General features: G+C 46.7%; 3 protein-coding genes, 3 long non-coding RNA genes and 4 pseudogenes across 9 annotated transcripts; 5 read left to right on the top strand and 5 right to left on the bottom strand.

Annotated features, from left to right (window-relative positions):
* Nucleotides 1–7,561: 7,561 nt before the first annotated feature.
* Nucleotides 7,562–10,154, bottom strand: Wdr13-ps1 (WD repeat domain 13, pseudogene 1; annotated as a pseudogene).
* A 51-nt stretch (nucleotides 10,155–10,205) lies between these two features.
* On the bottom strand, nucleotides 10,206–11,673 carry Fkbp1a-ps1 (FKBP prolyl isomerase 1A, pseudogene 1; annotated as a pseudogene).
* A 20,000-nt stretch (nucleotides 11,674–31,673) lies between these two features.
* On the top strand, nucleotides 31,674–41,880 carry LOC102557319 (carcinoembryonic antigen-related cell adhesion molecule 3-like). The gene is given in 5 exon segments (NM_001329892.1): nucleotides 31,674–31,905; nucleotides 32,978–33,337; nucleotides 36,146–36,505; nucleotides 37,596–37,955; nucleotides 41,128–41,880. Coding segments are annotated over 5 exon segments (1,428 nt in total). The 5' UTR covers nucleotides 31,674–31,841; the 3' UTR covers nucleotides 41,412–41,880.
* Nucleotides 41,881–50,213: 8,333 nt separating this feature from the next.
* On the top strand, nucleotides 50,214–60,480 carry Psg19 (pregnancy specific glycoprotein 19). Of its 2 annotated transcripts, NM_019126.2 has the most exons (5): nucleotides 50,214–50,473; nucleotides 51,618–51,977; nucleotides 54,954–55,313; nucleotides 56,079–56,438; nucleotides 59,046–60,480. In NM_019126.2, exons 1-5 carry the CDS (start codon nucleotides 50,410–50,412, stop codon nucleotides 59,327–59,329), a joined length of 1,428 nt encoding a protein of 475 aa, NP_061999.2. In that variant the 5' UTR covers nucleotides 50,214–50,409; the 3' UTR covers nucleotides 59,330–60,480. The 2 variants fall into 2 exon arrangements, with proteins under 2 accessions (NP_061999.2, NP_001257583.1); NM_001270654.1 differs by lacking the exon at nucleotides 56,079–56,438.
* An 832-nt stretch (nucleotides 60,481–61,312) lies between these two features.
* Nucleotides 61,313–62,881, bottom strand: Phgdh-ps2 (phosphoglycerate dehydrogenase, pseudogene 2; annotated as a pseudogene).
* Nucleotides 62,882–66,867: 3,986 nt separating this feature from the next.
* LOC120099774 (uncharacterized) lies at nucleotides 66,868–73,233 on the bottom strand. Of its 2 annotated transcripts, none has more exons than XR_005498957.2 (3): nucleotides 72,943–73,233; nucleotides 71,218–71,371; nucleotides 66,868–67,104 (listed from the first exon to the last, which is right to left on the bottom strand). It is a non-coding gene; the product is annotated as an uncharacterized LOC120099774 (long non-coding RNA). The 2 variants fall into 2 exon arrangements; XR_010059593.1 differs by having other exon boundaries at nucleotides 73,024–73,233.
* LOC120099773 (uncharacterized) lies at nucleotides 72,990–88,719 on the top strand. The gene is made up of 4 exons (XR_005498956.2): nucleotides 72,990–73,154; nucleotides 86,233–86,343; nucleotides 88,137–88,212; nucleotides 88,581–88,719. It is a non-coding gene; the product is annotated as an uncharacterized LOC120099773 (long non-coding RNA).
* Nucleotides 82,731–109,123, bottom strand: Mill1 (MHC I like leukocyte 1). 2 transcript variants are annotated; one of them, NM_001011931.3, is given in 6 exon segments: nucleotides 82,731–84,327; nucleotides 88,598–89,122; nucleotides 90,430–90,705; nucleotides 90,901–91,164; nucleotides 98,977–99,069; nucleotides 108,734–108,864. In NM_001011931.3, coding segments are annotated over 5 exon segments (1,215 nt in total). In that variant the 5' UTR covers nucleotides 108,825–108,864; the 3' UTR covers nucleotides 82,731–84,327; nucleotides 88,598–88,631.
* Crx-ps1 (cone-rod homeobox, pseudogene 1) lies at nucleotides 99,665–107,587 on the top strand (annotated as a pseudogene).
* Nucleotides 109,124–109,247: 124 nt separating the features above from the next.
* On the top strand, nucleotides 109,248–117,885 carry LOC134482893 (uncharacterized). The gene is made up of 2 exons (XR_010059594.1): nucleotides 109,248–115,715; nucleotides 116,077–117,885. It is a non-coding gene; the product is annotated as an uncharacterized LOC134482893 (long non-coding RNA).
* The last annotated feature ends 5,515 nt before the right edge of the window (nucleotides 117,886–123,400 follow it).

Below are 123,400 nucleotides of genomic sequence, written 5' to 3'. Positions count from 1 at the left end.
TAATAAATAAATAAAATATTTAAAAAAAAAGTTTTAAAAGAAAAGAAAATAATGTAAATGTATTTTTATGTGTATGGGTGTATTGCCTACATGATGGTGTGTGTCATCTGCATGCAGTGCCTTTGGAAGCCAGAAGAGGGCATCAGATCCCCAGGAACTGGAATTGAAGATTGTTCTGAGCTACCATGTGGGAGCTGGGAGCCAAATACCATTTTTTAAAAAGATATTTATTTATTTATTTATTTATTTATTTATTTATTTATTTATTTATTTATTTATTTATTATGTACACTGTAGCTCTCTTCAGACACACCAGAAGAAGGCATCAGATCTCATTACAGATGGCTGTGAGCCACCATGTGGTTGCCGGGATTTGAACTCAGGACCTCTGGAAGAGCAGTCAGTGCTCTTAGCTGCTGAGCCATCCCTCCAGCCCCAAATACCATTTCTTTTCAAGAGCCGCCAATATTACTAACCACCGAACGATCTCTCTAGCCCTTAGGTTAATTTCTTTTCTTTTCTCTTCCTTCCTTCCTTCCTTCCTTCCTTCCTTCCTTCCTTCCTTCTTTCCTTCCTTCTTTCCTTCCTTCTTCTTCCTTCCCTTCCCTCACTCTTCCCTCCTTCTTTCCCTCCCTTCCTCCTCCCTCCCTCCTTCCCTCCATCCTTCCTCCATCCCTTCCTTTTGGTCTTTTGAGACAGGTTCTCTCTGTGTATCTCTGAGGCTGTCCTGAAACTCACTACGTAGGCCAAACTAACCTTGAACTCAAAGATCCGCCTGCCTCTGCCTCCTGAGCGCTGGGATTAAAGACCACTGTCTGTCTGTTTTACAAGAACAGAGTTTCTTTGTGTAACAGCCCTGTGTGTCCTGTCATCTGGAATTGAAAATCAGACAAACAAACAAACAAACAAAGTCTTTAAGCAACAGTTTGGCCAAGCTCTTCCATTTTGATTGATGTGTGTGAATAATTTGGTTTTCTCTAGAGTCCTGATTTCTCTGTCCCATCACTCCTGCTAATGGCCTACCAGGAGAGGTGTTTATTAGTCATCTAACACACCTCAACTGACTACTCATGGGTAAGTTACCCCCAGCAACTACCAACTGACTGCCAGCCAGAGAGAAAAACTTAAAAAACAGATTTATTTACTAAAAGCAGCTTACTTAATGCCCATGTGTGTGGCTGTTTTCTTTTTCTTTCTTTCTTTTTTTTTTTTTCTGGAGCTGAAGACCGAACCCAGGGCCTTGCGCTTGCTAGGCAAGCGCTCTACCACTGAGCTAAATCCCCAACCTGGCTGCTTTCCTTACACAGATTCAAACATCAAGACATGAGGACAGGTTGCAGAAGAATCATGGGAAATGTTCTTATGACCCATCTATCTCTACAACACCTTTGAATAAGAAAGCCTTGGAGGACACTGGCCCAGTGTGAACCCTGGAGGGTTGCAGCTGGAGGGGACAAAGCACTCTCTGGTGGCAAGCAGTGGGTCAGTGAGGACCAGGAGAGACACTGGGGCTGTGACTCCAGGTCTGTACCATCAAGCTCTGCAGCCCAGTTCCCTCCCATGTGAGAGAGACTGTTTCTCCCACACAGCACAGGAGACCACCATGTCTGTGTACTCAGCTCCTCCTGTATCTGCTTGAGTCACTTTCTGCCTGGTTCTTCAAGGAATATGGATTAGGGGTGGAAGTTACAGAGACCACCACTGGCTGAAAGAGGCCTTTGCAAGGGTCAGAGGTCCCACAGGGAGCCATGTTCTCTCTTTCCTGTCTGCACAGCACTGCTACCCAAGGCCACCATCAGAAGTGACAGTTCTAACCAGATAGAGCATGACAATAGTAGCCTTAAAGTATGAACCTGAGACTCAGAATAAACCTACATGTGCAGGATACGTGGTCACAGCCTTTCAGCAGGTGACAGGATGAGGCTGTCTGAGGACAGCAGGACTCTCATGACTCAGTTTCCCCACTGACACAGGTCCCTAAGAGTGTGAACCTGGAATCAAGTGAGTGCTATTCCAAGTGGCCCATCCAACTTGAACATTGTATGTGAGTAACTTCTGTCCTATCACTGCTATAAGTGTGTGAATAAAAAGTGCAGCTGTCAGGACACTTGATCCTCACACGCCAACCTGACTTACCTCAAGCACCTGAGGGGCCCAGCCTTGTGCTGGAGTGGGTTGGAGGGAATTTTGCCTAGAGAGGCTCAGGAAGACAGAGGGACATTTTAGTTCTTTTTTTTTTTTTTTTTTTTTTTTTTTTTCGGAGCTGGGGACCGAACCCAGGGCCTTGCGCTTCCTAGGTAAGCGCTCTACCACTGAGCTAAATCCCCAGCCCCGACAGAGGGACATTTTAGACTCAGGCTCAGTGAACACATGAGTGTCTGGTGGGGTTCTGTGTATTGTGGTGCTGTTGAAGCAGGGATCATGCCCCCCACATGAGTACTCCTTTACCCCTGCTCTGTCTGGGACCTGCTTAACTGACTTTATAGCACAGATATTGTGGCTTCTATAGACCAGCGTTTCCCCTTCCCTGTGCTGACCTCACTCTGGGCTTCATTCTGTTTGCTCCAATGGCTCAGATGTGCTGCTGCTGCTCTCCTCAGATCCTCATTTCCATCCAGGGTCAAACCTCAGCCTCTCCTGCCAGGCAGCCTCTCACCCTCTTGCACATCACTCCTGGATTTTCAATGGGAAACCCCAGTCCTGCTCCCAAGGGCTCTTTATTCCCAGCATCACTGCTACTCATGGATCTTATATTTCCCTTTTTCAGACCTCAAACATTGGCCTCCACAAGACCACAGTGAAAGAAACTTACAGGTCTGGTTCAATGCATTATTCAAATGTCAGCATTGAGCTTTGGGAGGAAGCCTTGGCTTTATGGATAGACACAGACATTAATTCCCAGGCTGAGTCTTCGGGCACAAACAGTTCCCAGTCCTCTCATGAGATCCAGCTCTGTCTCTTCTACTTCTTCTTGCCTCTCTGGTTTCTCCTGGGAGATCCTGGATTGGTCTTTGGGGGAGAGAGAGAAAGAGAGAGAGAGAGAGAGAGAGAGAGAGAGAGAGAGAGAGAGAGAGAGAGAGAGAGAGAGAGCGCAGAGAGACATACACAGAAAGGGAGCCTTTCTCTTAGGTGGGAGGGGTGTACCTAATATCAGTTGGATTTTCATTTCTTTAATACACCCATACCTCCTGTCCCCTCCATTTTCTTTCATGACCTCCATGACCGAGAGGAACACTCAGAACTTGGAACCATGTTCATGCTTTTTACACCAAATGCTCCCAGCTCCTGTCTGGTATCATCTGGTGATTGGCTTCTGCTCTGAATGCAGTGGAGTCAGAAGAGGCAGTGGAAGAAGGCCAGTGGGACGCCTGTCCTGAGTCAGGATGGAAGTAATGCCTTGAACTCAATGTTTCACTAACTCTTCATGTCAGACGTCCCTGGCTAAGGATCTGTGATGTGGGGAAACTGAAACCCAGGGTAGATTCCTCTGAGCTATGTTCTAGCTCTGAGGGTCCAGAGGTGAGGATCTGTGGACACCAGCACATGTGATGTCTGCAGGGAACAGAGAGGGACACTCACTTGGAGAATGGGGAACTTCCCATGGAGTCCCTCTTTGGAAGAGGACTGAACAGTTTGATACAGTGTCCTATTTATTATTAACTGTCAACTTCACACAGCACAAAGTCACCTGGGAGATTAGTCTCATCTGCATAGCTGTCCTCATCAGGTCTGGCTGTGTGCATGTCTGTGAGGGAGTGTCTGAACTGAAGCAGGAGGCACAGGCCACTGTGGGCAGCACCATCCCTAGGCAGATGGCCCTTGGTTGTCCAAGAGAGATGACTAAGCATAAGTCAGAGAAGGAGATAGCAAACAAGCCAGCAACCAGCATGTGTTCTGCCTTGAATTCCTCTCGTGCTGCACCATGACCCAGACCTGGACAGGAAGTGTGTGCTCTGTTCTGTTCAACTATACGGTATCTGTTGGGGGTGTTTTTTAATCACAATGAAAGAAATCCAAAATGGCAGGTGTACAGGGAAGCACATTTGGAGCATCCATTTGAATCAATGTTCTGTTCCCTGCCCTAATAGAAGATCCTTGAAGTGTACTGTGGGCCAACGGAAGGAATGAGCCCCCAGAGATGGGCCAGTGAGTTCAGGTGCACGCCCTTTCCATTCCTGTCCTCTCCTTTGAGTCTGAGGAGAAATGTACCATGTCTTTCTTTTGACATTTTGTGAACTATAGGTTCCTCCTAAGGGGTTCCAGCCACTGGAAGCCACTTCTTCCAACTTTAGTCCAGGACCTCCCAGGAAGAATCAGGTACCCTGCCTAGACCCACCCTACACAAGATGGAAATAGGAGTTCTGCAGAGAACTGTGTGCAGGATGACAGACCCTGCATCCACCTGTGCTGAAGGGATCCAGGGAAGGTCACAGTTGACTTGTTGATCTCCTCTGCTGTAGCCCTAGACATGAGATTGCAGTTCTCCCAGAGAACTCCAGGGGGTGATACCAGGATGCTCACTCTACACTCAGACAATTGTTTCCTTGAGCCATGACCTTGCCTAGGAGACTGCTTTTCATTCCTGTTCCTACTGGCCTGGAACTTCCTTCCTAGACTCTGTTCTGATTCTTGTGTCTGAGAATACTCCACTCTTCGGGGAACATGGATGTTCCCTCCCTCCTGGCAGCTCCCATAGGGGAAGGCAGGATTTCTAATGGGGAATCACCCAGACAAAGGGCATATATGACCCAGGATGGCCAGAGAGACCTTGGGCTCAGCCAACACACAGCACAGCCAACACATCATGCTGGAAGGTTGCCTTGAAATAGTCTATAGGAAGAGGAGCCCACAGTCCTTTCCAGGACACAGAGGTCGACTCCCCCCAACACCAGGAACCAGGAGGGAGGTGCTGAAGAGTACCAATGTGAAGCCTTCAACCCAGCCAGCTCAAAGACCAGTCTCCCAGTCAGCCTGGCCGTGAGGAATGAGTGACCCCTCCTCTCATGCTACAGAAGGCAGGGGCCTTTCTGTCTTGAGCTGCGCACATCTACCCAACTCTGCCAGTTACAGATTTCCATTCATGCTCATGGCCAACCGTCCTTCTCTCCCATCCTTCCCCACACCTGATTATCTTCTACATTCCCTCCATTATCTTCTACATCCCCTCTTCTACCCAGTTCCCTTTCTCCTTCTTCTCCCTCCAACTCTATTTCCCCCTTCTAAGTGAGATTCGAGCAACCACACTTGGACTTCCTTCTTGTTTACCTTCTTTGTGTCAGTGGATTGTAGTGCGTGTATCTTGTATTTCATGGCTAACATCCACTTATACATGCGCACATGTCATGGATGCCGCTTTGGGACTGGGCTACCTCACCAAGTTCTATCCATGTGCCTTCAGAATTAATGGCGTCTGTCTCTTTAATAGTTGAGTAGTAGCCCAGGGTGTATATGAGCCACATTGCCTTCATCCATTCATTTTTCTTTTAAGTTACAAATGCTTCCTTTATTACATAAAACCAGTGTTGCTACTAAGTTCAACTGACTGTGCGTCTCCACAGTGTTCGGTGTCATGCCTGTGATGTTAACAATCATTTCCAAGTGTTGCTGGGCAGTTCCCTGTGTCATCCATGGTACTGCTTCCGTCTCACACACAGCTGGTAAACTGCTCTCAGGATTTGCACCCTACCAGGCCCCAGAGGAAACATAATCAGCACAGTCTGCTGTACCAGACGCAGCAGTTTTGAAGAAGAAATTACAGATCGAAAGCGCCTTGGCTTATCACTGCATTGTCATGACACTGCATTGTCATTTTTCGTTAATAAAATAGATCACAATCAAGCCCTAATTTGCAATGTAATTAGCTGTTACAAGACACGGAACATTCTCCTGAGGATAGACCATGATTTCTAAGACAGAAAGTCGCTCTACGCCATTTCCCAGCCCAGCGAGCCTCTCTGGCAGGTATAGGGCACTGACTGCATTCCAGCACCGTGCTCTGGTGCTTTGCAAGATGAGCGTGAATTTTTTTTTGACCAACAACATTATTTTTTATTCTTTCTTGTTTGCTCAGTGTTTATTTTCCTTCGGGTTGTGAGTCAAAAGTGTCACCAAGATAATTTGACGTAAAATGTCAACTCTGCCACCTCAAAAATGGCACAAGAAGTAAGTTTCCCAAACAATATTATTCATCACCAGTCATCCAGAAAACAGACTCATTAAAGAAAATGGAGAGTGTGAAGAAAAGGAGAAAGTTAGAGAAAACTGTTATTTACCCCCATTCTCTTGCTATCTACAGACCTTGGTTGACATGGTGCATACGCTTGGTACAGAAATGCACAGGTCTGAAGTGCTAACCTTGGCAGGTTCTCTTAAGAGATTATTAGCACTTGACTGCGGTCTGGCACCCTTTGCTGTACCTTCCAGCTGCGTTAAGTTACAGGCCTCATAGAAAAATCACTGACCCCGAAGCTGGATTAGGGATGTTGGCACACACATCTGATTTTGACTACAATGACCAGCCCAGCTCACTGACATTCTAATCTAATAACCGAAGATCTGGCTGATGGAGTCAGAAATGTTTTTGGCTGGAAGTGACCCTAACTCTTAAACAAGAGATGAAACAAATAGGAAATTATCTTCTTCCCTCAAAGAGCTGCTGTTAGTTCCACAGCTCACCAGGTTGTGGACTCTGAGGTCTCAAGATGCTAGCCAGAGTTTCAATTGGTACAAATGTAGCAGCATATGGGAGCTGTAAGAGCTCCTGGTGATTCTTTAAACCTTCAAATTTCTTCATCACCTAACCACTGATGGTGATTTGGGAATTTATTTCTTTGACAATACCCAATAATGAACATTAGTATTTGGTCTCTGAGCAGGTCCAGGACTGAAATACGGACCCTGGATGGACATGGGAGGAGATAGGGGTGACTTAGAGATTTTCTACTTCTTCCACCCCACAGCAGGAGCTGTGGCTTAGCCCCAGAGTCCATGGCTGTCTGCATGCTAATCTAGTACTCCAAGAACTCAACGTTCTGCTCACTGCTTGTGGGACGCAACTCAGTGCACAGATTAACTGTGGGGTCCCCTGTCCCCGCCAGCGGGGACCCAGTTATTCAGGGTCCCGAAGAGGCTTTCTACCTGTGGGCCAAAATGGGGGTGAAGAGAAGAAGGAGACCAAGCAAAAGTTCTGTTGTCAAGGTCTCGTTTATTGGGATGAACATTGCAGCTTTTAAGGCTTTCAGGTAGGGGGAGTGACCTTTGTGAAATATGAAGGAGGGGGAGATGAGGGTATAGGCAGTGATAGCTGGAGGCAAAGAAGTCAGGCGATGAGGTCAGGTGGTGGAGACACTGGGTGTTGACTGAGGAGATAACTGGTATCTGCTCGAGCTGAGGCATCCCTTGAATGTTATACTCCTGTGCCGTAAATTCATGGGAGAGGCTTTATCCAACAATCTTAAGATTTATGGCAGTCATCTTCAGGGTGAGTCTCTGTGGCCAAACAGCCCAGAGTCACTTTGAACCATGCAGTCAAAAAGCGGCTAGGCCCAAATCCAATATGGCTCCGTGCAGTCCCCCCAAACAGAAACTGCTAATGTTGGCGAGTTTCACAACCTAGTCTGGTGAAAACCCTGGGGTTGAACTCAACATTCTACACCTAATTTCCCTACTGCTGTCTGAGCTTCCTCCCTCACTATGGCCCAAGATGCCCCAAAGACGTGTCTCATGTCCTCTCGAACACTCCGCCCAGTCACACTCTGACCTACTCCAGGCTCAGAGTCTCTGATCTAACCTTTCTTCCTGACAAGGATGTTCTCCTACACTACCCTATGACTTCCCTTATTTCATTCAGATCTTTAAAATGTCATCCTGTTGGGAACACATTTCCTGATGACATTGCCCCAAGAAGCTACCGCCCCTCCCGTTCCTGCAAGCTCCTATCTCCTCCGTTTGTTTTTCTTCACAGCACCCATCTTTAACTGTCTATCATATTATATGCAGATGTGTCTTGAACAAACAGGGTTATACCCCAACAAATCTGTCTTGAACTATCTTGTGTTGAAAATGCACAAATATACCTACTGAACACCCTAGCTTAGTGTAACCTACCTGAACTGTGCCCAGAACACTGACATTTTTCTACAGGTAGGCAAACTTACCTAATGCAAAGTCTACTTTACAACAAAGTGTCGACTAGTTCACGTAATTTACTGAACACCATACTGAAAGTAGAAAAACAAAACTGGATAGATGCGCGTGGTTCGGTACCACTGAAAGGTCAAAAAGTCATAAAGTTGAAAAATTAGAAAGCAAATGCTACACCAAGGCATGGCTGTACTTTTGGTCTTTTTGCCACTATTGAGATGCAAGCTCATAGGGGTTTGAGGCCACGGCTGTATCCCTACTTCTCAGAACAGCTCCTGACAACATAGTTGGTGCCCCTCTTCCTGTCTACTGACTGCGTGCTTACGTGACACATCACAGCAGATGCTCAGCGAGTGCTTGTTGGGTGGACAAAACGAACACATTACTGCACAATTGAGGAGCTGGTCCCCATTCCACTGGAGGCCTGAGTGCTCCCTAGTGCCTCCTTGTGGGAGACCTGGGAGTTGCCCTTCAACACAACCACAGGAATTTAATTTATGACACAAGACTGGAGTGAAGGAGGAGGGATCAGTAGGCAGCACAGGGTAACAGAACCCTACTTTTGCTCTCGTCTCCAGATGATGACCATGCCACTGGCATCACTGGAGGCCAGCAGACTCTCGTCGCAGTTGAAGCTGACGTCAAGCACAGGCACGCTGTGGCCCTGCAGTTTGTTGACAGCAGCCTTGGCTGCCCGCTCCACATCAAAGAAGTGAACGCACATCTCTTCACTGCCTGTTACCACACAGGCCCCCTGGCGGAAGGACACGAGGGGGCAGAAGATACTGCGTACAGGGTGGGAACTCTGTTCAATGGGGAAGCTTCTTTTCAGCTGTAGCGCCCCTTCGTTGTCCACCACTCTGTACAGCAGCAGTTTGTTCAGGCAGGCATTGATGAGCAACGAGGGGTCCCGTGCTTCATGGCTGACCCAGGACCCGGCAGAGATGCTGGTTACAGGGCTACCCTCATGCACTACTAGTCGCTTGGCTTTGGTTAGCTTTCCTTTGGCCACGTCAAAGAGAAAGGAGAAGACACTGCCGCAGTCATCACCTGCCCAGAGCAGGCGGACAGGGCGAGGACACGTTCTGTTAGCTTGCTGGAGCCACCCTTCACTTTTTTGCTTGTGGAGATGTTCATGACGTGCACATTGTGCTTGGCATTCCCATCACAGTGAGGTTGTTGTTGACCGACTGGAAGGTACAGCACAGCAATTCGGCGCCATCGGGGTCAGGGATCTCACGGATGCAGCGGCCGTCTTCGGAGGCCCAGATGTGCATGGTGGCATCGAGGGAGGTGGACACGAGGATGTCATTGGAGAGGGACCAGGTGAAGTCCGAAATGCCACGTGTGTGGCCCCGTAGCACATGGAGCACAGTGGGTGGGGCAGGCACCAGCTGGCACAGGGAGATGCTGCTGTCCAGGGAGCAGCAGGCCAGGCGGTGCCGGTCGTCACTGGCGAAGCGCACCCTTGGGACTGCCTCATCCACGTGTTGGTCAAGAACATGGTATATGCCTGCAAAGGCATAGTTTTCACTCAGCGATGTGTCCCTGGCCATGGCCTGACTTGCCTCTGCCACCGACGTGGGTACCACACTGCCGGGAGGCCTGTCCTCATAGACTGCACGGTTCATTTGTGCCTGTAGCTGGTAGGAGCCTCTGCTGACAGAACGGCGATGTCCTCGAGCCCCCTGGGCTCTGGGATTGTCTTCAAAGTCCTCCATTCGATCAAGGGTAGTACGGCTGCTGCGGACAATACTGTTGCTATAGGCACGAGCACTAACCGACTCAGAGAGTGGCCCGTAGCGCTGGCCCAATAGCTGGCCCCGTAGCCTCAGGTACTGCCAACGCAGGGCTGGGGTGTGCCCAGCCTTGGCATTTTCCCGCAGCAGCTGGCTGCACCGGCGGATATACTGGGTCCGAAACTGTGGAAACGTTGGTGTAAGGTAGGCGTTGTACCCAAAAACAGTCTCTTTGCGCGTGTCCATTTCAAACCGCATTTTCCGATGAGCGTGAATTTTAAGCAGACTTGCGTCTGCAACATTCTCATGACACATCTGATAGAATTTTTTTTTTTGAGAAAAGCCAGCATAAAGCACTTTTATTGCAATAAAAAAACTTGAACCGCATATGTAGTGCAGAGGCAGGGGACAAAAGCTTTCTCTCACCAAATCACTACACAGGACAGCAGAGGGTGAGAAGGAACTGAAGGAGGAAAAGCCAGGAAGCTGGGATCAGCAGAGAGAGCCAACCATCAAAACCTGGGAGATGCTGAAGCTGTGATGACCAGCATCATTTTCTTAGAGAACACTCAAGGATTTGTTGTGGTGGCTGGGCATCCACTGGGTGGTGAGTCTACAAACAGCACCTTCAGTTTAAACTTTCCACCGAAGTTCTTAGAATTTAGTAAGTGGAGCTTGATAGTTACAAGATTACAAAAGTCCAGAAAACCCATTAGAAAAACCATAGGATGAAAAACAAATTAAGCCAGGTCACAAAGAAGGCTTCAGAGGTCCCTGCCTACCCAGGGACAGATATCGTAGTGTTCAACACAGCAGTGAAGGGACCTGCTTTAGAAGGCAGCCAGTTTTAGGTGGGAGGCCTGTCAGAAGCAAAGGCTCTCCCTTCCTTCCCACTTCAGTTTGGGTAGGGCTTTCGGTTTAACAGGACTTCCCTCACTGGAGAAAAATCCAGCCCCCAACAGCATCTGGAATCTGCTATGGCTTTGCAGCACAGGAGTAGAATGTCTTAATATATAATAGGTAAAATTTTCATCCAAAAAATAAAAATAAAATAGAATAAAAATCCTTGCAAATCCCACCCCCAACACCAATTCCTATTCTAGAGTTAACTCATTGCTTGTGCTGTTAACACTTGATAATATACTTCACTGGAAACTGAGATCTCAAAGACAGAAACTGAGTCTTCACCCCAAAACAAAGTAGGTTTATGGCATAGAGTTTAGGTCAACACACATACAGAAGGGGGAAGAGGACATGGAGGTGTCCAAAGCAAAACTGAGTGACGGAACACATTCAGTCAGGTAGGTGTCTATACAAAGAGTGGTGGGACATCAGGAAAAGCTCCCCATGGATTCATGTTGACCCATCTGGAGGTACCAGATTCCTCCATGGCAGATCCATGTGCAGAGCTAAGGGAGGAGGCCACTTCTGTTATTCCAGTTTTAGAAGCTCCACATCAAAAACAAGAGTAGCATGTGGTGGGATGGTGCCTGGGTGCCCCGTGGCTCCACAGAAATAGTCTGGGGGAGATTATCAGTTTGGCTCTCTGTCCCACACTTATCTGGGCTACCCCTTCTTCCCAGCCTCGGATCACCTCCTGCTTGCCTAGTGTAAACTTAAAAGGCTTTTTTCTGTCCCGAGAGGAGTCAAATTTCTTCCAATCTTCAAGCATTCCCGTGTAGTGTACCAGGCAGGTCTGGCGGCGCTTAGGGAAGGTGCGCCGGTCTCCAGGAGAGATGGTCTCCACCTGCACTCCCATGGAAACGGCGTTTGAGGAGGAGCAGGACGAGGGTGGAGGTAAGACGGGCAGCGTGGAGCTGAAGCGGACCTGGCAGCGGTTGAGAGGTTTGGCCCTGATAGAATTTTTTTTTTTTTTTGGTTCTTTTTTTCGGAGCTGGGGACCGAACCCAGGGCCTTGCGCTTCCTAGGTAAGCGCTCTACCACTGAGCTAAATCCCCAACCCCCCTGATAGAATTTTTAAGACTGCCTGGCTTAGTCTTATTGCTGTTAATGTAGATTGCATGTTGTACACATTATAAAGAAAATTATATCTCATTATTTTGTTTAAGTCAAGGAAAAATAGAGAATTTGGGTCAAAATGATACACAGATTACAATCACTTTTCTAAACAAAAGAAACAAAGTAACTGCTGAGGTTAGCAAAGATTATTAGTTCTTCTCACATTGCCTTGTACTGTTTTGTGAACTGTGTTATTAAAAATCCTGAGCTTAACAATATCTTTACAAGTCACTTCATGAAAATAGGCATTTGGCCAATAAGAATTTAATTCCACACCAATGAAACTTTAGAGGCTAGATTTATGTAGGGTAGTATTTGCAGACACCATAATATTTTTAGTTTACTCTAAAAGATGACAAGACAAATTCCCCTCAGTGAGATCCTGGCCTAATATATTTCCTTTACTTATATAGTGAAAGGATAGTGTTAAATATGGAAGCTTTCAATTCGTGGCACTGACTGATGATCTACACAGGGGATCCTTCAAACGCTACAATTAAGGAGCCACCTAGCTTTTCAGCAATACTAGTTCGACTGAGGTCTTCTGGCCCATTTGCTTGATACTTGTGCTTTATACCTGGAAATTTCTTCTTGATGGCTTCCTTCGAGCTTGCATAGATCATTTTACTTTTCAGAGGTGCTTGTTCTGGTGCCCACAAGAAGAACATGAGCTCTTCTTTTCTGGACTCCTTGGTTTCAAAGCTGGCATCATACAAAGCGTAGCGACAATCTTTTTCAGGAAGCATTCCCACAAAATGCTTGAAAGGATCAGTTAAGGTAACGCCAATATCTCCAACCAAGATCTCTTTGCCTTCTTCAATGACTATGCACTGAGACAAAAAAAACAAAACAAAACAAAACAAAACAAAAAAAAACGACAGCCTTCTTTCTTTTCTTGATTTCTTCAGGTGTGGAGCATTTCCAAACTTTCATGTTGTAGAAAATACGACAAACTTCAATTGCAACTTGAACTCCTGAGGCCATGTTTGCAGCGATGGTCTTTGGGAGGAGAGCTAGGAATCTGGCAGAAAAGTCTGTGCACCTTCTTCCTCGAGGTAGCAAAAGCAGGAGAGGAAGCAGCGCCTTTATCCATTCTTTGTAGCTGCTGGTGCCCTCCCAGCAGTGCTCAGCCCACTATTGATGCACAATGTAGCCCAAGGGGAAAATGTTCAATGTGTTCTTCATGGACAGAGAGTTTCAAGCCTATAGTGACATAAAGAGGGGAACTGAGGTTGACAGCTGTCTTAGGGTTTTACTGCTGTGAACAGACACCATGACCTATGCAAGTCTTTTAAAGGACAACATTTAACTGTGGCTGGCTTACAGGTCAGAGGTTCAGTCCATTATTATCAAGGTGGGAGCATGGTAGAGCCTAGGCAGGCATGGTGCAGGAGGAGCTATGTCTGAAGGATGCTAGCAGAATATCCATTTCCAGGCAGCTAGGGCTAGGATATTAAAGCCCACACCTACTGTCCCACACCTGCTCCATCAAGGCTACACCTCCAATAGTGCCACTCCCTGGCTCAAGCATATACAAACCATCAAATTCCACTCCCTGGCCACCATAGGCTTGTTCAGGCATATGAGTCTACAGGGGCCATACCTAAATGTAACATAATAAAAAGTACATTTGGCCCCACTTCCAAAGTCCCCACAGTCTGTCTATAGCAGTCTTAATGTTAAAAAAATCAAAGTTTAAATTTTCTTCTGAGATTCATCCAATCACTTAACTGCAACCCCCAAATGAAGACAGGAAACCAGCTGGGCAGTCTCCAACCTCTGCATCTCCATGTCTGACGTCAGAGCGGTTTTCACACCTTAATTCCTTTTTCATCTTTGTTGACTGCAGCAAACTTCTTTCTCCTGTGGGGCTTCCACTCCCTGTTAGCAGCTTTCCTCAGCAAATAAGCCACAGCTGAGGCATCTTGAACATACTGGGGTCTACAAAGCCGCTTCAAGGTCAGAACTTATTGTTCCAATTTCTGGAAGCCACACTTGATCTTCTCGGCTCCTCCAAAGGGCTGGCATCACTTCTGCAGCTCTGCCCTCTGTAGCAGTCTAAACTGAGGTTGATCCACTCCACCGCTGCTGTCTTTTTTTTTTTTTTGGTGATCACCTCATGGTACTGGCATCTCTAATACACTGGAGTCTTCCACTGCAGGTAGGCTTCACCAACAGCCTCTCATAGGCTCTCTTCATCGTGCTAAGCCTCAAATCTTTTGCATGAACCTTCAGTCCTGGGCTGTGAACTACATTTGAGGATGTACCTTCACCAGTGGCCTTCCATGGCCTCTCACAGTGCCAAACATCAGCTACTCCTCATGACCACTTCATGCTTTCAAAGTCAGTATCACCTGGGTGACTCTTACACATTACCACGTACAGCAGCCCCATGAGGTACAACCTGGTCTATCTCTGGAACACAGCTTCTTTGTGATCTCAGAAAACATTTCACAGAAGATATCACCTCAGTGATGTTGGTCTCTACTTAATCACTCCTAATCTCATAGCTCCAGTATCAATTGTCCCAGGGGTCTCTTCTATATTTCACACTAAATCCAGAGCCACATGGCTGAAGCTGCCATGTTCTGCTGTTTGCTGTGGCTGGAACATGGCCCCTCCTTCATTCTATCACCAGCTTTCTGTTTTCTGACTCCCTCTCTGCCTAAGCTCGGCTTTCCTGGAACAGGCTCTGTAGATTGACCTTGAACTCAGAGATCTGCATGGCTCTCTCTCCTGTAATGCTGAGCTTAAAGGTTTGTACCACTGTGTTTGGATTTAAGCTTTATATCACCTAGAACCTGCTTTGTCCTAGGCTGGACTTGCCCTCAGAGATCTGTTTGGCTTTGTATCCTGTGATTAAAGGTGTGTACCACCATGCCTGGATCTAAACTAGGAGGGTAGGATATTGTCTCCAAAACCCTTAATGTGTTACCTCTTAGGACATACTATTCAGTTCCATTTCACTTCCTGGTGCTCCTTTAGCACACAAAGTATATATTTTATATAATTCCTTTCTAAACTTTTTATGCTTGTTTAAATGTTCTTCATGAGACTTAACCAGAGAACAAAGTCTGTGATGGGCATTTCTGGGACTTCCTTTGTCAATGCAATTAATCTGAGTCTCTTCACCTTTGCCTCAGGTTGACTTTTCAGACAAGGGCAAAAAGTGACTACATTCTTCACCAAAATACCACATAAACAGTCTTTATACCACGTAATGAAATTCTCATCAGAAACTTCTTGGGCCACGTTAACAGAGATCAAATTACTCACAGCAATGAAGTCTTCCACAAGCCTAGTAGGATGGCCATTATGCCCCACTTAAAGCAGTTCATTGCTTTCCAAATCCAAAGTCCTAAAATCTACATTCTTCCAAACATAAGCATTGTCAGGCCTATCATATTATACCCCACTCCTGGTACCAACTTCTATCTTAGGGTTTTACTGCTGTATACAGACACTGTGACCAATGTCAATCTTATGAATGACAACATTTTATTCTGTCTGGGTTAAAAGTGAGAGATTAAGTCCATTATCATCCAGGCAGGAGCATGTCAGAATCCAGGCACACATGGTACAGGAGGAGCTGAGACTTCTACATCTTCATCTGAAGTCTGCTAGCAGCATACCCATTTCCAGGCTGCTAGAACTATAGTATTAAGCTCACACCCACAGTGACACACCTACTCCACAAGGCCACACTTCCAATAGTGCTACTCCCTGGCCAGAGCATATATAAAACATCACAACAGCCATGGACCTGCACAGTTTGTAATAGCCTCTAATCAAAGCTTGCTTAGGTCTGTACACAGTAACTGAGGCACAGTGCACGCCACTGAATCCGTGCTCTTACAGAGAACACCATCCAGATGGAGACGGTATTTTGAGCCTTCAAATCTGAAATGCAGATGTTGAACCTGAACAAACACATGTGTGCCACCACATAAACAGTCAATGGTTTTGCGTGACCTCTGTGTGCTACGTAGGTTTGTTTTATTTTTGCACAGACTGGTCTACTTTCTGTAGTAGTATTAATATTATTAATAAACTGGGTGCAGAGGTAATACCCATCTCAGTTTTTATGCTCCTGAGTGGAAGCCTCACACACACAGCTGTTATATTTTAATATGCCTTAAGCAGCACAGGCTGCTGGCAGCTGCCCATCCTCGATGCTGCTAGACTCAGTTTCCCACGGGTAGCTCTACTACTTACTAATTTCTGTGCTCCATCTTGGCTGCTTTTGACCCAACTGAGCAGCCCTCTGTGCTCTGTTCTTCCTCTGGTTCTTCCTCCTTCTTGCTTCCTCTGGCATGGTGGCTCTCTCTCCTTCTTCTGGTCCAGAGCCCTGGAAACCTAAAACCCTGCCTCTCTCTTCTCCACAGATATTGTCTGATGGCACCTTTATTTACCTATGAGAATTAGCTGAGGGCAGGTTCCCAGAAGCTACTTTCCGATGCTCTTGTGCAAACAGTTTTGGGAAACCCAGTTAACATTAGAAACCTAGCAGCTACTACCTGTCCAAATTTTGTGCCTCTTTGGAGTTTTAGAATTTATTGGACGACATAGCCCATGTAGACAAACTGAATTATCAAAATGGTTTACCCTATTGAAGGCAGGATTTGTGTGTGTGTTTATGTGTGTGTGTGTGTGTGTGTGTGTGTGTGTGAGAGAGAGAGAGAGAGAGAGAGAGAGAGAGGTAGAGATAGAGAGAGGGACAGAGAGAGACAGAGACAGAGAGACAGACAGAGAAAGGGAGAGTGTGTTCAAACATGTCTTTCTGTGTACACACATGTCTCTGTGTGTGGATATGTCTGTGTATGAGTGTGTATATGTGTCTCTGTGTGTGTGCATGTGTGTCTCTATGTGTAATGCAGTCATAGAATCAGCATGAGCCCAGATTGTATCGATCTCACCCTAAACACATCCTGAGAAAGATCCCTGGGCCTGAGATTCTTGCTGCAGCAACAGTGGGATCTTAACAGAACGGGGACAGCCAGGAAGTCCTGGCTCTGTATCAGCGTCCCAGAACACTGAGTGTGACCTGCGGGAGCATGTGCAGTCCTGTGATTGACCTGTCAGATCTATCAGAGCAGAATGACTCATTAGCTGTCTGAATGTCCTAGCTCATGGGACCAGACAGTGCACTGGCCTCAGGTAGGCTACGTCACAGGGCATCTTCTGAGTCTCAGAATGGAGAGCACAGCTGTACAAATGCTTAGCCCATCAGGCAATAATTCTGATGGCTTAGGAGGCTTTACAGGAAGGGCAGTGTCCCCATGAGAGGGACAGAGGAAAGATGTCCTCTAATGAATCCTCTCCTGCAGGCAAAGAGGAACAGACACTGCTGATCTGGACAGGTGTCCTGCCCCAGTGTCAGGGCCTTGTTCATATTTAAGGCTACCTTGTGGACACTGCAACAATTGTTCCTCAAATGTGCTGTGACTGGGAAAAGAGACACAGGGAACACAGTGGCCACATGAGCCTCACACTGGACACGGGTGACAGACATGAAGCACAAGCTGTCTGTCTCCAGCCACGTATCCAGTGTCTTCACCCTGAAGGCTTCTCAGCTGTCTGTGAAGCAGGGAGAAGTTGATGTTAATCTTGGTCATCAGATGATGAAGAGGACAACTTGTCCATGAATGGAAAACAAATGGACAGTTAGATCTGCCTCTAGTACTCAGCCAGGTGTCTATGAATATTTTCTTGGGCATTCCAGAACTCCTGAACTCACATACTAGACAGCAAGCCTTGTATTTTTTTGTGTGCTGATGTCAGTCCTCCTGAGACATAATCGACAGGGCTTTACTTCACCATCCTGGTAGATCCTGCTTCTACCCCAGGGCTCTCTCTGCTCAGGAGTCACTGATTTCCAACACCTTTACTCTCTGTCTCTCATCTCACCTCCCTGCGCTCTTTAGAGAAATCCTTGCAGGGATCGGCATTAGACCCTGGATATTAGTAACACTGGTCTCCTATGGAGAATGTTAGCATCTCAGTTCCCTATCCCAGATCTGCCAACACACCTGTCTGTTGAGACATGGTCCTAGCTTCCTCTCTACCTTTTGCCAGTCAGCTCTGCTTCTGAGAACACCCATCCTGGAGGGCTGGAGAGATGGCTCAGTGCTTAAGAGCAGTGGAAGATCCTATAGAGGAGCCATGTCTAGTTCCTAGCACCCATGGTCACTCATAACCATCAGTCACTCCAGTTCCCAGGTTCCAATGCCCCCTTCTTCCCTGCGTGGGCACCATGGATGTTGAGGTGCAGAGATATGCATGATGATGAAATAACACCACGCAGAGAATATTAGAATAAAGCAACTATGTATTCTGCATGGTCCTCCCCTGTGCAGTGCAGGGCATTCCAGGTGAAGGCCACCCTGCCTCTCAGACCCTCCATTTTTCTGTGCTTCCTCCTTTTTCTTTTGTGGTCCTGTGCCACTTGCCAGTCACCCTGGAGCACCTGGGAAGGTTGGCTCATGTTATGATGCTCTAGTCTGTGTAGTGAGCTGAATACTAGGCTTACTCGTTGTCTCATGTAAATTTCTGAACACACATCAGGCCCTGAGGACAGGCTGTGGATGTTTCTAAGGGAAGCTCAGTGTGCTATCTTCTTACAACTGACTGGAGGACATCTTTAGACAGCAATGCCTTGGAGGTCGCTGGCCCAGGTTCAGCAGTGGAGGTCAGTGTAACTGGAAGGCCATAGCTTCATGGAGCAAGGCACACAGTGGCTCAGTGACAACTAGGAGAGACACTGGCGCTGTGACTCCAGGTCCTAGGTCTGTACCATCAAGCTCCTCTGCTCAGCTCCCATGTGACAAAGACTATTTCTCCCACACAGCACAGGAGACCACCATGTCAGAGCACTCAGGTTCTTCTGCCTGGTTCTCCAAGGACATGGATTGAGGGTGGAAGTTACAGACGCCAACCCTGGCTGAAAGAGGCCTTTGCACATGTTACAGCTTCCACAGGGAGCCATATTCTCTTTCTCCTGTCTACACAGAAGTGTAGAGAGCGGCGCGGCGAAGCAAAGATGGCGCCGACATCCAGCCTTGTCTGGATATAAACGACTTACTGCGCATGTGCAGGCTTGTCCCCTTGCTAGGGCTCCCTCTAGTGGTGAACAGCGGTACTGCACATGTGCGGTTTATGCACCAGGTGTTAGTTGACCATTAATATGCTAATGAGGTGATTCATTCTCCGCCAATCCCTGGAGGACAAGTAGTGGGGTGATCCAAGCCCCACCAATCCCTGAGAGATAATTAGCATACTGTTGTCTATATAAGCCGAGCGATTTTGCTGCTCGGAGTCCCTGTTCAAGAGAGCTGTAACACTAAGAGAGCTGTAACACTAAGAAGAGCTGTAACACAGTAAAGGCTTGCTCGCAGAAGAATCCTGTTGCCGCGCGTCGTTCTTGCTGGCGGGACATTGGGCGCGCGACAAGTGGTGCCGAGACCCGGGAACCAACATCGCCGGTGCCGAGGGGACCCTTCAGTGTGCTGAAGAGGATTCAGAACTGTGAGAAGGTAAATTAAAAGGTAAGCTTCGAGAGGCATGCCCCTTTTTGGAAGAGAGCATGTCAGAAACGGAGCGGAGTGAGAAATTAGGCTTCCAAGAGGCATGCCCCTTTTTGGATTTAAGAGAGCATGTCAGAAACGGAGCAGAGTGAGAAATTAGGAGCACGCAAAAAGAAAAAGGTTACTAAAACAAAAGTGAAAGAGATACAAAAGGCGGAAGAAACGCTGCCAGAGGAAAAAATAGCTGTGCCCCGGAGGACGAAGTACAAGTCACCCGGAGAGGATACTTTGTATCCATTAAAAGAATTAGAAGCCTTAGAACTGGCTGGCAGTGACTCTGAGCAAGAGTTGTCAGAGTCGGAGGAGGAGGAATTAGAGGAAGAGGCAGCCATATATGAGGAAGAAAGATATGGGCCTAGGTGGACAGCCACTGTGAAGAAACCTAAAGTTATGGATCCTTTGTGGGCAAGGCTTGTAATTTTGTTTCTTTTCTTCTTTGTGTGGGATAGAGAGGCCACAGAGGGCAAGCTTAAGCCTGGACCAAAACCTCTTTGGCAAATGGTCCCTGCCTGCTTAGAGGATAAACGATGTGAGGAAGCTGTTAGGACAGGTCAGAGGGTCCTTGCAGAGCAACAAGAAAGTATGTCAGAGGGAGAAAAGGTCTCGAAAGAAAAAAAGAAAAGAAAAGGAAATAAAAGGAACAGAGAGAAGGCAGAGATAAAAAATGGGGTCAGTGCAGCTTTTGTTGTGGCTCAAGTTGAGGCTATTGCTAGGTATGTGATTAGGCTGTGGAAACCTCACAGAGTCATACTGATCAGATTTGATAGAGGTAGACCGCCTGAAAATTTATTCAGGAGAATCAAACAGAAAGATAAACTTGAGTGTGCCTACTTAGATTCCTGGTCTCAAGGAGATTTAGCAAGTGACAAGGTGCTTCTCTTAAAAAAGCAGTTTCAATCAGCCCTTGGAGCCTTGCACCTGTAGCTAAGATATGTGTAGCCACTTCAATTTTGTTTTCTGATTGGTTTTAAATGTATAAATATTCTCTACATGCCTTGGTTATGGACTATTGGCTTTTAAGTTATTGGATATGGTTTAAAAAAATGTAACATTGATAACAGAAAGTTGACATAAAACTGGTAAAATTTAAAATATGCTCATGTTTCTGTTGATACCTGTTCCGGTATTATACACGCTACTCTGATGACTGGTGAAAAAGCTCGTAATGCCATTAGCCATTGCTTAGAGGCATGGGCAGCCTGGGGAAAGCCTGATAGTCTCAAGACAGACAATGGGCCTGCCTACACTGCAAAGTTCTTTCAGGCATTTTGCCAGACAATGCAGGTCGGTCATACTGCAGGCTTACCATACAATCCCCAGGGTCAAGGAATTGTGGAAAGAGTACATCGTACCTTAAAAGAGCTTATACAAAAACAAAAAGAGGGAATTGCCAGCGGCCAAACACCAAAAGGACAACTTTCTTTGGCTCTTTTTACTCTAAATTTCTTAATTTTGGATGTGCATGGCCGCTCTGCTGCGGATCGCCATGCTGCTACTACACCTATAACTAATGCAGAAGTAAAGTGGAAGGATGTCTTAACTGATGAATGGCATGGCCCAGATCCTGTGATTTCGAGATCTAGGGGAGCGATTTGTGTTTTTCCGCAGAATCAAGAAAATCCAATTTGGGTACCTGAGCGTTTGACTCGAAGATTGTCTTCTGCTCTTCCTGAAGATGAGACTACGAACCCTACTATTGCTACTGGGAATGGTAATACAGGTTAATTCGCTCACCCTGTGGGCTATTGCCAGATCCTGGCCAGTACCCATGCCAGTTCATAGCAATTCTACTGTTTTGAGAATAAGACTGGCAAGCATAATCTCTGGCCTTGGTTCCAATGGATGCTGTCCAATGAGCAAGGGTCATATATATCCCTGACCCCCTTTGCTAGGTTGATGGGTGAGAACTTCGTGCTGTATAATGTTTCAGCTACCAGAAAAAATGATACCAGGTTGACCAATATTCAATATAATAACCTCTTGTCAGCAATGGTGCTTTAAATTGTAATAGCTCTGATGTAGTCTGCTATTTAGCTGAATGCTGGGATGGCACCAATGACACCGCAGTGATGGTTAAGATTCCCTCCTTTGTGCCAATCCCAGTGGAGGCAAACCCAGATAGCTTTCCTATTCTTAATTTGCTGAGAGCCAAAAGAGATTTTGGAATTATGGCAGCCATACTTTCAGCCATTGGGCTGTCTGCTGCTGCAGCTACCACAGCTACAATCGCTATGACCAATCAAATACAGACGGCTGAGACTGTCAATCAGATTGTAGAAAGAACTGCAGTGGCGCTAGAGATACAAGAAGAATTTAATACCCATTTGGCATCTGGCCTTCTATTAGCCAATCAAAGGATAGATCAGGTTCAAGAACAAATTGAAGCACTGTATCATATGACACAGCTGTCTTGTGTTTCCTCCCTTAGAGGTTTATGCATTATTCCTTTGCGAGCTAACTTTTCTCAGAATTTTCAACAGAGCAAAGAAATCTCGAATTATCTGAAAGGAAACTGGTCCATGAAAGCAGAGCAACTATCCAGACAATTGCTGATGCAGATTGCTGTCCTCAACAGCACTAGGCTGGACCCCATCACAATTGAAGACTTTACCTCATGGGTTACCAATGCTTTCTCCCTTGTTAAGGAGTGGGCGGGCATGTTTTTCCTGGGGAGCTATTGTCCTCCTGGGATGCGGAGTAGGTCTCTGGCTTATTGGCTGTTTAAAAAGAGAACATGCCAGACACAAAGTGGTTGTTTACCAGGCTATGACCACCATTAAAAAGGGTACTTCTCCCAACATATGACTGGCCTCTTTGAAAGATCAAGAGTTCACCCTAGATCATTTTTGTCAGTCATGTGGAGTCATTGTATCCAGGGACGGGCAACTTTCCTCGAGCTCGGACCAACCCAAGACCTGGGGCCCGGTGGTGATAGGGTAACTCTATGACGGGTAAGGCCGAGTTTGGATGAGAACGACCTAAGACAGGAGCAATGACAAGATTGACGTGACACCCAGATCTAGACCAGTCATTTTATTAAACAAAAAAGGGGGAGATGTAGAGAGCGGCGCGGCGAAGCAAAGATGGCGCCGACATCCAGCCTTGTCTGGATATAAACGACTTACTGCGCATGTGCAGGCTTGTCCCCTTGCTAGGGCTCCCTCTAGTGGTGAACAGCGGTACTGCACATGTGCGGTTTATGCACCAGGTGTTAGTTGACCATTAATATGCTAATGAGGTGATTCATTCTCCGCCAATCCCTGGAGGACAAGTAGTGGGGTGATCCAAGCCCCACCAATCCCTGAGAGATAATTAGCATACTGTTGTCTATATAAGCCGAGCGATTTTGCTGCTCGGAGTCCCTGTTCAAGAGAGCTGTAACACTAAGAGAGCTGTAACACTAAGAAGAGCTGTAACACAGTAAAGGCTTGCTCGCAGAAGAATCCTGTTGCCGTGCGTCGTTCTTGCTGGCGGGACATTGGGCGCGCGACACAGAAGTGCTACTCAAGGCCACCATCAGAAGTGTCAGTTCTAACCGGATAGGGCATGACTATAGTAGCCTTAAAGTAAGAACCTGAGACTCAGAATAAACCTACATGTGCAGGATACGTGGTCACAGCCTTTCAGCAGGTGACAGGATGAGGCTGTCTGAGGACAGCACGACTCTCATGACTCAGTTTCCCCACTGACACAGGTCCCTAAGAGTGTGAACCTGGAATCAAGTGAGTGCTATTCCAAGTGGCCCATCCAACCTGAACATTATATGTGAGTAACTTCTGTCTTATCATTGCTATAACTGTGTAAATACAAAGTGCAGCTGTCAGGACATTTGGTCCCCACACACCAATCTGACTTATCCCAATCATCTGAGGGGCCCAGCCTTGTGCTGGAGTGGGTTGGAGGGAATTTTGCCTAGAGAGGCTCAGGAAGACAGAGGGACATTTTAGACTCAGGCTCAGTGAACACACGAGTGTCTGGCGGGGTTCTGTGTAATGTGGTGCTGTTGGAGCAGGGCTCATGTACCCCACATGAGTACTCCTTTACCAACCTGCACCCCTGCTCTGTCTGGATCTGCTTAACTGACTTTATAGCACAGATATTGTGCTTCTATAGACCAGCGTTTCCCCTTCCTTCTGTTGATGTCACAGTTGGCTTCATTCTGTTTCCTCCAATGGCTCAGATGTCCTGCTGCTGCTCTCCTCAGGTACTCATTTCCATCCAGGATCAAACCTCAGCCTCTCCTGCCAGGCAGCCTCTCACCCTCTTGCACATCACTCCTGGATTTTCAATGGGAAGCCCCAGTCCTTCTCCATAGGGCTCTTTATTCCCAGCGTCACTGCTGCTCATGGATCCTATATTTCCCTTTTCCAGAACTTGACCATTGGCCTCGATGGGACCACAGTGAAAAAAACTTATAGGTCTGGTTAAATGCTTTATTGAAATGTCAGCATTGAACTTTGGGAGGAAGCCTTGGCTTTGTGGATAGACACAGACATTAATTCCCAGGCTGAGTCCTCGGGCACAAACAGTTCCCAGTCTCATGAGATCCAGCTCTGTCTCTTCTACTTCTTCTTGCCTCTCTGGTTTCTCCTGGGTGATCCTGGATTGCTCTTTGGGGGAGAGAGAGGTAGAGAGACAAAGACTGAAAGACAGAGACAGAGAGACACAGAGACATACAGAGAGATCGATCCTTTTTCTCAGGCGGGAGGAATTTCCTTAGGGGAGGGGCGTACCTAAGGTCACGTAGATTTTCATTTTTGTCACCCACTCATGACTTTCTGTCCCCTCCATTTTCTCTCATGATCTCCATGACCCTGAAGGGACACTCAGAACGTGGACTCATGCTTTTGCTCCTCTATCCCCAACGCTCCCATCTCCTGTCTCATCTGAGCTGATGATTAGTTTCTGCTCTGCATCCAGTGGAGTCAGAAGAGGCAGTGGATGAGTGTGACGGGGAGGCCTGTGCCAAGTCAGGATGGGAATAATGCGTTGAACTCGCTGTTTCACTAACTCTTCCCGACAGACATCAGGTTGTTGTCGTCAGTGGGAAAAATGATACTCAATGTGGATACCTGTGAGCTGTGTCCAGGCTCTGATGTCCAGCCGTGAGGGGCTGAGTACACCAGGACATGTGATGTCTGCAGGGGACAGAGAGGGACACTCACTTGGAGAATGGGGAATTTCTTGTGGAATCCTTCTTTGGAGGAGGAGGAAGACTCAACAGCTTGATACAGTGTCCTATTTATTATTAACTGTAGGGAGCGGTGCGACAGCTGTATGATAATGAGGTGAATCTGGCGCCCTCCTAACAACAGTACTGAGCATGCGTGGAGTTTTGCACCTGACGTCAGTCTGGCTGGGGCGGTACTATGCTAAATGGGAGTTCATGCCTCGCCAATCTCTGGAGGACAAGTAGCTGGGATGGCAGTGGGGTGACTCGTGCCCCACCAATCCCTGAAAGAAGATTAGCATACTGTTGTGTATATAAGCCGAGCGGCTTTGCCGCTCGGCGCGGTAACACTTAAAGCTGTAACACTTGGAGCTGTAACACTTGGAGCTGTAACACTTAGGGCTGGCTGCCGCCACCTCCCTGTATCAACAAAGAAGGTGTCCTGCAGTAAAGGCTGTTGAGAAGAATCCAACTGTGTTGCGTCTTCCTTGCCGGACGAGGTGGGCGCGACAATTAACTGTCTACTTCACACAGCACAAATTCCACCTGGGAGATTGCTCATCTGCATAGCTGTCCTCATCAGGTCTGGCTGTGTGCATGTCTGTGAGGGAGTGTCTGAACTGATGCAGGAGACCGAGCCCACTGTGGGCAGCACCATCCCTAGGCAGATGGTCCTCTGTTGTCTAAGAGAGCTACCTGAGCATGAGTCGGAGAAAGAGCCAGCAAACAGCATGTCTTGTGCCTTGACTTCCTCCCGTGCTGCACCTTGACCCAAGTCTGGACAGGAAATGCATGCTCTGCTCTCCTGAAAGGATTCTGTTAAGGGTGTTTTTTATCACAGTGAAAGAAAGAAACCCAAACTGGTGTACAGGGGGCAGCATTTGGAGCATTCATTTGAGTCAATGTCCTGTTCCCTGCCGTAATAGAAGACCCCTGAAATATACTATGGGCCAACAGAAGGAAGGAATGAGCCCCCAGAGATGGGTCAGTGAGTACAGGTACACCCCCTTTCCATTCCTGTCGTCTCCTTTGAAGGGAAATGCACCATGCCTTTCCACTGACAGTTTGTGAGCTCTAGGTTCCTCCCAAGGGGTACAACCTCTGGATGCCCACTTCTTCCAACTGTAATCCAGGACCTTCCAGGAAGATATGGAACCCTGCCTAGACCCACCCTACACTAGATGGAAACAGGAGTTCTGCAGAGCACAGTGGGCAGGATGACAGGCTCTGCATCCACCTGTGCTGAAGAGATCAGGAAGGATACAGTTGACTTGTTGAGAACTACAGATGGCGATAACAAGATGCTCTGGAGCCCTGGGTCAGTCCATGTACAGTGTTTGGAGAGTGGTTTAGTCCCTGGGAGCTCTGGTTGGTTGGCATTGTTGGTCTCAGGGATTGCAAGCCCCTTCAGCTCTTTTTTTTTAACTTGAGTATTTCTTATTTACATTTTGAATGTTATTCCCTTTCCCGGTTTCCGGGCAAACATCCCCCTAACTCCCCCCCCTCTATATGGATGTTCCCCTCCCCATCCTCCCCCCATTACCGCCCTCCCCTCAACAATTACGTTCACTCGGGGTTCAGTCTTGGCAGGACCAAGGGCTTCCCCTTCCACTGGTGATCTTACTGGGCCATTCACTGCTACCTATGAGGTTGGAGCCCAGGGTCAGTCCATGTATAGTCTTTGGGTAGTGGCTTAGTCCCTGGAAGCTCTGGTTGTTTGGCATTGTTGTTCATATGGGGTCTCAAACCCCTTCAAGCTCTTCCAGTCCTTTCTCTGATTCCTTCAATGGGGGTCCTGTTCTCAGTTCAGTGGTTTGCTGCTGGCATTCGCCTATGTATTTGCTGTATTCTGGCTGTGTCTCTCAGGAGCGATCTACATCCGGCTCCTGTCGGCCTGCACTTCTTTGCTTCATCCATCTTGTCTAATTGGATGGCTGTATATGCATGGGCCACATGTGGGACAGGTCCTGAATGGGTGTTCCTTCTGCCTCTGTTTTAATCTTTGCCTTCCTATTCCCTGCCAAGGGTATTCTTGTTCCCCTTCTAAAGAAGGAGTGAAGAATTCGCATTTTGATCATCCGTCTTGAGTTTCATGTGTTCTGTGCATCTAGGGCAATTCAAGCATTTGGGCTAATAGCCACTTATCAATGAGTGCATACCATGTGTGTTCTTCTGTGATTGGGTTATCTCACTCAGGATGATATTTTCTAGATCCATCCATTTGCCTATGAATTTCATAACATCATTGTTTTGATATTCCATTGTGTAGATGTACCACATTTTCTGTATCCATTCCTCTGTTGAAGGGCATCTGGGTTCTTTCCAGCTTCTGGCTATTCTAAATAAGGCTGCTATGAACATAGTGGAGCACGTGTCTTTGTTATATGTTGGGGCATCTTTTGGGTATATGCCCAAGAGAGGTATAGCTGGGTCCTCAGGTAGTTCAATGTCCAATTTTCTGAGGAAACTCCAGACTGATTTCCAGAATGGTTGTATCAGTCTGCAACCCCACCAACAATGGAGGAGTGTTCCTCTTTCTCCACATCCTCGCCAGCATCTGCTGTCACCTGAGTTTTTGATCTTAGCCATTCTCACTAGTGTGAGGTGAAATCTCAGGGTTGTTTTGATTTGCATTTCCCTTATGACTAAAGATGTTGAACATTTCTTTAGGTGTTTCTCAGCCATTCGACATTCCTCAGCTGTGAATTCTTTGTTTAGCTCTGAACTCCATTTTTTAAGGTTATTTGACTCCCTGTGGTCTAACTTCTTGAGTTCTTTGTATATTTTGGATATAAGGCCTCTATCTGTTGTAGGATTGGTAAAGATCTTTTCCCAATCTGTTGGTTGCCGTTTTGTCCTAACCACAGTGTCCTTTGCCTTACAGAAGCTTTGCAGTTTTATGAGATCCCATTTGTCGATTCTTGATCTTAGAGCATAAGCCATTGGTGTGTTGTTCAGGAAATTTTCTGCAGTGCCCATGTGTTCGAGTTGCTTCCCCACTTTTTCTTCTATTACTTTGAGTGTATCTGGTTTGATGTGGAGGTCCTTGATCCACTTGGACTTAAGCTTTGTACAGGGTGATAAGCATGGATCGATCTGCATTCTTCTACATGTTGACCTCCAGTTGAACCAGCACCATTTGCTGAAAATGCTATCTTTTTTCGATTGGATGGTTTTGGCTCCTTTGTCAAAAATCAAGTGCCCATAGGTGCATGGGTTCATTTCTGGGTCTTCAATTCTATTCCATTGCTCTATCTGTCTGTCTCTGTACCAATACCATGCAGTTTTTATCACTATTGCTCTGTAATACTGCTTGAGTTCAGGGATAGTGATTCCCCCTGAAGTCCTTTTATTGTTGAGGATAGTTTTAGCTATCCTGGGTTTTTTGTTATTCCAAATGAATTTGCAAATTGTTCTGTCTAACTCTTTGAAGAATTGGATTGGTATTTTGATGGGGATTGCATTGAATCTATAGATCGCTTTTGGTAAAATGGCCTTTTTTACTATATTAATCCTGCCAATCCATGAGCATGGGAGATCTTTCCATCTTCTGAGGTCTTCTTCAATTTCTTTCTTCAGAGGCTTGAAGTTCTTATTGTAGAGATCTTTTACTTGCTTGGTTAAAGTCACTCCGAGGTACTTTATATTATTTGGGACTATTATGAAGGGTGTCATTTCCCTAATTTCTTTCTCGGCTTGTTTCTCTTTTGTGTAGAGGAAGGCTACTGCTTTATTTGAGTTAATTTTATACCCAGACACTTTTCTGAAGTTGCTTATCAGCTTTAGTAGTTCTCTGGTGGAACTTTTGGGATCACTTAAATATACTATCATATCATCTGCAAATAGTGATATTTTGACTTCTTCTTTTCCAATCTGTATCCCCTTGATCTCCTTTTGTTGTCTGATTGCTCTGGCTAGAACTTTGAGTACTATATTGAATAAGTAGGGAGAGAGTGGGCAGCCTTGTCTAGTCCCTGATTTTAGTGGGATTGCTTCAAGTTTTTCTCCATTTAGTTTAATGTTAGCGACTGGTTTGCTATATATGGCTTTTACTATGTTTAGGTACGGGCCTTGAATTCCTATTCTTTCCAGGACTTTTATCATGAAGGGGTGTTGAATTTTGTCAAATGCTTTCTCAGCATCTAATGAAATGATCATGTGGTTTTGTTCTTTCAGTTTGTTTATATAATGGATCATGTTGATGGTTTTCCTTATATTAAACCATCCCTGCATGCCTGGGATGAAGCCTACTTGGTCATGGTGGATGATTGTTTTGATGTGCTCTTGGATTCGGTTTGCCAGAATTTTATTGAGTATTTTTGCGTCGATATTCATAAGGGAAATTGGTCTGAAGTTCTCTTTCTTCGTTGGGTCTTTGTGTGGTTTAGGTATAAGAGTAATTGTGGCTTCATAGAAGGAATTCGGTAGTGCTCCATCTGTTTCAATTTTGTGGAATAGTTTGGATAGTATTGGTATGAGGTCTTCTATGAAGGTCTGATAGAATTCTGCACTAAACCCGTCTGGACCTGGGCTCTTTTTGGTTGGGAGACTTTTAATGACTGCTTCTATTTCGTTAGGAGTTATGGGGTTGTTTAAATGGTTTATCCGTTCCTGATTTAGCTTCGCTACCTGGTATCCGTCTAGGAAATTGTCCATTTATTCCAGATTTTCCAGTTTTGTTGAATATAGGCTTTTGTAGTAGGATGTGATGATTTTTTGAATTTCGTCTGTTTCTGTAGTTATGTCTCCCTTTTCATTTCTGATTTTGTTAACTTGGACACACTCTCTGTGTCCTCACGTTAGTCTGGCTAAGGGTTTATCTATCTTGTTGATTTTCTCAAAGAACCAACTTTTGGTTCTGTTGATTCTTTCTATGGTCCTTTTTGTTTCTACTTGGTTGATTTCAGCTCTGAGTTTGATTATTTCCTGCCTTCTCTCCTCCTGGGTGTATTTGCTTCTTTTTGTTCTAGAGCTTTTAGGTGTGCTGTCAAGCTGGTGACATATGCTCTTTCCTGTTTCTTTCTGCAGGCACTCAGAGCTATGAGTTTTCCTCTTAGCACAGCTTTCATTGTGTCCCATAAGTTTGGGTATGTTGTACCTTCATTTTCATTAAATTCTAAGAAGTCTTTAATTTCTCTCTTTATTCCTTCCTTGACCAGGTTATCGTTGAGTAGAGCATTGTTCAATTTCCACGTATATGTGGGCGTTTTTCCCTTATTGTTATTGAAGACCAGCTTTAGGCCGTGGTGGTCTGATAGCACGCATGGGATTATTTCTATCTTTCTGTACCTGTTGAGGCCCGTTTTTTGACCAATTATATGGTCAATTTTGGAGAAAGTACCATGAGGAGCTGAGAAGAATGTATATCCTTTTGCTTTAGGATAGAATGTTCTATAAATATCTGTTATGTCCATTTGGCTCATGACTTCTCTTAGTCTGTCTACATCTCTGTTTAATTTCTGTTTCCATTACCTGTCCATTGATGAGAGTGGGGTGTTGAAATCTCCCACTATTATTGTGTGAGGTGCAATGTGTGCTTTGAGCTTAGTAAGGTTTCTTTTACGTATGTAGGTGCCCTTGTATTTGGGGCATAGATATTTAGGATTGAGAGTTCATCTTGGTGGATTTTTCCTTTGATGAATATGAAGTGTCCTTCCTCACCTTTTTTGATGACTTTTAGTTGGAAATTGATTTTATTTGATATTAGAATGGCTACTCCAGCTTGCTTCTTCTGACCATTTGCTTGGAAAATTGTTTTCTAGCCTTTCACTCTGAGGTAGTGTCTGTCTTTGTCTCTGAGGTGTGTTTCCTGTAGGCAGCAGAATGCAGGGTCCTCATTGCGTATCCAGTTTGTTAATCTATGTCTTTTTATTGGGGAGTTGAGACCATTGATGTTGAGAGATATTAAGGAATAGTGTTTATTGCTTCCTGTTATATTCATATTTGGATGTGAGGCTATGTTTGTGTGCTTTTCTTCTCTTTGTTTTGTTGCCAAGACGATTAGTTTCTTGCTTTTTCTAGGGTGTAGCTTGCCTCCTTATGTTGGGCTTTACCATTTATTATCCTTTGTAGGGCTGGATTTGTAGAAAGATATTGTGTAAATTTGGTTTTGTCATGGAATATCTTGGTTTCTCCATGTATGTTAATTGAGTGTTTTGCTGGATACAGTATCCTGGGCTGGCATTTGTGTTGTCTTAAGGTCTGTATGACATAAGATGTGATTTTAAATCCAAATCTTGCTATTCCAGTGTGTTTGGACACCCAGTATTTGCTTTGGTGGGAGAACTGGGTTCTGATGATGCCAAGTAGTCTTGGTTTCTGTTGCCGAGTTTCCTATGCTTACCACTCGCCATCATGTTGTCTCTGGTGTTAGCTTGTCTTGCTGTTTCTGACAGTGGCTTGACCCTACTGTAGGCCTCTGTATCAGCACTCCTTTAGATCTGTTTTCTTTCAGCGTGATCTGGGAACAGAGAGCTGCTCATGAGTTTGTGGGACCTGAAGTCTCCAGGTGAGTTGCTTGGTGCAGTAGAGTTGGTCTTACCTCTGCTCTCTGGTGTTTAGGTACTCCTGTCAACTGGTTTTCAGCTCTCAGTGCAGGCGGAAACCCAAAAAGTCCTGCCTGTGACTGCTCCTAGGTCCCTGTGCCCAAAGGTCACCGATGGCACTAGGTAGTTTCCTTTTGGGTCAGGAATGAGGGCAGAAAGTAGTTGTCTCCTCTGAGTTCTCAGGATTGTCTTTTATTTCTGAGAGTCCAGCTTTTTTTCCCTCGGAATTTGGGTGCAGGAAGCTGTGGGACCAGTTTAGTTCAGTTCTGTGGGCAGGCAGAAACCAGTAGGTTTCTTTGATGCTGACAGAGTCACGTCCAGGACACAGCCGATGTCATCCCTGGGATGAGTGTTGTTCTCTGAGGGCATGTTGATGCTTATCAGCCTTGTTGCTCAACATGTTGATTGCAGGAGAAACATAAAGAGAGAAAAGTTGAAAGGGATGTGGAGCAGCATTGACAGTGGTAGGGACAGAGCAGTGCCTTGGACACTGACCCCACTATCCACAGCTCATAGGATTTTGAGAAGTGCTCCTGCCTGGGAAAAAACTCAGCTCTGAAAAAGGAAGGACAGCAGAGGCCAGGAGCCTTGTTGGAGCTGAAGGTCTTCTCCTCAGAGCAAGGGCAGTATAGTGAGGAGAGACATGGAGGTGTCCTCTGTGCTTCTCTGTTCAGGGTGTAGCCCTTGGCAGGGGTTCCTGCTCACAGGTAAGTGTTCCTACTATCCGATTGTGTGGGGGAAGGAAAAATCAGAGGCCCAGTGTCTTCTGAAGAGGGGAAGTCTAGAGACAACTTGGGGTTTCTGAAATGTAGTGCAGAAGCTGTAGTGAGGGACAGAGGCTCAGCAGCAGGAAGCTCTGAGCAGACAGGAGCTGATGAGGGAATAAAAAAGCCTCAGCCGCCTGCCTGTATTCAAAATCAGTCAGAATGGCTACCATGGTCAGAAGCCCCACATTCCCCACCATGACAGGGTGACTCTCTGAATAGAGATCAGCCGTGGGAGGTCCAGCAAGATGGCTCACGGTGTAGAGACATGACAGTCTGAACTCATTCTTCGGCTCTCACGGGGTGGATGGAGATGCAGACTCCTGCAGGCTCTTCTCTGCCCTCCACACAGGCGTGTGTCATACATCTGCAGTGTGCACAGCAAGACATTGTGCTTTCCCGAACCCACACGAACACACTGAATTATTAAATCACACTTGAATATATTGATTTCCCTTTGCTCTGAGCCTGGGCACTATGTAGATAAGTCCATGGAGATATTAATCTTTCCTTCCTTTCTTCGTTTGTTCCTTCCTTCGTTTCTTCCTTTGTTCCAGTTTCCTTCATGTTTTTCCTCTTCTTTATCTCTCCCATTTGTTCCTGATCTATTTTCAGGAACTGAACCTTCCAAAAAGATGATTCCAGTCCTTGTCCTCACTAAGCCCTTTTCTCTTGGAGCAGAAGTCAGAGTATCCAGAGGAGAAAGTCAATGGTTTAATGGAACCTTAACTAGAACAGAAAACAATTCAGAAAGTGAGGATTGTATGAGGAGGGAAGGAAGAGGAGGAGAAAGTCAGAGAGCTGCTTCACCTCTCACCAGACCCTCTATGAGAAGAATGATATGGGGACACCTGTGTAGAGGATTCCATAGAGAGGAAATGACACCCTGTGAGTCTCTGAGGGCATGGAGGTCATGTTTCTCCCTTCCACTAATAGTGCTCCCCAACCTACAGGCATAAGCTGAGGGATGCTCACACCTGCTCAGGATCGGTGGCTTTTCTCTCTTCCCTTCTAGCCTCCCTTTTAACCAGCTGGCTCTTGCCCACCACTGCCCAAGTCACCCTCGAGTCCTCACCGCCCCAAGTGGTTGAAGGAGAAAACGTTCTTCTAAGTGTTGACAATATGCCAGAGAATATTATAGGTTTTGGCTGGTTCAAAGGGGAGACCGACATGAACCGTGGAATTGCACTGTATTCACTGAGGTATACTATAAGTTTGATGGGGCCCGTGCACAGTGGTCGAGAGACATTGTACGGCAACGGGTCGCTGTGGATCAAAAATGTCACCCAGGAGGACACAGGATTCTACACCTTTCGAATCATAAATAAACATGGAAAAATTCAATCAAATACAACCCTGTTCCTTCACGTGAAATGTAAGTAACTCTTTGTGAACTGTGGGTTCTGGGCGGTGTCCTTCCACTAGACACAGAAGTATCAGGCCAGGGCTGTGTCTCCCTTCCCCCTGCAGTGTGTGTTCATGTTGGGGCTTGAACATTTACTGCAGGACTCACATGGTGGAGAAGAATGTCAATTGGACACAATCCTTCATTTGATTTCACCTTGGAGAAATCTGAATGCATGGTGGGCAAGTCAGCCAAACATATCAGCCTCTGTCTAGACTCTTGAGGTTCTTAGCAGGAAACTGTCCTTGGGAAAGAAAGGAAGAAGGGCCCTGGGAGCCATGGAAGTCTTACAGAGTTGAGTACTAGAAAGCCCTGACTCCACAACTCTGCTCCAGACTCACGTCCTGATGGCCCCGAGTAGCTTTTTGCTAGGGATGGACCTTGACTTTCTGTCTGTGGAGCAGAGTGCTTGTCAGTAGTCAGTGTCAATCTCCACGTGGACGGGAACACTGCACTGCCATGAGAGCCATGATTAGGCTAGGTCTCCTGGTCATCCCTGGTGACCCAGCGAGAGAGCACAGCAGGGCAGATTCCCAGGTCATTAATCCATTGTCCTGATGGGGTTATGAGACATTTAGGAAGGCCAGGATCCTGAAGGAGAGCAACAAGGACACAGGCCTCCTTACAAGTTCTTGTCCTTTGGGGCAAGCACAACCTCTCCTACAGGCATATGAGGACAGGCTTGGCTGAGGTTGACAGTTCCCCAGACATGAGCTGCAGTTCCCACGGTGAAGAGCAGGGATAGCCTGGGACAGTCAAGGAATACAAATAAGTGGATATGTCTGGTCAGGATGTCACCTTGTATTCTGGCTTTTTCCCTGTCCCCATAGACCTGGAGGTCATTGGCACAGCCTTCTCAGACCTCTCGGCTGCTTCCTGTATCTGCTGCCCCGCCAGGGGATTGTGTTCACATTCCTGACATTCATTTTCTCTGGGAAAGCAAGGGTGTCCTATGGGAATCACCTAGACAGAGGTTCAAGGCATCTCAGAAAGGCCAGGCAGCACATGGGCAGAGCCACCTCACAGCTCAGGACACAGAGGAAGTGTGCCCACCATCTTGAATCCCTACATTGGACAATGGAGCCCAGAGCAGTCCTTCCAGGACTCAGGTCACCTCCCACACACTCAGGAAGTGAGGCTCCTGACACAGCTGCTCCTGGGCCCCTTTTCTCCCTGAGAATCCCGACTGGTGGCTGCAGTGAGAACGCATCTGTCCCCTCCCCCACTCGTCACACAGCTGGCCCCTTGGGATCCTCACACACATCTCTGTCTCCTTCCTCCTGAGAGCAAACTCCATCTTTGCAGGGCACTGAGAACACAGGGCAGACTGGGTGCCCAGCTGGTTCCTGGGTCACCCAGGGAGTGCAGAGGCTCACTCACTGGTGCTGACTGAGCCAGGCAGAGGCCAGAACAGAGGGCTGCCCCCGGGTGAGCTGCTGTCTTCTTAGGGCACAGAGATGCTCAGAGGTTTGTTTGTCACTGTGAGCTCTGTGGAGCCGAGACAGAAAGAGCCCAAAGCAGAGGTTAGGTGTGTAGGACTGAGTGTGCACAGGGCAGAGAACACAGAGCTACCCACAGCCCACGGGACTCTGGGAGATGATCCTGTCTGGGATGAGTCTGAGGCTTGAGGAGGAGATCTGGGCTGGATCAGATGTGCTACAGACAGAGGACAGCTCAGCCCACAGATCCAGGGAAGACCCTCTGCACCCTCTTCAAAGGCCCTCTTGATCATGGGTATGGAGACCACACTTTCCAGAGTGTGAGAGGAGAGCACTTATCTATTCTCTGTAGTCTCCTCAGCGGTTCAGTGATCCGAGAGGAGTCCGGGTTTTTAGAGATGACATAGTGGGACAGAGTCTCACTTGGTGAAGGATTAAGGGCAGGGGGAGATTGTTGTCACCCATCGTCATGAGCCCAGTGTTCTGAAGACTGAGGTTCTCAGCTGTGATGTCCCAAATAAGAAACCAAGCTGGTGTTGATCAGTGACGTGACTCATTGGATATGGATTTTGCTTCATGTCTGACAACCTGAGAACCAGTGAACAGAAGTTGTCCCATGATCTACACCTAGGGACGTTGTCCTACATCCACCAACACACACTAAGAAATACCCTTTACAGAAACACACCACACACACACACACACACACACACACACACACACACACACACACACATACACACACGCACGCACGCGTGCAAACACAGAAACACAGTTTACAAAAAATTAAATTTAATGGAAGCATTCAACACCATACCACCAAACAGGAATTTGTTTAACCCATGCACATTTTTGGTCCTGAGACATCATTCATTCATTCAATCATTTATTATGTAGCCACAGATATCTGATGTATTTTTAGTCAGCATTTCTTTAAAGACCCGTAAGGGTTCTCATAATTCCCTAGCCCCAGTGGACTGGGAAACAGACCAGTAAAGACAGCTAGAAGGTGAATCAGGTATTGGGGGATCATTAAAAGAACAGAAACACAACAAAATCATCAGAGAGTGAAGACAGATCTGCATCAACTCTGAGTGTGAGCAGGGATCTGAGGACGGTGAGGCAGGGCCATGTTGACACCTGAGAAGAGAGCAGCATAGAGAGGAAATGGCAAGTGAGGGGCACGGAGTGCATGAAGATAATGCACTGACCTCCACTAGCTAGGGCAGGGAGACTCCCACACCTCAGCGGAGCACTGGACACAGCTGCTCAGGACTCAGGGCACCATCTTAGCCAAATACTAAAGTCCTGATGTTGATGGATCTCTCTTCCCTTCTAGCCTCTCTTTTCGTCTGTGGGCATCCTTTTAACCCCGAACAGCCCACTATTGAATCAGTGCCGGTCAGCGTTAGTGAATGGGGAAGCGTTCTTCTCCGTGTTCACCATCTTCCAAACTATCTCCGAACACTTTTCTGGTACAGAGGGGCACTCGTGTTGAACAAGCTTGAGATTGTCCGATACAGAACATTCAAGGATTCCTATGAGCTGGGCCCTGCCCACAGCGGTAGAGAAACAATGTTCAACACTGGGTCCCTGCTGCTTCAGAATGTCACCTGGAAAGACACTGGATTCTACACCCTACGCACTCTCAGTACAGAATTCAACGTCGAATTAATACACATTTACCTTCAGGTGAACAGTAAGTGATTCTCTGTGATTGTTCAGTGCTGGGTGGGGCTTTGACACTCAGGCCTGTCTCTCCTGACATGTGACCACCTCTGTTCTGCACTTGTCAACCGTGTGAGGAATTGACCACTGGGTGCAGGACACACACATAGGAGAGAATTGCCCATGGTTTAGACTTTGTCTTCAGATTCGCCATTGTATCTTGGAGGACTTAAGATGCCTGACACCTCTCTTGTTGAGACTCTTGTGACGCATGGGAGCAAACTGATGTGTCCTCACAGAACAGTGAGCACCAGGAAACTCTGGCCCTAGTTGTCTGTCCCTGGCTTGCCTAAAAATGTCCCAGGTTCCGTTTTACCAGGGCTTGTCACTTACTCCTGCTGAGGGCAGACAGTGAACCATGGATTTTGGCTGTGTTCATCAAACCAGTGTAAGTCATTATCACTACCCAGGAGAGTTTCATAAAGAACAAAAACAAAACAAAAAACCAACAGAAAAAAAAATCAAACTAAGCAAGGGTAGTTGTAGACCTGCCCACAGGCCATTCTGATATCTGTGTTCTCAGTTAAGGCTCCCTGGTTCAGATGACTTACTCTCTGGTTTGTGTCAAGTTGACATGAAGCCTGCCAGCATAATTTCTGGGACTGCCAGGAAGACCCAGCCTATTCCAATTCCTCCCCCAGCCCTAGTCCTGTGGGCTACAGGCAGAGCAGTGAGAACATGTAGAACATGCTATCACAGGCTGACTGTAGGTACAAGGAGATGAGAAAGTCAGAGAGTGTGTATGCAGGGTGTGTAGAGACCGAGGTCATGGGAGACATCATCCCAAAGCACAGTGTGCATGAGTATGTGCAATGTCTGAATGAGGGCAGTGAGGGACAGCCACGGAGACACTAAGGAGAGAGCTCCATGCAGAGGAAATGACAGATTCCTCTGCACTGAGGGAATGGAGGCCATGTTGCTGACTTCCATCAGGTGGGAGAGACACACCCACACCTGCATCTCTAGGCTGAGGGAAGAATCCATCTCCTCAGGTTGGAGGTCGCCATCTTTCCACCAAGCACAGTGATTCCATGTGATGACTTTTCTTCTTTCCCTTCCAGCCTCCCTTTCCTCGTGCTGTGACCCTATTACCCCTGCCCCACTCACGATAGATCCAGTGCCACGGCATGTGGCTGAAGGGGAAAGTGTTCTTCTCTATGTCCACAATCTGCCCGAAGCTCTGCAAACCTTTTCCTGGTACAAAGGAGTGTACAGCCTTAAGGAATTTAAAATTGCAGAATACAGCATAGCGACAAAGTCTGTCTTCCCGGGCCCGGCACACAGAGGAAGAGCGACAGGTTACACCAACGGATCTCTGCTCCTGCAGGACCTCACTGAGAAAGACTCGGGATTGTACACACTTGTAACATTAGACAGTAATGCCAACATTGAAACAGCCCACGTGCAAGTCACCGTGCACAGTAAGTGACTCTCAGTGTCTTCCAGGTGCTGGGCGTGGCTTATCATAATTCATAATTGAACTGTGACGACTGGGCTGTTCCTGCTGTCCCCCACTACACTGTGTCCTGTCATGGGTACTTGGACACTTACTGCAGGGCACACATAGGGTAGACAAACAGCAGCAGATCAGAACCTCTTCCTTGCCTTTTTTGAAAAGAGTTACCCATCCTATGCAGGGCAAACTCAGCCCAAGGATGTCAGGCTCAGCCCTGACCATTGGGTCTTTCACCATGCACACGGCCCTGACATAGACTCTGTGGGGGTCAGATAAGCCCTAGGTGACATAGCCATGTTGTCCCCACACAGAGCACCAGGCATCCCTGGCTGCAAACCTGTGTGATGGGGAAACTCCAGGTGAAACTGGGAAATGTTTTGTCATTGTTTGGATTTGGAGTCCTCTTAGAGCTGACATGGTACAGAGCTGGCTCGGCATATGTCACCATCCAGTGCACTGCCATGAGTGTCACAGTTGTGCTAGTTACCCTGGACATCTTCTGCATCGACTCAGCCAAGAATAAATGGCTGGACAGGACCAGCAGGGTGCCCAGGCTCTCAACTAGCTGTGTGGATGGCCTTCACAGGAAGGTCACGGTCTCCAAGGTGATGGACAGGGGACACAGGTCTGCTTGGCAAGTGTTTATCCTCTGATGTCCTGCTCCTGGAATTCTCTCCTGCAGGAAATAATTTCCGAGTTGCTAAAGTGGACGGACAGCACCCAGACATGAGTTGCAATTCTGTGGTTGTTCACTGGATGGCAAAATAACTCAGACTAAGACTTCAGAGTCTGCCCAGTCTCCTGAGGCTCTTGCCAAGCTCAGCAGAAACCTCAGAGAAGTAATTCCAGGGACCACAAACTTAGGTTGTAGCCCAGATCCATCCCTGAACCTCCAGACCTGGAGTTCTCTTGGGCAGTCTTTCAGACCCACTAAGCACATCACTCTGTCAGAGGATCCTGTGTGACCAGGTTCCTGGCTCTCCCTGGCATATCCATGGGGAATCACCTAGACAGAGGACAGCTGCCTCCCAGGAAGGACATGGGCAGACCATAGATGAGGCTCAGCCAGCACAGGATGCTGAGAGTCCCTCTGGAGCTCTCCTAGGGATACCAAGCCACTACCCTTTCTCTAGGACTCAGGTGACCTCCTGTGGCACAGTCACATGAAACTCTACACATGACTGCTCCTGGGTCTCATGACAACTCACCCTGACTGGTGACTCCCTTCTGGTGAGTCCCTTTCCTAGCATCAGTCATCAGGTCCCTTCCCAGTCCTCATAGGCATCTCTGTCACCTTCCTTCAGGGAGGGAATCATACCTCAGAGCATTGACAATAAAAGTTCAGCTTAGGATTTTGTGTCATAAAGGACACAATGGGAAAACAGCAGAGGGCGGTCTCAGGGTACAGATATCACTATGAGCCCTTGCATGGCACCATCCCTGACAGCGGACAGCATCAGCCTGGGAAGGGCTCCTGCCTGGGTGGAGGCTGGGCTCAGAGGGAGGAAGCCTGCAGAGCTTGGGGCAGTGGTGTAACAAATTCTGTTCTGCACAGAGCGAGGGCAGAGCAGGCAGCCTCAGCCATGGAGGCCCACTGTGTACTCCTCTCTAATGCTTGGAGCCCCTGGCAGTGTCTCCTGCTCACTGGTGAGGAGAACAGTGCTGGACTGTGTGGGTCCAGGGGAACTCAGAGACTTGTTGGCATCTCCTAAGCTGGAACGACAAGAAAGGGTCCCTCAAGTTAACCTCTGACCTCCATTCAGGTGCTGTGACCTGCACTTCAGTGTACACTCAGGATGGTGTACATCTGCTCCTGCTCAAACAGCCACACTCACACTCACTCCCCTCACATAGGAATGGTACTGCAGCTGGGGGTTTAACTGCTGTCAGTTCCCAATATGAGAATCTCATTAACACCTGGATATGCAAGAACTGTGGACATCTACTCAGTACCCACATGCACGTGAGCCTGTGTAGCCACTGGTCCTTCCAAAAATATCGAATTAGATTTTTTTTTCTAACAAGGCCTTAGCTGTCAAGCGCTGAAAGACCGACCAGGAAGGCCATCTTGAAGTGAAGTCAGGTGCTGACTGGACCAGAATCAAGGCTAGGAGGGGAAAAGCTGGGGTCTATGGAGGAAGTAATGAGATAAAGTTTGCCTGCACTCTACATCTTCTGAGGGAGAGCGGGCATGTGAGGACAGTGAGGGTGGAGACACATGAGGACACAGTTCTACACAGAGGAGGCAACACACAGTCAGGTGCACCCAGGGCTTGGAGGTTGTTTGCTCAGTCCTGTTGGGATGTGCAGACTCTGCCTCCCACCTCTCCTGAGTGATGGATCTAAGCTTCTCTGGTCACAGAACCCCACCTTTTCACCAGAGACAGCTATCTCAATATTGATTATTTTCCCTTCTATCTTCTTGATTAAATGGTGTTCCCCATCCCTCTATGGTCCAGATCACGACTAAATCAGTTTGAGGAGCATCAGGAAGCCAAGGATCCAGACTCAACTGTAGTTGTTTCCAGAGAGCTTCTCCCCAGGGCTAGCATTGGACTTCCTGTTATAGCTCGAGGAAAAAATGCTTTGCTGACTCTCCAAGTCACATAGGGCTTGGGATCAGCTGTGCACCTCCATGACAGCTTTAGTCATGTAGGTCACATGTGTGCCTCCTTCTCCTGAGCTTCAGTGGACAGGTGCCAGGACAGAAACCCACTGTTCTGATGGACTATGGTAACTCAGATGAACATAATTTCTCCAAGGGAAGGGACAGAGGTGACAGTTCACCAGGCAGCTTCTTTTCCTCAGGAGTCCAGCCTTGGGTAAGTGGAACAGGTGCTGCTGATGTGAGCAGCTCCCCCATCCACCGGTCAGAACATTGCTCATACCTGACCTTAACTATAAGCACTGCAACCATTGTGCACAGCGTGTCCTAGTAGAGGGAATCTGAGGCACATCAAACTCATTGGCTGAATCAGGGTCACACAACCCCGGAGGTGACACAAGCAAAGTATAAGATATGACTGTAGTCACAGCTCCAATTTCTCCTTTCTTGGAGCTTCATTAATGAGCAATAGAGGGACTTTTTGAGCTGTCTGAAGTACTACTGTCATTTGATCCCCTCTGTTTCTTTGTAGAGCCTGTGACACAACCTATCCTGAGAGTCACGGAGAGCATAGTCACAGTACAGAGCTCAGTGGTCTTCACTTGCTTGTCGGACAACACTGGAGTCTCCATCCGTTGGCTCTTCAAGAATCAGAATCTGCAGGTCACAGAGAGGATGACCCTATCCCCATCAAATTGCCAACTCAGGATTCATGCTGTCAGGAAGAAGGATGCTGGACAGTATCGATGTGAGGTCTTCAACCCAATCAGCTCCAAGACCAGTCTCCCTGTCAGCCTGGCCGTGATGAACGAGTGACCCCTCCTCTCATCCTACAGCAGAGTGGGGGTCCTTTCTGTATTGAGATGCCCACACCTACACAACCCTGTCAGTTACAGATTTCCATTCATGCTCATGGCCATCTGTACTTCTCTCCCATCCCTCCCTACACCTGATACTGAACCCCTCCATTATCTTCTATATCCCCTCTTCCACCAAGTTCCCTTTCTCCTTCTTCCCCCTCCAACTCTATTTCCCCCTTCTAAGTGGGTTTCAATCCACATTTGACCTTCCTTCTTGTTTAGCTTCTTTGGGTCTGTGGAGTGCAGTGCGTGCATCTTGTATTTCATGGCTAATATCCACTTATAAGTGAACACATGCCATGCATGCCTCTTTGGGACTGGACTTCCCCACTCAGGATGTTATTCTGAAGATCCATCCATGTGCCTTCAAAATTATTGTTGTCATTGTGTTTAATAGTTTAACAGTAGCCCATGTTGTGTATGAACCACATTGTCTGTATCCATTCTTTCTAGCTCCTGGTGCCCTCCCAGCAGTGCTCAGCCCACTATTGATGCACAATGTAGCCCAAGGGGAAAATATACAATTTGTTCTTAGTGGACAGAGAGTTTCAAGCCCATACTGACATAAAGAGGGGAACTGACGTTGACAGCTGTCTTAGGGTTTTACTGCTGTGAACAGATATCATGACCTGTGCAAGTCTTATAAATGACAACATTTAATTGTGATTCAGTTCACAATTATCATCAAGGAGGGAGCATGGAAGTGTCGATGCATGCATGGTACAGCAGATTTGATTGTTCTACAGCTTCATCTGAAGGCTGCTAGCAGAATACTCATTTCCAGGCAGCTAGGGCTAGGGTATTAAAGCCCACACCCACAGTGACACACCTCCTCCAACAAGACTACACCTCCAACTCTGCAACTCCCTGGCCCAAGAATATACAAACCATCCCAACAGCCATGGACTCACAGTTTGTAATAGCCACCAATCGAAACTTGCTGGGGTCTGCACACAGTGACAGAGGCACAATGCAGGCCAATGGATGTCTGCTCTTACAGGGAACACCATCCCGATGGAGACAGGATATTTTGAGCCTTCAAATCTGATATGCTGAGGTAGAACCTGAAAAAACCTCTTTGTGTCACCACGTGGTCAATGGTTTTGTGTGACCTCTTGGTGCTATGTGGTTTTGTTTCATTTTTTGTGCAAACTGGTCTACTTCCTGTAGTGGTATTAACATTATTGATAAGCCTTGTGTGGGGTTACTATCCTCCTCAGTGTTTTATGTTCCTGAATGAAAGACTGTCACACACAGCCTCTATATTTGAATAAGCCTTAAGCAGCACAGTTGGTGGATAATCGCCCAACCTCCATGTGTTAGAACCTGCCTCCCACTGATAGCTCTGAGTTATTGAGAGGCCAAATCTTTTGTGTTCAGTCTTCATTTGAGAGAACCTAATCTGAGTCTGAACTCCGGTAAGTTAACAGCCTGGTACCCAGCATTAGTTCCAAGTTGCCCTCCAACAAGACCTGCGCCTCGTTCCAGTCTCTAGGCTATCACCCAACAAGACCAGCATCTCCAGTTTATTCCCCCAACAAACCTGCAGCCCCACGTTACAACCCCACCCCCTGCCCAACAACAACGAATGCAGAGGGGAGTAGAACATAAGTGTACGACGTGACTCTCAGCACCAGTCAATTATGCTAAAGGCCATCTTGCCTTCCGGTTAGATGCTTGCAGTTATCTCTTTGGGCTTCTTACTATTAATCCTTCCCCCGATAGTTTTCAGGACTCTCCCCTAAAACCGTCCTGCATGATGGTGCTGTGCTGGGGGAGGGGTGAGCTACCTCTCATAGAATAAAGACCCTGCTGTGAGTTGCATCCGACGGGGTTCTCTCTGTGATTATTATGAACTAATTTCCGTCTTGGTTCCATCTTGGTGGCTCTTCATTCCCTCTGGGCTGTGTTCTCCTGGACCTTCTGTGTGGTCCTCTGGCTCTTCCTCCTGCTTGCCTTCTCTGGCATGGCGGCTCTCTGTCCTTCTCCTGGTCCAGAGCCCTGGAAACCTAAAACCCTGCCTGTCTCTTCTCCCGAGTTATTTACCAATGAGAATTAACCAAGGGCAGGTTCCCAGAAGCTACTTTCCGATGCTCTTGTGCAAACAGTTTTGGAAAACCCAGTTAGCATTAGAAAACAAGCAGATACATCCTGTCAGAATTTCATGCCACTTTGGAGTTTTAGAATTTATCAGACGACATAGCCACTGTAGACACACTGAATTAGCCAAATGTCTTACCCTGTTGAGAGCAGGATTTGTGTGTTTGTGGTGTGTGTGTGTGTGTGTGTGTGTGTGTGTGTGTGTGTGTGTGAGAGAGAGAGAGAGAGAGAGAGAAAGAGAGAGAGAAAGAGAGAGAGACAGAGACAGAGAAACAGAGACAGAGAGAGAGAAACAGAGACAGAGAGAGAGAAAGAGAGAGAGAGAAAGAGAGAGACAGAGACAGAGAAACAGAGAGAGACAGAGAGACAGAGGGAGATAGAGAGACAGAGAGATAGAGAGAGATAGAGAGAGACAGAGAGATAGGGAGAGACAGAGAGAGATAGAGAGAGACAGAGAGATAGAGAGAGACAGAGAGAGATAGAGAGAGGTAGATTGAGAGTGTGTGTGCACACGTCTCTCTATGTGAGCATATGTATCTCTGTGTGTGTGCATATGTGTCTTTGTCTGTGTGCATATGTGTCTCCATGTGTAACTCTGTCATAGTATCAGAATGAGCCCAGATTGTGTGACTCTCACCATAAACACATCCTGAGAAAGATCCTTGGGCCTGAGATTCTGGCTGCAGCAACAGTGGGATCTTACCAGAAGGGGACAAGAAGGACATCCCGGCTCTGTTTCAGTGTCCCAGAACACTGAGTGTAGGTGACCTGCGGGAATATGTGTAGTCTTGGGATCTGACCTGTCAGATCTATCAGAGCAGAATGACTCATTAGCTGCCTGAATGTCCTAGCTCATGGGACCGGACAGTGCACTGGCCTCAGGTAGGCTAGGTCACAGGGCATCTTCTGAGTCTCAGAATGGAGAGCACAGCTGTACAAATGCTTAGCCCATCAGGCAATAATTCTGATGGCTTAGGAGGCTTTACAGGAAGGGCACTGTCCCCAGGAGAGGGACAGAGGAAAGAGGTCCTCTGGAGGATTCATGTCCTCTAATGAATCCTCTCCTGCCGGCAAAGAGGAACAGACACTGCTGATCTGGACAGGTGTCCTGCCCCAGTGTCAGGGCCTTGTTCATATTTAAGGCTACCTTGTAGACAGTGCAACAATTGTTCCCCAAGTGTGCTGTCACTGAGAAACAGAGACACAGGGAACACAGTGGTCACATGAGCCTCACACTGGACATGGGTGACAGACGTGAAGCACAAGCTGTCTGTCTCCAGCCACGTATCCAGTGTCTCCACCCTGAAGGCCTTCTCAGGTGTCTGTGAATCAGGGAGGAGTTGATGTTAATCTTGGTCATCAGATGCTGAAGGGGACAACTTGTCCAGGAATGGAAAACAAATGGACAGTTAGATCTGCCTCTAGTACTCAGCCAGGTGTCTGAAGAGTTTCTGAGGCATTACAGAACTCCTGAGCCCACATACTAGACAGGAAGTCATGTTTTTGTGTGTGTGTGTGTGTGTGTGTGTGTGTGTGTGTGTGTGTGTGCAGCTGTCAGTCCTCCTGGGACATAATCGACAGGGCTTTGCTTCACCTTCCTGGTAGATCCTGCTTCTACCCCAGGGCTCACTCTGCTCAGGAGTCATTGATTTCCAACACCTTTACTCTCTGTCTCTCATCTCACCTCCCTGTGCTCTTTAGAGAAATCCTTGCAGGGATCGGCATTAGACCCTGGATATTAGTAACACTGGTCTCCTGTGGAGAATGTTAGCATCCCAAACCCCTATCCCAGGTCTGCCAAACACACCTGTCTTTGGGGCCACAGTCCCAGCCCATGCTTCCTCTCTACCTTTTGCCAGTCAGCTCTGCTTCTGAGAACACCCATCCAGGAGGGCTGGAGAGATGGCTCAGTGCTTAAGAGCAGTGGAAGATCCTATAGAGGAGCCATGTCCAGTTCCTAGCACCCATGGTCACTCATAACCATCAGTCACTCCAGTTCCCAGGTTCCAATGCCCCCTTCTGCCCTGTGTGGGCACCGTGGATGTTGAGGTGCAGAGATATGCATGATGACAAAATAACACCACCCAGAGAATATTAGAATAAAGCAAATTGTGTATTCTGCATGGTCCTCACCTGTGCAGTCCAGGGCATTCCAGGTGAAGGAAGAAAGTGGTTTTCTCTCAATCCTGCCTGCCTGCCTCTTAGACCTCCATTTTTCTGAGATTCATCCTTTGTCTTCTGGGGTCCTGTGCCTCATCCCAGTCACCTTGGAACCCCTGGGAAGGTTGGTCCATGTGATGATGGCCTAGTCTGTGTAGTGAGCTGAATGCCAGGCTTGCTCATTGTCTCACGTGAGATTTCTGAACACACATCAGGCCCTGAGGTCAGGCTGTGGATGTTCCTTAGGGAAGCTCAGTGTGCTGTCTTCTTACATCTGACTGGAGGACATCTTTAGATAGCAATGCCTTGGAGATCTCTGTCACAGGCTCAGCAGTGGAGGTCAGTGCAGATGGAGGGACACAGCTCCATGGAACAAGACAGGCAGTGGGTCAGTGAGGACCAGGAGAGACCCTGGGGCTATGACTCCTGGTCCTAGGTCTGTACCATCAAGCTCTGCAGCTCAGCTCCCATGTGACAAAGACTGTTTCTCCCACACAGCACAGGAGACCACCATATCTGAACACTCAGTTTCTTCTGCCTGGTTTATCAAGGACATGTGTAGGGGGTGAAATTTACAGAGACAAACACTGGCTGCAAGAAGCCTTTGCCAGGATCAGAGGTCCCACAGGGAGCCATGCTTTCTCTCTCTTGTCTGCACAGCAGTGCTACCCAAGGTCACCATCAGAAATGACAGTTCCAGCCCAATAGAACATGACAATAGCAGCCTTAAGGTATGAACCTGAGACTTAGAATAAGCGCACATGTCCAGATTACACGGTCACAGCCTCTTAGCAGGTCAGAGGATGAGTTTGTCTAAGAACAGCGGGACTCCCATGACTCAATTTCCCAACAGACACAGGTCCTTAAGAGTGTGAACCTGGAACCTAGTGAGTGCCATCTGAAGTGACCCATCCAACCTGGACATTATCTATGAGTAACTTCTCTCCTTTCATTGCCATAACTGTGTAACTACAGAGTCCTGCTGTCAGGACATTTCGTCCCTACAGGGCATCCTTACCTAGCCCAAGCACCTGATGGACCCTGCGTTGAGCTGGAGTGGGTTGGAGGGACTTCTGTCTAAAGAGGCTCAGGAAAATACAGGGACATCTTAAACTCAGGCTCAGTGAACACACGAGTGTTTGGCGGGGTTCTGTGTAATGTGGTGCTGATGGAGCAGGGCTCATGCACCCCACATGAGTACTCCTTTACCAACCTGCACCCCTGGTCTGTCTGGGATCTGCTTACCTGACATTATAGCATAGATACTGTAGCCTTCTATAGACCAGCGTTTCCCCTTCCTTCTGTTGATGTCACAGGTGGCTTCATTCTGTTTCCTCCAATGGCTCAGATGTCCTGCTGCTGCTCTCCTCAGATACTCATTTCCATCCAGGGTCAAACCTCAGCCTCTCCTTCCAGGCAACCTCTCTCCCTCTTGCACATCACTCCTGGATTTTCAATGGGAAGCCCCAGTCCTGCTCCCTAGGTCTCTTTATTCCCAGCATCACTGCTACTCATGAGTCCTATATTTCCCTTTTCCAGAACTCCACCATTGGTCTCCACAAGACCACAGTGAAAAAAACTTACAGGTCTGGTTAAATGCGTCATTGAAATGTCAGCACAGAGCTTTGGGAGGAAGCCTTGGCTTTGTGGATAGACACAGACATTAATTCCCAGGCTGAGTCCTAGGGCACAAACAGTTCCCAGTCTCATGAGATCCAGCTCTGTCTCTTCTACTTCTTCTTGCCTCTCTGGTTTCTCCTGGGAGATCCTGGATAGGTCTTTGGGGTGGAGGAGAGAGAGAGAGAGAGAGAGAGAGAGAGAGAGAGAGAGAGAGAGAGAGAGAGAGACAGAAAGGCAGAGGGACAGAGAGAGACAGAGAGAGACAGAGAGACAGAGACACAGACATGCAGAGAGATCGATCCTTTCTAGAAGGTGGGAGGAACTCCCTTGGGAGAGGGGTGTACCTAAGTCATGTGGTTTTCATTTCTGTCACCCACTCATGCCTCTCTCTCTGTTCCATTTTCTCTCGTGATCTCCATGACCCTGAAGGAACACTCAGAACTTGGATCCATGCTTTTGCTCCTTTATCCCCAATGCTCCCATCTCTTGTCTCATCTCAGGTGAGGATTGGCTTCTGCTCTGAATCCAGTGGAGACATAAGAGGGAATGGATGAAGGCTACTGGGAGGCTTGTCCTGAGTCAGGGTGGAACCAATGCGTTGAACTCGCTGTTGCACTAACTCTTCCCGACAGACATCAGATTGTTGCTGCTGTCAGTATCTGCCCAGTGGGAAAAATGGTAATGACCTGTGAGCTGTGTTCTGCCTCTGAATGTTCAGCTGAGTGGGGCTGTGTACACCAGCACATGTGATTTCTGCAGGGAACAGAAGGGACACTCCCTTGGAGAATGGGGAACTTCCTATGGAGTCCCTCTTTGGAGGAGGAGGAGGACACAACAGTTTGATACAGTGTCCTTGTTAGTATTATCTGTCACCTTGACACAGTCCAGAGTCACTTGGGAGATTGCTCATCTGAATAGCCATCCTTATCAGGTCTGGCTGTGAGCATGTCTGTGAGGGAGTGTCTGAACTGATGCAGGAGACCGAGCCCACTGTGGGTAGCACCATCCCTAGGCAGATGGTCCTCTGTTGTCTAAGAGAGCTACCTGAGCATGAGTCAGAGAAAGAGCCAGCAAACAGCATGTCTTGTGCCTTGACTTCCTCCCGTGCTGCACCTTGACCCAAGTCTGGACAGGAAATGCATGCTCTGCTCTCCTGAAAGGTTTCTGTTGAGGGTGTTTTTATCACGACGAAAGAAAGAAATCTACAGTGGCGGATAGGGAAGAGCATTTTGAGCATCCATTTGAATCAATATCCTCTTCCCTGTTCTAATAGCAGATCCTCAAAGTGCCCTCAGGGGCCACAGAAGAAAGGAATGAGCCCCCAGAGATGGGCCAGTGAGTACAGGTGCACCCCTTTCCCCTTACTGGCCTTTCCTTTGAGTCAGAGGAGAAATGTACCATGTCTTTCTTTTGACATTTTGTGAACTCTAGGCTCCTCCTAAGGGGTTCCAGCCACTGGAAGCCCACTTCTTCCAACTTTAGTCCAGGACCTCCTAGGAAGATATGGAACCCTGCCTAGACCCACCCTACACAAGATGGAAACAGGAGTTCTACAGAGCACAGTGGGCAGGATGACAGACCCTGCATCCACCTGTGCTGAAGGGATCCAGAGAAGGTCACAGTTGACTTGTTGATCTCCTCTGCTGTAGCCCTAGACATGAGATTGCAGTTCTCCCAGAGAACTCCAGGGGGCGATACCAGGATGCTCACTCAACACTCAGACAATTGTTTCCCTGAATCATGACCTTGACTAGGAGACAGCTTTCCTTCCTCTTCCTACTAACCTGGAGGTCCCTCACTAGACTCTGTTTCTTGTGTCTGAGAATACCCCTCTCTGTGGGAACCGGAAAGTCCCCTCCCTCCTGGCATCTCCCATAGGGGAAGAGAGGATTTCTTTTTTTTTTTTTTTTTTTCCGTTTTTTCTTTATTAACTTGAGTATTTCTTATTTACATTTCAAATGTTATTCCCTTCCCCGGTTTCCGGGCCAACATCCCCCTAACCCCTCCCGCTCCCCTTCTATATGGGTGTTCCCCTCCCCATCCTCCCCCCATTACTGCCCTCCCCCCAACAATCGTGTTCACTGGGGTTCAGTCGTAGCAGGACCAAGGGCTTCCCCTTCCACTGGTGCTCTTACTAGGCTATTCATTGCTACCTATGAGGTTGGAGTCCAGGGTCAGTCCATGTTTAGGCTTTGGGTAGTGGCTTAGTCCCTGGAAGCTCTGGTTGGTTGGCATTGTTGTTCATATGGGGTCTCGAGCCCCTTCAAGCTCTTCCAGTCCTTTGAAGAGAGGATTTCTGATGCGGACCCAGAGCAAGGGCAGAGCTGACTCAGGAAGATGCCAGAGAACTTGGGCTCAGCCAACAAACAGGGAAGCCATCCCATACTGCTGCAAGAATGCCATGAAAGTGTCCGTAGGAAGAAGAGCCCACAGTCCTTTTTAGGACAAACAGGTCCCCTCCTTTCCAAGACCAAGAACATAAAACTCCTCACACAGCTGCTCTTCAGCCTCTCTTGGGTCAGGAACTGGACTGGTGACATTAGTGATAAGGATTAATCTTCATTCACAGGCATCACTCGGTTTGTCCTTTTCAGCTCTCAGAGAAATCTGTGTCACCTTCTGCTGGGGAATGCCACCTTCCCGGTTCAGTGAGGACATAGGGCAGACTGGGTGCTCATCTGGCTCTCTGTGTCACAGGTCCACATAGGAAAGATGGTGGCTCCCTCTTTGATGCTGGCAGAGTCACGTCCGGGACACAGGCGATGTCATCCCTGGGATGAGTGTTGTTCTCTGAGGGCATGTTGATGCTTATCAGCCTTGTTGCTCAACCTGTTGATTGCAGGAGAAACATAAAGAGAGAAAAGTTGAGAGGGATGTGGAGCAGCATTGACAGTGGTAGGGACAGAGCAGTGCCTTGGACACTGACCCCACTATCCACAGCTCATAGGATTTTGGGAAGTGCTCCTGCCTGGGAAAAAACTCAGCTCTGAAAAAGGAAGGACAGCAGAGGCCAGGAGCCTTGTTGGAGCTGAAGGTCTTCTCCTCAGAGCAAGGGCAGTATAGTGAGGAGAGACATGGAGGTGTCCTCTGTGCTTCTCTGTTCAGGGTGTAGCCCTTGGCAGGGGTTCCTGCTCACAGGTAAGTGTTCCTACTATCCGATTGTGTGGGGGAAGGAAAAATCAGAGGCCCAGTGTCTTCTGAAGAGGGGAAGTCTAGAGACAACTTGGGGTTTCTGAAATGTAGTGCAGAAGCTGTAGTGAGGGACAGAGGCTCAGCAGCAGGAAGCTCTGAGCAGACAGGAGCTGATGAGGGAATACAAAAGCCTCAGCCGCCTGCCTGTATTCAAAGTCAGTCAGAATGGCTACCATGGTCAGAAGCCCCACATTCCCCACCATGACAGGGTGACTCTCTGAATAGAGATCAGCCGTGGGAGGTCCAGCAAGATGGCTCACGGTGTAGAGACATGACAGTCTGAACTCATTCTTCGGCTCTCACGGGGTGGATGGAGATGCAGACTCCTGCAGGCTCTTCTCTGCCCTCCACACAGGCGTGTGTCATACATCTGCAGTGTGCACAGCAAGACATTGTGCTTTCCCGAACCCACACGAACACACTGAATTATTAAATCACACTTGAATATATTGATTTCCCTTTGCTCTGAGCCTGGGCACTATGTAGATAAGTCCATGGAAATATTAATCTTTCCTTCCTTCCTTCCTTCCTTCCTTCCTTCCTCCCTTCCTTTCTTCCTTCTTCTAGTTCTTTTCACGTTTTCCCTTTTCTTTTTCTCTCCAATTTGTTTCTAATCTATTTTCAGGAACTGAACCTTCCAAAAAGATGATTCCAGTCCCTGTCCTCACAAAGCCCTTTTCTTGTGGACTGGAAGTCAGAGTATCCAGAGAAAGGCAATGGTTTAATGGAACCTCAAACAGAACAGAAAACAATTCTGAGAGTGAGCATTGCATGAGGAAGAGGAGGAACGGGAAGAGGAGGAGGAAGAGGAGGAGGAAGAGGAGGAGGAAGAGGAATGGGAAGAGGAGGAGGAAGAGGAGGAAGAGGAGGAAGAGGTCAGACAGCTGCTTCACCTCTCACCAGACACTCTATGGGAAGAATGATATGGGGACACCTGAGTAGAGGATTCCTGGAGAGGAAATGACAGCTTTTGAGTCTTTGAGGGCATGGAGGTCATGCTGCTCACCTCCATTAAGGGTGCATCCTACCTACAGGCTGAGGGATGCTCACACCTGCTCAGGATCGGTGACTTTTTTCTCTTCCCTTCTAGCCTCACTTTTAACCTGCTGGCTCCTGCCCACCACTGCCCAAGTCACCCTCAAGTCCTCACCGCCCCAGGTGGTTGAAGGAGAAAACGTTCTTCTAAGTGCTGACAATCTGCCAGAGAACATTATAGCTTTCGCCTGGTACAAAGGGGAGACCGACATGAACCGTGGAATTGCACTGTATTCACTGAGGTATACTGTAAGTTTGACGGGGCCTGTGCACAGTGGTCGAGAGACATTGTACAGCGACGGGTCCCTGTGGATCAAAAATGTCACCCAGGAGGACACAGGATTTTATACCTTTCGAATCATAAATAATCATGGAAAAATTCAATCAAATACAACCCTGTTCCTTCACGTGAAATGTAAGTAACTCTTTGTGAACTGTGGGTTTTGGGTGGTGTCCTTCCACTAGACACATAGAAGTATCAGGCCAGGGCTGTGTCTCCCTTCCCCCTGCAGTGTGTGTTCATGTTGGAGCTTGAACATTTAGTGCAGGACTCACATGGTGGAGAAGAATGTCAATTGGACACAATCCTTCACTTGATTTCACCTTGGAGAAATCTGTATGCATGGTGGGCAAGTCAGCCAAACACATCAGCCTCTGCCTAGACTCTTGAGGTTCTTAGCAGGAAACTGTCCTTGGGAAAGACTTCCTGGGGGCCATGGAAGTCTTACAGAGTTGAGTACTAGAAAGCCCTGACTCCACAACTCTGCTCCAGACTCATGTCCTGATGGCCCCGAGTAGCTTTTTGCTAGGGATGGACCTTGACTTTCTGTCTGTGGAGCAGAGTGCTTGTAAGTAGTCAATGCCTTTCTCCACGTGGACGGGAACACTGCACTGCCATGAGAGCCATGATTAGGCTAGGTCTCCTGGTCATCCCTGGTGACCCAGCGGGAGAGCACAGCAGGGCAGATTCCCAGGTCATTAATCCATTGTCCTGATGGGGTTATGAGACATTTAGGAAGGCCAGGGTCCTGAAGGAGAGCAACAGAGGACACAGGCCTCCTTACAAGTTCTTGTCCTTTGGGGCAAGCACAACCTCTCCTACAGGCAGACTCGGCCAAGGTTGACAGTTCCCACAGTGGAGAGCAGGGATAGCCTGGGACAGTCAAGGAATACGAATAAACAGATATGCCTAGCCAGGATGTCACCTTGTATCCTGGCTTTTATCTCTGTCCCCATAGACCCGGAGGCCGTTGGCACAGCCTTCTCAGACTTCTCGGCTGCTTCCTGTATCTGCTGTCCCACCAAGGGATGGTGTTCACATTCCTGACATTCATTTTCTCTGGGAAAGCAAGGGTGTCCTATGGGAATCACCTAGACAGAGGTTCAAGGCATCTCAGAAAGGCCAGGGAGCACATGGGGAGAGCCACCTCACAGCTCAGAACCCAGAGGAAGTGTGCCCACCATCTTGAATCCCTACATTGGACGATGGAGCCCAGAGCAGTCCTTCCAGGACTCAGGTCACCTCCCACACACTCAGGAAGTGAGGCTCCTGACACATCTGCTCCTGGGCCCCTTTTCTCCCTGAGAATCCTGACTGGTGGCTGCAGTGAGAACGCATCTGTCCCCTCCCCCACTCGTCACACAGCTGGCCCCTTGGGATCCTCACACACATCTCTGTCTCCTTCCTCCTGAGAGCAAACTCCATCTTTGCAGGGCACTGAGAACACAGGGCAGACTGGGTGCCCAGCTGGTTCCTGGGTCACCCAGGGAGTGCAGAGGCTCACTCACTGGTGCTGACTGAGCCAGGAAGAAGCCAGAACAGAGGGCTGCCCCTGGGTGAGCTGCTGTCTTCTTAGGGCACAGAGATGCTCAGAGGTTTGTTTGTCACTGTGAGCTCTGTGGAGCCGAGACAGAAAGAGCCCAAAGCAGAGGTTAGGTGTGTAGGACTGAGTGTGCACAGGGCAGAGAACAGAGTTACCCACAGCCCACGGGACTCTGGGATATGCTTCCACCTGGTAGGAGACTGAGGCTTGAGGGAGATAGCTGTGCTGGACCAGATGTGCTACAGACAGAGGACAGCTCAGGCCACAGATCCAGGGCGAACCGTCTGCACAGTTTTGTACCACCTGTCAGGCCCTCTTGATCGTGGGTGAGGAGACCACACGTTGCAGAGTGGGAGAGGAGCGAGTTCACCTATTCTCTGTAGTCTGCTCAGGAGCTCAGTGACTTAAGAGGAGTCTCAGGGTTTGTTCAGGTGATGACACCATGAGACAGTCTCATCAGCAGCAGGAGCGTGAAGGAGTAGGGGCAGGGGGAGATCGTTGTCACCCACAGCTCATCGTCATGAGCCTAGTGTTCTGAAGACTGTGGTTCTCCCCTGTGACATCCCAAATAAGAAACCAAGCCAGTGTTGTTCAATGATGTGGCTCAGTGGATCTGGGTGTTTGCTTCATTTCTGACAACCTGAGAACCAGTGAACACAAGTCGTTCCCTGACCTCCACCTAGGGACGGTGTCCTGCACCCATCCACCCACACACACTGAGGAACACCCTTTAAAGAAACACACACACACACACACACACACACACACACACACACTCACACACACACACAGAAAGAGAGAGAGAGAGAGAGACAGACAGAGACAGAGACAGAGTTTAAAAATAATCAAAGTTGGGTTGGGGATTTAGCTCAGTGGTAGAGCGCTTGCCTAGCAAGCGCAAGGCCCTGGGTTCGGTCCCCAGCTCCGAAAAAAAGAAAAAAGAAAAAAAAATAATCAAAGTTAATGGAACCATTGAACACTGTATCCTCAAATATAGGAATTTATTAAATCCATGAGCATTTATGGTCCTGAGTCATAATTCATTCATTCATCCATTCTTTCATTCAATCATTCATTATTTCTCCACAGACATATGATGTGTTTGTAGGCAGCCTTTCTTTAAAAAATATTAGACCCATACCAGTTCTCACAATTCCTTAGAACCAGTGGACTGGGAGACAGACCAGTAAAGAAAGCTAGAATGTGAATCAAGTGTTGGGAGGATCATTAAAGGAAGAGAAACACAGCAAAAGCGTCAGAGAGTGAAGACAGATCTGCTGGGGAAGAGGTTGGGAGGCTTCACCACAACATGCATCAACTCTGAGTGTGAGCAGGGATCTGAGGACGGTGAGGCAGGGCCATGTTGACACCTGAGGAGAGAGCAGCATAGAGAGGAAATGACAAGTGGGGGCACGGAGTGCATGGAGGTAATGCACTGACCTCCACTAGGTAGGGCAGGGAGACTCTCACACCTCAGCTGAGTACTGGACACAGCTGCTCAGGACTCAGGGCACCATCTTAGCCAAATACTAAAGTCCTGATGCTGATGGATCTCTCTTCCCTTCTAGCCTCTCTTTTCGTCTGTGGGCGTCCTTCTAACATTGACGAGCCCACTATTGAATCAGTGCCGGTCAGCGTTAGCGAATGGGGAAGCGTTCTTCTCCGTGTTCACAATCTTCCAGAGAATCTACGAACGCTTTTCTGGTACAAAGGGGTGCTTGTGTTGAAGAAGCTTGAGATTGCCCGATACAGAACAACCAAGAACACATATGAGCTGGGCCCTGTGCATAGTGGTAGGGAAACCGTGTACAGTAATGGGTCCCTGCTGCTCCAGAATGTCACCTGGAAAGACACCGGATTCTACACCCTACGAACTCTGAGTACAGATTTGAAAGTAGAAATAACACACATTTACCTTCAGGTGAACAGTAAGTGATTCTCTGTGATTGTACAGTGTTGGGTGGGGCTTTAACACACAGGCCTGTCTCGCTCTGGCCCTAATTGTCTGTCCCCGGCTTGCCTATAAAGTGTCCCAGGTTCCATTTTACCAGGACTTGTCACTTACTCCTCCTCCGAGCAGACAGTGAACAATGGGTTTTGACTGTGTACATCAAACCAGTGTAATCATTATCACTACCCAGGAGAGTTTCATAAAAAACAAAAACAAAACAAAAAACTAACAGAAAAAAATCAAAGAAAGTCAGGGTTGTTGTGGAGAGAATGGAGGAGTGCTGCAGACTGCTGGTCTCCTCGTAGTCTGCTTATCCTGATCTTATAGCACATGGGACCATGAGCCCAGGGGTGGAAATGCTCACAGTGGGCGGGCCCTCCCACACCAATCACCAGTTAAAAGATGTAGACCTGCCCACCAGTCATTCTGATATCTGTGTTCTCAGTTGAGGCTCCCTGTTTCAGATGACTTACTCTCTGGTTTGTGTCAAGTTGACATAAAGCCTGCCAGCATAATTCCTGGGCCTGCCAAGAAGAGCTGCCTGCTCCAATCCCTTGCCCAGGCCTAGTCCTGGGCGCTGAGGTAATGGAGTCCATGTTGCTGACTTCCATCAGGTGGGAGAGACACACCCACACCTGCATCTCTAGGCTGAGGGAAGAATCCATCTCCTCAGGTTGGAGGTCGCCATCTTTCCACCAAGCACAGTGATCCCATGTGATGACTTTTCTTCTTTCCCTTCCAGCCTCCCTTTCCTCGTGCTGTGACCCTGTCACCTCTGTCCCACTCATGATAGAGCCAGTGCCACGGCATGCAGTTGAAGGGGAAAGTGTTCTTCTCTATGTCCACAATCTGCCCGAAGCTCTGCAAACCTTTTCCTGGTACAAAGGAGTGTACAGCCTTAAGGAATTTAAAATTGCAGAATACAGCATAGCAACAAAGTCTGTCTTCCCGGGCCCGGCACACAGAGGAAGAGCGACAGGTTACACCAACGGATCTCTGCTCCTCCAGGACCTCACTGCAAGAGATACTGGCTTGTACACACTAGTAACGTTAGACAGTAATTCCAAAATTAAATCAGCCCCTGTGCAAGTCACCGTGCACAGTAAGTGACTCTCAGTGTCTTCTAGGTGCTGGGTGTGGCTTAGCACAATTCATAACTGAACTGTGACGACTGGGCTGTGCCTGCTCTCCCACACTGCATTGTGTTCTCTCTTCTCTCTTGGGCATTTGAACACTTACTGCAGGGCGCAAACAGCAGTAGATGAGATCCTCTTCCCTGCCTTTTCCTGCAGAGAGTTATCCATCCTATCCTGGGTAAAGTCAGCCCAAGGATGTCAGATTCAGATCTGACCCTTGGGCATCTCACCATGCACACAGCCCTGACATAGACTGTGTGGGGTCAGATAAGCCCTAGGTGACATAGCCATGGATTTCCCAGGCAGAGCACCAGGCATTCCTGGCTGCAAACCTGTGTGATGGTGAGACTCCAGGCAACACTGGCAAATGTTTTGTTATTTGGAGTCCTGTTAGAGCTGACATGGTACAAAGTTGGCTCAGCATATGTCACCATCCAGTGCACTATTATGAGTGTCACAGTTATGCTAGATACCCTGGATATCTTCTGCAGAGACTCAGCCAAGAATGAATGGCTGGACAGGACCAGCAGGGTGCCCAGGCTCTCAACTAGCTGTGTGGATGGCCTTCACAGGAACGTCAGGGTCTCCAGGGTGATGGACAGGGGACACAAGTCTGCTTGGCAAGTGTTTATCCTCTGATGTCCTGCTCCTGGAATTCTCTCCTGCAGGAAATAATTTCAGAGTTGCTTAAGTGGACGGACAGCACCCAGACATGAGGTGCAATTCTGTGGTTGTTCACTGGATGGCAAAATAACTCAGACTAAGACTTCAGAGTCTGCCCAGTCTCCTGAGGCTCTTGCCAAGCTCAGCAGAAATCTCAGAGAAGTAATTCCAGGGACCACGAATGTAGATTGTAGCCCGGCTCCACCCTTGACAGCGGACAGCATCAGCCTGGGAAGGGCTCCTGCCTGGGTGGAGGCTGGGCTCAGAGGGAAGAAGCCTGCAGAGCTTGGGGCAGTGGTGTAACAAATTCTGTTCTGCACAGAGCGAGGGCAGAGCAGGCAGCCTCAGCCATAGTGGCCCACTGTGTACTCCTCTCTAATGCTTGGAGCCCCTGGCAGTGTCTCCTGCTCACTGGTGAGGAGAACAGTGCTGGACTGTGTGGGTCTAGGGGAGCTCAGAGACTTGTTGGAATCTCCTAAGCTGGAATGACAAGAAAGGGTCCCTCAAGTTAACCTCTGACCTCCATTCAGGTGCTGTGACCTGCACTTCAGTGTACAATCAGGAGGGTGTACACGTGCTCCTGCTCAAACAGCCACACTCACACCCACTCCCCTCACATAGGAATGGTACTGCAGCTGGGGGTTTAACTGCTGTCAGTTCCCAATATGAGAATCTCATTAACACCTGGATATGCAAGAACTGTGGACATCTACTTATTACCCACATGCACGTGAGCCTGTGTAGCCACTGGTCCTTCCAAAAATATCAAATTAGATTTTTTCTAACAAGGCCTTAGCTGTCAAGAGCTGAAAGACTGACCAGGAAGGCCATCTTGAAGTGAAGTCAGGTGCTGACTGGACCAGAAACGAGGCTGGGAGGGGAAAAGCTGGGGTCTATGGAGGAAGTAATGAGATAAAGTTTGCCTGCACTCTACATCTTCTGAGGGAGAGCGGGCATGTGAGGACAGTGAGGGTGGAGACACATGAGGACACAGTTCTACACAGAGGAGGCAACACACAGTCAGGTGCACCCAGGGCATGGAGGTTGTTTGCTCAGTCCTGTTGGGATGTGCAGACTCTGCCTCCCACCTCTCCTGAGTGATGGATCTAAGCTTCTCTGGTCACAGAACCCCACCTTTTCACCAGAGACAGAGATCTCAATATTGATTATTTTCCCTTCTATCTTCTTGATTAAACGGTGTTCCCCATCCCTCTATGGTCCAGATCACGACTAAATCAGTTTGAGGAGCATCAGGAAGCCAAGGATCCAGACTCAACTGTAGTTGTTTCCAGAGAGCTTCTCCCCAGGGCTAGCATTGGACTTCCTATTATAGGTGAGAGTGAACAAGGCTTTGCTGACTGTCCAAGTCACATATGTCACGGGATCATCTGTGCACCACCATGACAGCTGCAGTCATGTAGGTCGCATGTGTGCCTCCTTCTCCTGAGCCTCAGTGGACCAGTCCAGGATAGAAACCCACTGTTCTGTTGGACTTCAGAGACTCAGATGACAGTAATTTCCCCAAGGAAAGGGACAGAAGTGACAGTTCTCCAGGCAGCTTCTTATCCTCATGAGTCCAGCCTTGGGTAAGTGGAACAGGTGCTGCTGATGTGAGCAGCTTCCCCCATCCCCAGATCAGAACATTGCTTGCAGCTAATCTAACTATAGGCACTGCAATGATCATGTAGGACAGTGTGTCCTAGTTTAGGGAAACTGAGGCACAGCAAACTCCGTGGCCAAATCACAGTCACACAGTCAATGAGTTAACACATGCAACGTATAAGAAATGACTGTAGTCACAGCTCCAATTTCTCCTCCCTGGAAGCTTTATTACGTTTGAACTGTAGAGCAGTGAATTGAGCTGTCTGAAGTACTACTGTCATTTGCTCTCCTCGTCTGTTTCTTTGTAGAGCCTGTAACACAGCCCTTCCTGAGAGTCACAGTGAGCACAGTGACAGTACAGAGCTCAGTGGTCTTCACTTGCTTGTCGGACAACACTGGAGTCTCCATCCGTTGGCTCTTCAAGAACAGGAATCTGCAGGTCACAGAGAGGATGACCCTATCCCCATCAAATTGCCAACTCAGGATTCATGTTGTCAGAAGGGAGGATGCTGGGCAGTATCGATGTGAGGCCTTCAACCCAATCAGCTCCAAGACCAGTCGCCCAGTCAGCCTGGCTGTGATTAGTGAGTGACCCCTCCTCTCATCCTACAGCAGAGTGGGGACCTTTCTGTATTGAGATGTCCACACTTATGCAACCCTGCCAGTTACAGATTTCCATTCATGCTCATGGCCAACTGTCCTTCTGTCCCATCCCTCCTCACACCTGATACTGAACCCCCCCATTATCTTCTACATCCCTTCTTCCACCCAGTTCCTTTCCTTCTTTTTTCCCCTCCAACTCTATTTCCCCCTTCTAAGTGAGATTCAAGCAACCTCACGGGGCCTTTCTTCTTGTTTACCTTCTTTGTGTCAGTGGATTGTAGTGTGTGTATCTTGTATTTCATGGCTAATATGCACTTATAAGTGCGGACATGTCCTGGATGCCGCTTTGGGGTTGGGCTACCTCAGCAAGTTCCATCCATGTGCCTTCAAAATTAATGATGTCTGTCTCTTCAATTGCTGAGTAGTAGCCCATGGTGTATATGAACCACATTGTCTGTATCCATTCTTTCTAGTTACTGGTGCCCTCCTGGCAGTGCTCAGCCCACTATTGATGAGCAATGTAGCCCAAAGGGTAAATGTTCAATTTGTTCTTAGTGGACAGAGAGTTTCAAGCCTATATTGACATAAAGAGAGGAACTGAGGTTGACAGCTGTCTTAGGGTTTTACTGCTGTGAACAGACTCCATGACCTATGCAAGTCTTATAAAGGACAACATTTATTGTGGCTGGCTTACAGCTCAGAGATTCAGTCCATTTTCATCAAGGAGGGAGCATGGAAGAGTCCATGCAAGCACAGTACAGCAGATTTGATTGTTCTACAGCTTCATCTGAAGGATGCTAGCAGAATACCCATTTCCAGGCAGCTAGGGTTAGGGTATTAAAGCCCACACCCACAGTGACACACCTCCTCCAACAAGACTACACCTCCAACACTGCAACTCCCTGGCCCAAGAATATACAAACCATCACAACAGCCATGGCCTCACAGTTTGTAATAGCCACCAATCGAAACTTGCTGTTGTCTGAACATAGTGTCCAAGGCTCAGAACATGCCAATGGATCACTGCTCCTTCCGAAAACCATCCAGATGAAGACACTGTTTTGACCCTTCAAATCTGAAATGCTGAAGTAGAATGTGAATAAACATATGTGTATTACCACATAAACAGATTTTGTGCGACCTCTTGGTCCTATGTGGGTTTCTTTCAGTTTTGCAGAGTTGTCTGCTTCCTGTAGTGTTATTAATATTATTGATAAACCTTGTGTGGGGTGACCACCCTCTTCAATGATTTATGTTCCTTATGAAAGACTCTCTCACACAGCCTTCATATTTTAATATGCTTTAAGCCACACAGTTTCAGGGTAATCAACCAACCTCCATGTGTTAGAATCTGCCTCCCACTGATAGCTCTGAGTTATTGAGAGGCCAAATCTTTTGTGTTCAGTCTTCATTTGAGAGAACCTAACCTAATTCTGAACTCAGGTAAATTAATAGCCTGGTACCCAGCATTAGTTCCACGTTGCCCTCCAACAAGACCAGCATCTCCAGTTTATTCCCTCACCAAACCTGCAGCCCCCGGTTACAACCTCACCCCCTGCCTAACAGCCATGAATGCAGAGGGAAGCAGAAATTAAGTGTATGATATGACTCTCAGCACCAGTCAATTATGCTAAAGGCCATCTTGTTTTCTAATTAGATGCTTGCACAGTGATCTCTGTGTGCTTCTTACCATTAATCCTTTCTCAGATAGTTTTCAGGACTCTCCCCTACTAAAACTGTCCTGCATGGTAGTGCTGTGCTGGGGGAGGGGCGAGGTACCTCTAATAGAATAAAGACCCTGCTGTGAGTTGCATCAGATTGGCTTCTTTTTTGGGGGGCGGGGAGAGTTACATTCTTTACTAGATATTAGTTCAGGCAGATGCCCTGGTTCTACAATCTCTTCTCCCTACAGATCACAGTGAGCAGGTTTCCTCAGAAGAGCCTGGGGGTCTGGTACCGCTGAGCTCCAGGGTCAGAAGTAGAACTGGAAAGCCTCAGACGCATGCTGCTTCCATGCTTTCAGGCTGGGCAGCAGGAAGGAGAGGCCCATGACGTGCCAGGTCTCTCCGTCAGATACCTTGGAGGTCTGGGGACAGCAGCTGCATACCCGCCTCTGCCAGGAAGCCGATCATAGTGGGCAGCATTATAGGGTTGGAGGGCTGAGCCCTGAACATGAGCAGGGGCTGGCCCCAGTGTAGTGGCACCTCTGGCCTGAAGACAGCTCTGTTGAGTACCTGCAACATTGGTGTGGTGCCCTGGACCAAGCCCACAGGATTCGGGAGGCCTTCCCCATTGCCCTGCTCCCCTGGAACCCCAGGACTGTGGGAGGTGGTGACACTGAGGGCAGCCTCTTTCCCACGTAGCTTAGCATTCATCAAGTTCACATCTACCTGCTTTGATGCTTCTCTCAGAAGGCCGACAATGACTGTAGGGCTCAGGCAGGTCCCAGTATTCTTCAGAGATGTTCCTTGTGTAACCACCTGGATGGACCCTTTAGGGGAGCCAGCCCAGGAGTGCATCAGCATGCCCAATGCTTCTGCCAGACCAATATAAGGCTTGGTGTGTGACGAGAAGGCACTGGTAAGGACCTGGGCACTTACAACCCCTGTTAGAGATTTCCCCTTCACTATGTCCACAAACTGGACTGCCATTTCCTCCCCACAGCGGCTCTGGGCCTCCTTTGTGCTGGCGCCCACGTAGGGACAGCTGATCACATTCTTGTGGTCTACTAAGGCCTGGTCCTGTGGTGGCTTTTCTGTAAACACATCCAATGCATCCCAGCATACTGACCAGACTGCAGGGCATGGATCAGGGCACCTTCATCCATGATACCTCCTCGAGCACAGTTCACCACTCGCAGGCCTTTCTTGCACTGGGCAAAGGTTCTATCATTGAGCAAGCCTGTGGTGGAGGGCAGGAGTGTGATGTGGACAGTGATGAAATCACAGAGAGGCCAGATCTCCTCTAGTGCCAGGTGCTGAACACCAAAGGAGGCAGCAACTTCTGGAGAATTGATGGGGATATAGCCTACAGTCTTCATCCAAAGGACTACATTCAGGTAGCCACCTCTCTTCCAATTCTGCCTAGGCCAAGAATTCCCAGTGTCATCCCATTCAGTTCTGTCCCCATGAACTTCTTCTGGTCTCATTTGTCATCTTTCATTGACACCGCTGCCTGGGGGATCTGCCTGGCCAGTCACATGATCATCCCACAGGTGAGTTCTGCAGCACTGAGGTTGTTTCCATTAGGGGTGTTCATGACTAGGATGCCCTTCCTCGTGGCAGTCTCCAGATCCACATTGTCCACACCTGTCTCAGCCCTGCCCACCACCTGGAGCTTCTCTGCTGTGTTGATAACATCAGCAACGACCTTAGTAGCTGACCAGATGATAAGGCCTTCACAGTCCCGTAGTCCGGCTATCAGCTCCTCCTTGCTCAAGTTCTGCTTCCACCACCTGCAGCCCTCCATCTTGCAGGATCATCCGGCAGCAGGGGTCTAGGCTGTCACTGATGAATATTTTGTGCAGATTTGCGAAGGCCATTGCTCGAGCAGGGCCTTAGAATCAGTTGCTCTGGTGGGCAGAAGCACTTAGTACAGGAAACTGGAGGCAGGGCTGGCTCTGGTGACTGGGCCCAGATTGGATTATTTCTGTGATTTTTTTTAGGGATCACATTTAGGCATTACATTAGGACGTACTAATTTCTATGTTCTATCTAGGCTGCTCTTGACCCAATTGAGAAACCCTCTGGGCTGTGTTCTCCTGGTTCTTCTATGTGGTCCTCTGGTTCTTCCTCCTGCTCACCTCCTCTGGCATGGCGGCTCTCTCTCCTTCTCCTGGTCCAGAGCCCTGGAAACCTAAAACCGTGCACCTCTCTTATATCCAGATATTGTCTGGTAGCATCTTTATTTACCAACGAGAATTAGCTGAGGGCACATTCCCAGAAGCTACTTTCAATCCTCTTGTGCAAACATGTTTGGGGGACCCAGTTAGCATTAGAAAGCAAGCAGTCACATCCTGTCAGATTTTGTGCCACTTTGAAGATTTAGAATTTATCAGAAGACACAGGGTATATAAACTGAAATATCAGAATGTTTTACACTATTGAGAGTAGGATGTGTGTGTGTGTGTGTGTGTGTGTGTGTGTGTGTGCACATACATGTCTGTGTGTGTGTAACTCAGACATAGAATCAAAATGAACCCAGATTGTGTGACTCTCACCATAAACGCATCCTGAGAAAGATCTTTGGGCCTGAGATTCTGGCTGCAGCAACAGTGGGATCTTACCAGAAGGGGGACAACAAGGAAGTCCCGTCTCTGTATCAGTGTCCCAGAACACTGAGTGTAGGTGACCTGCGGGAGCATGTGCAGTCCTGTGATTGACCTGTCAGATCTATCAGAGCAGAATGACTCATTAGCTGCCTGAATGTCCTAGCTCATGGAACCGGACAGTGCACTGGCCTCAGGTAGGCTAGGTCATAGGGCATCTTCTGAGTCTCAGAATGGAGAGCACAGCTGTACAAATGCTTAGCCCATCAGGCAGTTATTCTGATGGCTTAGGAGGCTTTACAGGAAGGGCACTGTCCCCATGAGAGGGACAGAGGAAAGAGGTCCTCTGGAGGATTCATGTCCTCTAATGAATCCTCTCCTGCAGGCAAAGAGGAACAGACACTGCTGATCTGGACAGGTGTCCTGCCCCAGTGTCAGGGCCTTGTTCATATTTAAGGCTACCTAGTACACACTGCAACACTTGTTCCCCAAGTGTGCTGTCACTGAGAAACAGAGACACAGGGAACACAGTGGTCACATGAGCCTCACACTGGACATGGGTGACAGACGTGAAGCACAAGCTGTCTGTCTCCAGCCACGTATCCAGTGTCTTCACCCTGAAGGCCTTCTCAGCTGTCTGTGAAGCAGGGAGGAGTTGATGTTAATCTTGGTCATCACATGCTGAAGGGGACATCTTGTCCAGGAATGGGACAGTTAGATCTGCCTCTAGTACTCAGCCAGGTGTCTGAAGAACTTATGAGGCATTCCAGAACTCCTGAGCCCACATACTAGACAGCAAGTCATGTGTTTTTTTGTGTGTGTGCAACTGTCACTCCTCTTTGGACATAATTGACAGGGCTTGCTTTATCCCCCTGGTAGATCCTGCTGCTACACCAGGGCTCTCTCTCCTCAGGAGTCATCGATTTCCAACACCTTTACTCTCTGTCTCTCATCTCACCTCCCTCTGCTCTTTAGAGAAATCCTTGCAGAGATTGGCTTTAAACCTTGGATATTAGTAATACTGGTCTCCTATGGAGAATGTTAGCATCCCAAACCCCTATCCCAGGTCTGCCAAATACACCTGACCTTTGAGACATAGTCCCAGCCCATGCTTCCTCTCTACCTTTTGCCAGTCAGCTCTGCTTCTGAGAACACCCATCCTGGAGGGCTGGAGAGATGGCTCAGTGCTTAAGAGCAGTGGAAGATCCTATAGAGGAGCCATGTCTAGTTCCTAGCACCCATGGCCACTCATAACCGTCAGTCACTCCAGTTCCCAGGTTCCAATGCCCCCTTCTGCCCTGTGTGTGCACCGTGGATGTTGAGGTGCAGAGATATGCATGGTGACGAAATAACAGCACACAGAGAATATTAGAATAAAGCAACTATGTATTCTGCATGGTCCTCCCCTGTGCAGTGCAGGGCATTCCAGGTGAAGGCCCCTCTGCCTCTCAGACCCTCCATTTTTCTTCCTCCTTTTTCTTTTGTGGTCCTGTGCCACTTGCCAGTCACCCTGGAGCACCTGGGAAGGTTGGCTCATGTGATGATGGTCTAGTGTGGGTAGTGAGCTGAATGCCAGGCCTACTCGTTGTCTCATGTGAGATTTCTGAACACACATCAGGCCCTGAGGTCAGGCTGTGGATGTCCCTAAGGGAAGCTCAGCGTGCTGTCTTCTTATGTCTGACTGGAGGACATCTTTAGGCTGCAATGCCTTGGAGAGTGCTGGCCCAGGCTCAGCAGCGGAAGTCAGTGCAGCTGGAGGGACACAGCTCCATGAAGCAAGGCAGGCAGTGGGTCAGTGAGGACCAGGAGAGACACTGGGGCTGTGACTCCAGATCCTAGTTCTGTACCATCAAGCTGTGCAGCTCAGCTCCTATGTGACAGAGACTGCTTCTCCCACACAGCACAGGAGACCCAGCATGTCTGAGCACTCAGCTCCTCCTGCATCTGCCTGAGTCACCTTCTGCCTGGTTGGTTCTTCAAGGACCTGGATTGGTGATGGAGGTTACAGAGACCAACACTGGCCGAAAGAGGCCTTTGCAAGGATTGGAGGTCCCACAGAGAGCCATGTTATTTCTTTTGTCTGCACAGCACTGCTACCCAAGGCTACCATAACAAGGGGCAATTCTAGCCCCATGGAGGGTGAGGATGGTAGCCTAAAGTGTGAATCTGACACTCAGGATAAACCTACGTGTGCAGGATACATGGTTACAGCTTCTCAGCATGTAATAGGCTGAAGCTGATAGCAGGACTCTCACTCATGTCGTGACTGACAGAGGACCCTAGGAGTGTGAAACCTGGAACCCAGTGAGTGACAACCCATGTGACCCATCCAACCTGGATAGTACCTGTGACTATAGAAACACCTTTCCTTCCTTCCTTCCTTCCTTCCTTCCTTCCTTCCTTCCTTCCTTCCTTCTTTTCTTCTCTCCTTCTTTTCTTCCTGTTTCCTTTGTTTTATCTTCCCTTTCACCCCCTTTGGTTTCTGAAATCTTTTCAGGAACTAAATCTCCCAAAAGGACTATACAAATTCCTGTCCTCACAAAGCCCTCTTCTAGTGGACCGGAAGTCAGAGCATCCAGAGCAGAAAGTCAAGTGTTTAAAGCAACTACAAGGAAAGAGAAATCAGTTCAGAGTGAGGACTGTGTGGAGGAGGAGGGGGTCAGAGATCTGCTTCTTCTCACACCAAGCACTGTATGTAAGATCGATATGGGGACACCTGAGCAGAGGATTCCACAGAGAGGAAATGACACCCCAGAGACTCCGGACAGCTCTTTGGTTTGGTTTGGTTTGATTAAGGGCTATATAGTTTTGGGGAATTTGGATTGGATTTCCTGGGTGGGTATAGATTATTGGCTGGAGTTTAAGGCACTAGGGATGCCTCGTTTGCATGGAGAGGTAGTCCATGAATTCCAGGTGCTTTCTGGACAGCTATTTAATGGGAGAAAGATGTTGAACCAGTAACCGTGCTGAGGATTATGTGGCATTACTAAAGTAGAGGCTGTAAGGCTGTGGAGGTCGGGCTTCCCAGAAAAGTTTAAGTAAAGAGAAGAGGAAGTCCTGCAAGTTAAGGCAGTCCTCCATTTTGCACTGAGCTCAGAGGAGCTGTCCAGACATGGTTGACTGTGACCTTAATAGTAGTGTTTCCCAACAGCCACCACCAAGTGGGATAGACACACCCACACCTGCATCTCTAGGCAGTGATGAATCCATGTGCTCAGGATGGAGGTCGCCATCTTTCCACCAAGCACAGTGACCCTGTGTGATGGTTTCTCTGTCCGTTTTATTCCAGCCTCCCTTTCTACGTGCTCTGACCCTCTCACTGTCTCTCAACTTATGATAGAACCTGTGCCACCAAATGGTGCCAAAGGGGAAAACATTTTCTCCATGTTATTTAATCGCCAGACCTTAGAACTTCTCCTGGTATGAAAGAGTGTGTCGAATCCAGTTCTTCAAGATCGCAGGCTGTAGCAGAGTCATGAATTCCACCACCATGGGGCCTACACAGAGCAGAAGAGAGGTGGTGTTAGCGAATACCTGCTGATCTAGAATGTCAGTGAGAGAGAGGCAGGCCTGTCCACACTAGGAACTGTAGACAGAGTATCTTGGGGTTTCTATTCCTGCACAAAACATCTGAACCAAGAAGCAACTTGGGGAGGAAAGGGTTTATTCAGCTTACATTTCCACACTGCTGCTCATCACCAAAGGAAGTCAAGACTGGAACTCACACATGGCAGAAACCTGGAGGCAGGAGCTCATATAGAGGCCATGAAGAATGTCGCTTACTGGCTTGCTTCCACTGGCTAGCTCAGCTTGCTTTCTTATAGAAACCAGGACCACCACCTCAGGGATGGCACCACCCACAATGGATTAGGTCCTCCCACTCTTGATCACTAACTGAGAAAATATGTTACAGCTGGATCTCATGGAGTCATTTCCTCAAGGGAGGATCCTTTCTCTGTGATAACTTCAGCTTGTGTCAAGTTCACTTACAAAGCCAGCCAGGACAGAGATCTGAAATTTGAAGTGTCTCAGGTGCAACTCCGTGTGAAAAGTAAGTGACTATGGCTTCCAGCAACTGGGTGGCTTACCTGCTTCTCCAGCTGGACTCTCGTGAACCCCTTCCTCCTTCCTCATTGTGGCTGAATCTCCCCCCCCCCACCTCTTTTCCCTGCCTGGTGGAAGTCTCACCCTATTCTCTCTTCTGCCCAGCCATTGGGTGATAGATCAGCGTTTATTGACAAGGCAGAGAATAAATGGAAAGCATTGTTGACACAAACTTGAGACAGGAGAATCTTGACATAAGCATTGCAATGCCATGCCCAGACTGAAACAAGATATGAGGGCAGAGACATCAGCATTTGAATAATGTAAAGATAAACATTAGGCCTACAGATGCCTATCTGGGAGGAGACTCATATAAAAGGGAGGAGGGCAGAGCATGGGAGCAGTGCTGGAACTAAGCTCTTTTCCACAGAGGGAGGACAAAGCAGGTGGCAGGTGGCAGGTGGCAGGTGGCAGGTGGCAGGTGGCAGGTGGCAGGTGGCACGGGCCATAATGGGCTTGTTTCATTCCTCTTCAAAGGCGGCACCTCTTGGCAGTGGCTCCTCCTCACTCTTAGGCACTGTGTGTGAGGAGCACAGTGTGTGAGGAGCACTGTGAGGAAGGAGCACTGTGAGGGAGGAGCACTGTGAGGGAGGAGCACTGTGAGGGAGGAGCACTGTGTGGGAGGAGCACTGTGTGGGAGGAGCATTGTGAGGGAGGAGCACTGTGAGGGAGGAGCACTGTGTGGGAGGAGCACTGTGTGGGAGGAGCACTGTGAGGGAGGAGCATCGTGAGGGAGGAGCACTATGAGGGAGGAGCACTATGAGGGAGGAGCACTGTGAGGGAGGAGCATTGTGAGGGAGGAGCACTGTGTGGGAGGAGCACTGTGTGGGAGGAGCACTGTGAGGGAGGAGCATTGTGAGGGAGGAGCACTGTGAGGGAGGAGCACTGTGAGGGAGGAGCACTGTGAGGGAGGAGCACTGTGTGGGAGGAGCACTGTGAGGGAGGAGTACTATGAGGGAGGAGCATTGTGAGGGAGGAGCACTGTGTGAGAGGAGCACTGTGAGGGAGGAGCACTGTGTGAGAGGAGCACTGTATAGGAGGAGGGGGAGCTCAGAGCCTGGAGTCCCCTGGAGAAGACAAGAGCTTGAAGGGGAGACTCAGGGTTTCTGTTTTCAGTCTGAGGGAAGAAGACACAGACAGGGATAGGCAATCAGCACCAGAAAGTGACATAAGATAGCACAGTGGAGAAAAGGCCCCATTGTTTGCTCTTCCAAGTTAATCACATGGACAACTATATCCTGGGGAAGGATGTCCCTGACCTTGAGAGGGTGATTCTCCAATTAAAAACCAAACTAGGGAGAGCTGTCGAGATGACTCAGTGGCAATGTTGCTGGGAGCGTCCTGCTCCTTCTCAGCTCACAGTTGGGTTGGTGCCACCCATGGTTGCTGCAGAGGATGATGTTCTACTGGTTCAGGATCTGCCGGAGAAGCTTTGGGGCTTCGAGACAAAGTTGGCACTTCCACTTGACCATTTAAAGGAACCAGCCGTGCAGCCCTCAGTAAATCGAGCATGCTGGTGTGTACATGTCATGGTAGAGAGACAATATGGGCCTGCTGTTCTGGAATGACACACAGAAAGATGCAGGAATTTACACCCTGTGATCCATATCTGTGGATTTGGAACCACAGTAGGTCACTATTCACCTCCATGTAAGTGATTCTTGTTGACTCCTGGGTGACATGGGGTTTATTCTTTTCTGTATACACAGGGTAGTGAGGCCAAACTGCACTGTGTCCTCTCACTGAGGTTTGGGCATTTAGTGCAGGACACACATGATAGGAACAATCTGCAGTACATGCTTTGATCTCTCTCTCTCTCTCTCTCTCTCTCTCTCTCTCTCTCTCTCTCTCTCAAGTTGTATTTATTTATTATATATAAGTACACTGTAGCTGTCTTCAGACACATCAGAGGAGGGCATCAGATCCCATTACAGATGGTTGTGAGTCACCATGTGGTTGCTGGGATTTGAACTCAGGACCTCTGGAAGAGCAGTCAATGCTCTTAACCACTGAGCCATCTCTCCAGATGATCTGACTCTTAATTTGCAGGGAGGAGGATGGTAACTCGGTCCAAGGATGTCAGTCTCAGTCAGCCCCGACTCTCTGGGCTTCAACCATGAATGTGGCCCTAAGGAAGACCAAGTGGGGCTCAAGCAGTGACAAGTTGAAAAGAGTCTGGAATTCTGGCAGAGCACCAGGGAGCCCTGGCACCAGAGTGGACTCCAGGTGACCCCAGGGAGCTTGGTGGCACTGTTTGCATTTGGCTGCCTGCGAAAGCTGACTGCAATGCTTTATTCTGTGTCTAAGTCTCTGGGTGCAAAGTCACCTGGGCATCTCTGCCTCCTGACACAGTATGAACAGCATAGTTCAACAAGTGCCTAGGCCAGAAGCCACTGTCTTGATGGGCTTATGCGACTTCACAGGAAGGTCAGGTCCCCAATGGGAGGAACAGAGGATACAGGTCCTACTGACAAATGCTTGTCCCCAGGGGTCTAGCTTAAGGGAATTCTCTCCTGGAGGCAAATAGGCACCACTGAATTTAACAGCTCCTTAGTCCCAAACTGAGGTCATCAATAACATTTAAGTTTCGTTTACAGTCACGGTAATGATGATTTACCTTGTGTCCTACTGTAGGGAAACTGAAAGACAGCAAAGATCCTGCTTGAGTGCAGGTTACACAGCCCATGGGTGACACAGATCAGAAGTATAAGATGTCTCTGTATAGCCACAGCCCCAACTTCTTTACCCTAGAAGACATTATATAGTGTCTGTGGGACACAGGGGAGCTATTTGCTCAGATAATTTCACCTTAGGCAACAGCGTCTCATAGGGAGAATCTGGTCTAGGCATTGGAACCAAATTGATAAAACAGTTTGACTCTGTAATGAAGCCTTAATTGAATTTTGGACCTCCACAGCCCAATTCCCATACCCGATGCTCTGGGCTTCAGATAATAGGTTTCCTAGTGTGGTGGGTCCACTCCTCCTGGAGCATAGGGGGAGGAAGGCTTTGCCTTATCCCTCCATCAAGATTCTGCAAGTCACAGGGTCTAGTGTGCATCTCATTCAATACTTCTGTGATGAAGGAAAAAGGGAATGAGTAATGAATGAACAAACAGATGGGTGGTAGATGGGTTTATGAATGGATGGGGGTGGGTGAATGGGTGTTAAGGAAACCTTTCAGAGATTACAAACTACATGTAGAGTGCTGGTATGCCTGAGAGTGACCACTCTATCCATCTGTAGGAGGAACGACAGTGGCCACTTCTGCATAAACGCTGGGGCCGGGCAGCTGCAAAGGCAACCCCAGCAGGAGGATCTAATTGAGGATTTCCTGAGAGACCAAGGCTTGCTGACACAGATGAGCTAGCCAGTTGGGAACTGTTGCTTAGAAGAGATGTTTATTTGGGACCAATGGGGCGCAGGTGGAGGGTATAGAGGCCCCCTCCATGTATTAGTAAGCGAGCTTGTGGCAGTGTTTGTATGAGCATGATGCCGTGTTCTCACCTGCTTTCAGAGTCTGAGCCATCAGTTTCGGGCCACCTGATTTCCAACCCTCAAGGGCAAGTAGGGTTGGGCAGCTGGCAGTCCAGGGCACAGGCAGCATCTATCCTATTTGCTAAGACCTTCGCTCCATCTCTCTGACCATCTTTTAAGTTACCTGGGAACGAGAAGTACACGAGGATATAAAGATGCTGATGTGGGCAGCAGTTCTCAGAGTGACAGTCCTCTATGTGACTCTAAGCCGTTGATTAGAGTTCCTAGGAGCCCTGAAAGTGGTTTTAACCCCCACTGTTACTGTCCTGCACATTTCTGCTGTTTCTGTTCCTTCACTGCCATTTGCCTCCCGTCGCTTCGTTCCGGCAGTTCTGCCTCCATCCCACCCAGTCTGGTGTCCCCTTATCTTTCCCACATGAGTGGCTGCCTTTCCTGGTCCCTTCTCACTAACACCTGGATTCAGGCCCTCCCTTGTAAGCCATAGTGAAGGGCACAAACGTTTCCTGGACAGTGACACAGTAGAGGCTCCTTCACAGTGGGGGACACTGGCACAGCTCTGACACTAGATCATGATTCGCTGGAAGTGTTTTTTTTTCACCAGTTCTCTCTTCATAAGCTTTGTTTCCTAGGCTGTCACTTAACCGTGTGGCCTTATAGTTAGGCACATCTCTGTAGTCATCATGGTTAGTGTGCTGTATCTTAAACACCTAGCTAGCAGCCTATGCAACAAACTTCACAAGTTTTTAAAATCTGAATCTACTCTGACAATACGTATATTTCTGTCCTGGACAGCCACAGCCAAGATAAAGAGTTTTAATCTCTTGGCACAAGAGCTGTTTGACTCTTGACCAACCCCTCCTGCTTCTTGACAGCCTGAGGTTCTGGTACCTAACAAATGAGTCCCTTATTCCTGAATTAATATCCTCACATTTTTTTTTTGTACACACATTACCTTCTCTGATCCATTCTTGCAAGGGCTGTCTTTGGAGTCAAATGATTCTATGTGCTTTTCTGAGAATAATTATGTGCTCCGAGAGACTGTATGGTTTCTGTTTTGTCATTCTTAAAGCTTTCTTGGGTTTTGAGTTGGCTCAGGAATCATACCCCCAATCCTGACATGTAATTTTAATAGAGCTACCTTAGAGTTATTAAGAGGTTTCTGTTTATGTCGTTGCTGCACCCATTTTAGGCAAACTGAAAGACCAAGCGCACAGATAGTGTTATGCTACAGGAAGAGGGAACATCCTATAGCCAGTCCCAGGAAAAACACCCTGGGCTGCAGATGCTGCCACACAGGTCCTTGTCAGGCATCCGAAGCTTCTCTTTGGGTGTTTCCCACAAGGAGAGCCGCCCATGAAGCATCCAGATGCTGTTTCCTGGAGCAGTGCCGAGGTTTCCACCCACGCACCTCGGAAAGTATGGCACATTGCTGACACGTCTGTGAGGACGCTCCTGAGGGGTTAGACACGCCCTGAATCTGAGTGTCTCTCGGGCCAAGGACTCGGACTAAATAAGAGTGGACATTCAGGCGATCCCTTTTCCATGCTTCATGACTCTATTCTACCCACTGATTTTACCGCCTTTACCTTATTTTGTCAGGATGGAACCACGCTTCTTACAAGACCTGGGATGCCTGGTCCTAGTTTCAGCAAGTAACACTTGTACTAAAATGTATTTTATTCGTCAAAATGCATATTCAAAACCACCTGGTCAATCAGTTTTGACATCTGTCACCTTAGTCTCTTCCACTACCTCCACGCAAGGGAACGTGTCTGAGTGTTCTGACGTCGGTTGCTGCGTTAGTTAACTTCCTACCAGTGTAGTTAAGACACCGCGGCCAAGGCAACTTAGAAGAGAAAGTGTTTAATTGGTCTCATCGCTCCAGAGGGTTAAAGTTCACAGTGTGGATGAAGTCATGGCAGCAGGATCAGCTTGCATCTCAAACGGTAAGGAGAGGGTTGTTAGCATTCCGTCTAAGCTCCACCCCCACAGTTACCTGGCAACAGCCAGGCATGCCTGGTACTATAAAAGGGGCTGCTTGCACCCTCCTCACTTTCTTGCTCCCTCTTCCCCCTTAGTTCCTTCTCTCTCCACTCCCCTCCCCACTCCTCTCCACATGCTCATGGCTGGCCTCTACTCTTCTATTTCTCTACTCGTTCTCTTTCTCTGCCCTACTACCCTCTTAACTCCCCTCCCCATGTCTATACCACCGAGTGGCTGGTCCCTCAGGGGGAAGGGATGGACCTGCTGAGGCACTCTGATCCCCTAGACCCCCATAAAACATAATCCCCCCTCTTTATCCTTTATAAGCACAACATTGGTGCTGAAACACATTCTCTCTTTATCTTTTTATAAGCACATCGAGGGTGGTGAGCACACTGGGAATCGCTCAAGTTTTCAAATGCCCCAAAGCCCACCCCGAGTGACACACCTACTCCAAGGCCACACCTCCTAAACTTTCCCATACAGTTCACCAACAGATCAAACATTCAAACGGGGAGGCAGGGTGGGCATCTTATTCAAACCACCTCAGTTTGGTCTGGAGAGATGCTTCAGGTTAAGAGCACTGATTGCTCTTGCAGGGGACCCAGGTTCAATCGCCAGCAGTCACATGGTGGCTTACAAAAGTAGCTTGTTTCAGGGGATCTACTGCTGTCTTCTGGCATCCCTGGCTACTGCATGTAGGTGGTGTACAGACATACATGCAGGTAACACACACACACACACACACACACACACATACACACACACCAGGCCAGAAGTATCATTCATTCTTCCAGCAGGGGGCGCCTAACGTCCAGCTGCTTTCCCATTGCAAGCCACTGATGCTGGATGCTTGGATATGGTCACACAATTGTGCTAATGTAATTCTCCCATGCTTTCTGTACAATCTATGAGATTTCTATACGTGAAGAAACATCCAGGAAGGACAGTAAGCAAATAAAAGGGCCTTTTATTAGTCAGAGTTCTCTAGAAGAACAGAATGAATCTATCTATCTATCTATCTATCTATCTATCTATCTATCTATGTATCATCTATCGATCTACAAAGGGGGTTTATTAGAGTGGCTTGCAGCCTGTGACCTCATTAGTCCAACAATGGCTGACTCCTAACAGAAAGCAAAGGATCCAGTAGTTCAGTCAATGGGACTGGATGTCTCAGCATCCACAAATCTACAGTTGGGGTTCCAGGGAAATCCTAGTGAGCTGTCAGCCTTCAGTGTTCATTGGAATCCCAAAGAAGTAGGTTCTAACAACAGTGCCATTATGCCCTCAGAACAGAGTAGATGAACTGGTCACTGAGAGTGAGAGGAAGCAGGCAAAAGGCAAAAGCTTCCTTCTTTCGTGCCCTTTTATGTAGGCTATGACTGGAAGTTGTGGCTGAGATTTGGGGTGGGTCTTCCCATCTCAAATGATCCAATCAAAGGTGTGCTCAACAGCTTGGGTTTAGTCAGTTCCAGCTGTGTTCACGATGATAACCAGGGACAACCATCACAGGCTTACTCTCCATTTTATAAAATTACAGAGAGGTCACATTTAGATTGGTGACTTCATTAGCACGGTGCCTAGGAGTGCCAGGCTCTGGGGAGGACAGCACCAGCTCTGATGATGGTTTTAGTGTTGGTTCTCAAAGGAGAAAACAAGATACTTCTCTCCCGTGTGCCAGATGGCCGTAATGACATCTTCATTCCTAAGCTTCCTTAGTCTCTGATAATGGGTACCTAGTGAATCTAAGCAGCTTTCAAGCTCTTTGATTCTCCTTATGGGTCCACCCAGGACCCATCTCTCCTGAGTGGGGCAGTCTCTGTTATTGACAGTAACAATATAATAAGAAACACCAGGAAGGATGAATTGCACAGTTGTGTCTACATCCCAAGTCACACAGTGTCCCAGCCCCTCTGTCTGAGTCAATGTCTTAAGGATCAAAGAGGAAGAAGAGAGAGAAAGAGAAGAGTGTTTGGTGTGGAACTGAAGGAGACTGAAGGAAGGGGCAGAGACAGGCAGATCCTGAGAGCTCCCTGGCTAGCCTTCCTAGCGAAAGAGGTGAGCATCTCGTTCAGGATGAGCCTTCATCTCAAAGAATAAGGGGGTGAATAATAGATGAAGGCACCTTATATCCTTCCCTGGTTTCCACATATGCACACTGTGGTGCATGCACTCATGCACTGATATACAGGCAACACCACAGATAGACAGACAGACACACACACCAACTTAGACAAACACACACACACAGACACCGTAACAGACACACAAACAGACACACACACCTAGACAGACAAACACAGACACCCACAAGCACACATAGACACACACACACACACAAACTTAGACAAACACACAGAGACACACACACAGACACCATAACCGTTACACAGACACCATAACCGTCACACAGACAAACAGATGCACACATACACACACACCTAGGCAGACAAACACGACACACACACACACACCAGGACACACACACACACAGTCACCACAACAGACACACAGACAAACAGACACACACATATACACACACCTAGACAGACATACACACACATACAATCACACTGTAACAGACAGACAAACACAGACAGACACACACACACCTAGACACACACCTACACACACACAGACACACACACAGATACCGTAACAGACACACAAACAGACACACTACACACACCTAGACAGACAGACAGACAGACACACACACAAACACACACTGTAACAGACAAATACAGACACAGACACACACATACACACACACCTAGACAGATAGACAGACAGACAGACAGACACTACAAGGCTCTATTCACATCAAGAGTACTGCACTGTCACAAGTACTTGGGTCACAAGAAGTTGATCATTGGGAACCAATTTAATTACCTGCTCAGTACTCTGAGAACAGTGGAAGGAAAGAAAGAAATGAATAAAACCCCCAGTTAAGTAGAATATAAAATTAATATGAAACCAGCAAAGCCTGTGGCCATACAACCATGAAAGGGCCTGGTTTCTCCTGGGCTTGGAAGCTAAGCATGATTGGTTTTAGTTGTTACTTGAATGGAAAAACCAACAAATCTAAAAGTCTAATCTTTGAAGAAATTAATTAAAATCAATCACATTACAGCACAAGTAATAAGAGAGAGAAAAAAGACAAAATCCAATGTTAAGAGGGTTTGCCTAAATTCTTTAACCCCCTCCTCCCACTGAAGGCCTAGGAGCATGGCTCAGTGGTAGAGCCCCTGCCTAGAATCCCTCAGTGAGGGGCTGGGGGTGTGGCTCAGTGGTAGAGCCCCTGCCTAGGATCCCTCAGTGAGGAGCTGGGGGCGTGGCTCAGTGGTAGAGCCCCTGCCTAGAATCCCTCAGTGAGGGGCTGGGGGTGTGGCTCAGTACTCTAAGAAGCCAAGTGGAGTGTCTTGTTATAGCAAGAAAGAGAAAACAAGGAAAGAGTAAGATTGCAAATGAGAGAGGGAGAGAGATCAGAGCAGCAAGCGATGGAAAAGGCACACAGTGAAGAGAGGGAGGTGTGCATTTGGACAGAAGCCGACATGGGAACGACAGATCCCCAGCAGCACACACCAAGTCTCTGCAGCTGAGCTCCAGTGCTGACAGAGCTCTGTGCTGAGTGACAGATATATATATATGTATATATATATATATATATATATATATGAGTGACAGATATATATATATATATATATATATGAGAGCAACACTAAGTGGACTCAGCAGGTTATGTCTATATATTTATTCGTAATAATAATTTAATAATAATTAAAGAAAAAGAGGCCATGCATTCTAGAGGGAGCATGAGAGGGCTTGCAAGGTGGAGAAGGAGAGGTAAAATCTCATCTAAATTGTAAACACTTATTCTGCACCCACAGAGAAGTGTAGCTCTTGCCTCTCCTCAAAGAACCTCTCTTTGCAGCAGACAGACTGTTACAGGAAGCCCCCTGGGGCTGAGTGGACTGGTGACTCTGTTGGAGAAACTGAGGCACCGGAGAGGTCCAGTTTGTTTATCACACAGAGCTGCACAGAGAGGCGGGATCATTGCCTACAGCCGAGCAGAAGGGGAGTCATCACATGCAGATAGGCAAGGAGGAAGAATTTATGCCGTACAGCTTGATCCAGGAGACAGGCTTAGTTAATCGCTGGGGGAATCTCTTTAGGGGCGGAGCTTCAGGCTGTAAATATCCAGGGGGAAGAGAAAGCTATGGCGGACATTTCTGGGCATAGGTCGATACCTGCACTCAGTTCTCTGAGGAAGGCTTTCCGTGGGTCTGAGGCCCAAGAGTCTTTGACAGGTCCACAGCACAGAGCTTTGCTTACTCAGGGCTCTGCTCCCTAAAGGTACTCATCAGGTTATATTTGTGTATCTGTGCATATATACGTAATAACAAAGTAAAAGAAGCCATGAATTTGGGTGGGAGCAAGACACAAGCAGGGACAGTAAAGGATGGGACAGGGCAGGCTATGGGGGTAAACGGAAAGGGAAAATTATGTATTTATATTTTAATTAACTAAAAATGTGTGTAGAGGGGTTGGGGATTTAGCTTAGTGGTAGAGCGCTTGTCTAGCAAGTGCAAGGCCCTGGGTTTGGTCCCCAGTTCTGAAAAAAAATGTGTGTAGAGGTACCCCAACATGGTTTGATAAATTCAGAATAAACTCTTGATTCTTCTGACTCCCTGCCCTCACTTGTACAGGCACTTCTGTTCTGCACCCCTCCCTGACTCCCCCTTCACTTGGTCCCTACACCCATCATGGCTCCTCTCTACCTCCATGGTGTGCCGGACACCTTCTACTTCTCTCGCTTATTACCCGCCTCTCCAACCATTATCACCTCAAGAGCTTGTCTACCAGCTCCACAGAGAGTCAGAGACCCCGCCTCCTGCCATTGCACCAAATGCTCACTCTGCAAAAGGTTCCATTGACACTAATCATTTACTCTGTGTTTCCCTGTCCTGAGGGACACTTCAAAATTCTCAACCTACTTGTGCGGTGGAACGAACATTTACTGGAACCTTCCCATGGCCCAAAGCACGCTAAGGCAACTGCACCAGAAAAACACCAAAGCCTGTGGCCTGCCATGAACCCAGTATTAGCAGGAGTTACCTTGCACAGAACAAGTCCCCAGGAGTCTAAAACCATATTACCAGGCTAGGACAAGCCAATGACCCCTTTCTCTAAAGTTACGCAGTGTCCTTAAGATGTCGAAGTGCCTTCCCACCACTCTTTGGTACAATTCTCCCCAGGGAGTACATCATACTCTTATCTCCCCCACCCCCGTACACACCCGGTTCCAGAACACTCCCACCACACAGGCACAGACGGCCCAGTTCCCCCTCCTGCCCAGTGCCTACTTTCACAGTGCCACACATCCAGCAGCTGGGCCATGAGTGTAGCACCCCAGAACAATGCATCTCCACCAGCGTTTGGATCTTGTCTTGAATAGAAAGCAGGGAGTTCACAGCTTGACATTGAGACAGACTCAGCACCCGTTACTCATGCCTGCCTGACTCCCAAGGAAACCGAGTCTGAGGCAGATGCCTGGCGGTGGAGGGGATCGTGACACGGAGCCTGGCTACTGAAGAGGCAGCTGGTGCAGGTCTAGGGTGCTGTGGATGCTGAGAGTTCCTGATACGGCCCTGGCAAGTCCCGTCCTGTTCCATACAGAAGGGGTGATGCAGTTTCTTACAGAGCATCCTGTCTCACTCTGCAACCAACAGGTATCAATTCTTCCTTCACATATTTGACAGGAATCTAGAACTCAGATTCTCCACCAGCCAGAGCTGCCCACATCCCGCCTCTGGCTTTCTACCTGAGAACATTCTCATACAGGGTCCAGAAAACCCTATGCCCCTGAGAAACTTCATACTGCAAACAAGGACGCAGGAGAGAAACCACTGAAATCGCCACTTCAAGAGTTGGGGGAAAGATTTTTTTAAATTGTGGATAGGAAAGAGAGAACAGCTCGAGGTACCTGGGAGAGTCCAGAGCAGAGAGAAAAACCAGTGGACTGGCCATGGTCAGGGCTAGAAGTAGAAAAATCATGCATGTTATAAACAGGACATGGCTGAGGGGTGGGAAACCTGTGAGTTGGAGCAGCCTGAGAGTTTAGGGTAGAGGAGGAGTAGGAAAAGAAGGAGGAGGAGGAAGAGGAGGAGGAGAGAAGTGGAGTGTTTTGTTATACCATGAAAGAAAAAAGGAGGGGGGAGAGGGGGAGGGAGAGGGGGAGATGGAGAGGGAGAGGGGAGAGAGGGAGAGAGAGAAAGAGGGAGAGAAAGAGAGGGAGAGAGAGAGAGACAGACAGAGAGAGGAAGAGAGGGAGAGAGGGAGGGAGAGAGAGAGGGAGAGAGAGAAACAGAGAGAGAGGAAGAGAGGGAGAGAGAGAGAGAGAGAGAGAGAGAGAGGAAGAGAGGGAGAGAGAGAGGGAGGGAGAGAGAGAGGGAGAGAGAGAGAGGAGAATGGGAGAGAGGGAGAGAGGGATTGAAAAGGGGAAGAGAGGGATGGTGTGCATCTCCTTAGATCGGCACAGGAATGACAGATCCCAGGCTGCACACAGAGTCTCTGCAACTGTGACTCCAGTGCTGACATAGCTCCATCCTCAGTGACAAGTGATCAGCTAAACAGAAGGTGTGAGCAAATCCACGGTGCACAACACCGCAGAGGCTAAATGTGTTTCCCGCAGCGTCTAGGATGCAGTGTGAGCACGGAGCCCTACGAACGGATGATACTCCGAGGTTGGCAATCAAGAGGGTTGTGGGGGAGCTGAAGGGACGTCTTAGAGGTGACGGGTGCTTGCTGCTCCTGCAGAAGACCAGTGTTTGGTTCCCAGCACCCAGCTCAAAACTGTCTGCAACTCTGGCTCTGGGGGATTTGAGACCCACTTCTGGCCTCCCGAGGCATCTTCACACATGTGTTGTACACTCACAAACACACTCACACATACACAGAAGTGAAAATAAAAAGAAGTCTTAAAAGGGAACGCTATGGTCCTCTTCTACCTTTGCATAGGTTCTACGGGTTGGGCCTGTCCAGCAAGTGCTTTGCCTGCTGGGCCATCTCGCAGGCCCAAGACGTTTATGCTCGTCGGCTGTCTGTTACTGAAACAAAAAGCAATTGTGTAATATATGATAGTATATAAGATGAGAATTTTACTGGACGTGTATAGCATCTGAATCTTTGGACTCAGGATGGGATTTGGAGCAGATCAGACAGAGAGAAATATTTTGGGGTCTAGTTCAAATATACTTTCAGGGGGTTACATGGCCTGTGGACTCTGAATAACAATGATGAGTTTATGCAGGTTCATTAGGTGTGCTCTGTGATGTGAAATCATCTTGAATGAAAAATAATCTTAATTCTTCTAGTCAGGCTTGGTGGCATACGCTATTAATGCTAGCACTGGGAGACAGGTGCAGAGGCAGGCAGATCTCTGGGAGTTTGAGTCCAGCCCAGTCTATGTAGAGAGTTTCATGACAGCTAGAGCAACATAGTGAGACCCTGTTTCAAAACAAACAAACAAACAAACAAACAAACAAACAGGGACAATTAGCTCTTCTAAACGTTAAAAGAACAGTTTTACACAATTACCCGTGGCAGTATGAATGTAGCAAGCTCCCATAGGCCCGTAAGGCACTATTAGGAGGTGTGGCCTAGTTGGAGGAAGTGCATCACTGTAGAGGTGGGTTTTGAGGTCTCGTATATGCTCAAGCCACACCCAGTGGGACCATCTGCTGCCTGTGGATCAAGATGTAGAATTCTCAGCTCCTCCTCCAGCACCGTGTCTGCCTGCCGGCTGCCACGCCTTTGCCATAATGATGATGGGTTAAACCTCTGAAACTGTCAGCCAACCTCTGGTGGTTGGAATGTGCTTGGCCTAGGGAGTGGTTCTATTTGGAGGTGTGACTTCATTGTAGATGGTGTGGCCTTGCGGGAGGACGTATGGCCTTGTTGGAAGAAGTGTGTCACTGTGGGCGTGGGCTTTAAGACTGTCAACCTAACTGCCTGGGAGCCAGTCTTCTCTTAGTGACCTTCAGATGAGGTTGTAGAACTCTCAGCTCCTCCTGCACCATGCCTAGCTGGACACTGCCATGCTCCTCCCTTGATGATAATGGACTGAACCACTGAATCTGTCTGTAAGCCAGCCCCAATTACATGTTGTCCTTCTAAGAGTTGCTGTGGTCACATTCTCTTCACCGCAATAACGTCCTAAGACACTACCCCTGCAACAAGGACTGGATGGGAAATTGTCAGCTGGGTGACTTGAAGCTGCCCTTCCACTCCATCCCCAGCTCCTCCCTTTCTGCACACCATCCCAGACACTGTCCAGTTGGTCTGCACAACTGCCAAGGCTCCCTTTTGCCTCCCTGGCAGGACGTTTACTACCAGTATTTCCCTTTCTCCCCCTCTGCTCCTCTCATCCCAGGCCCCTCCCACTCTCAGGACATCTCCTAGAGCCAGCTCAGTCACTGTCCCCTGATAAGGTGCACAGACAACACTCAGGCCTTCTCCAGACACAGCATCTAGTCCTCTGCCCATGGGGAGCTGAAACTCACCAACCCCCTGTGTGTGTCCTCAGGGAAGAGACACCAAAAGCTCTCCCCCTTGTCTGCTCACGACATCAGGCATTTCCTGCAACCTTCCCCAGCAGTAGAAGCTCTACTCCCTCCCCAGAAGACCACCCACCCAGCTCTAAGAAAAGGCTACCAGTCCCTTCCTGCAGGGACTCCTGACTCCATGGTAGTAGTCAGAGCACCCTAATAGTTATGTGTCCTCCAGCTGACAACAAAGTCTCCCCAGTGTGACCTCACTTATGTCATCCTGGGCACGTTTTTGCCTTTAGTTACTAAAGCTTCCCTCCTGCCGCACCCCTACAAGCCTTTCCAAGCCCTTTTCCTCACCCTTTCCCTCTCTTCTCTCTTTCCCTAGTTCTCAAGTTCTCTGCCCCACCCTTCACCCCTCCTCTCCTTGTAGGGATGATCCCCATTCTGCCTAAAGCTCATTCTAGGGGAACAGGATCCCCCTCAATCTCCCTGGAACAGCTGTAAGTAGGAATGGGTGTCTATTTGTTCTGCCTTTCTAGAACTGCCTCCCATTGTGTCTCAGAAGGTTCTACAGCAAATATCTCCCTCCTTAGCTCTACTTATCATCCCAGTGCAACATAGAACAGCCATCCCTTCCTCAGTCCTCAGGGCCTCTGAGAATGACCTGGGTTGTCCAGCTCCCCACATAAGCACCCCTCTCTTATATTTTACAGCTAGATGTATGGTTGGCACCTGAATGCTTAGAGACCCCCAATATCCTTTACCAATACATCCCTCCTAACACTTTCAAATGAGTCAGCAGTATTTTGAGCATAATGACGAACATAGGTTGAAGGATGTTAAAGGGGTCCGATCCTTGTAGCTTCTGTAATACATCGTTGGATAGCACCAAAGTGTAATTGAGAATGAGATGAGTATAGCCTAGGTCAGTAACTAATGACCCGAGGGCTAATAAATTTAAAGAAACACTCTTAAGATGCCACATTCCCTGTAAGTTATTTTAAATTTTATTTCATTTTCATTTAGCTTAAAAGAGTAACATACACATATAACAGCAGCAGGATCCTGTAACTAACGGATGCTGTGCAGTTTGTACTGTATCTCCTAGGTACAATCACATAGTTTCTAAAGCATTCAAGACAGCTTCTAGGTTTGTATCTATACATTCCTGTGAGGCAGAAGCTACAGAAGGATTATAAGCTAGCTGATTAGCTGCTGTGGGCCAGCTTCAACTGGATCAGGTACTGAGGTGGGACACAACCAAAGGCTGAAGGCCAATGACTTCTGGCTTTTAACTCTCTTGCTGTTCTGGCGCCAAAAGCTGATGGCAATTTCACAGACGAAGGAAATAAAGAAAGTCAGATACACACACACACACACACACACACACACACACACACACACCTGTTTCACAAGTGCACATGAATACTTATATAAATACATACATATCTACATATGTATGTATGTACACATACATACAGACAGGCATATATACACAAAGACACATTGTAATACATACATTCACACACACACACACACACACACACACACACACACACACACACACTTGTTGGATGGGGCAGAGCCTCAACAGCCACACTTTTTTCTTAGCCTTTTTATACATTTTTAGATTAAAAAATTATTTATAAAATTACCTCATAGAGAAAATGTTACATATAAGGGGAGTTCAAAAGGATGTTGTCCAAAGGGATAGTAAGTTCAAAGCAGCTTTTCATTTTGTAAGCTCGTTATAAGTTCAAAGCAACAGTTCCACACGGCCTTGCTTTATCACAGTGCACACCTGTGGCTTCTTCCTTGGACCGGACCTAGAAAGAAGGTTTCTTCTTTCATCACAAATCTGTCTTAATCCTATTTCTCTTCTTAGTGCAATGTATGAAAGCTCATTGTACTCCTTGTTATGCAGCCCTTACTTAACCATTCTACGAGGAGGGGGCACAATTTATTCTCAGTTCTAACTTTACTACATCTTTCTGGCAAAACAACCACCTAAACGGCATTAATTCACGAAAGCTCATCTTCATGTTGATCTGCAGGACATTTTCCCAATAGGGTGGCTGGCAACCAGGAAGTAACCACAACAGTCTGTAGGCAGTGAGTGAGGGTCTCCCGGAGTCCACTCTCACCAAGCCAAATCAATGAGGAGCACGGTACTGACAACCATGAGAAAACACACAGTAGCAGGAACAGCCCTGGGACTAAGTCTCTGGGGCAATGCCTCACCAGAGCACACGCATCTCAGGAGGACAAGATGGTGGGCCTTCTCCAGGGAGCTCACTTGACCATTGCTGCTACTCCTGCATGGCATCTGCCAATTAACAAAATGGGCAGTTTGTACTTGTTGGGTCGCTATGGAAGCAGCTTTAGGTACTAATAACAGTGATACTACAAACATGCTAGTTAAAACAAGACCCGAGAACCTTCCTTTTTCTGGAAGGAGCCTGATGTGAATCTGTTGTGAATCTGTTGTTCGGAATCATATGGAGTACAGGAGCCATACAGAGCACAGGAGCCATAATGAATGCAGGAAGTGCCGGAGTCCTTGCCCATTGAGTTCGGTAACCTGGAACAGAGATGTGGAGTCAACGACACTGACCATGTGGTGCCCTTCAATAAAGTGACCCTGAATAGCTCACGCTGTCTTTATTTATACAGAATTTCAGAGCATTCAAACACATACAGTTTTAGATTTTTCTTAATCACTATTTAAGTATCTCAAAAAGTGTTTACTAAAACTCATTTTAAGTTCCCCTTACTTCGTCGATGTCAGAGATCACCGTTTCCCACGTCTAAGCAGTGTAGCATTACAATCCAGATGATTATGTCATAGCTAAGCACACCTGAATACTGCAAGCCATAATGACTTAAGTGTTGTATTGCAAGCCAAAATGATTAGAGCCAGACAGGCACATCTAGTTTGTGCATAGGCCGGCAGCAGACATGCAGTTTCAAAGTAAAAGACAACAGGAATCCAAGCATTTGACAGGAATATAACCTCTGTGTTTTATCACCTCCTAACTCAGGATGCTCACAACGTATGCAAGTTATCTTTGTGCCATAATCTCTTAGTTTTACAGTATGGTCCTGCCCTATACAACTTTTCTATAAAGAGCAGAAACTGACAATTAACACTTGTCCGTCCACTCATACATACTGTTCTTTCTTTTGTATAAACCCTTACCTAAGGCAAAGATGAATCTATTCAACTTATGTTTCTTTTAAGAGCACAGCAAATTTTACTTACTAACTTATCCTAGGAATGAAGTAACTTGTCCTGAGAATGACCTCTTTACTGTTGACCTTTAGGCCCTATCTTTTCTAAGTGAGTTTTGAATTTTCCCTCTCTTGAATGTATTCACATGCTTAGGTGCTCAGAAAATGTAGTTGATGTTTCCAAACCCCTTCCTTTGTCCTCATATATTCCTATCAAATCTGAGACCATCCAATATGGGATCTTCTTTACAGGTCTTAGTCAAAATCATCAACCAAAGAGTACACGTGGAGGGACCCATGGCTCCAGCTGCATATGTAGCAGAGGATGGTCTTATCTGGCACCAATGGGAGGGAAGACTCTTGGTCCTGTGGAAGCTCGATGCCCTAGCATAGGTGGATGCTAGGGTAGTGAGGCAGGAGTGGGTGGGGGAGCACCCTCACAGAGGCAGGGGGATGGGGGATGGGTTAGGGGGCTTGCAGAGGGGAAACCGGGAAGGGGAACAACAATTCCAATTTTTGGAATGTAAATAAATAAAATAACCAATAAAAAATAAAAAATTAAAAGTCTTAGTCAGTCCTATCTTAACTTTTTGAATAAATAGAAATCATAGTTAAATTTCCAAAGGATTGATGCAGTCATTCTTGTTATCTTTCCCACTGGTCCTTGCCAAAATGGAGAAAAACTCCAAGGGACCTTGCCTCAAGGAGGTCATTCACAGAACATTCATGTACCTTTCCCAGGAGAGACAACATGGCCCCTGCCAAAGAAGGCTGTGGAAGCAAGAGAAGTTGTTATGAGCAGAGGGGTGGAGTTTATACAATTAGAGGGGATACAATTGATGCAAGTCATTTTGAAGTGTCCTCCATTCTCTCCAATAGAGGAACTCCCAGCCAGTAACAAACATGAAGAGGTAACACAGGTAGTGAGGTCAAATATAAAACAATGTCTGTGTCATAGTTGCTCATTTTCTCCAAATGTCCCATAAATGCTCACATTACCTGGGGCTAATAGTCAAAAGTCTTGCTGAACTTTTGCCCTAGGAGACACTATAATAGGGTGTGGTCTGGGAGATACTATATCAGGATGTGGACAATAAGGGCATCCTAGAAAGCCATCTTCATCAAGACCTGGTGGGCATTTGCAGGACAGGTGGACCAGTTGACCAGTTCCTCAGGTGGTTTTTGTTTTGTTGTTTGTTTGTTTTGTTTTGTTTGTTTTTTGTTTTGTTTTGTTTTGTTTTTTGTTGTTGTTCAGAGGCACAGAGTTTTCTTTAGAATTCCGGACTATGCCACTGAAGGAAGAATCCCACTGTGAAACCAGGGCACCAGATTTTCACCGTGTACTGGAAAAGGTCCATCCATTGAGGTAACTTGTGGGTGATTAGAGACTGGAAAACTCAAGTGATGAATGAATTGATAATGTCTATCCAACCCTTACTATACCCCAAAGTCATAGGCCTAACAGGTCACATCTGTGCTGACCCACCAATGACAAATAGGAATGATGGGTAATATCCCAGGACAGTTAAAAAAGGCAGTGCAGGCCCCACATGGGAAACATCTAGCACTACTGTTCTCAAACTCTATAATGCTGTGACCATTTAGTACAGTTCCCTACATTTTAGTGACCCCACAACAGGCTGTTGCTAGGCTGTAATGGTAAATTTGTTACTCTTATGAATAATAATGTAAATATCTGATATGCAGGATATCTGGAGCTTGTGACCCACAGGTGAAGAGACACTGAAGAAGATCAATGACCTCATTCTGATACTTATAACTATCATGCAATATTTTAGAAGCCAGATTTTTTTTTTTACATTCCAAAGTCGTCTCCCCTCACAGTGCTCCCTCCCAGAGTCCCTCCCCTATCCCTTCCCCTTTACCCCTGAGAGGGTTAGACTTCCGCTGGGTATCCTCTTATCCTGGAACATCAAGTCTCTGCAGGGTTAGATGTATCCTCTTCCATTGAGGCCAGACAAGGCAGCCATGGAGACTGAACTGCATGTTAGCTATATATGTGTGTGGGGCCTTGCTCCAGCCCATGTATGCTCTTTGGTTGGTTGTTCTGTCTCTGAGAGCCCAAGAGTCCAGGATATTTGACTCTTTTGGTCTCCCTGTGGCGTTCCTATCCCTTCAGTGCTTTCAATCCTTTCCATGAGAGCCCCAGACCATTGTACAATGTTTGGCTGTGGATGTCTGCATCTGTTTTGGTCAGCTGTTGGGTGGGGCATCTAAAAGAGTAGTTATGCTAGGCTTGTGGCTGCAAGCATTACGGGATATCATTGATAACGTCAGGGATTGGTGCTAGTCCACGGGAAGGGTCTTGAGTTGAGCTGGTGATTGATTGGTTGGCCATTCCTTCAGTCTCTGGTCCATCTTTGTCCCTGTATTTCTTTTAGAAAGGACAAATTTTGGGTCAAAATTTTGTGAGTGGGTTGTTGTCCTTATCCCTCTACTAGAGGTCTTGCCTTAAAGCCAGGTATTTTAAAATGAACCTTGACTTGATGTACATTATATCCATTTTAAAAATAATTGTTAATCACAGACCTAAAAACTGTAATATCGAATTATTTTTGTGCTTTTTTTTTCTTTTTTTTTTTTTGGAGCTGGGGACCGAACCCAGGGCCTTGCGCTTGCTAGGCTCGAATTATTTTTAAGTCTTATCCTTTATATACATTAAACTAGTTACTCATAACTTCTAAAATCACTTCAGTGTTTTATTCTGTAACCATATATCCATTTAATCTTTATGCATAAATCTTTACTAAAATAATTTTAATATTTAATATCATTTTATTATTTTGATACTATATATTCTTATTTTATAACATTTTTTATTTTTAAAAACAATTATAGAAATATAATTTTTAATTTTAATTTATTTTATTTTTAACATAAAATTGGTTGGGACGACTTGCTCTTCTTTTATTGTGGAGGGGTATTAACATCTAACAAGGTTTGCTGTGATCGTTTTAGGCTGGCATGGTGAAGGCAGGAGAATAATAGTTTAACTTTGAAAATGGGGCAGAAATCCTGTATTGGACCCTAAAACTCCATTTGATTATTAGTATAGATTTAAGGAGACCATAGAGAATAAAATATCTTCAAAATCTTTTAGATGTTTATATTTATATATATGTACAATACCTCCCCCAGGTGTTTCATGGACATATTTTGAGGAGAAGTTTCCATGTTTGAATCAAGATGAAATTGGAGAAGACATCATCACCTGGTAAAATGACTCTCGATCACCTCACGGGCTAACAGTTCTCCCTCTGTCTTGTTTGGCTGTTTGTTTTCTATGTGTTTGGTGAAGAGACGGGGACATTTGTAGGTTGCCACAACCAGTACCTTGTTGTGAGTGTCCAGCCTGCTTCCCTGCCCCTGTATTCCATAATGTGTGGAAGAACACATCCGAAGTAGCACTGTCCTTCCACCAGGGGGCGGTGCTTTTCAACAGCAGGGCAGGTTAACAGGCCGGGGATGGTGACTCCTTAGGTCCCTCCGTTCACCAGCCTGATAAAATAGTGGGTGGGTGACTACCTTTCTACTCGTACAGTATACAAGGCCTCTCACCACTCCTGCCACCTTCTCTTACAGCCTGCAGGGATGCTCACCTGGTTTCTTGCTGTCTTGGGTGTTCGTGCTGCTCTAGACGAGGGTCAGAACTGCCAACACTGTAGAAAAGAACAGAAGCCACCAGAGCAGAAGCAGAGTGGAGTCCCCACCAGTTTTCCTGGTCCAGGAGGTCACCATAAAAGCTGTGGTCATTGTAGTCCACAGGCTTTTCTTGACCCTGCCTCCCACACCTGAGGTGGAAGGTTGTCTTGTTTTCTCACCAGAGACAGTGTTCACAATAACAGCACGCTTCTCTATGTTGCCACCATGGTAACTCAGATTACAGGTGAACTGTGGTTCCTGTCCAGGAAGAACCCAAATGGACACCCAGATCTGGTAGGTCCTGTCCCCACTGGGCAAGATGGTCCCTGGTTCAAAAGCTTTCTGCTTTACCAGCTTCCTATCCTGAAGCCAGGCCAGGGTGCCCCTGGTGGCCATATGGGGATACAGATTAAAAGCCCGGCATGTCAGTGTGACCCTGCCCAGTGGATAATTCCTGAAGGTCACGATCACCATCGGGGAACCTGGGAGAAGAGAAGTGAGTCAGTGAGGGTGAGGATCCCTCTATCTCAGCATGGTAGGTTGCCTAGAAGAACCACCCTGTTCATATTCGCCTCCAATTTCCCCTCCTGGGAGGCTCCCAGTGGCTGTAGGATTGAGGGAGGCTGGGGCTCAGTTCCAATGGCTCCCAATGCTTTTTAGGGTCAGGCTCTGATTTGCACGATGAGAGAACATGATGTCCCTGCTCTCAGCGGTCGACAGGTCCTCGATCCAGCACAGGGAGCAACAGGTACCAAGAGGACAGGGGCTCAGGGTTACAGAGGCTACAGATCCAACCTGGGTGGGATGTGCCTCGTTTCTATGACAAAGCCAGCTTTACAAGCCTTAAGGGACAAGTGAGGGACTCCTGAAGTACAGTCAACTGACTGTAGCCCTGATTCTGGAATTGACCAGTGTCTGCCTCCTGTCTTTCTTCCTCCACAGATTTCCTAGAGATAGGAGATGTGTGTGTGTGTGTGTGTGTGTGTGTGTGTGTGTGTGTAGATGACAGGCATCATGAGACTCTGTTTTTATAAAAGACAAAGCTATTTAAAAAGAAAACACAACCTTTTAAGCATTATATATTTACTTACTTCATTTTATGTGTATGACTGTTTTGCCTGCATGAATGTGTGTGTACCATGTGTACACCCAGCACCTATGGAAGACAACAGAGGGCACTGGATTCCCCAGAACTGGAGTTACAAATGGTTTTAAGCCACTGCCCGGTGCTGGGAATCCAGCGTGGGTCCTCTGCAAGAGCAACCAGAGCTCTTACCTGTTGAGCTCATCTCTCCAGCCCCAGGTTGACTTTTTTAAAAGTAAGAGTTGAGCAACAGTAAGAGGACCTAGATCAGGTCACGTGACATGGGGTAGCTTGTGTTTGAATCTGTAGTACAGCCCCAGGGTTATGTCCTACTCTCCTATTTTAGCTCCCGGTAAGGGTGGCTCTGAACCCACCCATCCCACCCAGGGCTCTCCCCTCCTCCAGGACAATCTCTATCTTAGAGTGGGGGTTGTTGGAAAGAGGGGAGTGCTTTTTATGCTGCATGTGAGGCCCCTGTGTCTGAGATCCAGCCAAACTCTGGGAACCCCTCCTTTCTGATCTGAGGGCACTAGTAGTGGCTCTGGAAGAGACTCTATGTCCCCACTTCCAGGCACCACCATAGACTGTGCCACCATTGTACGTACAAGTGAGAATTCGGACCACCACAAATACCATGGAAGGGGCCACTGGTCCACAGGAATGCTCCCCTGGGTTCTGGGAACCAACTCTGGTGACAGTCAGTACCTGTGTCAAGTGGTTCACTTCTCAAGGAAGCCAGATGTCTCTGGAGCTGAGCAGGACATGTGTCATCCAAGAACGTCTTAACTAGGTCAGCCCTGGGTGCACGTGGCTCCCAGAACGTCTTCTTCTGCTGGGTGAAGGGCATATCCATTGTCCATGTGAGAGTCTTCTGGTCGAAGGTGAGGAGGTTCCGCCCGTCATAGCCCAGGTGCCAGAAGCCTCTAGTGCTTCCATTTCTTTGAAGCTCACAGCCCAGGGTTGCCTGGAGGATGTGAAGGCCTGGCCCACCCAGGCAATGACCTGTTAACTTTGTGTCTATGGACCTCATTTCTCAGTGGAGCCACCAAAGTGTGGTGATCTTTCTCTTTTAGGGAAAAACCACTGGTCTGTTCAATCAGCTTAGCCACACCCTGCCCCCACCTGGACTTCAGGAACCAGTGCTGGATCTGTATGCACTGGGCTCCATCCACTCACCCTTATCTTGGCCTTTCTGGCCTGTGACCTCAGCTAGCATCCTTTTGAGTTGCTCCACCATTTCCTGCAGATCCTCAGTCTCTCTTGCCCAAGTCATAGCTCTCCAATGTCTCTTGATCCTAGGTTCCCAGGAGTCTGTTCTGTTGCTGCTTTCATTATAATGTAGGAAGGGCTCATCATCAAAGTATCTCCAGATCAGGACCTGGGGCAACTCAGGCAACTTCAGAGACAAGGCCATGAGGTCATAGCGCAGAGTGTGGGGTCCTGAGGAGACAGGTTCATGGGTTCCCATGGTCAATTCTACCTTGAAGGATTAAAACCAGACTACTCCATGCCTCAGTGTCTCACAGGTAGATTACTGAGTCCACAAGCATCAATAGCTGCTTGGGGCATAAAGCCTGGTTGTATATTAATGTATCTGTTTTTCACAGGAGGGGAAGGTGTAGCTAATGTCTCAGCAAAATGGTATACATTGGGACCTTCACAATAGCCCTGTGGAAAAGAACTCTAAAAGCATGAGTTCAAAAATAATATAATTTCTTAACTATGCAAAAATGTAAAGATGCAATATGAATTCATAGGAGCTTCACAGATCTAAAGGAACAGAGGCAGCTGCACCACGAGCCAGCTTGTCAGAAAGATACAAAGACAGGCAGATTCCTGAGTTCAAGGTCAGCCTGGGACACACTGAGTCCAGGCCCAGGTGTGGTAGAAATTGTAATTTCAGGACTGGGTCCAGCTAGTTCACCATCTGTGTGTAAGAGAGGCAGGCCGATCTCTGAATTCTTTTGCAATGTTAAAAGAAAATGTGTGCTTGCTGTTCACTACGAATTAAGGATCTGGGGTTGTGGGATGCTGATTCTTAGGATAATCAAAAGGGAACCTGAATTGATATATAAATAAAAAACTGGGGCATTTGGTCTGTATGAGATGAGCTGGCAGAAAGTGATAGCAGTTAGCTCTCTTTTTAGAATTTTCTCTAGCAAGAGCTGAGCAGTCTAGAGATCTCTGGAGAGTGAAAACAGCTCTTCAGGAATTTTTTCTAACAGGATTTCTGACTTGGTCAGAATTCCTTTAGAGGGCTGACACAGCTCTTTTAGAATGTTTGCTAGCAGCTATGCAGAGAAGGCTGTCTGAAGAGCAGGCACAGCCCTTTTAGAATTTTTCTGACTTTCTGATTTTGATAGAGAGACTTTGAGAATTTTTCTAATAGGATTTGGAAGATCCGAGAATTTTTTTTTAAATAGCAGCTTTTCTGACTTCGATCAGAAAACCCATGAGCTGTTACAGAGAGCTTTTAGAAGTTTTATTAGCAGAGAGAGCTGGCTAGAGCAGAAAGATAATCGTGTCAACCAAAGAGCTTTTAGAATAGCAAGAAAAAGCTGTATAGAGCAGAGGAGAGAGAGAGAGAAAGAGGGAGGAAGGGAGAGAGAGAGAGAGAGAGAGAGAGAGAGAGAGAGAGAGAGAGAGAGAATAGTTTGAGAAGTCATGTCAGCAGAACCTAGGCTGCCAGCTTGAACCCACAATTTGACTTCTGGTTGTTTGTTTTCCTGCTCCCAAACACCCCTCACTCAGGAACATAGACCTAGCCAAGGTTGGTCCTTGGGAGTAGACATGAAGAGTATGAGCTGTGCCCCCAAATACATAAACAAGAAGTAAAAAGATATTAAAGATAAACACCAAAATTAAGAAAGAAAGAAAAGAAATCATTGAATTAAAAAAAGAATTGAGGGGTTGAAAAGATGACTCGGTGGATAAGAACACTAGCTGCTTTTCCAGAAGACCCAGGTTCAATTCCCAGCACTGTTATGGTAGCTCACACATGTCTGTAACTCCAGTTCTAGGGGATCTCCCACCCTCACACAGACATACATGCAGGCAGAACACCAACATGCATGAAATAAAAAGAAAAGAATTAAGAATAAAAAAGTCAAGGTCTCTAAAACATTTAAGAAATTAACCCAAGGGCTGGAGAAATAGCTCAGTGGTTTTTGACAGCTTTCGAAGAGAAATGGCATTTGATTGCTACCACCCACATGGTGACTCACAGCCATCTATAATTCCAGTTCCAGGGGGGTCTGATGCCCTCTTCTGGCCTATGAGGGTATTGCATGCATCTGTTATACAGACTAGCATGTAGATAATACATCCATACAGATGAAAAAACATTATCAATTTCGAAGAAATTAACCTGTAGGTCTGGCCTCTGAAGGTGCTGCTCACATGTGTTACACAGTCTACCATATAGACAATAATGTATACACATAAAATACATTAACAAATTAAAAAAACAAAACTGTAGGTGGATGTAGAGGCATGAGCACTTGAGAGGCTGAGGCAGGAGGATGACAGGGCTCTAGGGTTCCCACAGAGTGAGAAACTGTCAGAGAGAGTCATGTAAGATTTCAAAAAATTTGCCACTGAGCAAACTAAACTGGGCTTCACTGGTCTCTGAGATCAATTGGTTTAGTCTTCCAGATACCTAAATGATCTTATCTAAACTCTAGCAGAACATGGACCATGGGATTCATAACAATTAGGCTGCCCCGTAACTTCTATTTGCCTCCCTGCCAACACCTGCCTAGGTCCTTAACCTCTGCACACCCCTCCCCAACAGTGATACCCTCACTTGCATAATTCCTTTACCTCCATGGTGGGAGACAGCCATGACCACTATAATACTGTGAGAAGCCAGATAACCCAAGACTTCCTCAGAGGCCCTGAAGGAAGGACAGAGGGAACTCAGGTTCCGTGGCCTTGTCCAGGGGTGGACTTGGCAAGGCTGGTTCCCATTGGAGGAGTTAGAGAAAGGATTGAAGGAGCTGAAGGGGCTTACAACCCCATAAGAACAACAATAGCAACCAACCAGAGCTCCCAGGGACTAAACAACCACCCATCCATCCCTCCTCCCCCTTCTTCTATGAGGGTGTTCTCCCACCCATCCACCCACCCTTTCCTGCCTCCCCACCCTGACATTCCCCCACATTTTCTGTATCCATTCCACTGTTGAAGGACATCTGGGTTCTTTCCAGCTACTGGCTATAATAAATAAGGCTGCTATGAACATAGTGGAGCCATGTGTCCTTGTTAATAAGTTGGAGCATCTTTTGGGTATATGCCCAGGAGTAGAAACCTTGATACTGACTTCCAGAGTGGTTGTGCCAGTTTGCAAACCCACAGACAATGGAGGAGTGTTCCTCTTTCTGCATATCCTTCCCAGCATCTGCTGTCGCCTGAGTTTTTGATCTTAGCCATTCTGACTGGTGTGAGGTAGAATCTCAGGGTTGTTTTGATTTGCATTTCCCTGATGACTAAGGATGTTGAATATTTCTTTAGGTGCTTCTCGGCTATTTCATATTCCTCAGTTGAGAATTCTTTGTTCAGCTCCGTATCCCATTTTTAAATAGGGTTATTTGATTCTCTGGAGTCTTAACTTCTTGAGTTCTTTGTATATTTTGGATATTACCCCTGTATCAGATGTAGGATTGGTAAAGATCTTTTCCCAATCTGTTGGTTGCCGTTTTGTCCTAACAACAGTGTCCTTTACCTTACAGAAGATTTGCAGTTTTATGAGGTCCCATTTGTCCAGTCTTGATCTTAGAGCATAAGTCATTGGTATTCTGTTCAGGAAATTTTCCCCAGTGCCCATGTGTTCAAGATGCTTCCCCACTTTTTCTTCTATTAGTTTGATTAGCATCTGGTTTTATGTGGAGGTCCTTGATCCACTTGGACTTGAGCTTTGTACAGGGCAATAAGAATGGATCGATCTGCATTCTTCTACATGCTGACTACCAATTGAACTAGCACCATTTGTTGAAAATGCTGTCTTTTTTCCACTGGATAGTTTTAGCTCCTTTGTCAAAGATCAAGTGACCATAGGTGTGTGGGTCCATTTCTGGGTCTTCAGTTCGGTTCCATTGATTTACCTGCCTGTCTCTGTCCCAATACCATACAGTTTTTATCACTATTGCTCTGTAATAGTGCTTGAGGTCAGGGATGATGATTCCCCTGGAAGTCCTTTTATTGTTGAGGAGTTTTCCCTATCCTGGGTTTTTTTTTTCCTCTTCTTTTTTTTGGAGCTGGGGACCAAACCCAGGGCCTTGCGCTTGCTAGGCAAGCGCTCTACGCTCTACCGCTCTACCGCTGAGCTAAATCCCCAACCCCTAGGTTTTTTGTTATTCTGAATGAATTTGCAAATTGCTCTTTCTAACTCTATGGAAGAATTGAGTTGGAATTTTGATGGGGATTACATTTAATCTGTAGATTGCTTTTTGGCAAGATGGCCATTTTTACTATATTAATCCTGTCAATCCATGAGCATGGGAGGTCTTTCCATCTTCTGAGATCTTCTTCAATTTCTTTCTTCAGATGCTTGAAGTTGTTGTCATACAGATCTTTCACTTGCTTGGTTAGAGTCATACCAAGGTATTTTATGTTACTTGCGACTGTTGTGAAGGGTGTCTTTTCCTTAATTTCTTCCTCAGCCTGTTTATCCTTTGAGTAGAGGAAGGCTACTGATTTGTTTGATTTAATTTTATACCTAGCCACTTTGCTGAAGTTGTTTATCAGGCTTAGGAATTCTTTGGTGGAACTTTTGGGATCACTTAAATATACTATCATATCATCTGCAAATAGTGATATTTTGACTTCTCTCTTTCCAATCTGTATCCCTTGATCTCCTTTTGTTGTCTGATTGCTCTGGCTAGGACTTCAAGTACTATATTGAATAAGTAGGGAGAGAATGGGCAGCCTGGTCTACTTCCTGATTTTAGTGGGATTGCTTCAAGTTTCTCTCCATTTAGTTTGATGTTGGCTACTGGTTTGTTGTATATAGCTTTTACTATGTTTAGATATGGGCCTTGAATTCCTGATCTTTCCAAGACTTTTAACATGCAGGGGTATTGAATTTAGTCAAAGGCTTTCTCCGCATCTAATGAGATGGTCATGTGTTTTTTTCTTGACTTTTAGTTTATATTGTGGATTACATTGATGGATTTCCGTGCATTGAACCATCCCTGCATCCCTGGGATGAAGCTTAGTTGATCAAGACAGATGATAGTTTTGATGTGTTCTTGAATTCTGTTTGTGAGAATTTTTTCTTTGTAATTTTTTCCATATTTATTAAATTGGGTATTTCTTACTTACATTTCAAATGTTATTCCCTTTCCCGGTTTCCATGTCAACATTCCCCTAATCCCTTGCCCTCCCCTTCTTTATGTGTGTTCCCCTCCCAATCCTCCCCCCATTACTGCCCTCCCCCCAAGAATCCCGTTTACTGGGGGTCCAGCCTTGGCAGGACCAAGGGCTTCCCCTTCCATTGGTGCCCTTACTAGGCTAATCCATTACTACTTATGCAATTGGAGACCAGGGTCAGTCCATGTATAGTCTTTAGGTAGTGGCTTATTCCCCGGAAGCTCTGGTTGGTTAGCATTGTTGTTCATATGGGGTCTCAAGCCCCTTCAGCTCTTTCAGTCCTTTCTCTGATTCCTTCAACGGGGGTCCCATTCTCAGTTCCGTGGTTTGCTGCTGGCATTCGCCTATGTATTTGCTGTATTCTGGGTGTGTCTCTCAGGAGAGATCTACATCCTGTTCCTGTTGGCCTGCACTTCTTTGCTTCATCCATCTTATCTAGTTTGGTGGCTGTATATGTATGGGCCACATGTGGGGCAGGCTCTGAATGGGTGTTCCTTCAGTCTCTGTTCTAAACTTTGCCTCCCTATCCCCTCCCAAGGGTATTCTTGTTCCCCTTTTAAAGAAGGAGTGAAGCATCCGTATTTTGGTCATCCTTCTTGAGTTTCATGTGTTCTGTGCATCTAGGGCAATTCGAGCATTGAACTACCTGAGGACCCAGCTATGCCTCTCTTGGGCATATACCCAAAAGATGCCCCAACATATAACAAAGACACATGCTCCACTATGTTCATATCAGCCTTATTTATAATAGCCAGAAGCTGGAAAGAACCCAGATGCCCTTCAACAGAGGAATGGATCCAAAAAAATGTGGTACATCTACACAATTGAATACTACTCAGCTATCAAAAACGATGACTTTATGAAATTCATAGGCAAATGGATGGAACTGGAAAATATTATCGTGAGTGAGGTTATTCAATCACAGAAAAACACACATGGTATGCACTCATTGATAAGTGGATATATATTTACCACTTTTCTTTCCTGTGTTCAGTGAAAAGGTGGTGTCAAAGGTCAGTTTCAAACCTTGACAAATCTGGTCTTCAGTTGCAATCTCTGTCCCCAAAGTGTTATCAGTGTTCTGTTTCTCTGTGAAAGTCAGACCATACTCATACCATTTGTACTTGTTCCAGGATCCCACTAACTTTACCAGTGTCTGTATTAGATGAGCCAGACTGCTGCATGACTTTGTTTTCACATTCAGCTCTACCAACCCAAAGCTGAATCCTTTGTTGAAAATATCTCTGGCAGCTTTGCCAAGGTCAGCATAAGGTGGAGGGATACACATTGGCCATGGGCATACAGGTACAGGACACTCAGCCATGGCAAAGTTGTGGGGGAAAAGATGATCTGTGGGTGTCCTGAGGGGTCCTGCCTGGCACTGCTGCCACCTCAGCTTGAAGCTGAGGCCACTTCGCTATCTGGAAGTTGCTCTGCAGCCACCATGGCTGGAAGCAAAGCCACTTACACTCTTTTCAAACAGCATGCATCCTCTCAACTGTCCACTCTGGCAAAACATCTGATAAGTTTGCCTTTATATGTTACTTGATCTTTTCTTTTAACATCTTTTAATATTTTTCTTTGTTTTGTGCATTTAGTGTTTTGATTATTATGTGATGAGAAGATTTTCTTTTCAGGTCCAATCTACTTGGTGTTCTATAGGCTTCTTGTACATTATGGCCATCTCTCTCTCTTTTTCTAAAGATTTACTTATTTTATGTTTATGAGTACATTGTTGCTATCTTCAGACACACCAGGAGAGGGCATCAGATCCCACTACAGATGGTTGTGAGCCACCATATGGTTGCTGGGAATTGAACTCAGGACCTCTGGAAGAGCAGTCTGTGCTCTTAACCACTGAGCCATCTCTCCAGCCCAGCTATCTCTTTCTTTAGGTTGGGAAAGTTTTCTTCTACGATTTTGCTGAAGACATTTTTGGGTCCTTTGATCTGGGAATCTTTGCTTTCTTCTAGTCCTATTATTCTTAAGTTTGGTCTTTTCATTGCATCCTAAATTTCCTGGATGTTTTGGCTTAGGAGGTTTTATGTTTTGAATTTTCTTTGACCTTTGTATCAGTCTCGTCTAAGGTATCTTCTATGCCTGAGATTCTCTCTTCTATCTCTTGTGTTCTGTTGTTGTGACTCCTGACCTCTTTCCTAGGTTTTCCATTTCCAGGGTTACCTCTATTTGCGTTTTTTTTTATTGCTTTTATTTCCACTTTTGGGTCTTGGACTACTTTGTTCAATTCCTTCATCTGTTTACTTGTGTTTTCCTGTATTTCTTTCAGTGAGTTATTTATATCCTCCTTAAAGGATTCTATTATCTTCATGAGATAGGATTTTATATTAGCATCCTGGTTTTCAGGTGCATTGGTGTATCCTGGGCTTGCTGTGGTGGGAGAACTGGGTTCTGATGGTGCCAGAGTATATTGGCTTCTGTTATTTATGGTCTTGCTTTTGCCTCTCCACATCTGATTATCTCTGTTGTTAACTGGCCTGGGTGTCTGTCTGAAGCCTACCTGCTGTGTCCCTGGGTTGCTGCAGGTCTCCTTGGGGGCCTGTGGCCCTGGCTGTAGCCCTAGCAATAAGTATTTACTTACTTCCCCTCTGTTTTATGATGAGGTGCTAAACACCAAAGACTGCAGTTTCTGGCCTCAGAGGAACTCAGACAGGTGGGGTAGGTACCGCATCAAAGTATCAAGATAGGTAAATGCTATTATAATAAAAGCATCCATAATATCTCCCAAGACCAAGTTTTGCCCCTGCTAAAGCTCTCCTCCTCCTCCCCTACCGTCAAGAAAGAACAAGAATGCTAGATCTGGCCTCTGGCACAGGAAGTATAATCCAAATGGCCCAGGTACCAATTGAAATGGCAGAGACTTACCTGCTACCTCCTGTGTGGTTACTCTAGGCTTCTCTAGAGTGTTCCTGATGTCTGTGTTGGGGGCAGAAGGCACTCGTCTTTGGTAGTCACCCACTAGACAAGAATTGAATCAAGTTATATACAAAGAATGCTATGGCAGATCTATCTTCAAAATGAATTGAATCCAAGATACATGCAGGCAGATGGTAGCAAACTAAGTTTACATATTGTGTTAGCTATTGTTCCAGTGCTGTGAAGAAACATCATGACTATAGCTCCTTTTTTATTTTTAAATTTGGTTTTTCAGGACAGGGTTTCTCTGTGTAGCCTCAGCTGTCCTGGAACTTGCTGTGTAGACCTGGCTGGCCTCAAATGCAGAGCTCCTCCTATTTCTGCCTCCCAAGTGCTGTAATTAAAGGCACGAATCACCACCACCTGTTGACCATGGCAACTCTTAGAAGGGAAAGCATTTAAGTGAGCCTTATTCAAAGGTTTCCAGGTTTAGTGCATTGTATCACAGTAGGAAGCATGGCATGAATCAGTCAGATACGATACAGGAGTTGAGAATTCTACATCCAGCATAGGCGGGGGTGTGGGAGGAGAGGGGGAGGGAGAGGGAGAAGGAGAGGGGGAGGGGAGGGGGAGAGGGGGAGGGGAGGGGGAGAGGGGGAAGGGGAGAGAGAGAGAGAGAAAGAGAGAGAGAGAGAGAGAGAGAGAGAGAGAGAGAGAGAGAGAGAGAGAGAGAGAGAGGGAGACTGAGACAACTGAGATGGACCTAGTAGCTTGGGCTTTTGAAACTTCAAGGTCCACCACCACAAACTTCCTCCAACAAGGCCACATCTCCTAATCCTTTCAAATAGCACCACTCTCTGGTGACCAGACATTAAAATCTATGAGCCTATGGGGGCCATTCTTATTCAAGCCACCTCTCTGTTAGCATACACACACGATTTCACTGGTTTGCCCTTGGGGACCTAGTAGCTGCTTACATACTCACCTATGGTTCCTGCCAGGTGTGCCAGATGTGTGCAATGCTTGAAGAGCCCCCAAAGATCCCAGATCTCCCTCTCCCTCTCCCTCTCCCACTCCCCCTCCCCCTCTCCCTCCCCCCCTCTCTGTTTCTCTCTCTCTCTGCTCCTGGCATTTCCTCTACACCAGATCCGTTACATGGTGTATTTTCTTGGCGAGTACCTTAGCTTGGTTCACCCAAAGTATCCCCTGAACACATTATATTTCATAACATTGGTGACACGTCCTCAGGGGGCTCTCTTGGTGTCCATCCACACTGGGATCCTACCTGCCCGCTGCACCTGCAACAGATCTGCAGTCTGGTCCACTGATCGCTAGGCATTCTATCCAACACTGACAATAGGTGAGTTCTCTCTCTTACTCGGTTTAAGAGTTTCTCTGAACTGACAACTTCCCTGGTTGAGGCTCCGTTTCTCCAGTAGTTTCTCGCCCACTTGAGTTCTCTAAGAAATCTTGCCAGATGAGCCATGTCTGCTTGTGCTTTGGTACTGTTCACTGTCCACTGAATGAAAAGTCGCCTGGATGTCTTGTGCCTCCTCATCTCAACCTACCCAGTTCCTGGAACACCTCAGACCCAAGCTTGGGACTCCTCCATACCTCTGTCCATTAAAACTGTGTCCTGATACACTTAGCTTCCAAACTTATCAAATATGGCTTCAATATATCACCTAAGCGATTGGAGGGGGACATGAAAAAAGTTCTCCTTGTTTTATCCTGTTTTCCTTACTCCAAGCCTGCTTGATTCTATCTGGTTTCCCTACCTGCACTCTGTCAATGTCTTCCCGGTAAGTTTGGAACAAGTCAGAGCCAGATAGGAGCAAAAACTGCAGCATTGTCACCACATGCACCAGTTCTCTCTGCAGGGCTCCAAACCAAGCTGCTCATCTAGCCCCTCCTGAGATGAGTACAGATCATTTGTCTGTGAATTTGATTCCAAACTCTAGAGTCTACCGTGTCCTCCATATGGCTCTGGCTCCTACAGCCTGCCCATGTGAGGCAGGCTCTCTTGCCTCCTGACTTTCTTCAGTCAGCCTGCTCTAAGAGAAGCATGCTCTGTTCCTTCGTGAACTCAGGTTTTATCACAACAACGTGGCCCCATTCAAAGGCCAGAAACTGGCACATCTGATTTCCAAATTTTCACTCCCACAGACAAATGATTCCAAAATGTCTTTTATCTAAACTTGCTCTGCTCTATGCTCTTATTTCCACACGCTTAAAATTTTTTTAAATCTTAATTTTTCTGCAGTCTGCTCTCAAAAAAAAATCTTAAGATTATGCTGTAAACTCCTTTTAAAGGATTCGAAAGTTGCTCATTGGTATTGTTTCACATCTGTATAATCTGCAACGATTATTTGGCTTTGAACTTATATAACAAAAGGTTTATAATTAAAATCTATATACATAAGCATATATATGATTTAACTCTTGTTTAAGACACACACACATATATGTTCATGTATGTATGTGTGTATCTAACTCTAATTCAACTCTATATGTATGTAACTAGGATTTAACTCTGTATGTAGATGAGCATATAACTTGGATTCAATTCTCTCTCTCTCTCTCTAACACACACACACACACACACACACACACACACACACACACACACTCATTTTAAAGAAGCAACCATGTCAACCACATGGCTTGCAACCTGCCGTGTGATTTCACCGTTTTAAGATGACCACATAGTTTAAAGCAACAGTTGTAAAACTTCTCTGTTTATTATTGTATCTCCTTTTAGACTAGGAAAACAACAACAAGTCTTAAATATTTAAGATTGGTATGGAGTTTTGTATGATGGTAAAAATTCAAAGTTGTATTTGCTACAACATGCTGTATATATGATTCAACTCTGGCTTAGAATATGATGATGAAATTTCATGGCTACGAAGGTCCATTCAGATTAACAAAAGCTAATTTAAGGTGCATGTCTAGTTACTTAAGTCTTTTCTAATTGCTCAACACCAGGCTGCTAGAAAAACAGGTAAGTAACAACATATGTTTGATGAATAAGTTATGTTTAATAATCAATAATCCGTAAACTTCCAAAGTCTAATGAGATTTGCAGTAATATTTATATAGCTTTTTTGTCTAAGATTTAGTCTTTGAATAAACTAAGTCACACAGAAAATGACAGTGGCGTATAACGTTGTAGTACGATAGGAGCAATAAAGCCATCAGCCTCTCTATGGACTGTATCTACAATTAAAAATTTCATCTTGATACTAGAAAGGCTTCAACTCAAAATTGTTAAACCCAACAGGGATGTAATATAAAGTCCCAGTCTTTAGGGAAGCTACTATGTTATCATAAACTCTTAGGGATAATTAAATGCAAGTCAGTAGTCAGTTACCTTATAAAAAATATAAATCCTTCAATGTGTTCAGAAATATATTTGTAGTCACACTAAGAACTGAAGCAATTGATTACAGGAACAAGCCTTATTAAGCCTCCTTTATCTGCGTTTAAAGTAAATCACTGGAAACAGCAAAGTTTGTCTATTTAGGCATACTTTAGACTGATGGTCCTCTAACATTTCAGATATCTGCAGAATAGGGCATTTAACATGTTTAATAGAGAAGCTTTTCCTGATAGGCACATCAGCTCTTGGCAGTACCCCTTCCTCCCAAGAAGATGATGGGCATTGAAGAACAACTACCTGGACCTTGCTTCGAATGTGGCAAAGCTGGCCACTGGGCTGTAGCCACCCTTGCCTCTGCTACTGACAGTGCTCTGTCTGAACTGTGGACAGGCAGGACCCTGGGAAGTTGACTGCCTTACTTTGCCTGGACAAAGGTAGGGCAGTCCTTTAAAATTTCTTCTTCAGAGAAAAGTCTGTCAGATCTTCCAGACCTGGCAGTTGGCGAGGGATGCCGGCCACCTTGGGTAACCGTCCGGGTAGTTGATAAGCCTCCATCCTTTTGAATAGACTTGGAAGGTGCTTGGTTTGCACATCCTGCTTCCTCGGGTGAAATTTATCCTTCTCAGGTCTCTGGTGGGTTTGAAGACTGGATTTGTGAAAGATTTATCAGTTTAACATCAGAGACCAAGGTTTCAGATGCCTTCTCACTCCCCTTCGGGTGTAAAAATCAGCCCATAGGTCTTGGTCTCCTGGAACTGCCACTTCTAAGTCTAGACACAAACTACCCTGGTACCAGACTCAGAAAATAAGTTTCAAAGGAACTGTTTACTGTTCCCTCACCTAAAGAAACTCATTTCACAGTGGTGGCTTCCAGTAATCAACCACCTGTGTCTCCTGGTAGACAATTAGGAAAAAAGTGTAAAGTTTAGGTAAGACCTGGGGGTACAGAGGCTTAAGCTGTGAAGATCTAAGAAAGTGTTTTAGGGTCTAAGAAGGTGTTTTAAGGTTGGTCAATGTAGGTTATAAAGGTTGGAGGAGGCGAAAGCTTAAATGATGATAAGAAGGTGATTTAAGGTATACAAGAGAAATTAAAAAGTGCTTTAGGTTTCTTTTAGCTATGCTGCTGTAGTATTAAGACTTCGAAAGTTCAGAGTTTTAACCATTAATCAGTGGAGTTTTGATAAGCTATTAGTGTACTTCTGCAAAAAATCCATCCACCGTGTGATCTGCTAGTATAGTCACAAGCTCAAGATTTTAAATTTACTTTGGTTGTCTTCTAAATATATACCTAAAAGGGACTTCTCCGTGTACTAATTTCCTATACATCCAGTCTTCTGGATCTTTCACAGTTGGTAGTCACACTAAAGACCAAGATCAAGCAAACTTTCGCCCCTTCTGCTCCACAGAAGATTCCTGTCCTCCCTGAGCTTGCCTTAAAAAGTGTTCATTCCCTCAACCTTAAGTGTTTCTTAAGCTTCTACTATGACACCAAGCTGTGAATATGTGGGTCTCAGAACAGATTACAATGGTAATGCTAATGTGTCTAAAAGTTCTCTATTTTGTAAACTTATTAAATTCTTGCAAGCTTCAGAGAACTGACTTGAATTTATCTCCTTCATAGGTCAAATGGACTCCAGACAAGTACCTGTCAATCAATAGCCTGTTTCCCTACATGCCTGTTATGGAGGGTGGGATCTCTTCTTTCCCTGGTTTTGGGAATTCCCTTCTTCAACTACCAAGACCACCGGCCTTTGTATGGCATCCTGCCAAGTCCAGCTGCATCCAGGACTGCTTCAAAGCAACTAGCCCCAGGTGCTTGGGTCTGGCCTCACACACTGCCTCAACTGGGCCTGTACTTTTCTAGCCCCATATTGTCCCACAGAACCTGGACAGCAAGTTCTCCCAGAACTTGGCAAACTTCCCAGTTTCCTTAGGGTCCCCAAGAATGTGGATGTCCCAGACAGCAGGAAGCTGTCTAAAGGACACAATGCCCTCATTCCTCCTGCATGAGGAGGAGGCCTGGAAACCGGGAAAGGGAATAACAATCGAAATGTAGGGGCTGGGGATTTAGCTCAGTGGTAGAGCGCTTACCTAGGAAGCGCAAGGCCCTGGGTTCGGTCCCAGCTCCGAAAAAAAGAACCAAAAAAAAAAAAAAACAATCGAAATGTAAATAAGAAACACCCAATTTAATAAAGATGGAGGAAAAAAATAAAAAAAAGGGAGGAACTTTTTAATATGGGTGAATAAAAATTAACAATTAATTTAATTATAATGTTAACATATTATATAACACAAATATGTACATAATATATTTATATTATTAAAATAAATTAATAAAAAGGGAAGATTTTTTATTATGGATATGAGAGTATGCAGCCAATTCTGTTGGCCTGCTCTCTGGCAGCTGCTTCTATCAACATCTGCCTCTCCTGCCAGGTGCACCAAATGTGTGCAGTGATAAAAGGACCCCCATGTGGGATGATGTCACAGATGAGGCAGGCACAAGATAGAATGAGGCCTGTCATTGGATGAGAAGGAAGGATGGGCGGGAGAAAAGTTTGAAGGAAGAGGAGGAGACTGCCGAGTAGCCGCGGTGAGATAACCGATTAAGATTCCACGCGGTACCTTTACAGGTAGTTATGAATGTTATTAAGGGATGGGTGTGTACTGGGCTTTGTATGTTTAGGTGGGCAATTATATCTTATCAATTGGATCAAAGCTTATTGTGTCGTGTGGTTTTTCATGTGGAGAATTGAATTTATGAGAGTGTGTGGGACGCTGCGGAGTTGGGACGTGTGTTTCTGGCATGGAAACCTGCCTTGGGAACTAGATGGGTAGAGAGATTGCTGCCAGGCTCAGAGAGAGGCCTTAGGCAGTGGGATATGGGATGGAGCAAAGTGGGCGAGAGGCTTTGCTGACTGAGACTAAGATATCTAGCAGGTACCTTGGGGCACTGTGGTGTCTAACCTAATGGGAGATAAAGACAGTCGTTTATTTTTGATAATTTTACAACAACATCCCCACCTATCCCAGATCTTCTTCTCTGCCCCCTCTCTGTCTGTTCTCAGATTTTCCTCTCTCTATTCCTTGTGCATGCCCCCCTTCTGCCCTCTCTCTCTGTCCTCATGGGTCTCTTGCTATCTCTGGCCCTTTCCCAGGTCCTCAATCCCCTCCACTCCCCCAGTAAAGTCCCTTTTACACCAGATCTGTTGTGTGGTGTAATTTCTCAAAGGTGCACCTTGGCTTTGGCCCACTAAAGGTATCCCCTTGTTGCATTATATTTAAACATCACTTATGTATAGATTTGAAAATATGAACCTTTTGTTATAAGTTTTAAGCTAAATTTGTTACATGTTTTATAAATTTTTAAAACAACTCCCAATGAACTTACAAATCCTAAGATAGAGTTCACACATGTAGTCTTACAATTTATACTTTAAAATTTATACTTTAGCAAAAGTTTTAGAGATATGAGAGAGGGGAGGATTTGGTGAGTTAAAACCTAGAACTGTACGAGATGAGCGGGTGATCTGTACTGGGAAAACTCACTCTGTAGCTGCTTTTACGCACATCGTGCATTTTCCTGGTCTGCTCTGTTCATCTCTCCTCCTCATCAGAGTCCGGTGGCCCACATGACCCAGGAGGGAAGCGATCTATAGGTGAGATGGAAGCATTTCTGTGTTCTCTGACCTCCTATACCATGGCTCCCCTTGACCAGACGTACAGTTGGGAGCAGCTTTGGGAGCTGGAGTAAAACTTCAAGATGGAACCATACCCGGACCTCCAGGATCGAACAATCATGGCCACCAGACTCAAACTGAAGGAGAAGCAAGTTGAGACTTGGTTCATCCAGCGATCCTTGGAGCAGGAGACGCGCCCCCGCAGGCTGCAGCAGTCTGCCCGGGATGATAACTCTTCTGCTACCCACAAAGCCCTCCGCTGCCAGCCGCCAATACAGGCTCGTTCCCATCAACGCCCCGGAGTCCTCAACCAGCTGCAGGCACAGCTGCTGATCCTCCTTCCCCAGGGGGCCACTTCAACAGGTAGCACAAAAACCTCCCTCACGACACCCCTCCTTTCCAGACTCCTAGCTGCACCAGACACGACAAATGGTGGATGCATTCCAGAAACCTCAGGGTCGGTGTCTGAATACCTGGGTGCCCTGACAGATGGCATTGGTCAGAAATGGTGTGCTAGATGCTGAGTCTCCAAGCTCCTCTAGAACCTGCAGGGCCTCACCCCACAGAGGTCCATCTCTGAGGGAAGCCTGTGGTTCCTTCTTCTAACAGCCTCTCCTCAAAGGTGAGCTATCAACTCAATTACGTAGGACAGTATGACACTGACGTCTTGCCTCCTTTCCCATGGCCTGATTACAGACTAACATATACTGCCAGATACATTGTGTAAGCAGTGTACAAAGAAAGGTGCTTTGAGTGTTCAGCTTGGTGGCAGGCATAGTTGTGAGATTAACTGACTAACACTGCTAGCTTTTTTTTTCCCCTCTGAGACCTTGATCATTTGTTTTGTGTTCATCCATCAATGAGTATTTTAGTGCATGTGTGTGTGTGTGTGCGTGTGTGTGTTTGTGTGTATATGTTTGTGTGTGTATGTGTGTGTGTGTGCGTGCGCGCGCGCGTGTATTTTTGGTTTATTGGGGCTTCTGAGGCACCTGCTTGGGGATTTAGATCTGGGAGTGACTTACTGATAAAATGAAATTGTTGATGAATAAAATTAGTTGCAAAAAAACCAAGAAAAAATGTTATAAGGATAAAATCATTTTAATGAATACAAGTTATAAAAAAGAAATCGTTTTAATAAATAATTTACATGTAAAGATGGACTTTTTACAACATGGATAACTAAAAACTTTTTATGAGTTATAAAGGTCTGAGTAGGTTGCTTAAAGTATATAAAATTGTGAAAAGACTTAAAGATAATATATATATTAAAGTTTCTAAGGTCTAATATCAATAATTCCAAAAAAAACCCCTAGCTTTAATGCATGTCAAATCAAGGTTTATTTTAAATACTTGGCTTCTATGAAAGGAATTAAAAGGGTTTTGGTTTGGTATCCTTGTTCAGGATCAGATTTGGCAAGGCTGGTTTGAGCCTGGAGAAACTCCCATGGAGGAGTCAAGGTTACAGCTTCTGGGAACCAACTCCTGCTTAGAGTCTTTCATCATCTAGGTCTGAGATCTTCTATGTTCTTTGACCACACTGTTCTTTTCCGTGGTTGTTGCCCCCTCTGTGATATATATATATATATATATATATATATATATATATATATATATATATATATATATATATATATATATATATATCAGCATTTCACCACGCTTGCCTGGCAGAAGGACCAGTTGTGTGAGACCCCATGGTTCCACTCACTCTTTGTCTGTATTTCTCATGCCGGGTTCCCCCACTTTGAATCTTGCTGATTCACTCAGCCTCAGGTCAAATATACCCTAGCTACCACTACCATACTCACTCTCTCCTGTCGAGGTCCTAAAGACCCTGAAGATTTTATACCCAGATCTCAGGCTACAAGGAGTCCCTAAGATGATCATTGACTCCTCTGTAGGTCTCAGGATGTGGACTCATAAAACCCTCAACTGTGCCTACCACCAAGCTGAACACTCAATGAACCTTTCTTTGTACACTGGACTTGTTCTTGTTGCCATAGAAACTGAGTTGCTTCTCAAACTCAGTGCTAGCAAAGCATGAGCCATCAGCTCTGGATAACCATTGATCATCCTGCCCCACCAAGTTCACAGGAGTCTGTGATTAAACTACTATACTAGCCAGCCACAGATAATTTCTCCCAAAGTCAGTGTTCCAAAGTTCCCCCAAAGGCTACAAGATATGCACCTTTCCAGGGACTTAACTAGATAATACACACAGGTACATACACAGACACACAGGCACAAACACAGACAAATAGAGACATGTACAAACACACAGACATACACACAATAACACCACACACACACACACACACACACAGATCACACACATACAACACATACAGACAGACACTGATATACACACAGACACATATATACCATACACAGACATACACAGAGACACACACAGACACACAGAGACACATACCACATAGAAATACACATAGACACACACACACCACATACACACATATAACACAGACACACACACAGGCATAGACATACAGAGACACAAACATAACATACACAGACATATGCATAAATAGAGAGACATACATATACATACACAGACACACACTACACAGACATACACACAGACACATACACCACACACACACACACACACACACACACACACACACACCAAGTTTGCTCATGCTACACTCCACAGAGGGAGTCCCTCTTCCTTCTCAGTGCTCACCTGCACAAGCGCCCAGTAAATCCTCCAGGAGCAAGAACATTATCCACAGCCGAACTGCAGCTTCAGCTCTGAGGTCCCTGGACAACATCATCTTCTTCTGCCTTTCTGAGACTCCTGAGTTCACTTTGAAGATTCAAAGCTAGACAACAACCTCTTACTGGCTCCACCCACACCAGAATCCGAGAAGCAGGGAGAGGGGGAAGAGGGATAACATTTGAAATGTAAATACATAAAATATCCAAGAAAAATAAAATTAAAAAAAAAAAGGAGGGAAGGGCTGAGTGGAGAGGAGGGAGGAAAAGCTGTGATCTGGATGTAAAGTAAATTAATTAATTAATTAATTAAGAGTATCACAAGGGACTGACTTCAGACGGAGGAGATCCTAAAGTGAAAGTGAAGTGGCTGAGCTGGCCGGAGGGCTGCTGTGTGGTGAGAAACACAGCTGCTGCAGAAGCTTTCGGGTCAGGCAGCCCTGATTCAAACCCTGTACTTCTCCCTGAAATCATCAAAGCGCTCCTTTACAGCTATCCCTACTGCATTCCCTACAGTTGACAGGAAGGTTTCTTCTGAACATTTTGGATAGGGGTCTGGAATACATGTAAACCCCCGAACAGCCAGATATCTCAACTGGGGATTCATTACCTGCTCCCCGTATCTAGATTCCAGCTTCCCACTCAACTATCTGTGCATGTGCACACAGGACTTGGGAAAATTCCCCTCTACAACTACAAAAACAAGTCACGTGTGTTTTCTGTAAACTACTGACTGGGAGTAAGTGAAGGCGGAAGACTCTGGAGGGAAACTGGAAACAATGTAACTGAGTTTCAGGACTATGTAGAGAGATTTCTTCTGAGAGAGGAGAAGGGAGAGAGGGGAGAGGGGAGAGGAGACAGATCTGGGATGGAAGTCGTTTGGGGCATAGTTTTGTGTACTGTGTACTCAGAAGTTGATTTCTTTTTCTTTTTTCTCAATTTGCCAAGCTGTAACTGTTTATTAACTGACCAGATTATAAAAAACACCATGGGTGACACCTTACTTCATCTGTCTAATAAGCCTGTTTATCTGGTCTTCCCTGTTGCCATTTTCTACAAAGAGAGTTGTCTTTTTCTTCTTTCCACCTCATGGGGAAGATAATTTGAAGGGTCACAGGAAGTTATTTGCAATCAAGGAATTATCTGTCAAGGCAATCCGCTTTTCATTGATTTTGCCATAGCCTTGCTTGTAGACGAGCGCATTTACTGACTTTAGGTTGGAGTGTTCCCATGCAATGTACCATCCCACAATCCTCAGCGTGTCGATTGGAGCCTTGTCGAGCCTAACAACGGTGCCATTGAGGATCTGCCCAAGACAAGCAGCTGCAACACCTCACGCACCTTTGGTCTTACTCCACTGATACCTCGGATTCTGATGACGAATGCCAATTTTGGTTCTGCTGGCACATAGACGCTCCTATCTCTCTTGCCATCCTAGCCATGGAATCTCAGTCCGGTACATCTGCCTGCCCTCCTCGTGAGAGTGCTTTGCCTTCTCATGGATGAGCTTCCTCCTTGCCTCTCGCAGTCTTCAGGGCAAACTTCTTCTTCAGACGCTTCACCTTCAACTCTGCGAAATTCCTTCACTTTTTCTCAAGGGTTTTTAGGCACACCTTCGTTTTCTTCTCTGGCACAGCCTCCATGGTTCCACCCGGAAAAAGATCAGAAGCTGATTTCTATGCCCAGGCATCTGGTTGCAGTCCAGGTAGTCTCAACGTAATGTAAAAGTTGTTTTCTGCCACCTATGATTGGTTGATAAAGAGTTGATCAGCCAGTTAACTACAACAGGGCAGGACTTCTGATCTCAGTCCCAAGAAACCAGGATGAGGAGGAGGAGAAGAGGTGAAGAGACCATGTGCATGGGCCAGGAGGATTAAACTTGAGATTTTTTCTTTTTTTCTTTTTCTTTTTATCTTTTATTAGATATATTTCTTTACTTATATTTCAAATGTTATTCCCTTTCCCGGTTTCCTGTCCATAAGCCCTATCCTCTCCCCCTCCCCCATATGGGTATTCCCCGCATCCATCCCCCTTACTGCCCCTCAACATATTCCTCTGTACGGGGGGTCCAACCTTGGCAGGACCAAGGGCTTCCCCTTCCACTGGTGCCCCAACAAGGCTATTCTCTGCTACGTATGCAGTTGGAGCCCTGGGTCAGTCCATGTATAGTCTTGCAGTAGTGGTTTAATCCCTGGAAGCTCTGGTTGGTTGGCGTTGTTGTTTTTATGGGGTTGCAAGCTCCTTCAACTCTTTCAAACCTTCCTCTAATTCTCCCCAAGGGGGTCCTGTTCTCAGTTCAGTGGTTTGCTGCTAGCACTGACCTCTGTATTGGATGTGCTCTGGATGTGTCTCTCAGAAGAGATCTCTATCCGTCCCTTTCAGCATGCACTTTTTAGCTTCACCAATCTTATCTAGTTTTGGTGGCTGTATATATATGGGCCACATGTGGGGCAGGCTCTGAATGGCCCTTCCTTGAGTCACTGCTCTAAACTTTGCTTCTATATCCCCGCCTATGGATATTTTTCCCCCTTTTAAGCATCCGCATTTTAGTCATCCTTCTTGAGCTTCCTGTGGTCTGTGGATTGCATCTTATTTAGTTCCAGCTTTTGGGCTAATATCCATTTATCAATGAGTGCATACCAAGTGTGTTTTTCTGTGATTGGGTTACCTCACTCAGGATGATATTTTCTAGTTCATTCCATTTGCTTATGAATTTCATGAAGTCATTGTTTTTGGTAGCTGAGTAGTACTCCATTGTGTAGATGTACCACATTTTTTGAATCCATTCCTCTGTTGAAGGGCATCTGGCTTCTTTCCAGCTTCTGGATATTATAAATAAGGCTGCTATGAACATAGTGGAGCACGTGACTTTTTTATATGTTGGGGCATCTTTTGGGTATATGCCCCAGAGAGGTATAGCTGGGTCCTCAGGTAGTGGAATGTCCAATTTTCTGAGGAACCTCCAGACTGATTTCCAGAATGGTTGTACCAGTTTGCAATTCCACCAACAATGGAGGAGTGTTCCTCTTTCTCCACATCCTCGCCAGCATCTGCTGTCACCTGAGTTTTTGATCTTAGCCATTCTCACTGGTGTGAGGTGGAATCTCAGGGTTGTTTTGATTTGCATTTCCCTGATGACTAAGAATGTTGAAAATTTCTTTAGGTGCTTTTTGGCCATTCGATAATCCTCAGCTGAGAATGTTTTGTTTAGCTCTGTACCCCATTTTTAGTAGGATTATTTGGCTTTCTGGAGTCTAACTTCTTGAGTTCTTTGTATATTTTAGATATTAGCCCTCTATCATATGTAGGATTGGTAAAGATCTTTTCCCAGTCTGTTGGTTGCCATTTTGTCCTAATGACAGTGTCTTTGCCTTACAGAAGCTTTGCAGTTTTATGAAATCCCGTTTGTTGATTCTTGTTCTTAGAGGATAAGCCATTGGTGTTTTGTTCAGGAAAATTTCCCCAGTAACCATGTATTTGAGACTCTTCCCCACTTTTTCTTCTATTAGTTTGAGTGTATCTGGTTTGATGTGGAGGTCCTTGATCCACTTGGACTTTAAGCTTTGTACAGGGTGATAAGAATGGATTGATTTGCATTCTTCTACATGCTGACCTCCAGTTGAACCAGCACCATTTGTTGAAAATGCTATCTTTCTTCCATTGGATGGTTTTAGCTCCTTTGTCAAAGATCAAGTGACCATAGGTATGAGGGTTCATTTCTGGTTCTTCAGTTCTGTTCCACTGATCTATCTGCCTGTCTCTGTACCAATAGCATACATGCTCTGTCTGTCCTTGCCTTCTCCAGAAAACTCACCTTGGCACAAATTGTGTAGATGGGGGAGGTTCTGCAATTGGACTTCATGCCTGAGACCATTAACCTAACAACGATGCTCTGATTCTGGAACACCAGACAGCAATGCTGGAAACAGGGCCAGTAGGCATAGTGAGGGTGGTGTCATTGTCACCGCACTTCGTCAAGGGGTTATACATCTGGTCTCCACATCTGTTGCTGGCTGGCAAAACAGTAGACCAGTATCTGGGAAGAGGGCAGCTGGATGATCTACACGGGCCAGCTTAGGACCCCCATCCATAGCCATTCTCTTCCTCCTCACTGTGTGGTCCTTATCACCTGTGGCTCCTGCTGAGTGCAGGAGGGCAGAAACCAGGGCTGCAGCCCAGACAGAGAATGGAAGAAAGGAGGATGTGTAAGGTGCAGCCAGGATGGAGGCCACAAGACGGTGCCACTGAGTCATCTATTTGAGGCAGACAGCTCATGGTAGGTTTGAGATTGACCCTGAGTGGTGGCGCAGGTCTGGGATGACCTGTGAGGAAGTGCAGGGAAGGCTCTTGGGTGATTTTAAAAGTCACAGACACGGGGCTTGCAACGCAGTTGGGAGGCTAGCAAGGATGTTTGACCGGGGTTAGGGTGCAGGTGTGGGGCTGAGAATGCAGCTGGTAAGAAAGACATGTTTGAGGTTTAGTGGTAAAGACTGATGCTATAACATCTATGTTCCCTTGGGCTACTATCTCTTTACCTAAGACCCTAGCCACCATGGTCTGTCTCTGCTGCAGCACTGTAGGAGGTGGAAGGGGAGCAGGAGCCTCAGTCATAAAGACTCTGGAAACTTCGGCTGGTTTTATACAAGTGATCTCATAGGGGTGACTCAGGAAGGGTAATGGTGGGTGGGGGAAAACCCATAAAAAATTCAGGAGCCTGCGCCAAGATCTCTCAGCATGAAGATTCTGTAGCACCGCTTAACGTTCTAACTCAAGCAAACGTCTCTTGGAGAGCAAGGGAGGAAAATCCTATTGCAAGAGATATCCATCCCCTGTGTGCAGTCTGCCAACCAAAAACACTCTGCGGTTTCTAGGCTCCTCAAACTCCACACCTTGGAAATTTTAAGGGCTCACCATGCCCTCAACCTGCCCAACCCTAAATTCTGTAGTTTAAAGTCCTTTAGTTATTTAGTGAAGAGCATGAAGTTGGAATCCAAAGAAGAGGGTCTTCAGAATCCATGCTAGTGAGAATGAAAAGAAGGATATAGTTTTAGGGACGACCCCTGAGACTCACAAAATAGGCGGAAAGACAGCACTCTTGTTGGCTTGTTGGTTCGCTTGCCGAGGGGGGGGGTCCCTTGTGCAAAGAAACACTCTGTAATGTGTTGTACTGTTATTTTGTCATCTCCATCTTGATTGCGTATGATGAAAATGTAGTTTAGACATGAATAGTGTAGTATTGTTCCTCTTTGTCTCCCCGTGGGTTGTAGTACAACCTGTGGAGGCCGAAGCAAGGCGGCAGAGCTTCCGAGCCAGGGTGCCCAAACTTCTGATGCTTCTGGAAGAAGGATCATCCCGGGCCACACTTTCAATCCAGGAACTCTGACAGAAGGTGATGAGAGCGAGGAGGTCTGTATTGAAAAGCTTCCACACAGCAATTCTCATTATTGGGTAGTTCTATGTGGAAGGTGTTTCAAAACCCTCAAGCAGGTCCCGAGCTTTAGACCATACCTAAACAGTAAAAGGTGAGTTTAAAAAACAATTATTACCAAGGTAAACAGGGAAACACAAATCCAGTGGGAATTTTGACTCGGTGTTTGAGAAGCAAATGAATGTACCAGGTTCTCAGTGAGTCCCCAAGCAGCTCCTCAGAGATTTTGGTTCTATTTTTAGTCTGGCTGTGCTTCAGCAGGTAGGTGGTCCCAAGTAGCAAGCATGTGAATTTGGCATGGATGTGAGACCAATACAATTATCTCTGAACGACAGGACCTGTAAGTCTAGTAGAGTCACAGTTGTAGCCATGTTTCTTAATGCTGCTGCCCACTTCCTTAACAATTTCCTCATAGCTCTTCTGACTGTAGGGTGGCCCAGTGGGATCCATTTTGTTCACACTAACAATTAGCTGTTTCACACCCACGGTGTAAGCCAGAAGAGCATGCTCACGGGTCTGCCGGTTCTTGGACATACCAGTTTCAAATTCATCGACACCAGCAGCAGCAATCAGGGTGGCACAGTTGGCATGAGATGTGCCTGTAATCATGTTTTTGGAGAAGTCTTTGTGTCCTGGGGTATCAAAAGTATTTGCTGGTCTCAAGTTTCCACAGGGAGATGCCAGTAGTGATACCATGCTCACGGTCAGCTTTCAGTTTGTCCAAGACCCAGGTGTACTTGAAGGGACTTTTCCCATTTCAGCAGCCTTCTTTTCAAACTTTTTGATGGTTCATTTGTCAATTCTGCCACATTTGTAGTGGACTGGTTGTGGTGGACTTGCATGAATCTACATGTCCAAATTAGGACAATGTTGGCCATTTCCTTATTTATTTATTTATTTATTTATTTATTTATTTAATTAATTATTTACTACATATAAGTACACTGTGGCTGTCTTAAGGCACACCAGAGAGGGCATCAGATCCCATATAGATGGCTGTGAGCCACCATGTGGTTGCTGGGAATTGAACTCAGGACCTCTGGAAAAGCAGAGCCATCTCTGAGCCATCACTCCAGCCCCCATTTTGGCTTTCAATCATGGGTGGTTTTCACACCTGTGCTGTGACAGCAAACGTACAAAAGCAGGCAGAAAGTTTTAAGAGATGGTCTTAGTTGTTTTGCCAGAAAGATGTAATAAAGTTAGAATCAGAATAGAATGTGCCCACTCCTCATACAATATTAAGTAAAGGCAGCATAATAAGCAATTGTAAAATAAGCTTTCACAATTACACTAAAAAGAGAAATAGACTTCCGAAAAATTTGTGTTCAAGGAAAATCGTTCATTCTAGGTCAGATCCCAGGATCACGCCACAGGTGTGCACTGTGGTAATGCAGGTCCATGTGCAGCTGTGGCCTTGAACTTATAATCACAGAACTGTGAGGTCAGAGGATGACACACTGCTTTGGACTTCATGTCAGCATCCTTCTGTAACTCTTCTTTTGTGTAGCATTTTATCTATGAGGTAAGTTTCTAAGAACTTTTGACTATTAAAAGGACAGAGAAAGGAAATAAAGTGTGGCTTGGGGGGGCCTCTGCCCCATCCATTCATCCTTCCAGCCACCCACCTACCCACCCATCCATCCAAATGTGGTATTCTGGGCTCAGCCCTGTCCACCAAATGTATATAAGCATATGTCTGTTTATCTATACATATGTGTGTAAATACATGTGTATGTATGTGTGTAAGAACACGTAGAGTTGAGACAAATGGTCAAGCTTAGCCAGAATATGTATGTGTGTGTGTGTGTGTGTGTGTGTGTGTTCTCGTGTGCATATTGCCTCTGTAAAAGATTTAAATTCTTTTCCTTTATTTTTTTCTCTAGTTCACAAGGAGTTAACAAGCTTTGAGCCTTTGACCTGGTCACCGGGCCTCTGCTGGCACCTTATAAACCCTTTACTTAATTCCCCTTGGCAAACCAGCTGTGTGCTAATCACCAGAAGACTGGGGCCAGGAGTGGGGAGAAGACAAGAGAGAGCAATGGGGTAAAATGCAATAAAATGACACCATTGAGTTGCTTGTTCTGTACAATGAATGTGTGATAATATTTTAAAAGGAAAGAATAAAATAAGCATTGCTTCGTGTCCATGTTTTCACTGTCTGCAGTGAGGTGCTGCCTGAACACTGGTTCCACACTTTTATTTTTCCTTTTCCTCTTCTTCCTCCCCTGCTTCCCCTTCTGCTTCTTCTTTTTTTTTTAAGATTTTAAATTTATTTTATGTATATTGGTGCTTTGCTTGAATGCAGGTAAATTCACTATGTGTGTGTGCTTGGTGCCCCAGCAGTGCAAAAGAGGTCATTGAATCCCCCGGGGCTGGGGTTACAGATGGTGGTGCCAGATACCATGTGGGTGCTGGGAGTTGAATCTAGGTCTTCTGGAAGAGGATCCATCGAAGCCATATACCCAGCCCCACATTCTTATCTTTATTTGTGACACTGGGCATTGAACCTAGGGCCTCATGAACGCTCTCTCACTGAGCTGTATTCTCAGCTCCATTCCACTCTGTTTACAAGAGTGTGCAGTGGTCAGATGGAGAGGTAAACGTGTGCAGTACAGTGGTTTGTTGTTCTGTGTTGTAGCAATGCTATCTATCTTCCCCCAGGACCAGTGACACAGGCTACATGCAATCAGTCTCAGATTTTCTGCCCTGGGCATCTGGCCACATATCTGTTGTGAATGTAGATCAGCTGGACCACAGCCAGCCACCCATGAGAACTGGAACACCTGGAAAGGCTCCATCTGATGCTGCACCCTACTGATGGGAAGAAGTGACTGCTCTCTTTTCTGATGCAGTCCTCCTGAGAGACTGAAACTGTGTCAGGTCACAACCAGGTACCGTCTCAGTGCTCTCACAATGCTGGAACGCTCAATTAAAAAAATTATTAGTACGGTCTGGTGAAGAAGCACAGGCTGGCTTTGAACGGGCATCCTTCTGCCTCAGACTCCTTACGGTTCAGATTAAAGGAGTGAGAAAGTCTTGACCAACAAGACAGCAGACAAAGATTTATATGTAGGATGTATAAAGAACTGCAGAAAATTAAACATCCCCCCACAAACCAAAACAATACAAAACATGCATGGTATGCACTCACTTGAAAGACCCCCTTCCAGAAAGGGAATTATACAAGCCCAGCCCTAGGCCCTCAAACATAGAAATGAAAGATAAGTTTTAATACACAGGCTTGGAACTAAAATAAGCCTTATGAGAAAGTTCAAGAAGTTCAAATGTGTCCCAAGACTTGTGGGACAAGCTGACCCAACATTTAGACAAAATAGCCCAGAAAAGAAAACAAAATGCAGAAACCAGACTAAAATATGGGCATTGCTCCATGGGCCACCTGGCAGGGAAAAAGAAACAGTCCCTGACCCCCCGGGAGACCCGACCACCATGTACTTTTTGCTAACTCACTGTTATGATTATAGCCAAAATAGGTAATGTACACGTATGCCTCATTTACTCCACCAATCACATCCCTGTAACCATGCATCTGCTTCTGTAAGCCTGCTTCTGCTCCCCAATACACTATAAAAACCCGTCCCTGGTTCTGCTAGGCGTGCCAGTCTTCCAAATTGACTGGGACGCCCACAGATACCTGTGCTTCCTGATCAATAAAAATCCTCTTGCAGATTGCAGCCTGTGGACCCGGACTGGTCATTGGGGCTTGAGGATCTCCTTCCTGAGGGAAGATTCTCTCTGAGAGTCTTATACACTGATAAGTGGATATTAACCAAAAACTACAGAATACATAGGATACAACCGACAGATCATAAGATGTGTAACAAGCAGAAAGGCCCAAGTGAGGAGGCTTCAATCCCACTTAGATGGGGAAGGAAATAATCACAGGAGGCAAAGGGAGGGAGGGACCTGGGTCAGAGAGGGGAGGAGATAAGCCCAGAGGGCCAAGAGAATGAATGGAAATAAGCAGACTTGGTGGGTGGGAGTTGGGGGGGCCCTCTAGAAAGTGAGACCAGGGAGGTGAGAGACTCTCAGGACTCATTGGGAGTAACCTTAGCCCAAATGCTCAACATTGGGGAGAAGGAACTTGAAGAGTCCACTTCCAGTAAGTAGGGCCTCAAGTGGAGGGACAGGGTTACTAACCTACAGTCAAAATTTCTTACTCAGAATTGTTCCTGTCTAAAAGAACTGCAGGGACAAAAATGGAGAAAAGACTGAAGGGAAGGCGGTCCAATGACCAGCCCAACTTGGGATGTAGCTCCTGGGTGGCACTAAGGACTGACACTATTACTGATGCTATGGTGTGCTTACAGGCAGAAGCTTGACATGGCTGTCCTCTGAGAGGCCCTCCCAGCAGCTGACTGAGACAGAGGCAGATACTTACACCCAACCCTTGGACTGAAGTTGGGGATCCCTAAGGTTGAATTAGGGGAAGGATTGAAGAAGCTGAAAGGGAGAGCAACCCCATAGGAAGACCAGCAGACTCAGCTAACCCAGATCCCAGGGAGTTCCCAGAGACTGAGACATCAACCAGGAGCATGAACCAGGGCTGGTCCAAGGCCCCTGGCACATATGAAGCAGAAGTCTGCCTGGTCTGACGGCAGTGGGAGAAGAGGTGCTTGATCCCAGAGAGACTTGAGGTCCCTGGGAAGGGGGAGGCTTGGTGTGTGTGTGTGTGTGTGTGTGTGTGTGTGTGTGTGTGTGTGTGTGTGTACACCCTCTCAGAGGCAAGGGGGAAGAGGAATGGGATGAAGAACTGTGGGAAGGGACCTGGGGGGGGGTAATGACCTGAATGTAAATAAATAAAATAACTTAAATTTTTATTGATTCTTTGTGAATTTCCCATCCTGTACCTCCATCCCACTCATCTCTGCATCCCTTCCTTTCTACCCTCCACCCATGCAACCTGTCCCCCTCAAAATAAAACACCAAAAATAGAAAACCAAACTAAACCAGCCAACCACCGAAGTATGTTCGTGACAGGTGTAGCGTATCACACAGTATGCCCTTTGGTTCACCCATCTTTATTTGCAAATGCTCATTGCATTGAGTCATCCGTCTGGTTTGAGGATGACTGGCTTCAGGTTACACTATTAATACTAGATCCTCATCTGGGACTTCGGTTGGATATCCTGTTGTTGCCCTGTGTCATGGAGATCCTTCAACTCTTTCAATACTTCAACCTTCACATGCTCTAGGTGTCCATAGATGGGGTAGATGTTGGGGTGAGTCAGCTCACAAAGACCTGGATCTGAGCCTGGCTGGTGGCTGAGTCAGTTAGCTTGCCAGCCACCAGGGGAAGCTCTCCGGCACTGCCTTAGCTGGCTCACCCAGCACCACAGCCAGCTCTCAAGATCTAAGGGCCAGCTCCCCTTCCTGCTGAAAGGGGCAAAATGGGTTCTCTCTCCCTTGTCCATGCCACCTCAGGGCAGACTAGCATCAAGGAAGAGGGTCTTCCGTGCTCATGCCCTTGGGCTTGCCTCATCTTGTCTCCTGCCACCAGTATTTGCTCTAATGTGCTGTACCTGGGAGATATGGGGCCAGCTCTCCTGAATGCTGTTGATGGTGAGGGTTAGGGACAGCTCTCCTGCTCTCATGACCCTGGAGCCAGCTTCTATTTTAGATTCTTAAAAGTGCATTGCCTGCCATACATATACAGCCACCCAATTAGACAAGATGGATGAAGCAAAGAAGTGCAGGCCGACAGGAGCCGGACATAGATCTCTCCTGAGAGACACAGCCAGAATACAGCAAATACATAGGCGAATGCCAGCAGCAAACCACTGAACTGAGAATGGGACCCCCGTTGAAGGATTCAGAGAAAGAACTGGAAGAGCTTGAAGGGGCTCGAGACCCCATAGGAACAACAATGCCAAGCAACCAGAGCTTCCAGGGACTAAGCCACTACCTAAAGACTATACATGGACTGACCCTGGACTCTGACCTCATAGGTAGCAATGAATATCCTAGTAAGAGCACCAGTGGAAGGGGAAGCCCTTGGTCCTGCTAAGACTGAACCCCCAGTGAACTAGATTGTTGGGGGGAGGGCGGCAATGGGGGGAGCATGGGGAGGGGAACACCCATAAAGAAGGGGAGGTGGAGGAGTTAGGAGGATGTTGGCCCAGAAACCGGGAAAGGGAATAACACTCGAAATGTAAATAAGAAATACTTAAGTTAATAAAAAAATTAATAAAAAAATATTTAAAAAAGTGCATTGCCTGGTAGTTCCCCCCAATTGAACTTCATGCCCAGGGGAATGTCTTCTTACCTGGAAGCTAAATCCTTTCCCTCAGGGCTAGAAATATCTGTAGTAGTAAACAGTGAGGATTTGACAGCAGATCCAGTTGGAAGAAGCAGAACTAAACAGGGCATAATGGTAGCACAGCATGAAGCACTGTGAACTAGGAGCCCTGAGGGAGGGAAGGAGACAGAGAGAGAGAGAGAGAGAGAGAGAGAGAGAGAGAGAGAGAGAGAGAGAGAGAGAGCACACAGCTCCCCCACACCCTAGTTGTTCACCTCTTGTTGCCAAGTGATAGATTTAGGAACTTAGACCCTGCACAGTATTTTTTCTGACTTCCTGCCTCAGCAGCCTGTGCCACTGTTTGTGTTTTGCTCCGTGCTTGCTTATACAGGACCCCAGTTGTTAAATTCCCATTCCATCAACAACTGTTACTATAAGTTGGATGGGAGTCTAGAGGTTCTTGGTAAAAGCAAGAGGCATTGGAACCCTTGTGTGATGGAGCCAGCACTTGTATTGTGCTAGCTCTGACCTCTGACTTCCATACCAAAGCAGAGGTGGGTCCGGGGGACATCCCTGTGGGTGTGATGAGAGTACAGGTGGGAGATGTTTTTGTCTGCATCACGTCTGAGTCCACCATATTTATTATCCTGGTGCTCCTCCGGGAACTGAAATGAAGAAACAGGAAAAGGGGAATGGAGACTGTTGTGTGACTTCATACCTGGGAGATGTGAGCACACGACACTCACTCCATGTGGGGTACTGAAGGCAAACCAAAGTAATAGTTGGGGGTTCAGCAATCACTTTATAAACCACATGAACATCAATCTCAGTTAGATAGGGATAGTTTATTGAATGCACACCCCAAGACTGATCAGTCAGGGTCATAGCCTTTGGGAGCTGATGTGGAATGTTGAACACATGTCAGGGCCAGCTTATAAAGGAAGAAAACCCCACAAATCCCACAATGAACTCATGTGCAGGTGCAGGAAGTGCTGCTTGGTGTTTGGCTAGCTAGATGAAACAGTTCTAACTGTACTGATCAGTCCTAAGTGGAGTTTATGGTTGTGGAATTTCATAACATTCACTATGCTCACAACATACAGAATACAACAGGGTATGTGGGGCAGCCTGACCCTGCTCTGAGTCAAACTGTTTTTCTGTGCCAATGACTGTCAGGCGTAGAACAAAATGATTACATCTGTGCTAGGGGAGCAGGCCTCAACAGTAATGGTGCCACTGAATCTATCTCTGTGAACCAATGAATTTTTTTGTCATCACAGGAGGAAGGAATGGTGGGTCACCTATAGGAGCATGTGTGACACAAAGATGGTTGCATACCTTCACTCCTTCTTTAAAAGGGGAACAAGAATACCCTTGGCAGGGAATAGGGAGGCAAAGATTAAAACAGACACAGAAGGAACACCCATTCAGAGCCTGCCCCACATGTGGCCCATACATATACAGCCATCCAATTAGACAAGATGGATGAAGCAAAGAAGTGCAGGCCGACAGGAGCCGGATGTAGATCACTCCTGAGAGACACAGCCAGAATACAGCAAATACATAGGCGAATGCCAGCAGCAAACCACTGAACTGAGAATAGGACCCCCGTTGAAGGAATCAGAGAAAGAACTGGAAGAGCTTGAAGGGGCTCGAGACCCAATATGTACAACAATGCCAAGCAACCAGAGCTTCCAGGGACTAAGCCACTACCTAAAGACTATACATGGACTGACCCTGGACTCTGACCTCATAGGTAGCAATGAATATCCTAGTAAGAGCACCAGTGGAAGGGGAAGCCCTGGGTCCAGCTAAGACTGAACCCCCAGTGAACTAGATTGTTGGGGGGAGGGCGGGAAGGGGGGGAGGGTGGGGAGGGGAACACCCATAAAGAAGGGGAGGGGGGAGGGGGATGTTTGCCCGGAAACCGGGAAAGGGAATAACACTTGAAATGTATATAAGAAATACTCAAGTTAATAAAAAAAAAAAAAAGATGGTTGCATACCAAAAGTCAACCCAATCAAAGTTGGAACTCTCAGACGTTAGAAGCCTGGAGCTCACTTCAGGACTCCGAGCAAGCTCAACAGCTGGGATTCTTCTCCCCAGCAGTTCTTGTCCCTTATACAGCCTTGGGAGGGCAAGGGACCTTGTGAATGCAGAAGGTTTCAGGGACTTCCTGAGATTTGTGAGTTAATTTCTTTCTGAGACTTGAGGAACTTCTCTTTAGATCTGGGTAAGACCAAGCTTTCTTCCTGGATGGTGTGTTTTGTTTCAGAGGACATTGTTACACAAATGAGCTGGCCTTGAAGTGCTGCCCACATGAGGATGTCTCAGTGTACAGTGGTGCTATGGAGTCTGAACAGCTGAGTGACTCATTAGACAGAGTGGATCCATCCTGGGTTCCCCATGTGGGCAATGCCACCTTGATTTATGATGTGATCACGATCTTTGCCTATGTGATTGTCCATCACCGTATTTGGTCAGTGTCTTTGCTTGAAGCATTTCAAAGTGCTCCATTTTCCTTACTGGTAACTGTCATGCAGTCCACCTTTCTAGAGATAGCCAGGAGGGTCTGCAGAATGATGGGGGATGTTAGCTCACCTAGGGCTGGGCTGTGTAATATTGTGAAAGTCATAGACACCAGAAGAAGACTTACTGCGGCCATTCTCCTAAACCAATATAATCCCTGTGTTCTGAAACCTTTTCCTTGTACCCAAAGCTCTCGCCGCTCATGCCCCATGAAAGAACTTTCTTTTTGAAACAGTTGGAGAAGATACAGAGATTCAAAATTTGTAAAATGGGAAGACTAAATGATTGTGGGCTGCACAGCTACAGTGTAATCCTAGCTCTAAGGGAGTGTCATGGAGAAAGAGAAGAAGGGAGGAGGGAAGAAGGGAAGGGGAAGAGAGGGGAAGAAGAGAACAAGGAAGAAGAATGAGGGGCAGGATGAG

This window comes from Rattus norvegicus, chromosome 1 (genome assembly GCF_036323735.1).
Source record: "Rattus norvegicus strain BN/NHsdMcwi chromosome 1, GRCr8, whole genome shotgun sequence".
Taxonomy (NCBI): domain Eukaryota; kingdom Metazoa; phylum Chordata; class Mammalia; order Rodentia; family Muridae; genus Rattus; species Rattus norvegicus.
The sequence above is the reverse complement of the archived record's forward strand: the minus strand, read 5'-3'. Positions and strand labels throughout refer to the sequence as shown.

What these genes read in the sequence shown, in the direction of transcription:
- Psg19 (NM_019126.2), top strand. Translation starts at nt 50,410, where the DNA reads ATGGAGGTGTCCTCTGTGCTTCTCTGTTCAGGGTGTAGCCCTTGGCAG. An exon ending in GCAGGGGTTCCTGCTCACAG is followed by an intron (nt 50,474 to 51,617) that starts GTAAGTGTTCCT and finishes CTTCCCTTCTAG; the next exon opens with CCTCACTTTTAACCTGCTGG. An exon ending in CATTTACCTTCAGGTGAACA is followed by an intron (nt 55,314 to 56,078) that starts GTAAGTGATTCT and finishes TTTCCCTTCCAG; the next exon opens with CCTCCCTTTCCTCGTGCTGT.
- Mill1 (XM_063283111.1), bottom strand. Translation starts at nt 108,824, where the DNA reads ATGATGTTGTCCAGGGACCTCAGAGCTGAAGCTGCAGTTCGGCTGTGG. An exon ending in TTTACTGGGCGCTTGTGCAG is followed by an intron (nt 99,070 to 108,733) that starts GTGAGCACTGAG and finishes ATTCTTGTCTAG; the next exon opens with TGGGTGACTACCAAAGACGA. An exon ending in CCAGAAAGGCCAAGATAAGG is followed by an intron (nt 90,706 to 90,900) that starts GTGAGTGGATGG and finishes TGGGTGGGCCAG; the next exon opens with GCCTTCACATCCTCCAGGCA.